The sequence below is a fragment of the Pezoporus flaviventris genome, unplaced genomic scaffold, assembly GCF_033815535.1.
Source record: "Pezoporus flaviventris isolate CSIRO_AGI_PZ_B2104156 unplaced genomic scaffold, CSIRO_AGI_Pfla_v1 ptg000056l, whole genome shotgun sequence".
In the NCBI taxonomy this organism is placed as follows: Eukaryota; Metazoa; Chordata; class Aves; order Psittaciformes; family Psittacidae; genus Pezoporus; species Pezoporus flaviventris.
Window position 1 is genome coordinate 270787 of NW_026892604.1, and position 123671 is coordinate 394457.

Here is a 123671-nt window from a genome sequence, read left to right on the forward strand (position 1 = left end):
CTTTCACTCCTCAAAGCACACCACATGGGTCATCGGCAGGATCAAGCACAGAACCACGCCAAAATTCAGGTGAAAGAGACTTTGCGTGTCCCCGGCCTAACGCCTCCGCACAAACGGACTGTGCAGGGATGTGTCCAGCAATGTGAAATCTCTCCTAGCATGGACATTCCCTGCTTCCCGGAATCACGTAAAACTTTCATCTCCCTTTACAGTTACCACACAGTCACGGTCGTCCTCAACCTTAGCACAGCCAAACGACTCTAAACATGGCACAAAATCAGTGAAAACAAGCAGCACATCTCTCAGCTTTAATGCAACTCAGAACAAAATCCCCACAGCATTTTCACTCAGAGGAGTACCCAATTCATCCAAGCCTCAGGCAACTGATTTCAAAATGTTACGCTGGCTCCAAAAAAACTTCTGGTTTCAGAAAAATCATGTCGCTCACAGCTAATCACCGGGCCTACATATCTGTCCTTCACTGGAAACCTGCAACAGCAGGGCTGCAAAACTAAACTGACCTCAAGTTTGCACGACTCTCGGGCACATCACAACCGACTTATACTGAGACACTTCATCAGCTTTCACCCCAAACCACATTTGCCAAAACCTGGCAGCCTCAGCGAAGGTGGGAGTCATCAGACGATCTCCCCAAAGTTAAACACGTTCCTCCTGTGCTTCCTTACATATGCCAAAAGTCACAACAGAAATTAAGTGTCACTTCTCTCCGAAACCTGGGCTCAAAAGAGAGACAGGACAAAGCAGCATTCTCACCATTAAAAGGACAAGTGCCATTCCTAACTTTGAAACTCCTGCCATTAAGCAGTAGGCATAATAATAACAATAATCATAACAGACGCGCCAAACCGCATCCTTTATTGTTAACAGAAGGAGCAGCTGCTATCAAAGCATCCTTTCTCCCATCACCTCCCTGTGTCTGCCAAGAAAAAAGCTCCAGCCTATATGGGGCATCAGGACCCACCGGACATGCATTTCCTTCAGTTTAGAGACCTGCCTTTGCGCGGAAGGGTGCGCACACATTTTTGGGGGGATACTTCCAAACAGCTGGATTCCAGTTCCCCACCAACTCAGTCCACGGGATCTTGATGTGCACAGTCAGAGAATCGGAGAATCAGAGAATAGTTAGGGTTGGAAAGGACCTTAAGATCATTTAGTTCCAACCCCCTTGCCACAGGCAGGGACACCTGGCACTAAACCGTGTCACCCAAGGCTCCGTCCAGCCTGGCCTTGAACACTGCCAGGGATGGAGCATTCACCACTGCTTTGGGCAACCTGTGCCAGGGCCTCACCACCCGCACAGTGAAGAATTTCTTCCTTCTAGCTGACCTGAACTTCCTCCAGTTCACTTTAAGCCCATCACCCCTCGTCCTGTCGCTACCGTCCCTGACCAAGAGTCCCTCCGCAGCATCCTTGTAGGCCCCCTTCACGTACTGGAAGGCTGCTATGAGCTCTCCACGCAGCCTTCCCTTCTCCAGGCTGAAGAGCCTCGACTTTCTCAGCCTGTCTTTGTACAGGAGCTGCTCCATCCCCCTTAGCAGCATGGCGGCCCTCCTCTGGATTTGCTCCAACAGCTCTATGTCCTTCTGTTCAGGACACCGGAAGTGTACACAGTGCTCCGCGCGGGGTTCTCATGAGAGCAGAGGAGAGGAGCAGGATCACCTCCCTTGACCTGCTGCTCATGCTGTTGGTGATACAGCCCAGGACACAGGCGGTTTCGGGGCTCAAGCGCACGCTGAAGCCGGCTCATGTTCCCACCCCCAGGTCCTTCTCCTCAGGCTGCTCTGAATCACTTCTCTGCGCAGCCTGCAGCTGTGCCTGGGATTGCCCTGACCCAGGGGCAGGAGCCTGCACTCGGCCTTGTTGAACTTGATGAGGCTGGACACCTCTCCAGCATGTCCGGGTCCCTCTGGATGCCATCCCTTCCCTCCAGCGCATCGACTGCACTACACCGCTCGGTGGCGTCAGCAAACTTGCTGAGGGTGCTCGATCCCACTGTCTGTGTCGCCGACAAAGACGTTGAACAGGGTCTGCCCCAACACCGACCCCTGAGGGACTCCATTCGTCACAGGTCTCCAGCTGGACATTCAGCCATTGACCGCGACTCTCTGTGCGCAGCCATCCAGCCAATTCCTTGTCCACCGGCTGTCCATCCAGCAAATTCATGTCTCTCCCGTTTAGAGACAAGGACGTCGTGTGGGAGGGATTTAAATGAAATTTATTTGCTCCAGAGAGCACGAACGTGGCGGGAAGGGCCGCGGGCAGCTGGTCACTTGAGGGTGGAGGGCAGGCCCCGGAGGTGGTAGATCCAGGAGCCCCCAGGGCAAGAGACCACCAGCCTGCTGGTGACAGGAGCCCGGCCGCCCCTGAAGGAGACGGTGATGGTGGTGCTGCTCTTGGCGCGCAGCATCTCGGGGGCCCTGACGGTGAAGGCCGGGTGCTTTACTGCATACTGGAACGCCGTGGCCTTCGGGAAGACGTTCCTGAAGGAGATGGAGGTGGAGCCGCCGGCTGGGATGAGGAAGGGGCCCTGGGCTTCAGGGGGCAGTGCAAGGCCGATGAGTGGGATGCGGTACTGCCCGCCCAATGCGGAGCTGAGCTGCAGCGTGGCCTTGGCTTCGCCCAGCTGGCAGGGCTCAAAGGTCACTTCCACGCTCAGGTCCGAGCCCCCAGCGCCAGCAGGTGCCGCACTGATGGATTTTGCCGTCTGGAAGTCGGCACAGTCGGTCTGCGCAGGGGAGACAAGAGACCATGGAGGGCGGGTCACAACAGCAGAGCCAGCACCTCGGGAAGAACACGATGGTCCCCTGGCCCTGGCCTCTCCCACCCACACCACACCCCTGGTGAGTGCCTGCCCTGAATGGGCATGACAACTGTGCAAACGTGCCCATCAGGGACAACCCTGCACCCAAGCCCCAAGACCCCTGACTGCCAGACCTGGGCTGCAAGGGGGAAGCAAGCCCAGGCACCACAGGGCCTGCAAAAGCAGCTCCGACCAGGGCAGCAGACACGCGCCCACACGGGAGGACAGTGCAGCTGGCAACAAGCCCACACGAGTGGCAAGACCCCTGGGCTCACGTGGCCACCTTGGCTCTGCCAGGCCAAGCCAGAGGCACTTGGACCCCTTGGTGGAGAGGGCTGGTGCTGGCCAGAGGAGCTGCCTGCCAGCCAGAGCCCCGGCAGCCCGGGCTCACCTGCAGCAGGTACTCGGTCTTCTGCTGGGCAAAATTCCGTATTTTGGTGGTGATGGTCTGACGGGAGCCCAGCGTGGCGCGGAAATACACGGGCTTCTCTGGCCTCTGCGAGATGGCTTTCAGCTGCAGGTTGTAAGACAGAGAGCCCAAGTCGCTGCTCTGGAGCACCAGGTGCCCGGTGCTCTCACCCGTTTTCAGGGGCTGATACTCCAAGACAAGATCCGCCTGGGAGGAAGGAAGGAAGGAAAAAGCCACTGCGTCAGGCAGAGGCAGGGAACACGCCAGCCTGAGAAGGGGGCAGCTGGTCCCTGCTGTGCTCAGGCAGTGCTGGAAGGCTGTGCCGCCTTCCCTGCTCTGATTCCCTCTCTCTCGGGCACAGCCTTGCTCCTTCTGGGAGACGGTTCACTTAGGGACAGATCCCAACAGCTCAGAGCCCTCCAGCATCATGCTAGAAGCTTCCCACCCTAGAAAGCCCCAGGGCACACACCGCCTCCTGTCAATCCAGGCTGCAGACAACCCGGCCGTGGGCTGAGGCTTGTCCTGCAGCCACTCACAGCTAGAAGCACCACACTGAACGAGGGGCACGTGGCACAAGGACCTGCCACGTGAGGCCCAGTGGCAGCGTGTTACAGGGGGCAGCAGGGCAGACTCCACCAGCGCAGGAGGATTCCCACTGGGGATATTCTCGCACCCTGCTCCCTCTCTAGATCATCGGCAGGGAGCTGCCACCACGGAAAGAAGCCCCAGAGGGCTCCTTTCAGGCATCACCCTTCAAGAGCACCCCCTCTAGCCAGGAGCAGGGAGAGCAGAGTGAGCCGGAGGAGCTTTGCTCCTACCTTCGACTGTGCAGGAACAGTAAAGTGCTGTGGAGCGCTGACGTCGGGCACTTCGCAGGTGACGTCAAACGTCACCGGGACAGGCAGAGGGTTGTCCACCTTGACGGTGGAGGACACCCTCTGCCGAACAGCGGTGCTCATTTTCACAGTGCCGATGGGTCCCGAAGCCGTCACCTTGAAAGTCACCACGTGGAACAAGTACTCTCCGGTTGTCTCGTTGAGGAAGGTCACCTGAATCAGACAGAAAGGCAAGTGCTGCTCACTGCACACATGAAAATAGACCCAAAAGAGCCCAGTGAGCTCAGCGCCCTGCTTCCAGGAATGGCTATGAGCACCCACCGAGGAAGAGTGCCAGACCAGAGAAAGCACGTGTGCTATTTCATAGGACCCGTGCACACGGAGGTATGAAAAGAGGCGTGTAGCTTCTCGGTGAGCCAACAGCTCCTTGAAGGGCCCTGCAGACCAGTGTCCTCACTCACCTTTGCCCTGAAGACTCCTTCTTTGTAGGAGAAGAAGGTGAGCTGGTAGTCCTTCTTTGCAGAGCTTGGCACGTCAATGTAGGAACACCCCTGCAGCACAGAACTGCTTTCCACGTTCTCTGGTTTCAGCATGTCAATAACCACCAGGAGCCTGTGGGTGAGAAGGATGCAGTGAAGGTCAACAGAAAGGACTCGCCTAGGATACCCATCCTGTGGGGGTACAATACAGCCCCTCTCATCCTCAGTGCCTCAGGCACAGGGCGCCAGCTCTCATCCCCCTTGGAGGAAAGCCCTCCAGGATGGCTCTGCACAGGCAGAACGTGGGGATGGCCAGACATGGCCAAGGAGAGGGAAAAGCTTCCAGGAAGGCGCTTCCAGGCACTGGAAGCTTCCTTCCTTGTGCTGCTGCAGGGATTGCTGATGGGACCAGACTTCCTGGGCTGGACTCACCTCTGTGGGCTGTGCAGCCAGTTGGACACAGGGATGAGCTCCGTGTGGGAACTCCTGCATGGAACCTGCCGGGAAATGGCCCCTGAACACCGGGGGGCTTCAGCAGTTCCTTCCAGGTGGTAGCGTAAGCCTGTCCCGTCCGGCAGGGGGAAGAAGATGGAGCCCTACAGACAACGAATAGGACAAGTCGGCTCTGCAGCACCCCGGGACAGTTCCATGCCTGAGGCTCTCACTGGAGCAGCTCCAGCACCCCAGAGCCCTTCTCAACTGACCCCTTTCATTTAGGAGCTTGTCGCTGGCGTGGCACAGAAAACATTGCAGAGGGGCTAGTCACCCCCATGTGCCCAGCCTGAGACCTGCAGGAAGGGCTCCTCCCAAAGCTCCTGCATGACTGTCAAGAGATCTCTCTCGTTTCCCACCTGCCTGCTCACGGCCAGGGGGGCACTGAGAAACTGCAGGGCACCTTTGCCCTTCTTGCTCCCTGCAAGCTGCAGGACACCAGCCAGGTGGTGCTGGCAGAAGTGGTCGTGCCCAGGGCTTGGAGAGCCTGTGCAGCCTGTGCACTGAGCATGGGGGTCTCTGAGCCCCCTGGGCTGCCACAAGCAGCAACCAGGAGCTGCGCAGAACAAACTTCATTTCTTGCCCTTCAGAAAGCCTGCCTTGTTAGCTTAGCTGCTCCAACACCTGTGGGGTCACTCCCCAGTTCCCGTCTGCCCTTTGCCCGGGCCTGGCCTCCAGCCACCACAAAACCCAGCTTCCAACAGAGAGCACAGGACACCTTCAGCTTGGACAGGACCTCTGAAGGTCATCTCCTCCAGCCTCCTGCCCAAAGCAGGGGGAGCTACGAGGGTCGTGCCACCAGGCTCAGCACGCTGGCACAGCTCACGTACCTGATGCTTCTTGTTCTCAGAGCTCATGCTTAGGGGTCTGTAGGTGACCTGGTAGGCCTTTTCTTTTTGCCTGGCCTCCAGATGGATAAATTCAGGCCCTTTCCAGTACTTCCCCTCAATGATGGGCTGCAGGGTCCAGGCCTCGTTGCTTGGGTTGGAAAGGAGGATGGTCTGGCTCTGCCTCTCACGCACACTGCAGCTGAAAGTCAGGGTCTGGAACAGAGGAGCACAGAGGCTGCTGGCTCGCACCCACAACCCTTCCCACTCTTCTCACGCTGGCTCTACACCAGCACCTGGAGCACAGGGAGCAGCTTTCCCTTGTCACGTGCAAAAATTACACTTTGGCCATAGCTTTTGGAGTAAATCCAGCTGCTTGTTGTTGAAGAAGGGAGCAGAACAAGCCTTTCGCATGCTGGCTGAAAGGAAACGGGGAGTCCTGAAAGGAAACTCCAGTGCAAGGACAAGATCTGCAGCCACACAGCCCCTTCCTTCATGGGCAGGACGAAGAGGACCTCCACGCTCTCTTTGGGAGCAAGAGCCAACAGCTGCCAAGTTGCCCGCTCCCAGGGGCTGGATGCAGATGCCTTGCCCCTTCCTACTGCTGAATGCCCTAGCCCTGGCCCGGCAGGGGGGAGAAGTGTGGCTGCGGGTGCAGTGCCGGCATCCAGCGGGGTGGCTCTGTGGGGAGGGTCTCAGAAGAGCCCGGCAGGGTGTTCCCATGGCACGGATGCTGCAGTGCAGAGCCACGACAGCCCAGCTGCTCACTGCAGGAGCAGCACCTTGAACAGGGGAGAAAGGCAATGAGAGGGCTCAGGAATTCTGGCAATCCTGCCCAGCACTTTCTCTCTGGGATACTCTGGCACGAGCAAGTCTGTGCTCACAAGTGTCCTTCAGTTCCTGCCCTGCGAGAGATGTGGTGCAAATGCTGGGCTCCAGGGGCCCATCCTGTCCCTGCTGCGTTACCTCTTTGGGGCCAGGGGCCTCCACGCAGGATCCTGACAGCGTAAGCCGCAGCGCCTCACTGCCCTGGATGAAGCACCGCAGCCCCTCGTACTGGACAGCCTGGCTCAGCTTCGAGGGGCGGAAGGTCACAACGAAGGGGACATCCCTCCCTGGGCTGATGTAACCCTTCGTGGGGCTGATGGAAAAGTCCGGCTTGAAGCTCTCCACGTCCCACGTAAACCTTGCCCAGGAAAGCACAAGCACAGGAAAGAAGGATTAGCCACGGGGAGCTCTGAAGGCAGGGTAAGTCTGAGTGTGAGGCTCTAAGTCTCTTGTGGGTTTTCCCACCACATCTCAGGCCTGATGCTGAGCCACCTGGCAATAAGGCTTCAGGCTGGGCAGGACCCACTGCACCCACAGGCAAGGGGGCTTGTACCCTTTTGCTAACTTCTAGGGCCTGACTGCACGGCCATGGCTGCACAACTCTCCACCGGGATGGAGAAGCACAGGGGAACTATCTGGGCACACTACGGCCCCACACAACCCTCATCCAAGCTCTCAGCCCTCAGAGGGGGCGGGCTTCTGCTTTACCTGACTCCTGTGACGCCCGCGTTCCGCATGACCACGCGCCGCCACGTGTAGCTCTGCTGCACCACGGCTCCAAAGCTGAGCTGCTCCTGGTCCAAGCTCACGAGGCTGCCCTGGCAGGAGCCCCGCACCACAAAGAGGGAGCGCGCCAGCCCGCCGCACTCCAGCAGCACTTCCCCGCTGAACGGCTGGATGGGGCGCTTCGGGGAGAAGGTCACCTCCACTTTGCCTCTGTCTCCTCTGGGCTTCAGCTTTAGCTCCTTGCTGGGCTTCAAGCACAGAACCTACCCCAAGAAATGAAGGCAGACTATTTCATCTGGCAAGCGAGCTGTGGAGCCTCCCTCATCAGACTCACGGAAGAGGCTTCCAATTCCTCTTCTGTCCCCACCAACACTGCCCCACTCCCACTCATTCCCTCCTAGGCATTCCTAGCTAATACCAAAGGTGTTTCTGCCACGTGTCCACCTGGTCACGCTGAGCTCAGCTCTGTCTTCTAAAGCTTTCAGGGAAGTTCAAACAGAGCTGTAAATCTCCCTCTTGCAAGATTCACCTCCCTCACCTTTCCACACCTAAAATACATGGCTGCATCCTGATGTATGTGTCTAAAACAGCTTAGAGGAATTGTGCCGCCTTCTCCCTTCTGGCTCTCCGGGTCTCCTGGCACCCAGCTCAGCTGAAGCATTCACACTGCAAGCATCTGCTGGCAGAGCAGTGCCAGCAGGGAGGACAGGGCAGGCACAGGCAGCCAGGGCAGCCCACAGTTCTCATTGGCTACTAGCTCCCACCCACAGCGCCTCATCGCCCCCTGCAGGCACACCAAAGTGCTCTGCGGAGAAGGAAAGGGCCTTACCCCAGCTTCCTGCAACTCTGGCGCGGTGGATGTGACTCTGAGCTGAAAGGCCAGAGGGGCTGCACTCTTGTTGGCTATGGTGACGATCTTCTTCACCGTCTGCCCAATGCAGACGTTTCCTAGCTTCACCACCTTTCCCGGTGGATCCACAACGTCAACCTGAGGCGGCAGGGACCGATATCAAGCAAAAGGAAAGAAGGAGAAAAGGTTTTCTGCCACTCTCCTGGCAGAAACCCAAACCATGGTAGGCTGGGGAAGAGATGAGGAAATGAGTAAAACATGCTGCTTGCCACCTGGAGTTTTAGCGTTTAGATTTCATCTCACCTTCACTTTTATGCCCCTTCCTTGGGCCTCACCGGTCAGCTTCCCGGCCGGGGCACAGGGAGGCAGCAACAAGCTGTTGTGGCTGTTGTCACCTTGCGGTGTCCGTAGGAGCTGCGCAGAGAGGGAAGAGAAACCATAGACAGGATGAGTTTCTTGACCCTCACTACGTGAACAGACTCCCCAGCCAAGCCATCCCCCCGTCTCCCTGGCACAAGCCTGGGAATGCTGGAGCGCTGGGAATCTACAGGAGTGTGCACAGACCTTCCCTCTCACCTGCTCCTCAGCAAGGCGCTGCTGGTCAAACTCCAGCGAGTAAACCTCACAGGGGGTCTTCACCACCACTGTCCCCTCTTCCCCATGGCTCTGTGGCAGCAGCGGTCCCAGCTCGAGCTCCGCGGGGCTGAACTCCAGCCGTGGCTCCAGACCACGTCCCAAGACCGGCACCTGGAGGCGTTGGCTGCTCTGGCAAATCTGGATGTGCAGCTCGCCCCGGTAGCACTTCTGCAAAGAAGCAGCACAGAAAGCTCCTCCGTGAAGCCCCAGGTGACAGCGCCTCCAAGTCAACAGTCGCCCCAGGCTCAGGGGTCTTGTCAGCACCTCTAAGCTGAACCCAAAAGAGGTATTTACTTAGAGCAGGGGCTACAGCATCTGCATGGCTCTGAGTAACTGCGGTGAGTCCTGCTGTGGACTGTAACTGGAGAGTTGGCTACCAGGTGGATCTAAAATGCGCTGTCAGAGGTTTTCACCTAGTCATGGGGGAGCGCAACGCTCATCAGAAAGGTCTGCTTTCTCAGACACAGTCTTGGCACTGCAGCACCAGGCAAACATCAGTTGTGTGAAAGAGGCAGCTGCGCTCTCACTGGACACAAATAAGGATCGTCTTCTCTGCTCAGTGCTCGGCTCTGGTCAAAGCCAGACACGAGACGGTGAAATCTCCACGAGCAATTCAAAGATCCCTGGGACTGTCCCCTGCCATGGAAGCACTTGCGTCCATCCTGTCACACGCTGCCAGTTTCCAAGTCACGGTGTCCACATGCAAACTGCCTTTGGCAATGCTCCATCATTTAAGGTGACTCCCGAACTGCGTGGGAATGTGCAGGGGAAACTGAGGCACGGTGGGCACAGGGCTGGCAGAAAGCTCCATGTGGAGGCAGAGCTCATCCCCCGCTCCCTCTGCTGGCCTCCCCTTACCACACTGCCCTGCCACACCTCCTGGGGGTGACACCCTCCAATCTCACCTCTTCCGTGGGTGAAAAACGGACTTGGACATGGCACTGCTGTCCTGGAGCGAGCGTTCCAGCTGACGGCAGCACCTCGAAGCCACAGGGCGCAGACTTCATCTCCTCGAGCAGCTTCTGATGCTCGCTCGCCGGCAGATGTTTGTTCACCTGTGCACAGAAACCACTCGCGTGAGGTCTCCTTGGTCTGGGAGGACAGAGCCTCGGCTCCTGCAGTGCTTCGACATGCTGGCACGGTGCAGGGAGCACCCTCATCCCACCCAGACGTGGCCACCACTGCCTAGAACTGGAGGGCAAACGTGTTGGCAGGGCAGGTAGATGGGGAGGCAGTGTCCTCAGAGGAGGAAGAGGAATGGGTGAAGATGGCAGGCAAGTGAAGCATCAGCTAGTCAACAGGCCCAGGTGAACCAGCCTTGCTCTGTACCCTCAAAAGCTCCCTCAAGCCAGCTGCAGCCCAAGTGCTCAGGCAGCCAGAGGGGCAGGAAAGGCAAGAGAGGCAAAGACAACCCACCCGAGAAGCTGCGTGTTACACCTTGTCTGCGCTTTACCTCCTTAACAGGCTCATTCACGCTGATGGACCATTGACAGGGGACCTGGAACGTGTTGTGGAGCTGGATGGTTTCTTCCTGGCACTGCCCACACTGGACAGCGGAGAACTCCAGCCTGTCCCTGGAGAGGCTGAGGGACGGCTCAGCCACGATGGCACGGAGGCGGACCTGCGATGTGGGGCCTCCTCTGACCTAGAGAAGGACAGAGCATCCAGTTGAGAGCCCGGCTGACACTCGCTGCTGTGCCCAACCTGCTGCCTGCCCCAGAAGCTGGAGTACCTTGATGGGCAGGAGCACATCCACCTTTCCCAGAGGCCGGCTGGCACTTTGTGGGTCGAAGCACACTTCAAATGTCTTGCTCTCACAGGAGGGCAGGCGCTTCACACGGTCCAGGCACACGCTGAAGCCTGAACACAGGAAAATAAAGCAGCTGAGATACACAAGCAACAGGAAGCAACATCAGAAGCACGGTAAGGCCACACGGCTGTCCTGGCTGGCAGCTCCGTGAAAGACTCCTTTGCACCTCCAGAGAAGCTGCTCTTCTCCCCTTGTCACTGCCCAAAGCAAAAGGATTTTCACAGCCAGAACCCAGGGCTTGCGTGGTAGAAATGAACCACATTGGTTGAGGAGCTCCAGCAATTTCTTCAGCGGGCATCTCAGGGAAGGATGCACAGACCTCTCCAAAGGAGAATTTCCAACTAAGATACCGAATGCTCTGCTGTTCCCTGGACAGCGGCTTAGGACAGATGCCTGACCACCCCTCAGAGACAGCAGTCACCACGTGACGGAGCTGCAGCCTTACCTCAAGGCCTCTTTGGGAAGCCTGTTTCGATACAGCAGAAGATCCCACAGAAGATGGGGGATCCCTTCAGGAAAGGCTGAGCACTATGAACTCTAAGCAAAGCACTTCCGAACCACAGAGGGGCCTTCTCCTTGCAACATAAACCCTCAGAGTGCACAAAGAAACTCAGAAGAGGCCGAGAGGCGGTCGAGGGCATCAGCCCTTCTGGCCCCTGCAATGAGTTTTTAGGGCAGCCACACGCGGACCAGGTCTCTGGGCACTGATCGCCACAACTCAGGCTCTTAACAGGGCACCCAGCAGGGGGGCACTAAGGAGGAAAAAGCTATCCAAGGAAGTACTCAAATCTCCCCATGTCCAATGGCTTCAGCTGATGTGTCAGAGACAGCTCCTTCAAGCCCCTGTGAAGCCTCTCCACCACTGGTTACCTGTGTTATCTAGGACATATCCATCAACATGGAAAGATGCAGGGAAGTGCCCGGTGTTGGTGACCTTCACGATGCGTGTGTGGATGTCACCGGGAACAACATAGCCAAGGTCCAGGACGTATTCGGGCAGCTCAGCTCTGAAAGGAGGAGTAAGAACACTCAGTAAAGCCCAGCATGGCGTGGGGTGGAGAAGCAAACGGAGTGGATAATTGCGTATTCACTGCTGTGAAAGCTCAACCCAAGCTCAGGAAACCCAAGGCCTGAGCACCCAGTAATAAGACTTGGCTAAATCATGGGGAGTGCAGGGCCTAGGATTTATCAGCCACCAGTGGGATCTTCGGCTGAGTTTCAAGTGGGTACTGGACACAGTTCCTATGCTGTGAAAAGCCATTGCAGAGAAGTGCACTGCATCTCCACTGGTCTCAGTGAAACCACTAAACGGGTGTTCGGCCCAAGCCTGAAACTGCTTCAGGACCTTGTCATAGGATTTCCTTGCAGAGGATACCTCCACTGCTCTGCAACCACATCTGTCCCCAAAGCAGCACCTGACACTATCGCATGCAGTAACCAACGCTTACAAGACTGCTGAGAGGGTCTTTTTGCAGGCAATCCCACTTGGAAAAGCACATAAGGGATCTGGACCATTCCCTGCTCTTCCTGCTTAGCACAGACCCCTCTTGGCGCAACGACGCCAGCTTTGAGATGCCCCTTTCAGAGCTGGTCAGCTGGGGCGGTGCCTGTGCTGTCTGGAAGGGCTTGCTGCTCTGCACCCCCTCAGCTCTGAGAACAGAACCCAGCAACTGTGGGGAGTGGAGCACCTCCAGAGCTCAGGGTAGCACTGTGCAAGTGAGAACACCGAGCTGCCCACAGGGAGCACATCGTAGCTCCCAGCATCAGGCCCTTTCTCAAGTCTTCAGCTATTTCCAGCTCTGAGACACAAGAGCTCTCAGGAGCAGGGCTGCACTGCTGGCTGTTACCCTCGGGGCCCCTGGAGACAGGCCACAGGAGTCCCTACTAACTTGAGAAGCCTCCGATGTACACGCTGGTGAAAGGCAGTGTCCTCCGCAGGACGGGACGTGAGAGCTTTCTGCTGCTCCAAGGCATGCTCCTCAATAAGCATCTCCTCCATCTGCATCTGCAGCTCAGCATCCCACTGAGGAAAGTAAACACAGGGGCTGGTTAGCAGAGGTCCTTCCCAAGGCACAAGCTTGTCTCACGTGCAGGATCCCACCCTGCTCTTGTTGAGAGGGGTGACGGAGTCATTCTGTCTCACTGCTCAGTGTCTGTGACACTCCCTGCTCTCTCAGGCAGGATCGTATCTCCAAAGAAATGAACTCAAGCACCTGTGCCTGCCCACTTATCAAAGCTGATCTGGACAGACGGACAGGCAAGCCAGAAACCTTCCAAAGCTCCAAGTATGGCCCTGCCTCCAGTCAGTGCCAAAGCAGCTTGCACAAAAGCTCTCCTGCAAAGGGAACCATGAGAGAGCTGGAGCCTCTTGGAGATGACAGAACACAGCACAGCCTCAGGGGGCATTCAGGCTGCCGCTTTACGCTCAGTAAACCTGGCAGGGCTTGGCCGGTGAGCAACAAACCCCCCTGCACCGACCTGTGTGTCCTTCAGAGCCCCATAAACCCAACTGCTTGAGCACAGCCTTTAGCATCTCCCTGGGGTAGTCAGGAGCTGGGGACAACTCCCAGAGGCGGGCAGCCCACGGGGCACGCTGAGCTGACACAGTCCGTTGCCAGGGCTGTGCAGGGAGGCCCCCAGTGCCAGCAGGGCCCTGGGCAGGTGCCGTGGGGCGCAGGGGCTCCAGTGACACGCAGCAGGGTGGCACGTGCGGGACAGGGCAGCAGCTCTACTCACCACGGTGCCCGAGTCGTCCATGCGGGGCTCGCCTGCCACAGCCTCCCCCAGAGCAATGGCCTCCTCTCTCTGTCTGCCTTTGTCCACCTTTTCTTTGGCCTTTTGGAGGATCTTCTCATATTTGGCATTGCCTGAAAGCGCAGAACACCACCAATAGCAGTGGGGCAGCACAAATCCCACGCAAGACGAGAAGCCCCGTTCCCCCGACACCCGGACACAAACTGCTCCAGCAATGCAGGGAAAGGAGATCCTGCTGCTTCTCACCCCCACCCGTCTTTCTCGCCACACAGGTGCATCTCAGCCACCAAACGGGATGCAAACCCAACCCTGTCAAAATCCCTGCCGGCCTCTCTTACAGCTTTCCCAAGCTTTTCTGCCCAGCCATCATCTTCCCAGACCTCTGGCAAGCTGTGCAGGATGGTTCCTGCGGCAAAGCCCACATGGGCTTGTCTGCCAGAGACTAAGGAAGCAACCAGAGGGCTGAGTTTGCCTGACAGCCCTGAAACCTCCAGGCCTGCTGGAAGTGCCTGTGAGCTGCCCTATGGGCATATGGCACGAGGGAAAGCCAGGGCACCTTCCTGGCGAGCACACAGGCAGTGCTCACCTTTGATGTTCCTGGGCAGGTCCAAGTGGATCCTGGGAAAGGTCCCTTCTCCTTTCAGCGTGATTTTCTCTGGCTCCAGGTGACCCACTTGGATCTGGAAAGCCCTGCAGAAGACTCCAGGCACTCCTGGCAGGTAATAGACTTTGAGCACTTGCTGCTTGCCAGGTTCAGCGTAACCCTGCAGGGCACAGAAGAGGGAGGGAGGGAGTGTACCAAAGAGGATTCAGTGGGGGGATGGCTCACATGACAGACACGCTGAGAAGGCAAGACAGGTTCTCATACATAAGGAAACTGATATCAGACATCACTACCTCCAGCTTTCTTGGATCCAAACGCCCCAGTCTCCTACACCAAGATGCAGTATGTCTTTCAGAGGCCTCGCAAGGCTGCCCTCTGCTCAGCATGAGCACAGCTCTTCTGCTGACAGGGTTTACCCTCTGCTAGCCAGAGCCAGGCACAACAAACCAAAGCTTTGCACCAGCTGCTCTGGAAGAGCAGCGAAGGGCCTGTGCTTCCAGCAGGGCCAGCAGCTCCTGGCAGCAGCTTGCAGGACAGGACATCAGCGTCTCATCCCTCAGACGCACAGGCGCTGAGGAAGGTGGAAGCCACTTGGCCCTTTGGCTTCCTCTTCCCGTTGTAAAAGGGCACCAAGGCAGGAACACTGCTCCAGCTCTGAGACACCCAGGCAGGACGACAAGCTGGAATGGAGTGATGCTCCAGTGATGGCACAACCCAGGAGCTCAGCACTCAGCTCCAAAGAGCTCCCGGAGCACTCGTGCCTCCCACTGGTGGTTGCTGTAGGACAGCAGAGCCAGCGGCGGCCAAGGCCACTCAGCGGCTCCATTAGGATTGGGCTCGATGGACCTCCTCTGCATCTGCAGCAATCGCTCACAGCCCTGTCTCTCCTGGCTGGTTTTGGACGGGGCTTGTGTCTTCATTCCCCCTGTTTTCCCCCAGAACTCTCTCCTGGGCAGCCTGACACAGGCCGGCTGAAGCCCTTGTGCTACTCACCGTGCTAGGCACGACCAGGGGCACGCCAGGCAGAGGACTGGCTGCAGTGCCTGTGCCGGGGCTCAGCACCACAAAGGCAAATCCCAGCTTCCCGCTGTTCTGCAGGGTCACCGCTGCTTCCGTGACTTTGTTAAACACCTGAGGAGAGGACAGAAGAGCAGGAAGTTACAGGCACACGTCTGCTGCTGAGAATGTCATTCCTCTTCCATTGCGTTGAAAGCAAAGGAGCACAGCCCAGAAGCAGGCAGCGCACAGGAGAGATGGGCACTGGGCTCTCTGCGTTAACCTGGGCAACCCGCGGCCACAGGGTACCTCTGAGCCCTGCACGGGAACAGCTATTTGTGGCAGAGGTGCGATAACAACCGTGGAAAGATCAGAAACAAACCAAGTAGGGGACACAAGCCCTCTGCACTTGAAGGTGTCACCCAACAGCGAGCTGAAACACAGGAGGAGGCATTGAAGCACTTCAGGAGAAAAGGCACCTGCACGCAAGTATTTGCGGGCACAACACAAGCCGAAAGGGAGGGAGACAGGGCAACGCGCACAGGGCCAACAGCTGGAAACAGCTGTGGGGGTCGTAACTGGAAAGACGTACAGTGGGGGCTATTCTGGGACATTCTCTGCAGCTACAGCGACTGGAAGCCCAAGTCAGCTGCCTCCTGGCTTCATGAATCAGGAGCATTAAAAGAGAGAGCACCTCCTTGGACCTCTGGCTTTAGGAGCAGATCAGCGGATGGATGTCTGAGGGACACGTCCCTCTGGAGATCACCACTGGGATCCTGCCTGCCCCAGGAGGCAGCGTTACTTACCTCCAAGAGGAGGGATTCCCAGCTTTGGGCTGGGCTGGGCTGGGCTGGAGATGGCCATTAAACACCAGCTTGGAGGTATCACCCAAATGTTGGACTTCCAAGCCACAGAGCCAGCAAAGCAGCTGGGAAGGGGGGAGAGCCCTCGCCCCGGGTGGGCAGCAACCCACCGGTCATGGGTGGAGACAAGGAGCTCTGACAAGAGCAGCGTGCGGTACCTGCAGCCCGCAGTCGATCTCGGTGGTGTCCAGGAGGTAGCTGATGCGCGAGGCCTCCCCACGCAGAGCCACCTCGTAGCTCGGGCCTCCCTCCACCCTGCACAGCGCCGTGACCTGGGTGACGGTGTTGGCGTGGCCGAAGAAGGAGAAGGTGACACGCTGGCTCTGGCCCGGCTGCAGCTCACCGTGCAGCGGCAGGATATCGAAAACCTGCAGGCAGGGAGGAGAGATCCACACGTGGAGCACGGCAATTGATGCAGAAGAGCAGCCTCGGCTTGGCCCAAAGGACAGACGGGGCTGCAGGGGCCTCTTCCTCAAACACCGGCAACATCAGCCTCATCTCACCCTGCAGCCATTCCACTTACCAACGGGGTAAGAGACCATGGGGAAAACCTTCTCCCACACTCCTAATTAATGCAGGAGTGCTACGCTACATTCATTTCTGGTGTCTCCTGGCAGCAAGAAATGCTCTCTGCTGCAGAATTTGCCTTCAAAAACACCTTTTCCTGCCCTCACAAGAACACGAGACTGGGAGCTGAGAGCCCGGGGGCAGGATCCAGCCCAGCTCCTCGCACTCCTGGTGCTTTTCCCTGGCTCTGATTCACATCCTGCTCTCTCCAGATGCTGCAGCAAATGCTGCTGCAGGAATTTCCTACCCACCACCTGATCAGGACCAAGATGGAGAATGGACTCCATAGGTGCCGCACAAGGAGTGCTCTTGACCAGCCCTACAGCACCTCCCATGTGGCCTCTCCAGTGACCAGCCATGCGCTTGTGTTGTGGTTTAAACCCAGTCAGGTAACTCGTTCACTCACTCCCCCACTTCTTTCCCTCCCCCTGCCCCCGGAGGGACGGAGAGGAGAGGCAAAAAGAATGCAACTCCCACGGGTTGAGATAAGAACAGTTTAGGAACTAAGGTATAACACAAATCACTACTGCTACCACCAATGATAATAATGATAAAGGAAAATAACAAGGGAAGAGAATACAACACCTCACCACCAGCCAACCGATAACTTGCCACCCCCCCAGCCCGACCAAGCTGCGACCGATACCTCCTCCAACCCTGCAGTCTCCCAGCCCTTCCGGCTAACTCCCACTTACATCCTGGGCATGATGTGCTGTGGTATGGAATACCTCTTTGGTCAGTTTGGGTCAGGTGTCCTGTCTCTGCCTCCCCCCGGCCTCCCCTCCTCCCTGGCAGAGCACGAGGCTCACAAAGTCCTTGGCCAAACCAAAACATCGCTATCAGCTCTGTTCCCAGGCCGAAAGCCAAAACACCGCACTGCACCAGCTACCAAGAAGGAGAAAAATGACTGCTACTGCTGAACCCAGGACATTATCCACCCCTTATCCCATACCATCCACGTCATGCTCAGATCCCACATTTTCAATATACCATCACTCTTATCTAAGTGCATGGACCAGTAGCTATAAAGCTGCTGCGTCCATCTGGTCCATGATGCCAGGCTCCATCTCTTTTAACAGTCTTTCAGAGCAGGAGAGACTGTGTGCAGTGTTCACACTTGTGAATAACCTGGGCAATAGTGTCCATTGCTAAGTCCACCCCTCGATCATGAGTCCATCTCTATGTTGCATCTCTGCCCTGATGGCCTGAAGTGCCATGGGCCCACCAGGCTCAAAATAATTCACTGTCCCCTTCAGCAGTTTCTGCAGCTTGTTGCTGGGGACTCCATACGGCTGCCTTCCATCTCCGATGCTTCCAAAGCACTGGAGGGGCCCAGTGGACTAGATACTTGCCCATACTGTCCCACACACCCTGCCACTCATGACTGTCCAGCCTTGGGGAAAATCTCTTGGTCCCCCTGCATCGTCGTCTAACCCCAGACAAGACCCAAACCTCACTCTGCTTAACTTTTGAGATCAGACAAAATGGTGGTGGGTAGAAGACAGTCTGTGTGTGTGCCAACATACTAATCCCCATCACAATCAGCAGGCAGGTCCCAAGGATACCCAAAGGCCATTCAAAACCTTCAGAACTCTCAAACGATGCTGCTGCACTTGTCACTGGGGCTGGTGCAGCTGCTGGGCTTGCCGGCTCTCCCACCGCCAGCTTCTCTTTTCCTGAGTCCAGCTCTTCCTCCTCTGCCTTGCTGGGAAATGCTGCGTGGTCTCCTGCACCCTCCTGGGGCTCTGCGGGCGGCTGCCGGGGAATGCTCTCGGCCGTCGCAGGGCTGGGCTCCTCCGCGGGCCTGGGCTCGGCCGCGGGGCTGGGCTCCGCCGCGGGCCTGGGCTCGGCCGCGGGCGCCTCCGCGGGGCTGGGCTCCTCCGCGGGGCTCGGCTCCGCCGCCGCCGCCTTTTCCCGCTGCTCAGCAGCCGCCTCCTTCCGCTCCTCGACCGCCCCAACCTCCTCCACCCGCAGCCGTCCCCTCGCGGCCTCCGGCCCCGCTCCCGCCGCCGTTTGGTCCCAGGAGCCGCTCTCCCGGGCCGCTTCAGCAGCCGCCGGCTCCCGGGGCCGCTCCCCCTCGGCTCCCCGCGGCCTCACGAAGATGGAGGCGAGGGCGAGGGCCAGGCCGGTGAAGAGCAGCGGGACGGGCAGGTACAAGTCCACGGCCACGTCCGTCCCGCCCTGCTGCTGGAGCCCGCCCGTATTACAAGTCATTGCCATAAAGCACAGTGAGACAAGAACCTTAGCCCAAGCAACACACTTGATAAACACTAACACAGCAAATACCGGCTCTAAGTAATGTACTGCATTCTGAAGCTGTGAGATCAACAAGAACAACTCTGAGAGCCAATAAATCAGCATTGTGACAGATGACTATTAATCCGATCAGATCTGTCGTTATCTCAACCCCTCGTGCCCCACGTTGGGCGCCAAAAACAATTGTCGTGGTTTAAACCCAGTCAGGTAACTCGTTCACTCACTCCCCCCCTTCTCTCCCTCCCCCTGCCCCCGGAGGGACGGAGAGGAGAGGCAAAAAGAATGCAACTCCCACGGGTTGAGATAAGAACAGTTTAGGAACTAAGGTATAACACAAATCACTACTGCTACCACCAATGATAATAATGATAAAGGAAAATAACAAGGGAAGAGAATACAACACCTCACCACCAGCCAACCGATAACTTGCCACCCCCCCAGCCCGACCAAGCTGCGACCGATACCTCTTCCAACCCTGCAGTCTCCCAGCCCTTCCGGCTAACTCCCACTTACATCCTGGGCATGACGTGCTGTGGTATGGAATACCTCTTTGGTCAGTTTGGGTCAGGTGTCCTGTCTCTGCCTTCCCCCGGCCTCCCCTCCTCCCTGGCAGAGCACGAGGCTCACAAAGTCCTTGGCCAAACCAAAACATCGCTATCAGCTCTGTTCCCAGGCCAAAAGCCAAAACACCGCACTGCACCAGCTACCAAGAAGGAGAAAAATGACTGCTACTGCTGAACCCAGGACAGCTTGTTAGGACATGAGGCCACTCTGGGAGCAGCACCCAGGACCGCAGTGACAGTGGCAGTACGTAACTGCTTGCTACACAGGAAACGTGGAAGTGAGACACACTGCCACTTACCTCCTCCACACCCAAGGCGAGGGGCTCTGTCTCCAGGAACCTGCAAAAAGAACAGAACTTTGCTCAGGGACCTTGCAGTGGAGGGAGGGAGGGAGGGAGGGAAGTCTGCACAGCAGCTCCTCGGCAGGATGGGGCCCCTGGGTGGGCATCAGTGGTGTGAGCTCAGTAATGAGCTCCAAAACCGGGATGGAGCAGGTCGACGCTTCGCGTTGACACTGCTAGAGCAGTGGTGCAGGCAGCTGGCCACTGCTTGACTCCACATCTGCTCTCTCCTGCTGCGTGATTCTGAAGATCCATTCTGGCACGGGAGGAAACAGCTTGGTGCAAAGGCTTAGCTCAGCTTTGAGCTCTCAGAGGTCCAAGGGGTGAGGGTTAGGGTGTCTCTAACCACGTGGGTCTAGAACAAGAGTAACCATGAGAGATTCATGGCTCAGAAGTCAGAGAAGGGGCACAGGTTGGTGTACGCTGCCTATGTCCAACCACACAGCAACCGTCGGATTGTCTTGCTCAGGTGATCACTCTGCCCCAGGTAGCAGCAATGACCAAAGAGTAGGGAGGAAAGAAGGGGTTGGACAATTAGAAGGATAAAAATGTAAGCACACAAAGTCTTGTTGAGGCAGAGAAACAGCATTTTTCTCTCCGGACCAAAATAAATGTGCGTGACTGATCCTGGGAGTCTCTGATGACCAGCTCCAGCAAGGTTCGAGGTAGGGAAAGTCCCAATCTTTGATCTCACCTTCATGAGACCTGATGTTTGATTCCCTCCATGTCAGACTGAGTTAGAGCTGATAATTTAGAATACCAACAGTGCTTAGTGTGGACCAGAAATAACATCTGACACGCTGCCCGTCTGCAGGCTCCTAATGAGCACCTTGGAGACCATCTTCGTTTCCAGCTCTGGCACAGAGCATCCCACGGTGTCTGCTGAGCGCCCCAGAGGGGTCACAACACTGCTTAAGGACCATGCAGAGCAGCAGAGGAGCTCTCGTCACGTCCACAGCACTAAGGAGCAGCCAAGGGGCTGTGCAAACCCTCTGGAGAGGTGGACACCCCTCGGCAGGGGCAGGACAGAGGCCGTGTCCTGCCGAGGTGCTCAGCACCCTCTGCTGCCAACAACGCAACCACTCAGCACCCACCACTGATCTAAGTTACGGGAGAGGGCAGGGGGCTCCCAGCAGAGCTGACAGCCCTGCTCACCTCCCTCCAGCTGCTTTTTCAGACTTGCCTCTGCATTTTAGGGTCTGCTCTTGAAGGTGTCGTGCATCAAGCAGGGCCCCACTAAAGACTTGGTGTTACTTGGGAAGACTCAGCTGAGAATGGGCCACCCCAGTGCCCTGCTCATCTCCCCCAAGCCCTCCTAGTAGCCACAGCTCATCGCCAGTTCCCACGAGGTCACCTCCTGCGAGTCAGATCCCAATTCCCTTCACACAACTGCTTCTTGATCAGCTCTCTTGTTTGGAATAGCAGCACTGCAGTGCGCCACGGTGAACTTTGCTGGCTTTCCTAGGGCATTACAGAAAACCGTTTGCTACTGTCCTTCAAACTGCCTACACCAGACTTTTGTACCATGCAGAGAAGCCACAGCAGGAGGACCACTAGGAATGTGCTTCTAGATGGGCTTCAGCACCACTACAAGATTGCTCTTGGGCTTGGAAACCACAGACCACCACTGGATGGTCCTCCTCCCCAGGGATGTCCATACAAGGGCTCCCTCCAGCATCTACAGCTGGACCTAAAGCCACAGCAGAACCTGCCATTCCTCTCTAAAACTCTAAATAGCTCTTCTGTGAATGTGACGTGCAGTTCAACAGATGAACACTCGCTTCGAGGGGCTGTTTGCCTCAGGCCCAGAAGCTCTGAGAAAGCAGCTTTCTACATCAGCCTTCCCAGCATCAAACTGGCGCAGATCACCTATTCCCTGAGCACCTTGGCTGAGCACAGCTGAGAGGTGGGATTTCCTCAAGGCAAGGTTGAAAACAATTTGGCAGATCAGACAAACGGCCTCGGCCTTTGCAAACCACAAACAGGACATCAGGAAGAAGAGCTTCCAGGAGAGGGAAAGGTGCACATACCTCACTGGGTTCACCTGGCTGTCCTTCAGGAATGACCAGTGGTACTGGACAACCAGCGGGCTGCAGTTGCTCATCTCCATGTAACGCACATCCTTGGTGTCATTCAAGATGCAGCCAAAGTCCAGGGCCGTGGTCTGGAGCTGGAGATTCGGGAAGTAGACTTCTCCCCGAACAGTGACCTGCTCTTCATGAGGATGCTCCAGGAACCTGATCTTCAGAGCCTTCTCTGCTGCCCGGATAAGCAAGTCCTCCTCGTAAGCAGGGTTAAATGCGATGCAGAGTTGAAGTTCCTCCCCTCTCCTCAGCTTCGTGGGCTGCAAGGAGATGAAGAGAAAATGTTCCACGTGTGACCCCAACATGAGCTTCTCGCTTCATCCTCCGTTTTCTTCACAGCGTCTGACCAAGCACCACACTTCTGTCTGAAGCTAGCTGAGGCTCACGCTTCTGTGCTCTGCACCAATACAAGAGGAAATCCACACTGGTCTCCTCAATTCTGGATCCCCAGAAGCCACGTGCTAAACACAACCAAAGCAGCACTCTGGCATCCAGGCCTCCGCCCTGACTCTGGAGGAACTCCTTCATCCTGCAGCACAAGCACAGTGGCTTTGCAGCCTCACCCATGCAGGCGCTGATCACTGGCAGGCACAGAAACGGTGGCTGGACCTATGACAACACGTGCCTCACAGAGCCCATGCCCAGCACCTTCCGCAAACACCAGGGCAGGAGCCAGACAGCAGCTGGAGAAGCCTACCTCAGCCTTCCCAAAAGCAGGGCTGCCCTCAAAGACAGCAAGCTGCTCCCCACGTTATCTGAGGATGGCTGCTAGAGAGCTGGCATGCTTTCCAGGAGGCACCTTTCCTACAGCTTGCCCAGACCTGCTCCCTCCTCCTCCTCTCTTCAAGCCAGGAGGTCTCCTCCCGATTCAGATGGCATTCTGTTTCCTTCAGCAGCTCATTTTACATCTGATTTAGCTCGGCCCAGTTTACTGCAGACTCTACAGAACACACTTCCCTGCTGGAAGACCTCCCAACAGAGACACACCACCACGTTCATCCCTCTTCAAAGCTCAGCAGCAAGAAGGTCCAGGGCTGCTCACCTGAGCATCTGCAGGGAGAGGCTGCTGGTCCGCACCGCAGATGGAGAAGGGCTGCTCTAAGGCAAGGACCACAGTGAGGGGCAGGCAGCAGATGTTCTTTAAAGAGAGAGGCTTGTACTGAAGAGTCAGGACATCACTGGGGTGCTACAGAAACAGGAAACAAGAAAAAAGGACCTTGAAGCGGCCATGGACTTCCTCCCCAACCCCAAAAGCGCATCCATCTCTATTTACTCTTTTGATTGGTTTCTACCCCTCTGGAAAGTTTGTCCTCCAACTGTATCAGACGCTTTCATGTTTAGAACCCACAGCATCCCCCAGGGGACAGGCAAACAGGCTCGCCTACAGATGAAGGAGCAGGCCCCCAGAGGAGGCAGCTGCTTCAGCAAGATCCAAACCAGAAAGTGAACCCAGTCTGGCTCCACTTGCGTGTCCTCTCCTGGGCAGAGAGGACACACAGGCACAAGGCCATTTCCACTCACATACAGTACTTTCTTACCACCTTATCAGCTCTGCCAGGCCCGTAAAGCAGTGACGCTGCTCACAGGAGACAAGGCCTGCAGCGGAGAGCCTGCAGCAGCCCGAGGTCAGCTTTGAACAATTACGGGCACACGCAGACAGCTCCAAACCTCAACAGTCTGGCCGCAACCTGCTGCCCCTGCTCCAGTGACAAGATGTTGCAGTCTCAAAGCTAAGCCCAGCCGAAGCCTTTTCCTCCTGTCCGTGCATTGCTCCGGGCTTCCGGCAGGGTTTAGCTAACCTAGACAGTGGTTGGGAAACTAATTCTGGATGTATTGACATCCAACTCCTGCAGTGTCGTAGCACTCAATACATGGGAGCATGTGGCATCAAGCAGACCCCAGGCAGACAGCAGGGGGAGCTGAAAAGCTTCTGATTAGATGTGAACTGCCTGCTCGCAGGATCTGGGCTTCTCCGGAAGCCTGGGAACCGGAGGAGGGACCTGAAACCACAGAAACTAAATCAAGAGCTATCTGCTCTTTTTCAGACACCTGGCACGAGGGGGAAAGATGATGCAGGAGTCGGGATCCAGACACTAAAGGGCACACACTTTGCACTGGTGCTCTCGTCACTGCAGCTGAAGGGCACCCGTGGGTCCTTTGAAGAAGGTGAGGCTTGGGAAAGGCAAAGAGGCAGCATCCACAGCGACAGCAGGGAAGGCAAAGAGGCACAAGAGACGCCAGTTTTTCCTCATCAGCTTGAGGAGTTGACAGGAATGGCAGGTTTTCTCAGCTTCCCTACACGATCGCTGCTCAGACATCACCACGCCTTGGAAGATCCTCAAAACCCTGAGTACAGACACTGGTGTCTCTCGAGAAGGGGCCATGCTCCCCCTCGGCAGAGCAGCTGCAATCTCAGTTTTACCTGGGTGAAGTTAGAGAACAGCCTCATCTCTAGCAGCATCCTCACTCCTTTCACCACCAGCTCAGGGAGAGTGAGCAGGGATCTGCTCTCCACCTGCAGCCCCAGCACACGAGGTGGCTCTTCCAAAGCCCACGCTGCTCTCACGGCTCCCACACCTCGGCCCGTGCCCTTGGCTCAGCAGCTCAATTCCCTCTCCACATCAAGAAGGGCAGAATAGAGCCGTGGAGACTGTCCCCAGCCCCAGAGGGGTGAAAGAACGAGCTCGCCATTCATGACAAAAGCTTGGCCTGGCTTAAATCAACAGCCAAAGCTCTGTGGACTTGGAGAAGCTGTTGAGCTTCCTCCTTTGGACACAGGCACACCCCAGCCACACCAGTCAGTGCCAGCATGCAATCCAGAGACTCACCTTCTCCACCCGGAAAGGGATTTCTCTGCTGGATATTTGCAGGGCGGGAGCAATGAACTCGCACGTGACGTCCACCTGCATGATCAGATTCTTCACTCCCTCCTTGCCCACGATGGCGTGACACAGCAGCTTCTCCTTCACCACCTGCATGCGAGTCACACGGCACCCAGGGGGTGTTACCAGGGTGTCCAGAAAACATACTGCAGCTGTGAGCCACCCACCCACAGACCCCATTACTGCAGGAAGTTACAGCCATTGGTCTCCTCAGGAGCTCTCTCTTCTTTAGATGCTGCATCCTCTTCCTTCTGCACTCACATGTCCCTGATGTTACAACCCAACCGCCACAAAAGGCCCTCGGGAGTCTTGTGCTGCCTACAGCTGTCACAAGAATCCCTGCCACAAATGATTATTGGTTTGATTTGTCCCACTGACAAGCAAAATGCTTACTGAGAGCTCTAGGAACTCATTCAAAAAACCAAACCAGACGGTATGAAGGGAAACAGGTGATAGAAGGATCAATGCCAGCAAATCCTCCCTTGGAAGTTTAGTGGAAAGGATCCGTGGGAAAACCCCAAACAGCCAGCCTGCCTTCCTAGGATGTACTGTGTCCTCCGAGAGCTGGCTTTAAACCAAACCTCCCCAGGAAACAGACGTCTTCCACTTGGCATGAAAACCCTTTCCTTAAGCTGGATGCCCTTACATCCAAGACTTTTCCTCATTCCTCATGGTTTCACTTCCCCACATTCCTCCCTTTATTCCTCTCCCTTCCCTCTGACACACCACCACAACCCAACTCCTCCTCAGAGCCTACACACTTCAGAATCACCTGTGCTGCACGTGCAACGCAGGGTCTTGGGCTTCTAACCAACCTCAAGAGTGTGAAGTTCTCAAGACCCAGGGAAGGTGGAAAACCCAGTCCCAGGGTCTTGGCTTGGACTGCAGGAGCCAGGTAGCCACGGCTGAGCTCACAGATGCCCATTTGGCTTTCCAGGTAGGACACCCTCACCAGTGGCCTGACCACTTCATTCCCTTTCCGGTACCTTCTTCCCCCTTCAGCAAAGCCTTACGGGCTCAGGACTGCACAGGGACAGTCCCGTCGGAGTCAACCAGCTGAGAAATCAAGTCTTCCTCAAGCTACCACTGAGGCAATCCTTTAAAACACCTCTCAAACTCTAGGAGCAAATGTCAAGGGGCTGCAGAAATGCCCTGATGCGGACGGAACTCACCTGGGGGGTGCTGCAGGAGCCTTCCAGCACCATCTCCGCTGTCTGGCCAGGCATCAGCTCCGTCCTCAGCGGCTGAAGCTTAAACACGGGGCCGCAGGAGGAAACCTTGCCCTTGGTGTTCCTGACGGGAGGGAGATGCTTGCGCTGCTCAAGTGTGGTGCCACCTTCTGTGGTCCAATAGAGCAGATGGGTGCGTTGTCCTTTGTTTGTCATCTTGAAGCGGTAACAGCAGGGATCCAGGCTAGAGGAGAAGCAGAAACACAAAATGGCAGGGGAGCTGCTATTTGCCAGGGGTCACCCAGCGTCAGCACCCTGAGGGCACGACCTGATTGCACACTCGGCAACAAAACCACCTCCAAGAAGGCTGACCGAGCGTAAAGCTTCACCAAAAGGCAGACCTTGGCTGCCCCTAGGTTTGTCACCATCCACCAGCTGCTCTGCTTGCAGCCAGCAAGGAAGAGCTTCGTACACAGCCTGCCCCAGATGCAAGTGGGGGCAGGAACAGCCTCGCTGCCGTTCCACCTTCCCCTTGGCACCTGTTGTTCATGCCTCTGAGGCGTCTCTTAGGGAGCATCCAACCCTCATTGCCCCCAGCGTACCACCCTCTGGGGGCAGCCGACAGCAATGGCAACAGCTCCAAACTCAGCCCGCAGGCAAAGGCATGAAGGGCGGCAGAAGACGTGAATCACATGGACGCTGTCCCCTCCCTTGTGCAGCCACCCTGTGCAACCACACTGAGCGCAGCAAACTCCGGACAAGCACCAACCTCCCTGCAATGGCCCTGCTTACGTGGACGGCTCGTGGCTGCCTATTTTACCTCTCCAAATCTGTCCCAAGTGCTTAAGGTAGGATTAACCTGCTCTTTCTGCCCCAAGAATTCAGGTATCGGAGCACCACGGACCCCCTCTGCAGCCAGAGAAAGGAAGAGGCACCCCAAGAAGACAGTTCTTCTTGCCTGAGGAGGTCTCCAACACAAGGCAAACAGCACTTTTTTCCTCCCGTCTTTAAGAACATGCCTGCTTTCAGACACACACGTTGGGACCAGTGAATCCTCTCCTGCCAGCTCAGCGATTTCAAGTCAGACTCTTTGTTCATCCCACTCCACCTCAGCAGACTTCCACACTTCCTTCCCCTTCCAGGGCTGGTCCTGCACCCACCCTCGCTTGCCCGTGCCTCGCAAAGCAGGCAGGAGAAACCAGGAAAGAGCCACCACGCCTAATAAAGAGCAACCGGGCACGGAGTGCGGTAGAGGAGCCAACTGGGGAGTGACACAGGGCAAAGAAATTCTGCTGCTCCTCCAGGGCTCCCCGGCAGAGGTAGAAATAAACCAGCACCATTCATTCAGTCGAGGAGCTGCTAACAAGCTACTGCCCAGGCTTGCTGCTGCTCTGAGATGATACTCCAGAGCGAATGGGAAAGCAAGCAATATCACTGCAAAGAGAAACCTGGTTACACTTGCAAGGCAGCATTTCCCAGCTGGAGGCTTCCAGGACCTGCTCTTTTCCTCCAAATCTTTCTTCCATAAAGTGAGGAAATAAATGGATTAGGACTAAAGATATAATTTAGCAGCAACAATTTAGCAACTGGTCTGCAGCTGGGTGGCTTTTCAGAGTACCTAACGACTTTCAGATGGCCATCAAATGTTTCTAAAGGAACCCCTGTGGCTTCAGGGAAGCAGAGCCAGGACCTTGAGCACTGAAGAAGCTTGAGGGACTGCAGCAGAACTCCTCCTTGCTGAGCCCATGGGGAAGTGGGAGCCGAGAGATTCCCTACCTGAAGCAGGGGCCCAGCTTGAGCTCCGGGCCAAAGGGTTTGTCAACGACAATCGTGGTGCCAACGCCAACAGCCTGGACGGGGATGACGCAGGCATGACTGTTCTCAATGAACAGCACCACCTCGTCCTTGAATTGCTCCGTGTCATCCAAATTCGCAGTGACAACCACAGACACCTCGGCCTTGGCAGGGATCACTCCTTGACTGGGTCCAATACTCCACCACGCGTTTTCGCCAGCCTGCAAGACAACCAAACACTCATTTAGGATGCAAACCACGGACCTGGCTGCCACCAGCCAAGGGCTGCCCAGACAACACGGTCACACCAAGCCAGTGGCTGGGAAGATTCCACTGACATTCACGTACGACTTCTCGGGTTCATGCTGACACAGGGCAGCTCGCTTGGAAAGGAGCCCTGAGAGCACTGCTCCAAAGGTGAATCTGCGAGTCTGCTCCCTCACAAAGCTCATTTATCAAAGCTTGGCAACAAGCCCGCCAGAAAATTGTACCCCAGAAACTATTCCTGAGGAGTGAGGATGGGCGTCTCGACGGAGCCAGACCTTCAACTCCCTGGGGTGACCCGGCACAGCCCTGCTGTCCCAGCCAGGCCAACAGCCCGTGTCAGGGGAGGAGGATTTGCAGCCTGCCCTCATTCTTTCAGTCAGCATCTGCTCTGGCTCCAAGGGGCAGCACAGCGCAGTGCTGAACAGGAGACCTGCCAGGGCCACAAGGCTCTGCCGAGACACTTTCTCTTGGCTTTCTAGGTCAGCTTGCCTGCCCCCAATCCAGCCTGTGTCCCACAGACAAGAAATCTCTTGGAACCACACTACAAAATCCCCCCACTTTCCAGACAAATACCCAACCTCTGATAACATCTCTGCTACTTGCTTATCCTTGAGTGTGCCGGAAAACGATGCCACAGCTGCATGCATTCGATGCACAAAGGCAGTGGCTATTTCTGACCCTGTAGGAGTTTCTTATACTATTGGACATCAGAGTTCCTGAGGAACCAGTAAGGGTTGGGATCCATCACTTCAGAACTTCACCACAACAGTCAGAATCTTATCCCAGCACAGACGTCCATCGTGAACAAAAGCTTCCACAGTCTGCTTACAATGGACACCAGTGCGCAGCTGATGGATAGAGGGAGGGAGGGAAGGAGAGAGGGAGGAAGGGATGGAGAGCTGCCCTAAGGGACGACTGAGGAGACACCAGTCAGTTCTCTTGAAGCTACTTACAGCTGATTCACTGAAGTGATCTGGTCACTCTGGCCTTGCACAAGTGACAGAGGAAGCAGAACACCGCATTACAAATGCAGCTGCGCTTGATCAAGCCGTGGCTCTAGCAAGAGCCATAGCTCTAACAACAGCATTCCCACTTTGTCAGGCTGACCCACTGGCCTCGTAGGGCTGCTCATGAAGGGGAAATAAACCCCGTCCTGCACCGGCTGGGTGCAGAGCCTTGTCCTGGGTGGTTCAGCATTCCTGGTGGCGGGGGACCCTCTGTTCTTCATTTCAAAGCTGCTCCTTATCCACACAAACAGCCAGCGCCAGGAAACAGCCCAAAAGCACCCCGAGCCCTGCACGAGGAGGAGATCAGAGCCTGAGGCTGGCTACCTGCTCCCACCACCAACCGGCCTCCTCCTGGCTCCTCAGCATCAGCATCTCCTCAGCACAAGCGTGGGGACCACTGCGGTTTAGCCTCTGCCCCGAGCACCAGCAAGGGGATGTTTCACAGAATCAAGGGGCAGAGCTTGTCTCCGTTTGTGTTCCCTGTCCACAGCTCACCCCTCCAGGATCGCATCTGCCCTCCCTGCCAGGCTGGGGAGGTCAGGGACACCACTCTGACCATCGCGGTTCTCCAGGACACGGCTACGGCTTGGCCAGCTGTTGCCACGCACAACGTTTCATAACCAAACTGCCCCTGCTTTTCCTCTGGGAAAAGCTCTCAGCTTGCTTCTAGAAGCACAGCCGTCTTGAAGACTTCTAAGCCTCTGTAATTCAGCTGCCAACAGGCACAGCACAACAGGACATGTTTGCTTTCCCCTGACGAGCAGAGTAACAAGTGCTTTGGTTACCAGCAAGTCAGAAAGGGCACTCAAGGAGGCAGCTGCTGAGGGCACTGGGGTGCTTGCTCTTTGCAGAGATGGAAAGCAGATTTTTATGGTGCGGACAAAGAAACCTGCCTGGGAATCTCCCACTTTGAGGGTCTCTTGAACCCCCAAACAGCTGCAAAAGCAGCAGGAGGGAAATTCAGCCCCCTCCTCCTTGCCCAGGGGGCTGAGCCTCTGCTCTCACACACTGCTGCTTGCTCCATGCGCGGACACAACCAAGTCCCCAGCGACAGGCCTGGGTGAAGCAGCTCCACAGCTTCAACAACCCAGCCTGCACCAGAACAAACCTCCTCTGAAGCCCCTCACAGACTCCCCTCCGCTGGGAAGCACCCCCCAGCCCCAGCACACTAGCCCTTCCCGCCCGCATCAGCCCATCAGAGGATCCCACAACCTTCTTCTGCTCCGCAGCCTGTTCCACCACGCGGCTTCCAGGAATTAAACAGCCTTCTTCTGCAGCCACACGCTCTACAACGCTACAGAGCCCACAGGCTCTGCAGGTACACAGACCTTACGAGTCTACTTCTGGCCAACAACCCAGCTGGTTTCACCCCCAGGGAGGTGTGAAACCCACTTCACCGTAAGCACCTTGAGGACAGACCTCTCAGTTCCAAAAACAAAGACTCCCACAGCTAAACGCCTTCCACAGAATAAAGGGAGAACTTGCAGAAATGAGCTCCTTTCTGCTCAAACATCTCTGCAAACTCTGCTTTACTGACGGGTGCCCCAGCTACAACTGCCCCCAGAGCCAGGCTTCTCTTGCTCCACTGGGATGGAACATCTTGCTTTCTCTCTCAAGACACGTCTCAGGGATGTGGAAATGTTGCACAGAAATAAAGAATTCAGTCACAGGCTGCTATGGGCCAGTCACTTGCACTGGAAAACAGCCCCAGCGACACTTACCATCTTTGCCGAGAAGGATGCAGGGATGACAGACTGATTGCAGAGGTGGAGGCTTCGGGAAGCATCTTGTAGAACTTGGATGCAGCCAAAATTTATCTCACTTGGGTGCACGTGGACAACTGGTCCTTCGCCAGTGCTCAGTAAATGGATTTTCTGCTCCAGGAGGCAGGCAGGAAAAAGAACAAAACAACAGGGAAAGTCTACAATGACTGGACAGCTCTAAGGGTGCTCGTAGGCTGGGGGAATTCTGACTCTTTGAAGCTCTCAGGGTTGGGAGGCTGAAACAGGAAGGCTGGAGCAAAGGTGGCACCTGGAGTGATCCCTGCGGATCGGAAAGCCACAAGATCCCATCATGAGGGGATACAGAACCCCCATCTCCCATGCATGCTTTTCACACCTCCTCCACGCTGTCAGCTCTCCTTCCTCTACCCTGTGCCTACGCCTGCTCCTTCTACTGCTCCATCACGCCATAAACCACCCTCCCTGACTGCTGCGGCTGCACGGCCACACTGCACAGCAACTTCTTCAACCTTCCGAAAGCTTCTCCTGTCAAAACCAGCACAGCCTGGAAGCAAAGCTCCTCTGCACAGTAGAGATCATGCAAGCTAGCTGCCTCTCATTTCTGCTTGTGTGCATTCCTGGGATTAGTTCTTTCTTGCATTGAGACATTCATTATTAATTGCATCATTCCAGCAGTATTTTTTCTGGTGACAGCCTGAGACCCAAAAGTTTCTTCCTGCAGAAGGGGCACAAACTAGTGGAGGAGGAATGGGGATCCTTTTGATAAGCCCCCTTCTCACGTCACTAAAACCAATGAGAATTCATTCAGTCTGGCTGGATCTCCCCAGCTCCAAACACCCCAAGCCTTAACCAGGCTTGTAGAGCCTCAAGAAAGCAAGGCTCTAGGGAGACCTTAAAGCAGCTTCCAGTGCCTAAAGGGGCCAACAAGAAACCTGGAGAGGGGCTTTGGATAAGGGCCTGTGGGGACAGAACAAGGAAGAATGGCTCTAAATTGACGGGGGGGGGTGGGGTTGTGTGTGATCAAGATGGGATCCCGGGAAGAAGTTCTTCCCTGTGAGGGGTGGTGAGGCTCCGGCACAGATTGCCCAGAGGAGCTATGGCTGGCACAGGCTGCCCCATCCCTGGTACTGTTCAAAGCCAGTCTGGATGTGGCTTGGAGCTACCAGGTTTAGTGGAAGGTGTCCCTGCCTGTGGCAGGGAGTTTGAACTGGAGGAGCTTTGAGGTCCCTTCCAACACAAACCACTCTGAGACGCTGCAATATCTTGCGTTCTGGAATAAAAACCAGCCACTCCCCTGAGCTCAGGTTTGCATCAGATGATGCACAGGATGTGTAACAGGACAGCGGTGGTTCTGCTGGCCCTGAAAGCTCTGCAGCAGTCAGCTACCAGGGAACTCCTGAAGCTGCACTCAAGCCATAAGGCAGAGCCAGAGAAAATGACACCCAGAAACTCCCATTTGCGCAGGCAACAGCCAGCCAGGTTTTGACCGGCATTTGCTGGCTGCGAGCAGCAGCCCAGCACGAGCGCAGCGCCTTGAGGATGGACTGACCGGGCACAGGGTCACTCAGTCCCATGTGTCGTGTCTTTAGGGACAGCCACGATCCTCCGACTGAAATGCTCACCCTTTGGGCAAAAGATTGACACGTTCACCTCCACGTCCAAAAGATTAAGTTAGGGCGAACTTTGAAACTAAAAACTGTTAGCCCAAGGGCAAAAGCTGTGCAAGAAACCAGTACTTAAAAAGCAGCTCACAGTTAAACAACTGGTTATTCTAGTGGGGAGAAACCTTCCTCTTCAAGGGAAATATTCCTTCTATATAAAGAGAAGTTGCTCCTAAGAGCAGCTGTGGTCAAACTTCAGACCTCCAGCACTGCCTGGCCTTCCTCTTCACTCTTTACACACATATCCACAACAGGGTGGAGTGGAGATACTTGGTGGCACCCAGGGGATTTAGGAGCAGCATTTCTGTTCACTTTCAGAAAAGTCTGAATGCCTGCAAGTACTTTCAAAATGTCAGCCTTATTTGTCGTTGCAGAAAGCATCAGGTTCCCAGCAACCCTCTGACATCCTCTTTCATGCCCCAAGGTTTGACAAGACTTTTTAATACAGCTGCTTCAAAAGTTAGTACCATTTTAAAGTTTCATTAACTAGATTCATTCTCAGTTTCAGCCAGATGAAGCCAGGAGACTACAGACACCACCCCCTTGTCTACATTTTGTTGTCATTGCTGCTGTTGCGAACTACATCTTTTAGCAGGCTTCAGCCCACGAAGGCTTTGCCTCATCCGCTTCCAAGCTTGGTGGACAAAGAAAGACTGTGCTCCAGATGCAAGCCCTGTGGAGACTCTGGTGTCCTTGGTGGGGCTTTTGGCAAGGACATCTGATGGATGGCTGTTGCTCACACATGACGGACCTGACTTTCAGCAAAGCTCGGGGTTTCAGGTTAAGCTCGTTATCCTGTCTCACATCCCCGTAATTAAATGCTGTGTCAGACACTTCCACACAGACACACGCAAGTGTCAGACACACCACCTAAGGGGATACCAGCCTCCCTCTCCTCCAGGCATTAGTGTTGCTTATGCCACGAATCCCTTCTTTCCTTGTAGACAACAGCCGTAGATCATTTTCTCTGGAAGATCCCCTACACGCTTTACACGCCACCAAGATGAGAGGCACAAAGCTGCAGGTCTGCCCCAGCACTCACCAGTGGGGATTCTTTACTCCCAAACACCGCAACATGAGCAACGGTGTCCTGCTCTCCTGTCACCTGGACTTCCAGTGTGAACGGGATCTCCACCGAGCTGTGAGGCTGGATAATCCCACGGGGCTCAGGGCTGGAGTACCACACAGCAGCAGCATCCTTGTTCTCCTGTAAGGGACAGAATCAAGCACGACTTCAGAGCGACCTTTGAGGAAACTTTCAACTCTTCAACATCTACCACAACGGCAACTCGCACACGGGCCTAAAAATCCCTAGGAGGAAGCAGAAAGGCACAACTCAAGATGCAAGACATGTATGGGTTCAGCATCCTGAGGGGGTTCAAAGCTGCTGCCTCCACAACCCCCCGTCCCGTGCCGACAGCCTCCTTGCAGCAGCTTTTCACAACCCTGCAAGCTCTCCTGCATTGAAAGCATCCTGAAGACTAGAATATAATCTGCTTCCTGGAGAGTTTAAGCTGCTTCCTCAAGCTGATATTCAGGTAGCTTCCTGTTCCCAGCAAACCTTTAGGCTTGAATACAAACCAGCAACATCTTAACCAAGCCTGTTGTTTCCCTAACAACAAACCCCTAGGTGACATTGGAGCCAAGAGGCGGATGCGATGGCAAACCTGAGGAAGAGCCCAGTAGCAGCCTGGCAGGTTGCTGTCGTTCACAAGGGTCAGCATCTGCTGATAAGGGACTTTGAGAGAGCATCGTCCAAATGTCACAGCTGGGTGGAGCACTCGCAGCAGGGGAATGCCACATCTAGGCAGAGAGATGAGCAAAAGGGAATTAGGTTCTGAGACAGTGTTGCTTGCTTGTTTACTTCTCAATGAGCACCAAATGGAGCAGATACATTTGTCACCGTCAAGTAGACATCTGATACCCCTACAGTGACAAACAGCCTTTAATTTCTTTTCACCCAACAACCTCTTGCAAAAGAGGGGCAGACCCCGAGTCTCAGCATCACAAAAGCTGCTCAGTGCCCAGGCAGAGCACGTTGCCCTGTCCCAGGTCAGCTTTGCCCCTCCTTTGCCCCAGGAGGCTTGCAAGGACCCTCTCAGTGGCCCCAGCAAGGTGTGAGCTCTGAGGGAGCTTTCCCACTGAGGAGCAGCGCCCTGTGCCGTCAGCCGTAACCCTCTCCCACGCCCTGTGGCTGCCTTGGTCCTTTCCCCACGGGTCCACACACCAGCTGCTCCCATTTGCACTTGTTCTACTCAACTGCAGCCCAGGCACTGACTGCGCAACTCTGCCTGGGAGAGGGAACAGCACCGCTGAGCTGCATCCCTCTTGCCATTGAACTGACGCCCACCGCAGCACAACAGGCCTGAATCTGCCTGAAGCAAGAACAACTTTTAGCTTAACTCTGAGAACATCAATGCTCAACAGAGCCAGAGGGAAGCACAAAAACCTGAGCTCACCTTCCACACCAAGGACTACTTTGTCTTTCAGAAGATCTCACCTTTACTTTTCCCTCACCACTCCTGCCCTAAGCCCCTCACCCATCGGCACGCCCCCTCCTTAACTGAGACAGACAACACCTTGCAGCAGCTGCTCGCTGTAGCCCAAACCAGCGTTGCATTCTGGTCACAACCCAGCACAAGTCCAACGCTTGCAGGAAGGAGGAGAGGCGGCCCTTTGGAAACATTACACCTCAAGCCCCCAGAGCAGGCCAATAGGGAATAGAATCACAGTTTCCTGTAGGAAAAGGCTCTGGGCCGTGCCTGTGGCTGAGCACAAGTGCTGCTCATCATGGACTGCTTTCCATGCGCTGCTCTTCTCCTGTCTAGCTGGGCACAGCTAGCTCATTGAGCAATGCTCCTCGTTTGGAGCTGGAGCCAGCCAGCTCTGTGCAAGGCACCACCACTTGCTCGTGGCAGATGCACAGCGAAAGAAGACGGGCTGCAAGGAAGCGCTGGTACCTGGCTCTGATGGGCAGTGATAACACCTCTCTGCCAACACCATCCACATCGACCACCAGGGCCAGCTTGTATCTCTTCACGGTGTTGGAGCACAGGGTGACCTGGGAGACAAGAGCATCAAATACTTCATCACTCCCCAAACCCATCGTCCATACGCAGAGCCCTCCAGATCTCGTTCCACGGCAAGGAAAGGGAGGATTTAGTAGATATTAGGAAAATGAGGTATCAGGAAGAAGTTCTTCCCTGTGAGGGTGCTGAGGCCCTGGCACAGGTTGCCGAGAGAAGCTGCGGCTGCCCCATCCCTGGCGCTGTTCAAGTCTAGCTTGGACGTGGCTTGGAGCAACCTCATCTGGTGGAAGGTGTCCCTGCCCATGGCAGGGGGTTGCAACTGGATGAGCTGTAAGGTCCCTTCCGACCCAAAACAGCCTAGGGTTCTCTGATGTTTGCCTTTAACTCTTCTGCTGGTTCACGTGTAGAGCACAGTCTCTGGCAGTAACAGAAGTCTTTGGACAATATCTGAATTACTGAATACGCTTTGCGGTTGCCAGGGCAGATGTAGAGCCCAACACTAGCGCACATCTCTTACTCGCATGATGCTCAGAGCCAGCAGTGCTAAAGCCCCCTCAACATCACTGAAGCTCCAGCTCCACCTCTGAAGCACGCAGGGCTGGACTCTTCCCGTACCTGGATATCCAAGTGTCCCTTGGAGCAGACGGTCCCTGTCAAGGGCCTGATAGTAAATTCAGCTGGCTTCTTGGCACCTCGCGCTGGCTTTCTCCACGACGGACCAGTGCTGTCTGACACCTGAGCAAAACTGGTCACGCTGGGTGCTCCTGAGCCGTCCCCAGGAATGCGAAGGTTGAAGTTGAAGGGCACCGGGGAAGTGTTAGTGAGGCGGCAGCACAGGGTGCGAGGAAAGCCTGGGAAAAGAACACAACAGCAGTTTATTACCCCCTGATTCCTGGGGTGGACATCCTGCTGTGATGAAACTGCGCTTGGAGTTTGCCTCCTTTCAACGGCAATTACAGCCGATTGAGAAGCTCTGTGGGGAAGTCGTCCTCAATTAAGTTCCCTTCTACGCTTGTCACACAGAAATGCCCACTCTGTGTGACGCTGAACACCGCAAGTGTCTCTCTCTAACTGTGAGGAGCTCTCACCTCCCCCAAACCAGCACCAACTCCTTCTCAACCATGACGGTGCATCCAGAACATTTACTCTGAAAAGTCAATCCGGAAAAGTCCCTGTGAACTCCACAAACACTCCCACAGTTTTCAAGAGATAAAAGCAGTATGTTGGCATCAAAGGGATGACCCAGGAAAGGAAAGGAAAGGAAGGATGAACTTGGGAGCCACAGCATGATGCAGAGCACTCTAAAGCACCTTCTCCAGACAGGAACCCCGATGCATCTCCTGGTTTGGGACAACCAAGACTGAGCCCGTGACAGCTCACAGCCCACTTCACTGGAGGCAAACCTGATGCTTGCTCAAGAACAAGCAGGACCTGTGTCTCACCCTCCCAAAGGAGTGGGGTCACACAGCCACGCTGCACGCTGGCTTTCATTACCCCACAAAGGCTGACATGGCTTCAGCTTTGCTACTTGCTTTCCATAATGGAAGCCACTGACACAACCACAGCTCATCTGGGGGGTTGAGTTCACATTTAAACTTTAGACCATCTCAGAGACAAGTCCTTTGTGAGACTGAGATGGAGAACCAGAATCTGCATCTCAGCGGACATGCTCTGCGTGCACAGCCACCAGCTCTGCCAGCAGAGCTGGCCTTTTGGTGGGGAAGGAGGAGCCCACGTCTGAAGACATGGCTGCCCCATGCAGAGCTACTGCTTGGCCATGTTACCCGGGAGCTGACAACGAGTTGGCCTCGCAGCACTAATTGATTTCTCACGCTAACGGTCAGGTGGGGAAATGGTGCCCTTGCCTCACAACAGCAAAATTCACCCAGGGCACCTACAACGGGCCTTCAGCTCCCGGGAGAAAGACTTTCACAGTCATTCTGTTGCCAGGGACTGGGAGACTGGGGCTGGACTGACTGTGAGGGACACCAGAGAACACTGACTTTCTACTCCTTAGGTTCTATTTGAACCATTCAATTGGCTCCGTGCCGTTCTATCTGGTAATGTTTGAGCTCACCACGGCAAAATACTGCCTAGCAGCTGGCAGTCCTGCTTTTGACACGCTGAAGGTGGCTACGGAGGAACACAAGTGACAATGCTGTCCTGGCCAAGTGCTCCATTTGGGTAAGGCTCAGACCTCCCACCCTGCAGCCCAAGCCCAGGGCACACTCACCAAAGGAGACTTCACCGAAGCTGAGGGACGACACATTGAAATGAAATGCCGGCCCGATGACACAGCCGCTGTGAGGACAAAGGCAGACGAGACATTGCCTTGGTTAAAGAGAACTGCAAAGCCTTCAGCTTTCCTTGCCGTTGCGGTGGGTAAAAGCCGGCCTGAGAACCTCAGCGCCTTTCAAATCAACCCCTCACCCTCATGCTCAGCACAGCATCCAGGTGGACAGGAGGCAGCCAAAGCAAAGTGGTCAGCAGCCCATAGCTGCTGGTGGGGCTTGGGGCACAGTGTCGTGCAGGGTATGCCCCCAAGTTGGTGATGGCCTGAGGAAGGACACCAAACGAGTGACGGCTGCGTGCCTCACTTTCCCCATCTGGAACGTGTTGGACGCAGGGGTGTCCCCACTCAAAGAGGGTCAAGGTAACTACCCTTGCCAGCCACAGGTTTCCTGCTTTGGCATTTCTTAGCTGGAACTGCTCTTCCCATGGAGTACACGAGCACCTTTCTAAGAAGATCTTGATCCACGCAATCGTTACGGGGGCAGGACTTTGAGACATGAAGCCAGGGGAGCCCCAAACATCCCTTGACAACAGCAGCAACAATTCAACACAGTGGACAGTTGAAGCTGGGACGAAAGCATCAGCTTATCACCAGGGCACCAGCTGACACATCCAAGAGCAACACGTCTTAAACCACCCAACACAGAAGCGTCAAATCATCTACGGTGCAAAAGATTTTTAGGATCATCAAGTCCAACTGTCACCCCAGCACTGCCAAGGCCACCACTAAAGGGTGGTGTCACCGTGTCACTAAGGGCCTCATCTACACGGTTTGGGAACACTTCCAGGGATGGTGACTCCACCACTGCCCGGGGCAGCCTCTTCCAATGCCTGACCACCCTTTCGGGGAGAAACTCTTCCTAACATCCAGTCTAAAACTGCCCTGCGCAGATTGAGGCCGTTTCCTCTTGTCCTTTCCCTTCTTACCTGGGAGAAGAGACCAGCCACCTCCTGGCTCCATCATCCTTTCAAGTAGTTGCAGGGATAATGAAACCTGAACCCACCACACCACCTCACCTGCCCTTAAATTCATCAGACTTTGAGGCTCCAAATTCCAGAACTCACCAACATCCACCTGAATCACCACGTGAAGCTGCACAACACCCATTCATATATTTCATGGCTCATGCCAACCAATGCCAGCTCTGCCTCTCAGTTCAAAATCAAGGACCACAGCAAATGGTGCCTTCAACCCAAACTATTCCATGGCTCCCTCTTGCTGACAATTACACTGCATTTGCTGCTGCCGCTGTTGCAAGGAGTCAGGGTCAAACTGGAGTCGAGGTTAGCGTGGGCTCTTAGTGTGGGGATGCCAGGATGACAGCCAAGATCAAGACCTCAGACAGGCCTTTTCTTTCTCTGCTCCGTCAGCAAATGAGGGAGGTGGGACATGATTACCCAGAGAGAGCTACAAAGGTGACCACCAAGCTCTTAGAACCCGCCTCACCTCACAGTCAGCGTCAGAGGCTCAGGGGATCCCTTCACCCTGAACTGGAATTCTTCTGTGAACTGCCCCAGGACAGTAGCATTGAAGGAGATCCAGATGACCTGATGCTCGAAAGGCAAAAGCACGCCCTCCCGGGGGGCAAAGGTGAAGCAGGAGCCCAGAGCTCTCTCCGCATAGACCACGCCGAAGGGAGCCTCAAGAACTCCTCTGTTGAGCAGGATCACCTGCAGCAGCAGCAAGAAAGCAACACGGAAATACATGAGGAATCCTCCTTGCTTACAGAAGGCTCACTTCTTTCCTAATTTTGCAATTAACGTCTGTAAAAGGCAGAAGATGCTGAGCACTGCTGCCAAATACAAGAGGCCAAGTTCTGCCTCGGGGGGGGGGTTCATGCAAAGCAGGGATAACTTCACACAAATAGAGCCACTCTGGGCTTATTCCCCTGACACAGAGCAGTCCACTTGCCCTGCAGTGCCAAGGACCTGCTCAGCACCACCAAGTTCATTCAGACCCATCCCACAGCTCCATGAGGCTCACTGCTGCCCAGGAGCCATCCGCATCCACCCCATGCCCTGCGACCCGTCCTGCTCACCCTGTAGCTGTGGCTTGAGCCCACAGACACCTCCCCGATGCTCAGCTGCTCACAGCTGAGTTCCACCTGGGGCCCGACGCCTTCCCCGCTGATGCACAGGGGCAGCCTGCTCTCACAGCCTGTGGAGGGAAATCTCTGTGAGTGCAATTCCCTCTGCTACCCGGCAGTTCCCAGCTTGTCTCAGTGCTGCTGCCGGTCCCTGGGCTGCATGGAACCAGCTCTACGTCCTCCAGGAGAAGATAGGGGACCCATCTCATCCCTCAGGAGATACGGCTTGGGGCTGGGTTCTCCTTTCTAACCAACGGCCTGGGCTGGTGTCTCAGAGAAACACAGACTGCTTTGCGTTAGAAAGGACCTCAAGATCATCCACTTCCAATTCCTTGCCATGGACAGGGACACCTTCCACTAGACCAGGTTGCTCCAAGTCCCGACCAGCCTGAACTTGAACATTGCCACGGATGGAGCAACTTCCTTGGCCAGCCTGTTCCAGCGCCTCACCACTCTCACAGGAAAGAATTCCTTCTGTATATCAAAACTAAATCTCCCCTGTTTAAGCTCGAACCCACCACCCCCCTTGTCTTATCTCTCCAGTCCCCGATGAAGGGTCTCTCTCCAGTCGTGGAAAACCAGCCTCCTCATTGAGCAGATCACATAAGCCATACCCGTACTGCTAACGTACACATCCCTCGGTGCAAAGGCAAGCGAGACCTCGACGCTTACAGCCAAACTCCAAGGTGGGTCCTTTCCCTTAAATTTGCTACAGATGACAGAGCACAAGATCTTCAGGCTGAAAGCTGCTCTCAGCCACTGAAGCAGCCTAAGGTGCCTGAATCCTGGCTCAAACTTTGGATGAGGTCTCACTGCCATCCCATTCTACTCTGCACACAAAGCGAGCAGCACGAGGAGGAGGAGAGAGCCACGCAACAAAGACTCATCTTGGACGTAAATGGTCTACAGGGGCCTGGTGCTCCTTCACTAAAGCTGTGTTGCAAATGCTGCCAAACCCATGGCAGGAAAGCTTATTCCTTCACTGCTTTGTCTCTTCTGGCATCAGGAAGCCAGAGCCCTGCTCTCGGACAGGAGACCACCAGGAACCACAGGGACAGCGGCATGTGCCAGCACTGCTCTCTTGAGCCCTCCAGAACTACATGAGATCCGAGTGGGCTGGAAGAGTGTTTGTATCTCCTCTGTGGCAACAGGAGCAGGAGGAAGGAGCTGTACCTGAGATGTCACAGTAGACTGTCTCTTGGTAGACTCCGGCTTCTTTGGGCTTAAAGATCACGCTGATTTCAAGTGAAGAATTTGGCAAGATATCTCCCTCCTGAAACAGAAGTGACAGCAAACCATTTATCTTCAAACATCACATTCTTGTTTCCACTACAGCCCTGTAAGCCTTTCTTTACAGCACCAGCAAAGAGCAAGGAGCAAGCGACACTTGTCAACAGAATTTATAGGAGAGCTTGCAAGCAGCTGTAGAAACACCTTCCAAAGTCCCTCGCCTTTACTGGCACCCGCAAGGGGCATTTTGTTACCCTCAGAAGAGATTGAGCTCTTGCTCAGGGATTTAAGTCTGGGCCACGCTACCACTTTCTGCAACTGTCTGCTGCTTCCTCAGGGTCTTCTCTCTCCGCTGCTCTCCCAGAGGATCCTGGCACTGGTGCTCAGTCCCAGGAAGCCTTGTCACACATTTCAGGAGGCATCCCTGGTTTCTATAGGCTCTCGCTTCCTGCAACTGGTTTAAGCAAAGGCACCTCTTACAGCCCTTCAGCCCTTAGCATTACAAAGACAGCTGACCTAAGTAGCTACACCTCTGGCAACTGTAATACTGCCCTACAAGAATTAAATATTTAGTTTACAGAAGCAGATAAAAAGAACAGAGTCGCTTTTCTAGCAGCACAGCCAGGCTTTGATTCTGCTCTGCCGTTGGGTATTCTCAGGAATTTGCCCAGAACGGCCTTGAACTGAGTGGAGCCTCCAGCACTCCTGCAGCATAAATATTCACTAGCTACGGTTCTTCCCACTGACACAGCACTTACAGCTTAGAGGACAGCCCCCACAAAAATTAAAGAGCTAGAGCATGGGAAGTTATTGGCCTCCAGCTGTAAAAAAATCCCCAATGCACAACCTGCTCTGAGTCAGGAGAACACGGCGAAGGACAGGTAGAGAAGAACCCTTTCAAACACCAACCGACCAGTAACTGGAAAAGTCTGAAAGAAGAAAGTCACTTGCAATCTTCTCAAAACCTAGAGAAACTCTCCGTGTGGGGCAGGAGACACTGCCCGTGACACAAAGCCCTTGCTCTCCCGGCCTCCTCCCATTCCTGCCTCCCCGTTCCTCTTGCCAGGGCAACTGGAGCTGGCTCAGTGCCTCAAGGCATCTGTCTGACTCTGCATTTGATCCTAGCCCCACATAACTCAAACTCAACATCACGACGGTGAGCTGCCACTGCACCAAAAAGTACAGTTTCAGCAAGAACCTGGAGAACACCGCAAAGGTGCATCTCAAACAGTGAGGACTCTAAAGGAGTTTCTCAGAGTGGTCAAGTCCCTAGGGGCATGATTTGCTCCATACTAAGACCACACCGATTGCTGGGATCATTCTGTACGCACTCGTTAACTAGTGCAGGAGGCAGCTTTGAGCTTTGGGCACGTGCCATTTCTTCCTTTACAAGCTAATCAGAGGAGGGTGAAGCACACAAACCCCCTTGCCAGGGATGATGTCTTGCCATCCGCCAAGCACCAGGAAGCCATCCACTCACGCATCACGATCCTCACAAGGGACACATCTCCATACATCCAAGGTGCTGCTGGGTCCCAAGGCACAGCAGATGAAACTCCTCTAAGGCACCTGAGGAACAAGCTTATGGACTAGCATTAAGGCCTCTCCTTTTCCAGGGATCAGCACAGCTCTCAGGAACAATGCTAATACAGCACCCCTACTGGAGCCTTGCATTCGTATCCTCGCTCCCAAGAGAACCGGCCCAGCAGTTAACAGGCTCAGGTCTCTTGAGCTCCTGACAGGAAATCACCATCCAGCGGGATTCAGCGTATCGGGGTGGAAACTTCTGGCAGTCCATCCACAGAGATGTTCCCTGCATTGGCAGTGAAGCTGTAAGCCAGAGCGTTTGACTCCAATGACGGAAGGCCAGGAGAAATCATCACTTTATCCTACTATTATTATTATCCTATTTATCCTACTAGTCCATGGCCAAACCCCATTCTTTAAAGACAGAACTATGATGGGAAACCCTTCGTCACTTCTCCCTTCATTCCTGCTCTATGGCAGGCTATAAAAGCAGAACGTTATTTCTCTCGGGAAATTCCAATAGGCTGTTGAAGAGGTTCTTCACGTGCCTGCTACTCCCCAGGAAAAAGAACTGCTGCATAAAAGGATGTCATAACACTGCACAAGACAGCAGGGGAGAGACTCGTGTAGGAGCCTGCTTTGATTCAGCCCTAGAGCAAACTGTGTCACAGAAACACGGCCATTTAGGAAAGGTTTCCACTCCCAGCTTGGGGCTTCATGTCGCTACATCATCACATCTTGATGTGGACAGGACTCGGCCAGAATTCCAGAGCTCCCCTTAATGCACCTCAGGAGCTCAAGAGCAGGTGAAGCTCATTGTGGAGACATAGTGACCGTAATGAAGCAGGAGCCCTGGGGCACACTCCAGAACCAGCTCTGACACACCACAGGATGCTCTGAATGCTCAGCTCAGCAGCTCCCACTCTCCCCGATATCCTTGCTGCTCTGACACACTGGTGGCTCTCAGCCTTACATGGGTTGCAGGAGCAACCGAGAAGAGAACAGCAGCCCCTTCCTCGGAAAACAAAATAAAACAAATAAACTAGTTTCACCCACTGTAAAAGAAAGAAGAGGTTGGGATTATTCCAGGCTTTACTCCAAGATGAGAAGGGATGTTGCACTGCTCAGACAGCAGGCATTCTTCATCCCAGACCATGCAACTATTCAGAACGACGGCTCTGGCTGATTGAAGGACATGGGCGTTTTGCTTGCATCACCAGGAAAGGGAGCACTTTTCTCTACCTATCTGCAGTAGAACTCAAAAAGCCTGTTTAAATCTGAGAGCCTCGTGTCCAGGCTCACAGACGACACTGGAAGGGAGACTCAGATGTGGTATACATCCAGGTTTTAGGAAGGGATTGCTGTTCCCGTGATTAAACCTGGGCTCAATGGGGGCTCCTTTCCACAGGGGACCATTTCATTCTGCAGGTCAGTATGTGAACCAACAGTGCACCAGTGTCCTTTCTTCAGCCCCATGCGCTACGTGGAAACGTGTCCTTACAGAGAATAACTGATAACCTCTGGCCACTGTGAAGACACTCACAAAGTGCCCTTAATTCACAGCCCTTGCAGCAGAGCCCAGCCTGGGGGCGGCTCTTGCTGCTGTTCAGAAAGGCTTTTTGCAACAAGCGCCCCCAGCCTCACCAGAAACCTGAGGTCTCCTCTCTTGGCACATCAAGCAGCTGACGTGGGATCTGCCAACGGACCTCATTCAGAGATGACAAGGAGGAGGAGCAGGAAGGGAGGTTCTCAGCCATCACTCACCATGGGCACAATGGTGAAAATATCATTGCAGAAAGGCACGGAGTCTCCCTGCACCTCTGTCCCCTGGTTCTGGGAGGTGCAGATGGGAAGGGAAGGCTGTTCTCCGAGAGGGCGCACCACCCCGTGCTCCTTAGGAACATCAACCAGCTTGTCCTCTTCCTGCCTCTGCAGCCTGTGCCATGGGAGAGACGAGCCAAACAGATAACTGAAGAAGCAGCACATTTGCAGAGCCTGTGCATGAGCAGCAAAGCACCTGGGGAGGAAGAGCAGCAGCTCTGCATGGGGCTGCCCTGAGACAGGGGCTCCCACATGGATCCCATTATTCCCCTCGTTCCCAGCACAGCAGGGCCTTTTACTCCTCACTGACAAGCTAACAAGAGGTTTCTTAAAGCTGGCAGCCCTCAAGAAAAAGCCTCCTGCACTGGGAGGAGGGGCCACAAACCAGGACACTGAAAGGCAATTCCCCAGCCTACAGCAGGTCGGCCTCCACCTTCTGGGCCAACTAAGCACTCTACCCTGCGTGTGACTGCAAAAGGAGCCTGCCAGCTTATCAAAGAAGAAACCGCTTGACTATCACAATAGTTGTGCCACCTGCAGCTCTTCAGTGCTACTGCTCAGTGCAGTCCCAGGTACCGAGTGCCGACACCTTCCTCAGCCTCACGGACCCTCCGTAGTGCACGGAGCTCTGAACTCAATAGTCTGCGGCTCCCAAATGTGAATTTGCCCTCTGAGGCAATCCAGGGATTGCAATCAACCTTCTCTCCCCAGAACATCACCCTCAGCTGTAGCACGGGTGGCACTGGAATGGCAAGGGTTAAGCTCCACGCTGTGCATGGCTTCATGGGCCCTAATCCGTTCAAAAGCCCCAACAGCCCTCTGAGGCTGTGCGTTAGTTTTCCCCTGGGGCATCTATCTTTCTGAGGTGAATCTCTCAAACAAACCTCAGCTTCTGCCGCTCCTCCTCTTCCTGATCAACAGAACGCTTCCACTGGAAGTGAGCCGTGATGGCACTCTGATTGTGGATGACCACGCATCTTTGGTTTGACAGCGTGACGGAAGTCTTCTCAACCGTCAAGGAGCTCTTGTCAAGCCTGATGTTGACATTTACAGCTCTTCCACAAAGGCTTTTGTGAACATCTTCACCTGGAACAAAGCAAAGGCAAGACTCAGCTCATCTCACTCGCTGATGGAAGTACAAGGAACAGAGCAATCTGCAGGCAACGGAAGAAAGAGCTGCAGCTTTGAGCTGCATCAGCAGTTCCCCGCACCTGGACATACATCATATCCTGACAGCTGCACACGGTACAGCATGAGGATGTCCTAGCACCACCTTAGGCACCTTATTCTGGGGGGGTGTTCGTGGAGGTTTATCCCCAAGGTGACAGCATTTACAGTGAGACTTTTCACTTCTGCCCAGCTGCCTTTGGGCCGCCATCCCACTCAGCTCACAGGGAATTCTACATCCAAGTCACTCAGTGACGCTGAGGACCCTCACCTCAGTCAACCCTTGCCCACGCTCTCCTGCAGGCAGGAGATGCCCCCGTGTCGTCTCATCCTCATCTCCTGGTCCTGAAAGATTGGGCAGAGCTCTCATCTCAGAATCCGAGCGGGAGCATTTGAAATGAAATGGAGAAGGGAAGAAGGAACAATGGAAAGCACAGAGCAGCTTCTGTGCTGAGCTCTGCACTTAAAAGGGTGCTACTGGGCCCTCAGATCCACCTGCCAACTCCTTCTTTTGCTCCTGCTACTCTCACAGCCGAGTGCCTCACCACTGCCAGCACGTCCTTCCTTGTCAAACGTGCTGCTGTTACCACTTCACCACTGGAGAAGTGAGTCCCTTCACTAGGGTAAGTGTCCTCTGGAAAGCTGGAGACTTCCAGCACCAGAGCAACACGCACAGCAGCACAGCCATTTCAAAGTGTTTCTCCAAGGTGGTCTTCACAACCTACCTTCAGACATCATTACCCCCCTCACATTACTGACTCCAGCCCTAGCAGCAGCTTGTTCATAAACCCCACCATTAAATAACTGCTGCTAACATGGGGGTTTCTACAGAATCATTCCCAGGCTACAGCAAAGCTCAGAGCACCCTAATGGCTACCGCTGCCACAGTTACTGCTCCTCACGGTCACAAGTCCTCAGCATGGCCCAGCTCTCAGCACAGCACCCACTGCACCCACGCGGCACATCACAAGAAGAGGGTCTCTACCTCAAAGGCCTTGCCAGGAACTGTAACACAACAGATCGGGATGAAAAGCAATGACCAGTCAGGAGAGCTCTACGGGACAGGTTGCAGGCTCTTCAGACAGCTCTCCTGCACGTTAAAAGCCATCTCCTTTTCAATCAGGCTCCTTGCTATGCACCCTTCTGCAATGGAGCACTCAGAATATTCACCGTCGCCCCCTGTGCACCGTGCTTAGGAAGATCTGCCGGCCTTGTTACAGGCTGAAATAGTCCAGCCCAGGAATATCTGGCAGCCAGCATGGAAGCTTTGCTCTACCCAGTGTGAAGGAGCCTTGCAGAAGGGATTCAACGGACAATGAAGCCATCAGATGATGACAGACAGTGCAGACACCGCTCTGTTTGGAAGGACACACAGAGGGTGCACCACGCACTTACCTGTGTCATAATGAACTATCATGGGACTGGAATAAACACCGGTCTTTGGCGGGTGAAATTCCACCGTGACTTGCATCGCTTCTCCAACGCCAAGAGTCCCAATGGAGGGATCCACAGAGAACGGGCTGCAAGGCAAAGAGAGAGATCAGGACTGTACGGGAGATCTGGGCCCTCCGTTAATTTTGCAGTCCACCTCACTTCAGCTCACTTGTGCAAGCAAGGAGCAAGCAAACCACCGTCGGTACAACAAAACCAGAACATCCAGGATCAGAAACAGAGCGGGTGACTCTCCCTGCTGAAGAGAACCAGACCTCAGAAGATCCCGGGGCATAACATGACCTCAGGCCCCCATACTCTGCACCCAGTTCTCAGTTCTCAGCTCTCCACCTCTGCACACGTGCAATCCAGTTACTCAGAATTCCACTTTTTTGTGGAGTTCACTTCAAACTTCTGTAATGCTTCCCATTTCTTTATTGCAAATCGGGACTGAAATAGTTCATTGCTGAAGTTGGGGAACTCCTAAAACCCTTGTCAAGGAGCTCTCGACACACGCTCTAGCACCCAAGCGAGTAGTTGGCAAGTGCATTGCAAATAGCAGGTCTTGGAGTATCTTTCACCTGCACCCTCCCTAGCTTTCTGGTTTGGGCTGTAGTCCAGTTCTGAAGGCACTGCCTGCTCCTCTCCACTTCAGAGCTCCTTCTGCTTAGGCATATTTGGTCCCAGGCATCAGACCAAGCCCACGGGAAAACAAAGTCCCCGCACCACACACTCGTATTGCCAGGGCCTCCACAGCAATTGCTTTCATCTATGATCTCTGCTTGCTAATGTAGACACAGCTGCTGATGAACTCTTCAGTGCCTCTCACCAGCTCATTGCTCGCCCATTTCTTGATGCTGCGTTTGGCCTCCGTGACCTGAGCCCCTCGAGCTCTCCTCTGCCACGCAGCACCTTCTTCAGCAGTCAAGCTGCCTTCCTACCTTGGCTCTTCCAATCTAACAGCATCAGACCTGCAAGATGCTGCCTTGGAGACACCACTGCACTGTAAAACTTGCTTGCAGAGCTTTCTCAAAACACTCTAAGCAATGGCAAACCCCACGGATCCTGCCCATGTCCAGCACCTCAGATACTCTGCCTCCTTTTTCTCACTGTTTACAACTCCATGACCACGCAACAGCGTCTGCACAAGACATGAGCTCCTTTACCTCAGAGTGGTGATGCTGTAGCAAGCCTCCCGATTCCCCACGTTGCGCACCAGCAGAGTTTTCTGGGTGCTGAACCTGACTGGACAGTTGGAGAAGTTCAGCTGCTCAGGGAAGTCCAGGCTGGCTCGGGCACCTATGGCTCGGATAGGCACAAAGAACTTCTCCCTCTCTGTGATGATGATAAGCTCGTCGAAATAATCCTGCAGGGAAAGAAACAATCTCAGCACAGTGCCTTTAGCACCATGCCCATGGCAGAAGAAGAGCTGCTGCTTTCTGGGACTCTCGCAGTAGCATTCCATAATGCACTCGCACTTTTTACCTTCATGGCCTTTCATGACACATTATTGCACAAGCAGGGGCAGCCAGGGACCATGGGGCAGGTCCTCTTTAGTTTTCTATAGGCATGCTGCTTGAGGATTGCACAGAGTATTCAACTACATTTAAGCAGCAAACAGAAGATGAGTAAAAGGCCATGCACAGACAGCAGACTCTCGGCCCTGAAGCCAACAGACATTACCTTAGATATTCCACCACGGAAGGAGAAAACAGCCTGAAACTGGCAAGAGCCTCCAGCCTACGGGAGCACAACCTTCACCACCAGGAAAGAGTCTCCCCCACGTCTAGATCCAGTGCAACCCTACTGAACCCAGCACCAGTTCTTCAAAACACACACCAGATGCCTGCTTTGGAATCCAGCCCTGCAGGTTCCCCTTCCCCTCAAGGCGCCATCTCTCGAGACCTTCAGTCTCACCTTGTTCTCATCAGGTCTGAAAAGGATGCGGTAGGTTGAAGACATGCCCGGTGCTACCTTATAGTCCTCATCACTCGGGCTGATCAACTCGAAGTAAGGAGAGTTCCCCAGGATGACGTTCAGCAGACGAGGAACCTGCAGGAAAGACACAGAACTATGATTTTGTCGCTTGTGGAAACATGAGAAGGGACCAGGACGGGCCACGTGCCATCCTTCCTTACCACCTTTCCAAAACACTTTTAGCTCTGCGTAACGCACAAGGGTGGACTTGAATCCCTTCTGCTTAGCTACATAGCTGCAGGACAGAGGCCGTAGGAACAACATGCCCTGCTGTGAAGGAAGCAGGAAGGAGATGCAGTACCTCAAGTCATTCAACAAGCCCAGAGAACATGCCTGCTTCTGCCTGCACACACCCGTGCAATCATGCCTCTGGAGGCGGAATGTATTATCTGAAGGCAACCCAGCGTGGGTTATACGGGGGGGGGGGGGGAGGGGGCGGGAAGGAAGTCACTTCTGACACACCAGCGTGGAGTGCGGCGGTCAAGCTGCGGTGCTACTCATGGGGGTGGACCAGCAAGAGAAGGAGACCACAAACACTCTGGCCTTCCTGAGAATAAAAGCTTACCTCAAGAGCAACCATCCCCAGGAGGAAGCAGATGGCAAAGAGAATTTAAAGGGGGCTGCAAAGCAGCAAGGGAGATCCATAACAAAAGGAAAGGCTGGTGCAGAGATGAGAACTAACGTGCCTGTATGAACCCCCACAGGCCGTGCCTACCAATGATGGTCCTCAAAGGCACTTTCTGCTTTGAGATAGGTGGCCAGCACTGCCTCACACTGTGGTGGCTTCATCACCGAAAGCCACCCTGAGCTCTCTGGAGGCTCTTGCTGCCTGGGGACTGCAGCCAGGCCTCTGCCAGTGCAGGAGAGCCACATTTCTGGGTATCCCTCCTCAGAGCCAGCCTTTCCTGCAGGCATCCTGCTGCAAGTGTCTGTCCTCTGCGATACCACAGGCACGGGGACAGCAAACAGGCATTCTCTAGCACACAGGCAGCAACCCCCCAGCACCCAATCCCAGCTCATAAAGTATAACAAGGAGACTTTGAATGACAGGCAGCTCCACTGATGAACACACGAGGCTTGGAAAAAAGGGAGGCTCATTCTGCACCCCCGACCCAAGCCTCATAACCCATGGCCAAGGCAGCCCTGGACGCTCTAAACACCCTTTGCTCCCAGCAATGCCCTGGGGCAGACAGCTCCAGGAGCCCATTTCCCACTGCAGCCACACGTTCCGGTCGCCAAATCCCTTGGCACGTGAGCCCAGGTGGCAAAGATCTTCAGCAGGAGCCACCCAGGGCACCTCTTGAGGGTGGGGAGGAGCAGCCTGAAGACAGGAAAGCAATTCCACAGCAAGTAGGCAAGAGCACTGAGCAGAGAGCGAAGCACTTCCGTACTGGAGTGATTACAGAGCACCTACTGGGCTCCATTACACTTTGCCTCTCCTACACTTTGCTGCTAGCTGCAGTTCTAGGGAGCAGACAACCTCAGCACCAGGCAGGATACATCAGTAGGACTCAGAGGAGTCTGGGGAACTCCTGAGACAGAGCGCAATGGTCCTTTTCTCCAGGACATGACCAAAACCCAGCAAAATTAGAACATGATACGCTCTCTTGGCATTATCATCTCTAGCTTTGCGCATTTAAAGATGACAAGGCTTTTCCTTAGAGCTGATCTTCCTTTTACACCAGGGCCGTCCAATGCCTGAGGTCGTACTAGCTTCACAACTAATACATTTGGGCTAAAATCAACAGTTCACACACTGCCTCCCCTTCACAGGGCATAGAAATCCCAAGCTGCAGCTGTACCCGCCTATTACGTTTTATTGGGAATGGCACCAACATCAGTGCAGATGTTGTTTTCCACTTGGGAAGCACGAATAGAGCAAATTCACTGCTTGCCTCTTCGCTGCTACTTGGCAAAGGCAAACATTCTGCGGTGCTGCATGGATGAGGGAGCAGCTGAAGCCAAAAGACACAGTGGGAATGAAGCAGAGCAGTAGGAAAAGAGAAACTGAGGCCCATTTTAATAAGCAAAGGCTACACCTACAGCAAAGATTGCCCAAAGTCACTGTGAAACACACCACTGGTGTCCCTTGGGCATAGGTAGCCACGCTGCAACTTCCCAGTATTCCCAAGCTATACCAGGAACGATACACAACTCTCTGGGGGTAACTGAGCGACCATACCTTCATCCTTTCTTGCCAAAGGGTCTTCCATGCTCCACCACGTCCCTGTAAAACCTGTTCTCTCAGGAGATAACTTTGACTTCTCTTGCTCTTCCTCCCCCTACATTAAGCCCTGACAGTGTCACTCCTTTTGTCCCCCTCTTTGTTTCTCCCAACAGGGGGATTTGAGGAGGGGGTTAATTCACCTGCACACTTCCACCTCCCCCGTGCCCTCCTCTCACGCACACATCTTGCTCTTTCTTACGCAACAGGAGCTTGAATTACGCCTGTTTCTGACCTTTCTCTGCTTCCAGCACACTTCCTGTTACGTACCGAGAGAATCCCTGTGTGGAAGAAAGTGCTCCGGGACAGGACACTCAACTCAGCCCCTTTCCTCCCTCCTGTCTTTTCCCATCAGCTTGCTCTTGGCACATGCCTCTCTGGAGCAAATGTTTCCCCAACTGAAATTCAAAAGCTCTCCATTTCCCCCTTTACAGCAGAGCAGAACAAAATTGCTGACATTTCTCAACTTTTCCCTGCTCAAGTTTCTCAGGACATCTCCAAAGGATCACAATCTTTCCAGCTCAAGTTGGAGACCTTCTGGAGCACATTACCCTGCCCGTGCTGGGATTCTCCAAAGAGAACGCACAGCCACGCTGCCTTAGAAACACCTGAGCAGAACTGAGCTAAGCTTAGCAGGAGCCTCAAGTGGCACCTCAAGTCCTCCCCTTTAACTGCTCCTGCTAAGCCAGCCTCTTTCCACTGCTCTTCTGAAACACCCGGCCTGGAGTGCTAATGCCAGCAGTTACAACTTACTCCAGCACAAAGTGGAGAAGACTCAACCCCTGTGCTGTGACAGGGAGCTGCACACACGTGGCTGAACAGGCTGAGAGAGGGAAACATGCCCTGCCAGAAACCAACATTAACCAAGGAGCCAGCGGGATACGCTGCGCACTCGAGGTAAAGCATGACAGCAGGCAAGAACTGCACAGCCCTCGACATTCCCATCAGAGCAGGGCTTTCAAGGGCAAGCACGCTGGCTCAAAAAACTCCTTTGGCTTAGATACCACCAGTGCACGGCCAAAACCAGCGGCAGAACCCCCAGCACGGGAACATTTCCCCCATTTGCAGAATAACGCTGGTGAGACACTGGATTCTGCATGCGATGTGCTGCAGCAGGTAACTTGCTCTGCTGCACACCGTGTGAATTCCACTGCTCTCCTCCTCCAGCCCAGTGCTCAACCTCCACAGCCCAGCACTTACCCTGTCCGTGTTCCTCAGAGCTAGCGCCGCTATGTAGAACTGCTGGGGAACGTAGTTCTCAAACACCACCTCGGATGGGAAAGGCTGGAACAACCTCTGGTCCACGTCAACTGCTGACAACTGCAGACGCAAGACAGAGCAGAGAGAGCTTCAGCTGCTGGCAGAAACATCGACGAATGAAGATCCCACACTGATCTCCGGTAAATACAATCTCTTGGCGAGTACATCTGCCCAGCTCACACTAGGAGATGGCAGCTCACCCACCTCTGCTCTCAGCTGAGCAAAGCTTTCTGGACCAGCTTGAGCAGCCTCAAGCTAAGAAGCTCTTTTGGAGGCTGTTTCTCCACGTTGCCTTCTCCAAAAGGAAAAGCAGCGCTCACCTCCAGCAGAGCCCTCTGCTAAGGTGCTCACTCAGCTCCAGACACTTCCTGGAACAGCCACGAGCACTCGGGGAGCAAGCAAAACCCACGAGTTTCCATGGGCCTCCACAGGAAACAATTTGCGGGTGAACTTCCCCCTGACGCAGCAAGACTGAGTCCCACGCATCCCAAGTATCTTTTTTTTGATGTAGAGCCCAGAAACCAGTTGCAAGACACCAGTACCAGGGAGGAAAGGCCAACAAGAAAGTAACAGGGCAGTCGGGAAACAGACAAATGAGGTGAATGCTGGATGGGGATGAAGTTCAGCTCTTTCCCCAGCATTACTGGGCAACTGGAGCTAGACTGTAATTCGTATCCCCTTTCCCCGTGAGCTTGAAGTTGATGCTTCTCTGTATTCTATTACTGCTGGTTTATTTAATACTGCTGCAGAAGCAGCTCTGAAAAAATACACACAAAGACCAAACGCTGACCCAGCAGAGGCATTACTTGCAGATAATTCCTCCCTGCTTGCTCTCCCCTCTCCCAGCTGCACTGCTGCCACTCGAGAGACACAGGCAGGTCTCCTGCTTCTCCACGGTCAGGCTGAGGCCAGTAGCTGTAGCACTGCCAGTCATTTGGGCGCCCGTCTTACGTGTTCCCACCTCGTGCGCTGTCTGGGGCAACCCTTAACTGATGTGATACAGGTCTCTTGCTGGCAACTTTCTGCTCAACAGCCTACCTCAGTCATGCACCCACCTGGACTGTGTGTTAGAATGAGCAGTCCTGCAAGAAAAGCAGCTTTAAACATCCATCTAGGAGAGCACTGAGCCAGGTAAAGCGCATCCACTCTCCTCTGCCCAGGGCGATTCCCCTGGGTAGCCAGCAGACTGAAAACTCAAACACCCTGGAAGGGTTCCACGCCTTCTTACAAACCAAAGCATTAATGCAATTGGGTTTGTTACGGCTTAAGTAATTGCCACAGGCCCTCAGCCTTCAAAGGCCACTACTGCCACCATTGAGGGAGTCCTGTCACCCCATGCACGGGGCACTTGACTACACCAAAGCAAGAGGTGGCTGTTTGAAGAGCAGGATGAGGAACAGCAGCTCCTGCCCTTGTCTCCTGCCCCAGCCCTCCCCCACTAGCATGCTTTAGCGACGGTAGCTCAACTCCAGCAAAACCCACCAACTGCAGGAGAGCTTCCACTGGCTTCGTGCAGATAAGGACTTCAATGGCTCACTGGAGAAACACGGTTTGCTTTTCCCCCAGCAGAAAGAACTCCACCACCACCAGTTGGAAATGACAACAGGACCTAATCACCAAGCTGCTCGGGTGAGCTGGAGGCAAGCCTGCCCCAAGCACGTGCCCTCTTCAAATGTCACATCAAACAGCAAGGAAAAGGGCAGGGAAAGGCTACCTTTTGATGGGAGACGTCACCCACGTCCCGAAGCTGGAGAGGCCGGCGCCGCCTCATCTCCCGAGGGCTGGCCAGCCTCTGCTTGCTGCTGAGAGACTCTTCTGCCTCTCTGACCACCTTTGGATTACGAGATGCTACCACTCTGCTCTGGAATCCATCCGCCCTTCTGGAGGACCTCAGGGGCCGCGGGGTCTTGCCACTGGCCATGTCGCAGAGGTCACCTGGAAGAAGCAACAGTTGGACAATCCACAACCCCAGAACCTTAAAACCCTGGACCCGTGGAACCCCGCAACCTTAGGGAAGGGCCCTTAAAACTCACCCAGTTCCAACCCCCTGCCACGGGCAGGGACACCTTCCACTAGACCAGCTTGCTCCAAGCCCCTGTGTCCAACCTGCTCTTGAACGTTGCCAGGGATGGGGCAGCCACAGCTTCTCTGGGCAACCTGTGCCAGGGCCTCGCCATTCCTCGCACACCCAAAGGACTCAGCTGTGTCTCCAGCCTCTGGCATCCTTCCTAAGCAGAGAACACGGGGCCTCCCCACCCTCACTCATCATTAGACCATATTTAGGCTCCAGTCATAGACGGAAAACCCCACAACAAACAGCCCCTGAGCCAAAACAGCCTTTTGCTCTGGGGGCACTCCCACCAGCCACAGAGACACTCCAGGGGCTGCTGGCACTTCTCACCCTTTCTGCAAGGAGCCTGCTCCTGTTTCTAACTAACGCAGCACACAGCTCAAGACCCTGATTAAGAACTAGAGTTTCTCAAGGCTACTTTGCCTGCTTGAAGGTACAAAGGTTATCTGGCAAAAAACGCCTCCTTCCAGGCATCAAATCACCCCACTGCCCAAGAGCATTTCTCTGTGTCAAAGGACGCCCTCATTTCCGCTTCTTAACACCCAAACTCGAGGCTTCCTACAGGCATTCCAGGCTGTCACAGCAGGAAAAAAGCAGGAAACCATCAAAGGCACATGAGCAATTAGCTCAAATCTAAGTAAAATCCAGGATGATATTCCCTCCCGCTTCCCTGTGTTCCACATCACCTCTCTTGCGTGCACTTACTGCGCACACACAGCAAGACAGCATCTAGGCAAAGATGGCCATTCCCTGCCCCTCGACTGTTCCCCACGCTCTGCAAGGCAATGCAATCACCTCATTCCTTTACTCCCAAGGCAGCTACAGCACTGCACGTGTTTGTGGTGCTGGGCCCTTCCCAGCTTCAGGAAACAAGGCTACCGTTCCCTTTTGTTCTTGCAAGAAACACCAGAGCTCTGCACCACCCTATGGACAGGAGGCCCTGCTGCAGCAAGAGCTGGGATTTAGAGGTGGAAATAACTCCTTTTCAGGGGAGAAACCTAACGGGGATGATCCAACATTGATCTGGATTTGAGTGGTTTCTTACCGGGTCTTGAGAGTAACGGGCTCATTCGTTCCAATTCTCCAAACTGTGATTTCACTTCACTTGAAAGGAAACCTGTCGTCACCCCCACAACGCTTATTTCCAGAGGGCTTCCAACCTCCACATCCCAGCCAGCCCAGCAGCTTCCCCCCGAGCCCTGGAGCAAGGCTCTTCCACAGCCGCAGAGCCCGCAGGGACCAACCTCCCAGAGGAGCAGGAAAGGAGCACAACGGAGCAACGGGGCACATCTCCGTGCAGGGGCAGGACAAAGCAGCAACCAGGACACAGCACCCCTCCAGCCCCCCCCGCCCCCTGCCGTGGCTCCCTGCTCCCCACCTCAGACAGCCAAGGCTCCCTTTGCTGCAGGACCTACAGCCTAGCTCCAAGTCTCTACCATCACTGCAAGCTGCACGGCAATTGCAGAGCCCCTCCAAGCCCTTCTACTTGCCCAGCCCTGCTCTTAGCCCAGGGACATTTAAATCCTGCCGGCTATCACACAACTGCCCCATCCCTGCTGCCAACGGAGCCGCCTCCTCCCTGCTGCCCAGGGCCAGACGCTACCTGAGGACGGGTGATTCACGCTTCTCCTGGAGGATTCCTCCGGGCAGGGCCCAGCCTTGGCTCCTGAATGCCCTCGCGCTGCTCGGCAGCTGTGGGCAGCTGGAGGGACAGGAGCTGCCCAGGGACGCCTCGGGGTGGCTGTTGCCCACCAGCACAGAAGATAACTGCTGCTGGGCTGCCAACAGCCAGGGGAACCTGGGCAGCAAAGGACAGGGCGTGGACCTGGGCTGCCCAGCCCCTCTCCTCAATGCTCTGCCTTTGCCACCTAGGGCAGGCTTTCACCAGCGCCTCGAGGAAGCAGAGCTCAGAGCCTCACAGTAGCTCAAGCCTGCTCCTGTCTCAGCGGCTGAGCAACTCCTGCTCTGACTGCGCCACGGCTGCTGCTCGCATTTAACAGCAGCAGCTCCCCTCTACGTCACAATAGGCGAGCTCCACACGCCCTGTCAAGAAGGTGCTCACCCCCCCGCACCGCTTCCACACCAAGGCCGCCACCACTTGTGGCTCTGGCATTTCTCCAGCTCCAGCCTGGAGTGGGGACCGTGCTTCCTGCCTCCAGCTCTCTCGCTATCACTCTCGGCCACCTTGTCTCTCCTCTGCTGGCTTGCTTCCACGGCCACTGCAGGGCCTTGCTAAAGTTACAGCCTCGCAGATCCCTGCAGCGCCCCCCTACGCCTTCAAGGTCTCCCCGCAGTGAAGGCCTGCAGCAGGATTCAAGTGCACCTCACAGCAGCATTTCTTCACGCTCCGTCAGCGTCAGATCACTTGGTTTATACACTGCAGAGGAGACAATCATTTCTCTGCTTCAGGAGGAAAGAAAAAAGCCTCCACACTAACTACAAAGCAACGATTTCATTCCGACTTCGCTGGCCCTGCTGAGCACCCATCGATGACTTTGGACCCATTAAGCCTGCGCACACGGGCACACGCACCAGCCAAGGCCACCCAACTTCCCGGGGCATCTCAGCTGCCAGGAGCTTCACACGTTTGCCGCACAGCGTTTGCCGGAAACAAAAGCTATCCGTGAGACTCTCGGCCACACGCAAAGCAAATCCTCACATCGGCTTGGCGGGGAACGTGGAGCCCTCAGTTTGAAACCAACACGCACCAGCTGGGGCTTTACAACCCACTCAGGGAGGATAGGAGCCCCGAGTGCTAACTGGCTCTCCAGGCAGCCAGCCTCTGGAAACACTCCAAAACATGTCCCGCATGAACGTGTCCAGCCACGAATCCAGGTGGAAACTGGAGAGCTCAGGCAAAGACACCTCAGGTGTGGCACCCTTGTGTGCTGAAGGCACCAAGACAGAAGCTCTCTAAGGAAAGGAAACCTGTGACAAAAGCTCTACCACAGCTGAGATAATGAACAGGAGACCAGTAGTAGAGCTTCCTGCTATTTCTTTGATAACCTTCAACTGCCAGCCGACACTGAGACAGCCCAAGCTCCCTTCAAGGCTCTGCTGGAGGCTCCCCCGCTCCACATGCCACCATTCACAACTGCGCCTCCTGCCTTCAGTCCTTACACTACTACTGTCCCTTCCCACCTGCCTCTCCCGGCGTCTGCTCTCCGGATCCTGACTTTGCAGCTCCCTTTTAACCTCTTTTGTCCTGGCACCTGGATGTCATTTCAGAGACTCAAAGAGTCATTTAGCTTGGAAAAGACCCTTACGAGCAAGTCTAACCCAGTGTTGTGCTTTAAGGCCAGACGCTAAGTCAGACCCATGCAGCCGCTCACTCACTGCCCCCCATCCCAGCTCAGGCTCCCCCGAACACCAGCTCCTTCGCACCCAGCACTGCCAAGTCCACCACTAAACCCTGGAGCACCGCATCTACGGGTCATTTGAATGCCCCCAGGGATGGTGACTCCACCACAGCCTTGGGCAGCCTGTTCAGGGCTTGACAGCCCTTTCTGGGAAGGAATTTCCCCTAATAGCCAACCCAAGGTTTTCTTTTCCCTTCACACTAGGAAACCATTTAACCCAGCAGCTGCAACCCTTTGTGTAAATTTCAGAACATTCAAGAAGTTACTCCCAGTTCGGGGGGAATCTCTGACACGAGCAGGGCAGCAGCCGAGGCTGTGACTGCCAGCAGACAGTGCACACAAAGATGGGTGCATTCGGGACGGAGGTTCAGGCCCAATTCCGCAAGGTACCACGTCTCACTTTAAACAAGAAAGGGGACAGATGTCAGGGGCACTGAGAACTCTGCACTTACAGAATGGTTCGACAGTCGCTCCTGGGGCTGACACTGCCTTCACCCTAACTGCCTTGGCCTCGTGTCTCCACTGGCAGCTAAAAACCATCTAAGTCACCACGATACTGAGGACAGAAACATCCTTCAGTACCCCCACACTGCAGGACCAGGGCTTAGTCAAAGTCACACAGGCAGAGCAGGGCTCAGCCTCTCTTCCCTCACACCCAGCTCTTCTCCCCCTCCTGCCAGGGCCTTCTCCATGCCACCCAGCACCACAGGACACTACAGGCTAGGGAGTACAGGGTCCTCCTCTCCTCCTCCCGAGATACAGAGCTTCCTTCAGAGCCTGAGCAGCAGCACCTACAGCCCAGCAAGATCCTCCCATGGTCAGCTCCAAGGGCCACACTAAGTGCCACAGGCGCTCCTTCCCTCCACCTTCTCCTGACCAAGAGAAAAAACAGCAAGCACGGCCTTTACCTGCTCCATCACAGCTTGCTTGGCATTTGCAGCTTCAGACATCCCCTGGCAGCTCCATTTGCAGCAGGACTGCTCTCCTTGGCTCCTGCCTTCACAGCAAGCTGCTCATCCACAGCAGGGCTACCACTTCTGCTGCGAGGCACCTTCAAACACCAGCATGTGCTTCTGTGATTGGAAGCAAGGGAGAGAAAGATCAGACCAGGAGACACAGGGAGGGGACAAGCCCAGCCCATGACGGGCCTTTCAACCTGAGCCCACAGGAGCACTGGGCACAAGCCCAGCAGCTACCAAGCCCCACAGGCTCTTCAGAAGCTGTGAAAGGAGCAGCTTGCCTTATTTCTCACTTGTGAAGCACTGCAGGGACAGGCCTATCTCTTGCTGCTCCCAGGCAGCTAGGGCAGCTCCCTGCAGCACACACGCTGTGCTGAGAGCTGCTGGGCAGGCTGCAGGCACCAGCCCTGCTGTGCAAGGAGCTTCCAAACTGAAGCAGGCACCAAGAAATAAAAGCAAAGCTGAATGTGGCTTTACCTGCTCCAGGCAGGTGCCTTCACAGGCCCATTACAACCATGCAACAGCCACAACCCTCTCAACTCAAGCCAAACCCCAAAGCAATCGCTGCTCGCTGAAGAAGGGACCACTGCATTGCCTTTTGCTTAGCCAGCTCTTTGACTGCATTTGTACCTGAAAGTCTTTTGCCAAAAAGACTGGGAGTTTTGTCAAAGAACAGCCCTGCAGAGGCTCTCCTGGGCTGCAACCCGAGCCAGGGCTTTGATTTTAGAAGACAAGACAGCAGCCACACCCAAAACCACACAAACAAACAAACCAAAGAAAGAGGATAAAAAGATGAAAAGACAGGCACCCAGTGGGTCAGGAGCAGCCACCTTGGCAACTGTGACCATCGACACAAGCATCTCTGACTTTCAAGGCTCAGAGCTGCAGGACAGACCCACTCGATCTGGAGCCGTCAGCCTCACTGCAGGGGTTTTGTTTCCCATTACAAGGTCTGTTACAGGAGCAGCTCAAGGGGGTGCAGGTTTCATTTGAGCAGCCTCTCCCTGCCAAGGATGAAAGCAAGGACCCCAGTACCCCATTGGTGACTTCCTCTCACACTGGGAAGTCTTCTCATTAAAAGGGAAGAGAGGGGATGGATGGAAACGGAAAAGGAAGCCGGAGGCTGCCAGCCACTGGCCCATCCTGACTCCATCCCTCTCCCCACTGCAGCAGGAGCACAACTGGCTGCTCTTGGAAGGACAACAAGGCCATCGGGAGACAAGGAGGATTTCAGGTGGGCAACAGACAGCAGGAGCAGACGAAATCTTGGTCAAGAAGAGCTCCTTTTGTCAGGAAAGGACAGTCCTTTCCTGTCTGCCATCAGGAAAGACGACACATGAGGACTGTCTGGAAGCCTCCCGTCCCTGCAAACAGCAAGGGGTGCTTGTGCTGGCCCAAAGAGCCACGATGCCCAAAGCCTTTCTTTCCAGCATGCCTCTGCCTCCCAGCACCAGCAAACCCTGGAGCAAAGTCCCTGTATGGGAGCTGAGATCCCCAGCAGGGCCTGCAGGAATCTCACGCTCCCAGCTCCCAGCCTGTAGCTCGGGTATTCCAGCATTCCAGGAAGCCTCAGCACACCCAGGTGATGTCCTAATCCCAAGAACATAAGAGAAGCTTCACAGAGCCACCACCCTTCCTGTGGGGGTGGGCCTTTGCTTCATTCCTGTCCCCAGGGCAGCCCTGCAAAACTCTCCCTTACAAAGCAGCACAGGGACTCCAAGAGCAGGGGAGGTGGATGGACCAAGGGTGACACAGCAGGTGACAAATTTGCGCTTGTCTAATTACAGCTCTGCCAGGCACCAGGCAAGGGGGTTGATCTCACAGGGAACCAACTTTCCTACCTGTGAGGCAAGGCCAGCCCTACCTGCTTGGGAGCAGCAGAGTCACAAGGGCTGGCAAACAACTCGCACCCAACACAGTGCTGTGGGTACTACGGAGAGCCTGATCTACCCCCTCTCTCTGTAATCAGCCTCTCTAACACCTCAAACAACATACGCAATGAGCTTTCGTAGCAGAAAACGGTATCTTTTACCAGACTAACTCACTGGGAGCAACAAGCATGGCTGACAAACCTTAACTTACCTTTCAGCACGCTGCCTGGACCAACATGTCTTTAAAACAGGTGCCTGCAGCAGTCCTGAAGGCAGACAGAAAAGCACCTCAGCTTGGCGGGTAGAACAGACGATAATGCGCAGGAAAACTAACGTCTACCTTTATGACACATCAGCTTTTCTCCAGCAACTGCCTACAAGCAAGGTCTTGTCCCACGGGGGACACAAGGTTTCACAGTCCAGATCTGCTGTGGGCTTCGATGCCCATCACATCTGCAGTCAGGTTACAGCTGCTGCCTCCTGCCTCGGTCACCCACCTAAACACCTTCAAGAGGGACGTGGAAGGGCACCGAGCATCCAGCTGGTGTCTTCAGCGCCCTCTATTGATGAAGAAAACCAGAACAGGGCAAGGAAAATCAGCCGCATCAGGGCAGCCCTTTCTCCAGCCTCCCTGGCAAAGGGAGCTGAAATGCAGCTGGGGAGGAGCATCCACTTGGCAGAGAAGGATTTCTCCTCCCCAGCGAGCAGCACTTGCACGGCAGCAGACAAACTGGCTGACATCTACAGAGAGCTCTGAAGGCACAGAATCCTCTAGAAATGCCAATCCTTAGTCCTGCTCTTCCTGGCCCACCAGGCTTCTTTGTCTCCCACAAAAGCTACGAGACACCACAACTTACACACCTCCTGTCTCCCTGAGAACTGATCCTGCGCTCGTCCTCCTTGACTTCACTGTCCATTTGAGCCCACAGCACAATTTCAAGGCCTAGAAACACCAGGCACAAAGTGAAAACAAAGGGCAGGCATAGTGCACCCCTCCTGGGGACGTAGGCCCAACAAAACCCCTCTCTCGTTACCGTCATCATCCAGGTAAGCCTGAAACAGCTGCTCCTGAAGAGAGAAGCAACACAAGCACCTCCCGCCACATCCCTCCAAAGCCCTGCTCGGTCCCTGCTGCCACCATGGGCTCCCTCTGCCTTCCCAAATTCCCCCCATGACATCCCCGCTGCCCCAAGTCTACCTACAGGTCCATCTGGCAGCTTCACAGCACAGCAGTTGTCTTGCCAGTGAAAGTCATTCGTCTAGAAGAGAAAAGGCAACCAGCATCTGCTTCCCCAGCAGCGCTTGCAGCCGACAGGAATACTGCCACATTTCTACATGCTTTAGAATGCTTCTTTCCTCTCCCTTTCACTCCTCAAAGCACACCACATGGGTCATCGGCAGGATCAAGCACAGAACCACGCCAAAATTCAGGTGAAAGAGACTTTGCGTGTCCCCGGCCTAACGCCTCCGCACAAACGGACTGTGCAGGGATGTGTCCAGCAATGTGAAATCTCTCCTAGCATGGACATTCCCTGCTTCCCGGAATCACGTAAAACTTTCATCTCCCTTTACAGTTACCACACAGTCACGGTCGTCCTCAACCTTAGCACAGCCAAACGACTCTAAACATGGCACAAAATCAGTGAAAACAAGCAGCACATCTCTCAGCTTTAATGCAACTCAGAACAAAATCCCCACAGCATTTTCACTCAGAGGAGTACCCAATTCATCCAAGCCTCAGGCAACTGATTTCAAAATGTTACGCTGGCTCCAAAAAAACTTCTGGTTTCAGAAAAATCATGTCGCTCACAGCTAATCACCGGGCCTACATATCTGTCCTTCACTGGAAACCTGCAACAGCAGGGCTGCAAAACTAAACTGACCTCAAGTTTGCACGACTCTCGGGCACATCACAACCGACTTATACTGAGACACTTCATCAGCTTTCACCCCAAACCACATTTGCCAAAACCTGGCAGCCTCAGCGAAGGTGGGAGTCATCAGACGATCTCCCCAAAGTTAAACACGTTCCTCCTGTGCTTCCTTACATATGCCAAAAGTCACAACAGAAATTAAGTGTCACTTCTCTCCGAAACCTGGGCTCAAAAGAGAGACAGGACAAAGCAGCATTCTCACCATTAAAAGGACAAGTGCCATTCCTAACTTTGAAACTCCTGCCATTAAGCAGTAGGCATAATAATAACAATAATCATAACAGACGCGCCAAACCGCATCCTTTATTGTTAACAGAAGGAGCAGCTGCTATCAAAGCATCCTTTCTCCCATCACCTCCCTGTGTCTGCCAAGAAAAAAGCTCCAGCCTATATGGGGCATCAGGACCCACCGGACATGCATTTCCTTCAGTTTAGAGACCTGCCTTTGCGCGGAAGGGTGCGCACACATTTTTGGGGGGATACTTCCAAACAGCTGGATTCCAGTTCCCCACCAACTCAGTCCACGGGATCTTGATGTACACAGTCAGAGAATCGGAGAATCAGAGAATAGTTAGGGTTGGAAAGGACCTTAAGATCATTTAGTTCCAACCCCCTTGCCACAGGCAGGGACACCTGGCACTAAACCGTGTCACCCAAGGCTCCGTCCAGCCTGGCCTTGAACACTGCCAGGGATGGAGCATTCACCACTGCTTTGGGCAACCTGTGCCAGGGCCTCACCACCCGCACAGTGAAGAATTTCTTCCTTCTAGCTGACCTGAACTTCCTCCAGTTCACTTTAAGCCCATCACCCCTCGTCCTGTCGCTACCGTCCCTGACCAAGAGTCCCTCCGCAGCATCCTTGTAGGCCCCCTTCACGTACTGGAAGGCTGCTATGAGCTCTCCACGCAGCCTTCCCTTCTCCAGGCTGAAGAGCCTCGACTTTCTCAGCCTGTCTTTGTACAGGAGCTGCTCCATCCCCCTTAGCAGCATGGCGGCCCTCCTCTGGATTTGCTCCAACAGCTCTATGTCCTTCTGTTCAGGACACCGGAAGTGTACACAGTGCTCCGCGCGGGGTTCTCATGAGAGCAGAGGAGAGGAGCAGGATCACCTCCCTTGACCTGCTGCTCATGCTGTTGGTGATACAGCCCAGGACACAGGCGGTTTCGGGGCTCAAGCGCACGCTGAAGCCGGCTCATGTTCCCACCCCCAGGTCCTTCTCCTCAGGCTGCTCTGAATCACTTCTCTGCGCAGCCTGCAGCTGTGCCTGGGATTGCCCTGACCCAGGGGCAGGAGCCTGCACTCGGCCTTGTTGAACTTGATGAGGCTGGACACCTCTCCAGCATGTCCGGGTCCCTCTGGATGCCATCCCTTCCCTCCAGCGCATCGACTGCACTACACCGCTCGGTGGCGTCAGCAAACTTGCTGAGGGTGCTCGATCCCACTGTCTGTGTCGCCGACAAAGACGTTGAACAGGGTCTGCCCCAACACCGACCCCTGAGGGACTCCATTCGTCACAGGTCTCCAGCTGGACATTCAGCCATTGACCGCGACTCTCTGTGCGCAGCCATCCAGCCAATTCCTTGTCCACCGGCTGTCCATCCAGCAAATTCATGTCTCTCCCGTTTAGAGACAAGGACGTCGTGTGGGAGGGATTTAAATGAAATTTATTTGCTCCAGAGAGCACGAACGTGGCGGGAAGGGCCGCGGGCAGCTGGTCACTTGAGGGTGGAGGGCAGGCCCCGGAGGTGGTAGATCCAGGAGCCCCCAGGGCAAGAGACCACCAGCCTGCTGGTGACAGGAGCCCGGCCGCCCCTGAAGGAGACGGTGATGGTGGTGCTGCTCTTGGCGCGCAGCATCTCGGGGGCCCTGACGGTGAAGGCCGGGTGCTTTACTGCATACTGGAACGCCGTGGCCTTCGGGAAGACGTTCCTGAAGGAGATGGAGGTGGAGCCGCCGGCTGGGATGAGGAAGGGGCCCTGGGCTTCAGGGGGCAGTGCAAGGCCGATGAGTGGGATGCGGTACTGCCCGCCCAATGCGGAGCTGAGCTGCAGCGTGGCCTTGGCTTCGCCCAGCTGGCAGGGCTCAAAGGTCACTTCCACGCTCAGGTCCGAGCCCCCAGCGCCAGCAGGTGCCGCACTGATGGATTTTGCCGTCTGGAAGTCGGCACAGTCGGTCTGCGCAGGGGAGACAAGAGACCATGGAGGGCGGGTCACAACAGCAGAGCCAGCACCTCGGGAAGAACACGATGGTCCCCTGGCCCTGGCCTCTCCCACCCACACCACACCCCTGGTGAGTGCCTGCCCTGAATGGGCATGACAACTGTGCAAACATGCCCATCAGGGACAACCCTGCACCCAAGCCCCAAGACCCCTGACTGCCAGACCTGGGCTGCAAGGGGGAAGCAAGCCCAGGCACCACAGGGCCTGCAAAAGCAGCTCCGACCAGGGCAGCAGACACGCGCCCACACGGGAGGACAGTGCAGCTGGCAACAAGCCCACACGAGTGGCAAGACCCCTGGGCTCACGTGGCCACCTTGGCTCTGCCAGGCCAAGCCAGAGGCACTTGGACCCCTTGGTGGAGAGGGCTGGTGCTGGCCAGAGGAGCTGCCTGCCAGCCAGAGCCCCGGCAGCCCGGGCTCACCTGCAGCAGGTACTCGGTCTTCTGCTGGGCAAAATTCCGTATTTTGGTGGTGATGGTCTGACGGGAGCCCAGCGTGGCGCGGAAATACACGGGCTTCTCTGGCCTCTGCGAGATGGCTTTCAGCTGCAGGTTGTAAGACAGAGAGCCCAAGTCGCTGCTCTGGAGCACCAGGTGCCCGGTGCTCTCACCCGTTTTCAGGGGCTGATACTCCAAGACAAGATCCGCCTGGGAGGAAGGAAGGAAGGAAAAAGCCACTGCGTCAGGCAGAGGCAGGGAACACGCCAGCCTGAGAAGGGGGCAGCTGGTCCCTGCTGTGCTCAGGCAGTGCTGGAAGGCTGTGCCGCCTTCCCTGCTCTGATTCCCTCTCTCTCGGGCACAGCCTTGCTCCTTCTGGGAGATGGTTCACTTAGGGACAGATCCCAACAGCTCAGAGCCCTCCAGCATCATGCTAGAAGCTTCCCACCCTAGAAAGCCCCAGGGCACACACCGCCTCCTGTCAATCCAGGCTGCAGACAACCCGGCCGTGGGCTGAGGCTTGTCCTGCAGCCACTCACAGCTAGAAGCACCACACTGAACGAGGGGCACGTGGCACAAGGACCTGCCACGTGAGGCCCAGTGGCAGCGTGTTACAGGGGGCAGCAGGGCAGACTCCACCAGCGCAGGAGGATTCCCACTGGGGATATTCTCGCACCCTGCTCCCTCTCTAGATCATCGGCAGGGAGCTGCCACCACGGAAAGAAGCCCCAGAGGGCTCCTTTCAGGCATCACCCTTCAAGAGCACCCCCTCTAGCCAGGAGCAGGGAGAGCAGAGTGAGCCGGAGGAGCTTTGCTCCTACCTTCGACTGTGCAGGAACAGTAAAGTGCTGTGGAGCGCTGACGTCGGGCACTTCGCAGGTGACGTCAAACGTCACCGGGACAGGCAGAGGGTTGTCCACCTTGACGGTGGAGGACACCCTCTGCCGAACAGCGGTGCTCATTTTCACAGTGCCGATGGGTCCCGAAGCCGTCACCTTGAAAGTCACCACGTGGAACAAGTACTCTCCGGTTGTCTCGTTGAGGAAGGTCACCTGAATCAGACAGAAAGGCAAGTGCTGCTCACTGCACACATGAAAATAGACCCAAAAGAGCCCAGTGAGCTCAGCGCCCTGCTTCCAGGAATGGCTATGAGCACCCACCGAGGAAGAGTGCCAGACCAGAGAAAGCACGTGTGCTATTTCATAGGACCCGTGCACACGGAGGTATGAAAAGAGGCGTGTAGCTTCTCGGTGAGCCAACAGCTCCTTGAAGGGCCCTGCAGACCAGTGTCCTCACTCACCTTTGCCCTGAAGACTCCTTCTTTGTAGGAGAAGAAGGTGAGCTGGTAGTCCTTCTTTGCAGAGCTTGGCACGTCAATGTAGGAACACCCCTGCAGCACAGAACTGCTTTCCACGTTCTCTGGTTTCAGCATGTCAATAACCACCAGGAGCCTGTGGGTGAGAAGGATGCAGTGAAGGTCAACAGAAAGGACTCGCCTAGGATACCCATCCTGTGGGGGTACAATACAGCCCCTCTCATCCTCAGTGCCTCAGGCACAGGGCGCCAGCTCTCATCCCCCTTGGAGGAAAGCCCTCCAGGATGGCTCTGCACAGGCAGAACGTGGGGATGGCCAGACATGGCCAAGGAGAGGGAAAAGCTTCCAGGAAGGCGCTTCCAGGCACTGGAAGCTTCCTTCCTTGTGCTGCTGCAGGGATTGCTGATGGGACCAGACTTCCTGGGCTGGACTCACCTCTGTGGGCTGTGCAGCCAGTTGGACACAGGGATGAGCTCCGTGTGGGAACTCCTGCATGGAACCTGCCGGGAAATGGCCCCTGAACACCGGGGGGCTTCAGCAGTTCCTTCCAGGTGGTAGCGTAAGCCTGTCCCGTCCGGCAGGGGGAAGAAGATGGAGCCCTACAGACAACGAATAGGACAAGTCGGCTCTGCAGCACCCCGGGACAGTTCCATGCCTGAGGCTCTCACTGGAGCAGCTCCAGCACCCCAGAGCCCTTCTCAACTGACCCCTTTCATTTAGGAGCTTGTCGCTGGCGTGGCACAGAAAACATTGCAGAGGGGCTAGTCACCCCCATGTGCCCAGCCTGAGACCTGCAGGAAGGGCTCCTCCCAAAGCTCCTGCATGACTGTCAAGAGATCTCTCTCGTTTCCCACCTGCCTGCTCACGGCCAGGGGGGCACTGAGAAACTGCAGGGCACCTTTGCCCTTCTTGCTCCCTGCAAGCTGCAGGACACCAGCCAGGTGGTGCTGGCAGAAGTGGTCGTGCCCAGGGCTTGGAGAGCCTGTGCAGCCTGTGCACTGAGCATGGGGGTCTCTGAGCCCCCTGGGCTGCCACAAGCAGCAACCAGGAGCTGCGCAGAACAAACTTCATTTCTTGCCCTTCAGAAAGCCTGCCTTGTTAGCTTAGCTGCTCCAACACCTGTGGGGTCACTCCCCAGTTCCCGTCTGCCCTTTGCCCGGGCCTGGCCTCCAGCCACCACAAAACCCAGCTTCCAACAGAGAGCACAGGACACCTTCAGCTTGGACAGGACCTCTGAAGGTCATCTCCTCCAGCCTCCTGCCCAAAGCAGGGGGAGCTACGAGGGTCGTGCCACCAGGCTCAGCACGCTGGCACAGCTCACGTACCTGATGCTTCTTGTTCTCAGAGCTCATGCTTAGGGGTCTGTAGGTGACCTGGTAGGCCTTTTCTTTTTGCCTGGCCTCCAGATGGATAAATTCAGGCCCTTTCCAGTACTTCCCCTCAATGATGGGCTGCAGGGTCCAGGCCTCGTTGCTTGGGTTGGAAAGGAGGATGGTCTGGCTCTGCCTCTCACGCACACTGCAGCTGAAAGTCAGGGTCTGGAACAGAGGAGCACAGAGGCTGCTGGCTCGCACCCACAACCCTTCCCACTCTTCTCACGCTGGCTCTACACCAGCACCTGGAGCACAGGGAGCAGCTTTCCCTTGTCACGTGCAAAAATTACACTTTGGCCATAGCTTTTGGAGTAAATCCAGCTGCTTGTTGTTGAAGAAGGGAGCAGAACAAGCCTTTCGCATGCTGGCTGAAAGGAAACGGGGAGTCCTGAAAGGAAACTCCAGTGCAAGGACAAGATCTGCAGCCACACAGCCCCTTCCTTCATGGGCAGGATGAAGAGGACCTCCACGCTCTCTTTGGGAGCAAGAGCCAACAGCTGCCAAGTTGCCCGCTCCCAGGGGCTGGATGCAGATGCCTTGCCCCTTCCTACTGCTGAATGCCCTAGCCCTGGCCCGGCAGGGGGGAGAAGTGTGGCTGCGGGTGCAGTGCCGGCATCCAGCGGGGTGGCTCTGTGGGGAGGGTCTCAGAAGAGCCCGGCAGGGTGTTCCCATGGCACGGATGCTGCAGTGCAGAGCCACGACAGCCCAGCTGCTCACTGCAGGAGCAGCACCTTGAACAGGGGAGAAAGGCAATGAGAGGGCTCAGGAATTCTGGCAATCCTGCCCAGCACTTTCTCTCTGGGATACTCTGGCACGAGCAAGTCTGTGCTCACAAGTGTCCTTCAGTTCCTGCCCTGCGAGAGATGTGGTGCAAATGCTGGGCTCCAGGGGCCCATCCTGTCCCTGCTGCGTTACCTCTTTGGGGCCAGGGGCCTCCACGCAGGATCCTGACAGCGTAAGCCGCAGCGCCTCACTGCCCTGGATGAAGCACCGCAGCCCCTCGTACTGGACAGCCTGGCTCAGCTTCGAGGGGCGGAAGGTCACAACGAAGGGGACATCCCTCCCTGGGCTGATGTAACCCTTCGTGGGGCTGATGGAAAAGTCCGGCTTGAAGCTCTCCACGTCCCACGTAAACCTTGCCCAGGAAAGCACAAGCACAGGAAAGAAGGATTAGCCACGGGGAGCTCTGAAGGCAGGGTAAGTCTGAGTGTGAGGCTCTAAGTCTCTTGTGGGTTTTCCCACCACATCTCAGGCCTGATGCTGAGCCACCTGGCAATAAGGCTTCAGGCTGGGCAGGACCCACTGCACCCACAGGCAAGGGGGCTTGTACCCTTTTGCTAACTTCTAGGGCCTGACTGCACGGCCATGGCTGCACAACTCTCCACCGGGATGGAGAAGCACAGGGGAACTATCTGGGCACACTACGGCCCCACACAACCCTCATCCAAGCTCTCAGCCCTCAGAGGGGGCGGGCTTCTGCTTTACCTGACTCCTGTGACGCCCGCGTTCCGCATGACCACGCGCCGCCACGTGTAGCTCTGCTGCACCACGGCTCCAAAGCTGAGCTGCTCCTGGTCCAAGCTCACGAGGCTGCCCTGGCAGGAGCCCCGCACCACAAAGAGGGAGCGCGCCAGCCCGCCGCACTCCAGCAGCACTTCCCCGCTGAACGGCTGGATGGGGCGCTTCGGGGAGAAGGTCACCTCCACTTTGCCTCTGTCTCCTCTGGGCTTCAGCTTTAGCTCCTTGCTGGGCTTCAAGCACAGAACCTACCCCAAGAAATGAAGGCAGACTATTTCATCTGGCAAGCGAGCTGTGGAGCCTCCCTCATCAGACTCACGGAAGAGGCTTCCAATTCCTCTTCTGTCCCCACCAACACTGCCCCACTCCCACTCATTCCCTCCTAGGCATTCCTAGCTAATACCAAAGGTGTTTCTGCCACGTGTCCACCTGGTCACGCTGAGCTCAGCTCTGTCTTCTAAAGCTTTCAGGGAAGTTCAAACAGAGCTGTAAATCTCCCTCTTGCAAGATTCACCTCCCTCACCTTTCCACACCTAAAATACATGGCTGCATCCTGATGTATGTGTCTAAAACAGCTTAGAGGAATTGTGCCGCCTTCTCCCTTCTGGCTCTCCGGGTCTCCTGGCACCCAGCTCAGCTGAAGCATTCACACTGCAAGCATCTGCTGGCAGAGCAGTGCCAGCAGGGAGGACAGGGCAGGCACAGGCAGCCAGGGCAGCCCACAGTTCTCATTGGCTACTAGCTCCCACCCACAGCGCCTCATCGCCCCCTGCAGGCACACCAAAGTGCTCTGCGGAGAAGGAAAGGGCCTTACCCCAGCTTCCTGCAACTCTGGCGCGGTGGATGTGACTCTGAGCTGAAAGGCCAGAGGGGCTGCACTCTTGTTGGCTATGGTGACGATCTTCTTCACCGTCTGCCCAATGCAGACGTTTCCTAGCTTCACCACCTTTCCCGGTGGATCCACAACGTCAACCTGAGGCGGCAGGGACCGATATCAAGCAAAAGGAAAGAAGGAGAAAAGGTTTTCTGCCACTCTCCTGGCAGAAACCCAAACCATGGTAGGCTGGGGAAGAGATGAGGAAATGAGTAAAACATGCTGCTTGCCACCTGGAGTTTTAGCGTTTAGATTTCATCTCACCTTCACTTTTATGCCCCTTCCTTGGGCCTCACCGGTCAGCTTCCCGGCCGGGGCACAGGGAGGCAGCAACAAGCTGTTGTGGCTGTTGTCACCTTGCGGTGTCCGTAGGAGCTGCGCAGAGAGGGAAGAGAAACCATAGACAGGATGAGTTTCTTGACCCTCACTACGTGAACAGACTCCCCAGCCAAGCCATCCCCCCGTCTCCCTGGCACAAGCCTGGGAATGCTGGAGCGCTGGGAATCTACAGGAGTGTGCACAGACCTTCCCTCTCACCTGCTCCTCAGCAAGGCGCTGCTGGTCAAACTCCAGCGAGTAAACCTCACAGGGGGTCTTCACCACCACTGTCCCCTCTTCCCCATGGCTCTGTGGCAGCAGCGGTCCCAGCTCGAGCTCCGCGGGGCTGAACTCCAGCCGTGGCTCCAGACCACGTCCCAAGACCGGCACCTGGAGGCGTTGGCTGCTCTGGCAAATCTGGATGTGCAGCTCGCCCCGGTAGCACTTCTGCAAAGAAGCAGCACAGAAAGCTCCTCCGTGAAGCCCCAGGTGACAGCGCCTCCAAGTCAACAGTCGCCCCAGGCTCAGGGGTCTTGTCAGCACCTCTAAGCTGAACCCAAAAGAGGTATTTACTTAGAGCAGGGGCTACAGCATCTGCATGGCTCTGAGTAACTGCGGTGAGTCCTGCTGTGGACTGTAACTGGAGAGTTGGCTACCAGGTGGATCTAAAATGCGCTGTCAGAGGTTTTCACCTAGTCATGGGGGAGCGCAACGCTCATCAGAAAGGTCTGCTTTCTCAGACACAGTCTTGGCACTGCAGCACCAGGCAAACATCAGTTGTGTGAAAGAGGCAGCTGCGCTCTCACTGGACACAAATAAGGATCGTCTTCTCTGCTCAGTGCTCGGCTCTGGTCAAAGCCAGACACGAGACGGTGAAATCTCCACGAGCAATTCAAAGATCCCTGGGACTGTCCCCTGCCATGGAAGCACTTGCGTCCATCCTGTCACACGCTGCCAGTTTCCAAGTCACGGTGTCCACATGCAAACTGCCTTTGGCAATGCTCCATCATTTAAGGTGACTCCCGAACTGCGTGGGAATGTGCAGGGGAAACTGAGGCACGGTGGGCACAGGGCTGGCAGAAAGCTCCATGTGGAGGCAGAGCTCATCCCCCGCTCCCTCTGCTGGCCTCCCCTTACCACACTGCCCTGCCACACCTCCTGGGGGTGACACCCTCCAATCTCACCTCTTCCGTGGGTGAAAAACGGACTTGGACATGGCACTGCTGTCCTGGAGCGAGCGTTCCAGCTGACGGCAGCACCTCGAAGCCACAGGGCGCAGACTTCATCTCCTCGAGCAGCTTCTGATGCTCGCTCGCCGGCAGATGTTTGTTCACCTGTGCACAGAAACCACTCGCGTGAGGTCTCCTTGGTCTGGGAGGACAGAGCCTCGGCTCCTGCAGTGCTTCGACATGCTGGCACGGTGCAGGGAGCACCCTCATCCCACCCAGACGTGGCCACCACTGCCTAGAACTGGAGGGCAAACGTGTTGGCACGGCAGGTAGATGGGGAGGCAGTGTCCTCAGAGGAGGAAGAGGAATGGGTGAAGATGGCAGGCAAGTGAAGCATCAGCTAGTCAACAGGCCCAGGTGAACCAGCCTTGCTCTGTACCCTCAAAAGCTCCCTCAAGCCAGCTGCAGCCCAAGTGCTCAGGCAGCCAGAGGGGCAGGAAAGGCAAGAGAGGCAAAGACAACCCACCCGAGAAGCTGCGTGTTACACCTTGTCTGCGCTTTACCTCCTTAACAGGCTCATTCACGCTGATGGACCATTGACAGGGGACCTGGAACGTGTTGTGGAGCTGGATGGTTTCTTCCTGGCACTGCCCACACTGGACAGCGGAGAACTCCAGCCTGTCCCTGGAGAGGCTGAGGGACGGCTCAGCCACGATGGCACGGAGGCGGACCTGCGATGTGGGGCCTCCTCTGACCTAGAGAAGGACAGAGCATCCAGTTGAGAGCCCGGCTGACACTCGCTGCTGTGCCCAACCTGCTGCCTGCCCCAGAAGCTGGAGTACCTTGATGGGCAGGAGCACATCCACCTTTCCCAGAGGCCGGCTGGCACTTTGTGGGTCGAAGCACACTTCAAATGTCTTGCTCTCACAGGAGGGCAGGCGCTTCACACGGTCCAGGCACACGCTGAAGCCTGAACACAGGAAAATAAAGCAGCTGAGATACACAAGCAACAGGAAGCAACATCAGAAGCACGGTAAGGCCACACGGCTGTCCTGGCTGGCAGCTCCGTGAAAGACTCCTTTGCACCTCCAGAGAAGCTGCTCTTCTCCCCTTGTCACTGCCCAAAGCAAAAGGATTTTCACAGCCAGAACCCAGGGCTTGCGTGGTAGAAATGAACCACATTGGTTGAGGAGCTCCAGCAATTTCTTCAGCGGGCATCTCAGGGAAGGATGCACAGACCTCTCCAAAGGAGAATTTCCAACTAAGATACCGAATGCTCTGCTGTTCCCTGGACAGCGGCTTAGGACAGATGCCTGACCACCCCTCAGAGACAGCAGTCACCACGTGACGGAGCTGCAGCCTTACCTCAAGGCCTCTTTGGGAAGCCTGTTTCGATACAGCAGAAGATCCCACAGAAGATGGGGGATCCCTTCAGGAAAGGCTGAGCACTATGAACTCTAAGCAAAGCACTTCCGAACCACAGAGGGGCCTTCTCCTTGCAACATAAACCCTCAGAGTGCACAAAGAAACTCAGAAGAGGCCGAGAGGCGGTCGAGGGCATCAGCCCTTCTGGCCCCTGCAATGAGTTTTTAGGGCAGCCACACGCGGACCAGGTCTCTGGGCACTGATCGCCACAACTCAGGCTCTTAACAGGGCACCCAGCAGGGGGGCACTAAGGAGGAAAAAGCTATCCAAGGAAGTACTCAAATCTCCCCATGTCCAATGGCTTCAGCTGATGTGTCAGAGACAGCTCCTTCAAGCCCCTGTGAAGCCTCTCCACCACTGGTTACCTGTGTTATCTAGGACATATCCATCAACATGGAAAGATGCAGGGAAGTGCCCGGTGTTGGTGACCTTCACGATGCGTGTGTGGATGTCACCGGGAACAACATAGCCAAGGTCCAGGACGTATTCGGGCAGCTCAGCTCTGAAAGGAGGAGTAAGAACACTCAGTAAAGCCCAGCATGGCGTGGGGTGGAGAAGCAAACGGAGTGGATAATTGCGTATTCACTGCTGTGAAAGCTCAACCCAAGCTCAGGAAACCCAAGGCCTGAGCACCCAGTAATAAGACTTGGCTAAATCATGGGGAGTGCAGGGCCTAGGATTTATCAGCCACCAGTGGGATCTTCGGCTGAGTTTCAAGTGGGTACTGGACACAGTTCCTATGCTGTGAAAAGCCATTGCAGAGAAGTGCACTGCATCTCCACTGGTCTCAGTGAAACCACTAAACGGGTGTTCGGCCCAAGCCTGAAACTGCTTCAGGACCTTGTCATAGGATTTCCTTGCAGAGGATACCTCCACTGCTCTGCAACCACATCTGTCCCCAAAGCAGCACCTGACACTATCGCATGCAGTAACCAACGCTTACAAGACTGCTGAGAGGGTCTTTTTGCAGGCAATCCCACTTGGAAAAGCACATAAGGGATCTGGACCATTCCCTGCTCTTCCTGCTTAGCACAGACCCCTCTTGGCGCAACGACGCCAGCTTTGAGATGCCCCTTTCAGAGCTGGTCAGCTGGGGCGGTGCCTGTGCTGTCTGGAAGGGCTTGCTGCTCTGCACCCCCTCAGCTCTGAGAACAGAACCCAGCAACTGTGGGGAGTGGAGCACCTCCAGAGCTCAGGGTAGCACTGTGCAAGTGAGAACACCGAGCTGCCCACAGGGAGCACATCGTAGCTCCCAGCATCAGGCCCTTTCTCAAGTCTTCAGCTATTTCCAGCTCTGAGACACAAGAGCTCTCAGGAGCAGGGCTGCACTGCTGGCTGTTACCCTCGGGGCCCCTGGAGACAGGCCACAGGAGTCCCTACTAACTTGAGAAGCCTCCGATGTACACGCTGGTGAAAGGCAGTGTCCTCCGCAGGACGGGACGTGAGAGCTTTCTGCTGCTCCAAGGCATGCTCCTCAATAAGCATCTCCTCCATCTGCATCTGCAGCTCAGCATCCCACTGAGGAAAGTAAACACAGGGGCTGGTTAGCAGAGGTCCTTCCCAAGGCACAAGCTTGTCTCACGTGCAGGATCCCACCCTGCTCTTGTTGAGAGGGGTGACGGAGTCATTCTGTCTCACTGCTCAGTGTCTGTGACACTCCCTGCTCTCTCAGGCAGGATCGTATCTCCAAAGAAATGAACTCAAGCACCTCTGCCTGCCCACTTATCAAAGCTGATCTGGACAGACGGACAGGCAAGCCAGAAACCTTCCAAAGCTCCAAGTATGGCCCTGCCTCCAGTCAGTGCCAAAGCAGCTTGCACAAAAGCTCTCCTGCAAAGGGAACCATGAGAGAGCTGGAGCCTCTTGGAGATGACAGAACACAGCACAGCCTCAGGGGGCATTCAGGCTGCCGCTTTACGCTCAGTAAACCTGGCAGGGCTTGGCCGGTGAGCAACAAACCCCCCTGCACCGACCTGTGTGTCCTTCAGAGCCCCATAAACCCAACTGCTTGAGCACAGCCTTTAGCATCTCCCTGGGGTAGTCAGGAGCTGGGGACAACTCCCAGAGGCGGGCAGCCCACGGGGCACGCTGAGCTGACACAGTCCGTTGCCAGGGCTGTGCAGGGAGGCCCCCAGTGCCAGCAGGGCCCTGGGCAGGTGCCGTGGGGCGCAGGGGCTCCAGTGACACGCAGCAGGGTGGCACGTGCGGGACAGGGCAGCAGCTCTACTCACCACGGTGCCCGAGTCGTCCATGCGGGGCTCGCCTGCCACAGCCTCCCCCAGAGCAATGGCCTCCTCTCTCTGTCTGCCTTTGTCCACCTTTTCTTTGGCCTTTTGGAGGATCTTCTCATATTTGGCATTGCCTGAAAGCGCAGAACACCACCAATAGCAGTGGGGCAGCACAAATCCCACGCAAGACGAGAAGCCCCGTTCCCCCGACACCCGGACACAAACTGCTCCAGCAATGCAGGGAAAGGAGATCCTGCTGCTTCTCACCCCCACCCGTCTTTCTCGCCACACAGGTGCATCTCAGCCACCAAACGGGATGCAAACCCAACCCTGTCAAAATCCCTGCCGGCCTCTCTTACAGCTTTCCCAAGCTTTTCTGCCCAGCCATCATCTTCCCAGACCTCTGGCAAGCTGTGCAGGATGGTTCCTGCGGCAAAGCCCACATGGGCTTGTCTGCCAGAGACTAAGGAAGCAACCAGAGGGCTGAGTTTGCCTGACAGCCCTGAAACCTCCAGGCCTGCTGGAAGTGCCTGTGAGCTGCCCTATGGGCATATGGCACGAGGGAAAGCCAGGGCACCTTCCTGGCGAGCACACAGGCAGTGCTCACCTTTGATGTTCCTGGGCAGGTCCAAGTGGATCCTGGGAAAGGTCCCTTCTCCTTTCAGCGTGATTTTCTCTGGCTCCAGGTGACCCACTTGGATCTGGAAAGCCCTGCAGAAGACTCCAGGCACTCCTGGCAGGTAATAGACTTTGAGCACTTGCTGCTTGCCAGGTTCAGCGTAACCCTGCAGGGCACAGAAGAGGGAGGGAGGGAGTGTACCAAAGAGGATTCAGTGGGGGGATGGCTCACATGACAGACACGCTGAGAAGGCAAGACAGGTTCTCATACATAAGGAAACTGATATCAGACATCACTACCTCCAGCTTTCTTGGATCCAAACGCCCCAGTCTCCTACACCAAGATGCAGTATGTCTTTCAGAGGCCTCGCAAGGCTGCCCTCTGCTCAGCATGAGCACAGCTCTTCTGCTGACAGGGTTTACCCTCTGCTAGCCAGAGCCAGGCACAACAAACCAAAGCTTTGCACCAGCTGCTCTGGAAGAGCAGCGAAGGGCCTGTGCTTCCAGCAGGGCCAGCAGCTCCTGGCAGCAGCTTGCAGGACAGGACATCAGCGTCTCATCCCTCAGACGCACAGGCGCTGAGGAAGGTGGAAGCCACTTGGCCCTTTGGCTTCCTCTTCCCGTTGTAAAAGGGCACCAAGGCAGGAACACTGCTCCAGCTCTGAGACACCCAGGCAGGACGACAAGCTGGAATGGAGTGATGCTCCAGTGATGGCACAACCCAGGAGCTCAGCACTCAGCTCCAAAGAGCTCCCGGAGCACTCGTGCCTCCCACTGGTGGTTGCTGTAGGACAGCAGAGCCAGCGGCGGCCAAGGCCACTCAGCGGCTCCATTAGGATTGGGCTCGATGGACCTCCTCTGCATCTGCAGCAATCGCTCACAGCCCTGTCTCTCCTGGCTGGTTTTGGACGGGGCTTGTGTCTTCATTCCCCCTGTTTTCCCCCAGAACTCTCTCCTGGGCAGCCTGACACAGGCCGGCTGAAGCCCTTGTGCTACTCACCGTGCTAGGCACGACCAGGGGCACGCCAGGCAGAGGGCTGGCTGCAGTGCCTGTGCCGGGGCTCAGCACCACAAAGGCAAATCCCAGCTTCCCGCTGTTCTGCAGGGTCACCGCTGCTTCCGTGACTTTGTTAAACACCTGAGGAGAGGACAGAAGAGCAGGAAGTTACAGGCACACGTCTGCTGCTGAGAATGTCATTCCTCTTCCATTGCGTTGAAAGCAAAGGAGCACAGCCCAGAAGCAGGCAGCGCACAGGAGAGATGGGCACTGGGCTCTCTGCGTTAACCTGGGCAACCCGCGGCCACAGGGTACCTCTGAGCCCTGCACGGGAACAGCTATTTGTGGCAGAGGTGCGATAACAACCGTGGAAAGATCAGAAACAAACCAAGTAGGGGACACAAGCCCTCTGCACTTGAAGGTGTCACCCAACAGCGAGCTGAAACACAGGAGGAGGCATTGAAGCACTTCAGGAGAAAAGGCACCTGCACGCAAGTATTTGCGGGCACAACACAAGCCGAAAGGGAGGGAGACAGGGCAACGCGCACAGGGCCAACAGCTGGAAACAGCTGTGGGGGTCGTAACTGGAAAGACGTACAGTGGGGGCTATTCTGGGACATTCTCTGCAGCTACAGCGACTGGAAGCCCAAGTCAGCTGCCTCCTGGCTTCATGAATCAGGAGCATTAAAAGAGAGAGCACCTCCTTGGACCTCTGGCTTTAGGAGCAGATCAGCGGATGGATGTCTGAGGGACACGTCCCTCTGGAGATCACCACTGGGATCCTGCCTGCCCCAGGAGGCAGCGTTACTTACCTCCAAGAGGAGGGATTCCCAGCTTTGGGCTGGGCTGGGCTGGGCTGGAGATGGCCATTAAACACCAGCTTGGAGGTATCACCCAAATGTTGGACTTCCAAGCCACAGAGCCAGCAAAGCAGCTGGGAAGGGGGGAGAGCCCTCGCCCCGGGTGGGCACCAACCCACCGGTCATGGGTGGAGACAAGGAGCTCTGACAAGAGCAGCGTGCGGTACCTGCAGCCCGCAGTCGATCTCGGTGGTGTCCAGGAGGTAGCTGATGCGCGAGGCCTCCCCACGCAGAGCCACCTCGTAGCTCGGGCCTCCCTCCACCCTGCACAGCGCCGTGACCTGGGTGACGGTGTTGGCGTGGCCGAAGAAGGAGAAGGTGACACGCTGGCTCTGGCCCGGCTGCAGCTCACCGTGCAGCGGCAGGATATCGAAAACCTGCAGGCAGGGAGGAGAGATCCACACGTGGAGCACGGCAATTGATGCAGAAGAGCAGCCTCGGCTTGGCCCAAAGGACAGACGGGGCTGCAGGGGCCTCTTCCTCAAACACCGGCAACATCAGCCTCATCTCACCCTGCAGCCATTCCACTTACCAACGGGGTAAGAGACCATGGGGAAAACCTTCTCCCACACTCCTAATTAATGCAGGAGTGCTACGCTACATTCATTTCTGGTGTCTCCTGGCAGCAAGAAATGCTCTCTGCTGCAGAATTTGCCTTCAAAAACACCTTTTCCTGCCCTCACAAGAACACGAGACTGGGAGCTGAGAGCCCGGGGGCAGGATCCAGCCCAGCTCCTCGCACTCCTGGTGCTTTTCCCTGGCTCTGATTCACATCCTGCTCTCTCCAGATGCTGCAGCAAATGCTGCTGCAGGAATTTCCTACCCACCACCTGATCAGGACCAAGATGGAGAATGGACTCCATAGGTGCCGCACAAGGAGTGCTCTTGACCAGCCCTACAGCACCTCCCATGTGGCCTCTCCAGTGACCAGCCATGCGCTTGTGTTGTGGTTTAAACCCAGTCAGGTAACTCGTTCACTCACTCCCCCACTTCTTTCCCTCCCCCTGCCCCCGGAGGGACGGAGAGGAGAGGCAAAAAGAATGCAACTCCCACGGGTTGAGATAAGAACAGTTTAGGAACTAAGGTATAACACAAATCACTACTGCTACCACCAATGATAATAATGATAAAGGAAAATAACAAGGGAAGAGAATACAACACCTCACCACCAGCCAACCGATAACTTGCCACCCCCCCAGCCCGACCAAGCTGCGACCGATACCTCCTCCAACCCTGCAGTCTCCCAGCCCTTCCGGCTAACTCCCACTTACATCCTGGGCATGATGTGCTGTGGTATGGAATACCTCTTTGGTCAGTTTGGGTCAGGTGTCCTGTCTCTGCCTCCCCCCGGCCTCCCCTCCTCCCTGGCAGAGCACGAGGCTCACAAAGTCCTTGGCCAAACCAAAACATCGCTATCAGCTCTGTTCCCAGGCCGAAAGCCAAAACACCGCACTGCACCAGCTACCAAGAAGGAGAAAAATGACTGCTACTGCTGAACCCAGGACATTATCCACCCCTTATCCCATACCATCCACGTCATGCTCAGATCCCACATTTTCAATATACCATCACTCTTATCTAAGTGCATGGACCAGTAGCTATAAAGCTGCTGCGTCCATCTGGTCCATGATGCCAGGCTCCATCTCTTTTAACAGTCTTTCAGAGCAGGAGAGACTGTGTGCAGTGTTCACACTTGTGAATAACCTGGGCAATAGTGTCCATTGCTAAGTCCACCCCTCGATCATGAGTCCATCTCTATGTTGCATCTCTGCCCTGATGGCCTGAAGTGCCATGGGCCCACCAGGCTCAAAATAATTCACTGTCCCCTTCAGCAGTTTCTGCAGCTTGTTGCTGGGGACTCCATACGGCTGCCTTCCATCTCCGATGCTTCCAAAGCACTGGAGGGGCCCAGTGGACTAGATACTTGCCCATACTGTCCCACACACCCTGCCACTCATGACTGTCCAGCCTTGGGGAAAATCTCTTGGTCCCCCTGCATCGTCGTCTAACCCCAGACAAGACCCAAACCTCACTCTGCTTAACTTTTGAGATCAGACAAAATGGTGGTGGGTAGAAGACAGTCTGTGTGTGTGCCAACATACTAATCCCCATCACAATCAGCAGGCAGGTCCCAAGGATACCCAAAGGCCATTCAAAACCTTCAGAACTCTCAAACGATGCTGCTGCACTTGTCACTGGGGCTGGTGCAGCTGCTGGGCTTGCCGGCTCTCCCACCGCCAGCTTCTCTTTTCCTGAGTCCAGCTCTTCCTCCTCTGCCTTGCTGGGAAATGCTGCGTGGTCTCCTGCACCCTCCTGGGGCTCTGCGGGCGGCTGCCGGGGAATGCTCTCGGCCGTCGCAGGGCTGGGCTCCTCCGCGGGCCTGGGCTCGGCCGCGGGGCTGGGCTCCGCCGCGGGCCTGGGCTCGGCCGCGGGCGCCTCCGCGGGGCTGGGCTCCTCCGCGGGGCTCGGCTCCGCCGCCGCCGCCTTTTCCCGCTGCTCAGCAGCCGCCTCCTTCCGCTCCTCGACCGCCCCAACCTCCTCCACCCGCAGCCGTCCCCTCGCGGCCTCCGGCCCCGCTCCCGCCGCCGTTTGGTCCCAGGAGCCGCTCTCCCGGGCCGCTTCAGCAGCCGCCGGCTCCCGGGGCCGCTCCCCCTCGGCTCCCCGCGGCCTCACGAAGATGGAGGCGAGGGCGAGGGCCAGGCCGGTGAAGAGCAGCGGGACGGGCAGGTACAAGTCCACGGCCACGTCCGTCCCGCCCTGCTGCTGGAGCCCGCCCGTATTACAAGTCATTGCCATAAAGCACAGTGAGACAAGAACCTTAGCCCAAGCAACACACTTGATAAACACTAACACAGCAAATACCGGCTCTAAGTAATGTACTGCATTCTGAAGCTGTGAGATCAACAAGAACAACTCTGAGAGCCAATAAATCAGCATTGTGACAGATGACTATTAATCCGATCAGATCTGTCGTTATCTCAACCCCTCGTGCCCCACGTTGGGCGCCAAAAACAATTGTCGTGGTTTAAACCCAGTCAGGTAACTCGTTCACTCACTCCCCCCCTTCTCTCCCTCCCCCTGCCCCCGGAGGGACGGAGAGGAGAGGCAAAAAGAATGCAACTCCCACGGGTTGAGATAAGAACAGTTTAGGAACTAAGGTATAACACAAATCACTACTGCTACCACCAATGATAATAATGATAAAGGAAAATAACAAGGGAAGAGAATACAACACCTCACCACCAGCCAACCGATAACTTGCCACCCCCCCAGCCCGACCAAGCTGCGACCGATACCTCTTCCAACCCTGCAGTCTCCCAGCCCTTCCGGCTAACTCCCACTTACATCCTGGGCATGACGTGCTGTGGTATGGAATACCTCTTTGGTCAGTTTGGGTCAGGTGTCCTGTCTCTGCCTTCCCCCGGCCTCCCCTCCTCCCTGGCAGAGCACGAGGCTCACAAAGTCCTTGGCCAAACCAAAACATCGCTATCAGCTCTGTTCCCAGGCCAAAAGCCAAAACACCGCACTGCACCAGCTACCAAGAAGGAGAAAAATGACTGCTACTGCTGAACCCAGGACAGCTTGTTAGGACATGAGGCCACTCTGGGAGCAGCACCCAGGACCGCAGTGACAGTGGCAGTACGTAACTGCTTGCTACACAGGAAACGTGGAAGTGAGACACACTGCCACTTACCTCCTCCACACCCAAGGCGAGGGGCTCTGTCTCCAGGAACCTGCAAAAAGAACAGAACTTTGCTCAGGGACCTTGCAGTGGAGGGAGGGAGGGAGGGAGGGAAGTCTGCACAGCAGCTCCTCGGCAGGATGGGGCCCCTGGGTGGGCATCAGTGGTGTGAGCTCAGTAATGAGCTCCAAAACCGGGATGGAGCAGGTCGACGCTTCGCGTTGACACTGCTAGAGCAGTGGTGCAGGCAGCTGGCCACTGCTTGACTCCACATCTGCTCTCTCCTGCTGCGTGATTCTGAAGATCCATTCTGGCACGGGAGGAAACAGCTTGGTGCAAAGGCTTAGCTCAGCTTTGAGCTCTCAGAGGTCCAAGGGGTGAGGGTTAGGGTGTCTCTAACCACGTGGGTCTAGAACAAGAGTAACCATGAGAGATTCATGGCTCAGAAGTCAGAGAAGGGGCACAGGTTGGTGTACGCTGCCTATGTCCAACCACACAGCAACCGTCGGATTGTCTTGCTCAGGTGATCACTCTGCCCCAGGTAGCAGCAATGACCAAAGAGTAGGGAGGAAAGAAGGGGTTGGACAATTAGAAGGATAAAAATGTAAGCACACAAAGTCTTGTTGAGGCAGAGAAACAGCATTTTTCTCTCCGGACCAAAATAAATGTGCGTGACTGATCCTGGGAGTCTCTGATGACCAGCTCCAGCAAGGTTCGAGGTAGGGAAAGTCCCAATCTTTGATCTCACCTTCATGAGACCTGATGTTTGATTCCCTCCATGTCAGACTGAGTTAGAGCTGATAATTTAGAATACCAACAGTGCTTAGTGTGGACCAGAAATAACATCTGACACGCTGCCCGTCTGCAGGCTCCTAATGAGCACCTTGGAGACCATCTTCGTTTCCAGCTCTGGCACAGAGCATCCCACGGTGTCTGCTGAGCGCCCCAGAGGGGTCACAACACTGCTTAAGGACCATGCAGAGCAGCAGAGGAGCTCTCGTCACGTCCACAGCACTAAGGAGCAGCCAAGGGGCTGTGCAAACCCTCTGGAGAGGTGGACACCCCTCGGCAGGGGCAGGACAGAGGCCGTGTCCTGCCGAGGTGCTCAGCACCCTCTGCTGCCAACAACGCAACCACTCAGCACCCACCACTGATCTAAGTTACGGGAGAGGGCAGGGGGCTCCCAGCAGAGCTGACAGCCCTGCTCACCTCCCTCCAGCTGCTTTTTCAGACTTGCCTCTGCATTTTAGGGTCTGCTCTTGAAGGTGTCGTGCATCAAGCAGGGCCCCACTAAAGACTTGGTGTTACTTGGGAAGACTCAGCTGAGAATGGGCCACCCCAGTGCCCTGCTCATCTCCCCCAAGCCCTCCTAGTAGCCACAGCTCATCGCCAGTTCCCACGAGGTCACCTCCTGCGAGTCAGATCCCAATTCCCTTCACACAACTGCTTCTTGATCAGCTCTCTTGTTTGGAATAGCAGCACTGCAGTGCGCCACGGTGAACTTTGCTGGCTTTCCTAGGGCATTACAGAAAACCGTTTGCTACTGTCCTTCAAACTGCCTACACCAGACTTTTGTACCATGCAGAGAAGCCACAGCAGGAGGACCACTAGGAATGTGCTTCTAGATGGGCTTCAGCACCACTACAAGATTGCTCTTGGGCTTGGAAACCACAGACCACCACTGGATGGTCCTCCTCCCCAGGGATGTCCATACAAGGGCTCCCTCCAGCATCTACAGCTGGACCTAAAGCCACAGCAGAACCTGCCATTCCTCTCTAAAACTCTAAATAGCTCTTCTGTGAATGTGACGTGCAGTTCAACAGATGAACACTCGCTTCGAGGGGCTGTTTGCCTCAGGCCCAGAAGCTCTGAGAAAGCAGCTTTCTACATCAGCCTTCCCAGCATCAAACTGGCGCAGATCACCTATTCCCTGAGCACCTTGGCTGAGCACAGCTGAGAGGTGGGATTTCCTCAAGGCAAGGTTGAAAACAATTTGGCAGATCAGACAAACGGCCTCGGCCTTTGCAAACCACAAACAGGACATCAGGAAGAAGAGCTTCCAGGAGAGGGAAAGGTGCACATACCTCACTGGGTTCACCTGGCTGTCCTTCAGGAATGACCAGTGGTACTGGACAACCAGCGGGCTGCAGTTGCTCATCTCCATGTAACGCACATCCTTGGTGTCATTCAAGATGCAGCCAAAGTCCAGGGCCGTGGTCTGGAGCTGGAGATTCGGGAAGTAGACTTCTCCCCGAACAGTGACCTGCTCTTCATGAGGATGCTCCAGGAACCTGATCTTCAGAGCCTTCTCTGCTGCCCGGATAAGCAAGTCTTCCTCGTAAGCAGGGTTAAATGCGATGCAGAGTTGAAGTTCCTCCCCTCTCCTCAGCTTCGTGGGCTGCAAGGAGATGAAGAGAAAATGTTCCACGTGTGACCCCAACATGAGCTTCTCGCTTCATCCTCCGTTTTCTTCACAGCGTCTGACCAAGCACCACACTTCTGTCTGAAGCTAGCTGAGGCTCACGCTTCTGTGCTCTGCACCAATACAAGAGGAAATCCACACTGGTCTCCTCAATTCTGGATCCCCAGAAGCCACGTGCTAAACACAACCAAAGCAGCACTCTGGCATCCAGGCCTCCGCCCTGACTCTGGAGGAACTCCTTCATCCTGCAGCACAAGCACAGTGGCTTTGCAGCCTCACCCATGCAGGCGCTGATCACTGGCAGGCACAGAAACGGTGGCTGGACCTATGACAACACGTGCCTCACAGAGCCCATGCCCAGCACCTTCCGCAAACACCAGGGCAGGAGCCAGACAGCAGCTGGAGAAGCCTACCTCAGCCTTCCCAAAAGCAGGGCTGCCCTCAAAGACAGCAAGCTGCTCCCCACGTTATCTGAGGATGGCTGCTAGAGAGCTGGCATGCTTTCCAGGAGGCACCTTTCCTACAGCTTGCCCAGACCTGCTCCCTCCTCCTCCTCTCTTCAAGCCAGGAGGTCTCCTCCCGATTCAGATGGCATTCTCTTTCCTTCAGCAGCTCATTTTACATCTGATTTAGCTCGGCCCAGTTTACTGCAGACTCTACAGAACACACTTCCCTGCTGGAAGACCTCCCAACAGAGACACACCACCACGTTCATCCCTCTTCAAAGCTCAGCAGCAAGAAGGTCCAGGGCTGCTCACCTGAGCATCTGCAGGGAGAGGCTGCTGGTCCGCACCGCAGATGGAGAAGGGCTGCTCTAAGGCAAGGACCACAGTGAGGGGCAGGCAGCAGATGTTCTTTAAAGAGAGAGGCTTGTACTGAAGAGTCAGGACATCACTGGGGTGCTACAGAAACAGGAAACAAGAAAAAAGGACCTTGAAGCGGCCATGGACTTCCTCCCCAACCCCAAAAGCGCATCCATCTCTATTTACTCTTTTGATTGGTTTCTACCCCTCTGGAAAGTTTGTCCTCCAACTGTATCAGACGCTTTCATGTTTAGAACCCACAGCATCCCCCAGGGGACAGGCAAACAGGCTCGCCTACAGATGAAGGAGCAGGCCCCCAGAGGAGGCAGCTGCTTCAGCAAGATCCAAACCAGAAAGTGAACCCAGTCTGGCTCCACTTGCGTGTCCTCTCCTGGGCAGAGAGGACACACAGGCACAAGGCCATTTCCACTCACATACAGTACTTTCTTACCACCTTATCAGCTCTGCCAGGCCCGTAAAGCAGTGACGCTGCTCACAGGAGACAAGGCCTGCAGCGGAGAGCCTGCAGCAGCCCGAGGTCAGCTTTGAACAATTACGGGCACACGCAGACAGCTCCAAACCTCAACAGTCTGGCCGCAACCTGCTGCCCCTGCTCCAGTGACAAGATGTTGCAGTCTCAAAGCTAAGCCCAGCCGAAGCCTTTTCCTCCTGTCCGTGCATTGCTCCGGGCTTCCGGCAGGGTTTAGCTAACCTAGACAGTGGTTGGGAAACTAATTCTGGATGTATTGACATCCAACTCCTGCAGTGTCGTAGCACTCAATACATGGGAGCATGTGGCATCAAGCAGACCCCAGGCAGACAGCAGGGGGAGCTGAAAAGCTTCTGATTAGATGTGAACTGCCTGCTCGCAGGATCTGGGCTTCTCCGGAAGCCTGGGAACCGGAGGAGGGACCTGAAACCACAGAAACTAAATCAAGAGCTATCTGCTCTTTTTCAGACACCTGGCACGAGGGGGAAAGATGATGCAGGAGTCGGGATCCAGACACTAAAGGGCACACACTTTGCACTGGTGCTCTCGTCACTGCAGCTGAAGGGCACCCGTGGGTCCTTTGAAGAAGGTGAGGCTTGGGAAAGGCAAAGAGGCAGCATCCACAGCGACAGCAGGGAAGGCAAAGAGGCACAAGAGACGCCAGTTTTTCCTCATCAGCTTGAGGAGTTGACAGGAATGGCAGGTTTTCTCAGCTTCCCTACACGATCGCTGCTCAGACATCACCACGCCTTGGAAGATCCTCAAAACCCTGAGTACAGACACTGGTGTCTCTCGAGAAGGGGCCATGCTCCCCCTCGGCAGAGCAGCTGCAATCTCAGTTTTACCTGGGTGAAGTTAGAGAACAGCCTCATCTCTAGCAGCATCCTCACTCCTTTCACCACCAGCTCAGGGAGAGTGAGCAGGGATCTGCTCTCCACCTGCAGCCCCAGCACACGAGGTGGCTCTTCCAAAGCCCACGCTGCTCTCACGGCTCCCACACCTCGGCCCGTGCCCTTGGCTCAGCAGCTCAATTCCCTCTCCACATCAAGAAGGGCAGAATAGAGCCGTGGAGACTGTCCCCAGCCCCAGAGGGGTGAAAGAACGAGCTCGCCATTCATGACAAAAGCTTGGCCTGGCTTAAATCAACAGCCAAAGCTCTGTGGACTTGGAGAAGCTGTTGAGCTTCCTCCTTTGGACACAGGCACACCCCAGCCACACCAGTCAGTGCCAGCATGCAATCCAGAGACTCACCTTCTCCACCCGGAAAGGGATTTCTCTGCTGGATATTTGCAGGGCGGGAGCAATGAACTCGCACGTGACGTCCACCTGCATGATCAGATTCTTCACTCCCTCCTTGCCCACGATGGCGTGACACAGCAGCTTCTCCTTCACCACCTGCATGCGAGTCACACGGCACCCAGGGGGTGTTATCAGGGTGTCCAGAAAACATACTGCAGCTGTGAGCCACCCACCCACAGACCCCATTACTGCAGGAAGTTACAGCCACTGGTCTCCTCAGGAGCTCTCTCTTCTTTAGATGCTGCATCCTCTTCCTTCTGCACTCACATGTCCCTGATGTTACAACCCAACCGCCACAAAAGGCCCTCGGGAGTCTTGTGCTGCCTACAGCTGTCACAAGAATCCCTGCCACAAATGATTATTGGTTTGATTTGTCCCACTGACAAGCAAAATGCTTACTGAGAGCTCTAGGAACTCATTCAAAAAACCAAACCAGACGGTATGAAGGGAAACAGGTGATAGAAGGATCAATGCCAGCAAATCCTCCCTTGGAAGTTTAGTGGAAAGGATCCGTGGGAAAACCCCAAACAGCCAGCCTGCCTTCCTAGGATGTACTGTGTCCTCCGAGAGCTGGCTTTAAACCAAACCTCCCCAGGAAACAGACGTCTTCCACTTGGCATGAAAACCCTTTCCTTAAGCTGGATGCCCTTACATCCAAGACTTTTCCTCATTCCTCATGGTTTCACTTCCCCACATTCCTCCCTTTATTCCTCTCCCTTCCCTCTGACACACCACCACAACCCAACTCCTCCTCAGAGCCTACACACTTCAGAATCACCTGTGCTGCACGTGCAACGCAGGGTCTTGGGCTTCTAACCAACCTCAAGAGTGTGAAGTTCTCAAGACCCAGGGAAGGTGGAAAACCCAGTCCCAGGGTCTTGGCTTGGACTGCAGGAGCCAGGTAGCCACGGCTGAGCTCACAGATGCCCATTTGGCTTTCCAGGTAGGACACCCTCACCAGTGGCCTGACCACTTCATTCCCTTTCCGGTACCTTCTTCCCCCTTCAGCAAAGCCTTACGGGCTCAGGACTGCACAGGGACAGTCCCGTCGGAGTCAACCAGCTGAGAAATCAAGTCTTCCTCAAGCTACCACTGAGGCAATCCTTTAAAACACCTCTCAAACTCTAGGAGCAAATGTCAAGGGGCTGCAGAAATGCCCTGATGCGGACGGAACTCACCTGGGGGGTGCTGCAGGAGCCTTCCAGCACCATCTCCGCTGTCTGGCCAGGCATCAGCTCCGTCCTCAGCGGCTGAAGCTTAAACACGGGGCCGCAGGAGGAAACCTTGCCCTTGGTGTTCCTGACGGGAGGGAGATGCTTGCGCTGCTCAAGTGTGGTGCCACCTTCTGTGGTCCAATAGAGCAGATGGGTGCGTTGTCCTTTGTTTGTCATCTTGAAGCGGTAACAGCAGGGATCCAGGCTAGAGGAGAAGCAGAAACACAAAATGGCAGGGGAGCTGCTATTTGCCAGGGGTCACCCAGCGTCAGCACCCTGAGGGCACGACCTGATTGCACACTCGGCAACAAAACCACCTCCAAGAAGGCTGACCGAGCGTAAAGCTTCACCAAAAGGCAGACCTTGGCTGCCCCTAGGTTTGTCACCATCCACCAGCTGCTCTGCTTGCAGCCAGCAAGGAAGAGCTTCGTACACAGCCTGCCCCAGATGCAAGTGGGGGCAGGAACAGCCTCGCTGCCGTTCCACCTTCCCCTTGGCACCTGTTGTTCATGCCTCTGAGGCGTCTCTTAGGGAGCATCCAACCCTCATTGCCCCCAGCGTACCACCCTCTGGGGGCAGCCGACAGCAATGGCAACAGCTCCAAACTCAGCCCGCAGGCAAAGGCATGAAGGGCGGCAGAAGACGTGAATCACATGGACGCTGTCCCCTCCCTTGTGCAGCCACCCTGTGCAACCACACTGAGCGCAGCAAACTCCGGACAAGCACCAACCTCCCTGCAATGGCCCTGCTTACGTGGACGGCTCGTGGCTGCCTATTTTACCTCTCCAAATCTGTCCCAAGTGCTTAAGGTAGGATTAACCTGCTCTTTCTGCCCCAAGAATTCAGGTATCGGAGCACCACGGACCCCCTCTGCAGCCAGAGAAAGGAAGAGGCACCCCAAGAAGACAGTTCTTCTTGCCTGAGGAGGTCTCCAACACAAGGCAAACAGCACTTTTTTCCTCCCGTCTTTAAGAACATGCCTGCTTTCAGACACACACGTTGGGACCAGTGAATCCTCTCCTGCCAGCTCAGCGATTTCAAGTCAGACTCTTTGTTCATCCCACTCCACCTCAGCAGACTTCCACACTTCCTTCCCCTTCCAGGGCTGGTCCTGCACCCACCCTCGCTTGCCCGTGCCTCGCAAAGCAGGCAGGAGAAACCAGGAAAGAGCCACCACGCCTAATAAAGAGCAACCGGGCACGGAGTGCGGTAGAGGAGCCAACTGGGGAGTGACACAGGGCAAAGAAATTCTGCTGCTCCTCCAGGGCTCCCCGGCAGAGGTAGAAATAAACCAGCACCATTCATTCAGTCGAGGAGCTGCTAACAAGCTACTGCCCAGGCTTGCTGCTGCTCTGAGATGATACTCCAGAGCGAATGGGAAAGCAAGCAATATCACTGCAAAGAGAAACCTGGTTACACTTGCAAGGCAGCATTTCCCAGCTGGAGGCTTCCAGGACCTGCTCTTTTCCTCCAAATCTTTCTTCCATAAAGTGAGGAAATAAATGGATTAGGACTAAAGATATAATTTAGCAGCAACAATTTAGCAACTGGTCTGCAGCTGGGTGGCTTTTCAGAGTACCTAACGACTTTCAGATGGCCATCAAATGTTTCTAAAGGAACCCCTGTGGCTTCAGGGAAGCAGAGCCAGGACCTTGAGCACTGAAGAAGCTTGAGGGACTGCAGCAGAACTCCTCCTTGCTGAGCCCATGGGGAAGTGGGAGCCGAGAGATTCCCTACCTGAAGCAGGGGCCCAGCTTGAGCTCCGGGCCAAAGGGTTTGTCAACGACAATCGTGGTGCCAACGCCAACAGCCTGGACGGGGATGACGCAGGCATGACTGTTCTCAATGAACAGCACCACCTCGTCCTTGAATTGCTCCGTGTCATCCAAATTCGCAGTGACAACCACAGACACCTCGGCCTTGGCAGGGATCACTCCTTGACTGGGTCCAATACTCCACCACGCGTTTTCGCCAGCCTGCAAGACAACCAAACACTCATTTAGGATGCAAACCACGGACCTGGCTGCCACCAGCCAAGGGCTGCCCAGACAACACGGTCACACCAAGCCAGTGGCTGGGAAGATTCCACTGACATTCACGTACGACTTCTCGGGTTCATGCTGACACAGGGCAGCTCGCTTGGAAAGGAGCCCTGAGAGCACTGCTCCAAAGGTGAATCTGCGAGTCTGCTCCCTCACAAAGCTCATTTATCAAAGCTTGGCAACAAGCCCGCCAGAAAATTGTACCCCAGAAACTATTCCTGAGGAGTGAGGATGGGCGTCTCGACGGAGCCAGACCTTCAACTCCCTGGGGTGACCCGGCACAGCCCTGCTGTCCCAGCCAGGCCAACAGCCCGTGTCAGGGGAGGAGGATTTGCAGCCTGCCCTCATTCTTTCAGTCAGCATCTGCTCTGGCTCCAAGGGGCAGCACAGCGCAGTGCTGAACAGGAGACCTGCCAGGGCCACAAGGCTCTGCCGAGACACTTTCTCTTGGCTTTCTAGGTCAGCTTGCCTGCCCCCAATCCAGCCTGTGTCCCACAGACAAGAAATCTCTTGGAACCACGCTACAAAATCCCCCCACTTTCCAGACAAATACCCAACCTCTGATAACATCTCTGCTACTTGCTTATCCTTGAGTGTGCCGGAAAACGATGCCACAGCTGCATGCATTCGATGCACAAAGGCAGTGGCTATTTCTGACCCTGTAGGAGTTTCTTATACTATTGGACATCAGAGTTCCTGAGGAACCAGTAAGGGTTGGGATCCATCACTTCAGAACTTCACCACAACAGTCAGAATCTTATCCCAGCACAGACGTCCATCGTGAACAAAAGCTTCCACAGTCTGCTTACAATGGACACCAGTGCGCAGCTGATGGATAGAGGGAGGGAGGGAAGGAGAGAGGGAGGAAGGGATGGAGAGCTGCCCTAAGGGACGACTGAGGAGACACCAGTCAGTTCTCTTGAAGCTACTTACAGCTGATTCACTGAAGTGATCTGGTCACTCTGGCCTTGCACAAGTGACAGAGGAAGCAGAACACCGCATTACAAATGCAGCTGCGCTTGATCAAGCCGTGGCTCTAGCAAGAGCCATAGCTCTAACAACAGCATTCCCACTTTGTCAGGCTGACCCACTGGCCTCGTAGGGCTGCTCATGAAGGGGAAATAAACCCCGTCCTGCACCGGCTGGGTGCAGAGCCTTGTCCTGGGTGGTTCAGCATTCCTGGTGGCGGGGGACCCTCTGTTCTTCATTTCAAAGCTGCTCCTTATCCACACAAACAGCCAGCGCCAGGAAACAGCCCAAAAGCACCCCGAGCCCTGCACGAGGAGGAGATCAGAGCCTGAGGCTGGCTACCTGCTCCCACCACCAACCGGCCTCCTCCTGGCTCCTCAGCATCAGCATCTCCTCAGCACAAGCGTGGGGACCACTGCGGTTTAGCCTCTGCCCCGAGCACCAGCAAGGGGATGTTTCACAGAATCAAGGGGCAGAGCTTGTCTCCGTTTGTGTTCCCTGTCCACAGCTCACCCCTCCAGGATCGCATCTGCCCTCCCTGCCAGGCTGGGGAGGTCAGGGACACCACTCTGACCATCGCGGTTCTCCAGGACACGGCTACGGCTTGGCCAGCTGTTGCCACGCACAACGTTTCATAACCAAACTGCCCCTGCTTTTCCTCTGGGAAAAGCTCTCAGCTTGCTTCTAGAAGCACAGCCGTCTTGAAGACTTCTAAGCCTCTGTAATTCAGCTGCCAACAGGCACAGCACAACAGGACATGTTTGCTTTCCCCTGACGAGCAGAGTAACAAGTGCTTTGGTTACCAGCAAGTCAGAAAGGGCACTCAAGGAGGCAGCTGCTGAGGGCACTGGGGTGCTTGCTCTTTGCAGAGATGGAAAGCAGATTTTTATGGTGCGGACAAAGAAACCTGCCTGGGAATCTCCCACTTTGAGGGTCTCTTGAACCCCCAAACAGCTGCAAAAGCAGCAGGAGGGAAATTCAGCCCCCTCCTCCTTGCCCAGGGGGCTGAGCCTCTGCTCTCACACACTGCTGCCTGCTCCATGCGCGGACACAACCAAGTCCCCAGCGACAGGCCTGGGTGAAGCAGCTCCACAGCTTCAACAACCCAGCCTGCACCAGAACAAACCTCCTCTGAAGCCCCTCACAGACTCCCCTCCGCTGGGAAGCACCCCCCAGCCCCAGCACACTAGCCCTTCCCGCCCGCATCAGCCCATCAGAGGATCCCACAACCTTCTTCTGCTCCGCAGCCTGTTCCACCACGCGGCTTCCAGGAATTAAACAGCCTTCTTCTGCAGCCACACGCTCTACAACGCTACAGAGCCCACAGGCTCTGCAGGTACACAGACCTTACGAGTCTACTTCTGGCCAACAACCCAGCTGGTTTCACCCCCAGGGAGGTGTGAAACCCACTTCACCGTAAGCACCTTGAGGACAGACCTCTCAGTTCCAAAAACAAAGACTCCCACAGCTAAACGCCTTCCACAGAATAAAGGGAGAACTTGCAGAAATGAGCTCCTTTCTGCTCAAACATCTCTGCAAACTCTGCTTTACTGACGGGTGCCCCAGCTACAACTGCCCCCAGAGCCAGGCTTCTCTTGCTCCACTGGGATGGAACATCTTGCTTTCTCTCTCAAGACACGTCTCAGGGATGTGGAAATGTTGCACAGAAATAAAGAATTCAGTCACAGGCTGCTATGGGCCAGTCACTTGCACTGGAAAACAGCCCCAGCGACACTTACCATCTTTGCCGAGAAGGATGCAGGGATGACAGACTGATTGCAGAGGTGGAGGCTTCGGGAAGCATCTTGTAGAACTTGGATGCAGCCAAAATTTATCTCACTTGGGTGCACGTGGACAACTGGTCCTTCGCCAGTGCTCAGTAAATGGATTTTCTGCTCCAGGAGGCAGGCAGGAAAAAGAACAAAACAACAGGGAAAGTCTACAATGACTGGACAGCTCTAAGGGTGCTCGTAGGCTGGGGGAATTCTGACTCTTTGAAGCTCTCAGGGTTGGGAGGCTGAAACAGGAAGGCTGGAGCAAAGGTGGCACCTGGAGTGATCCCTGCGGATCGGAAAGCCACAAGATCCCATCATGAGGGGATACAGAACCCCCATCTCCCATGCATGCTTTTCACACCTCCTCCACGCTGTCAGCTCTCCTTCCTCTACCCTGTGCCTACGCCTGCTCCTTCTACTGCTCCATCACGCCATAAACCACCCTCCCTGACTGCTGCGGCTGCACGGCCACACTGCACAGCAACTTCTTCAACCTTCCGAAAGCTTCTCCTGTCAAAACCAGCACAGCCTGGAAGCAAAGCTCCTCTGCACAGTAGAGATCATGCAAGCTAGCTGCCTCTCATTTCTGCTTGTGTGCATTCCTGGGATTAGTTCTTTCTTGCATTGAGACATTCATTATTAATTGCATCATTCCAGCAGTATTTTTTCTGGTGACAGCCTGAGACCCAAAAGTTTCTTCCTGCAGAAGGGGCACAAACTAGTGGAGGAGGAATGGGGATCCTTTTGATAAGCCCCCTTCTCACGTCACTAAAACCAATGAGAATTCATTCAGTCTGGCTGGATCTCCCCAGCTCCAAACACCCCAAGCCTTAACCAGGCTTGTAGAGCCTCAAGAAAGCAAGGCTCTAGGGAGACCTTAAAGCAGCTTCCAGTGCCTAAAGGGGCCAACAAGAAACCTGGAGAGGGGCTTTGGATAAGGGCCTGTGGGGACAGAACAAGGAAGAATGGCTCTAAATTGACGGGGGGGGGTGGGGTTGTGTGTGATCAAGATGGGATCCCGGGAAGAAGTTCTTCCCTGTGAGGGGTGGTGAGGCTCCGGCACAGATTGCCCAGAGGAGCTATGGCTGGCACAGGCTGCCCCATCCCTGGTACTGTTCAAAGCCAGTCTGGATGTGGCTTGGAGCTACCAGGTTTAGTGGAAGGTGTCCCTGCCTGTGGCAGGGAGTTTGAACTGGAGGAGCTTTGAGGTCCCTTCCAACACAAACCACTCTGAGACGCTGCAATATCTTGCGTTCTGGAATAAAAACCAGCCACTCCCCTGAGCTCAGGTTTGCATCAGATGATGCACAGGATGTGTAACAGGACAGCGGTGGTTCTGCTGGCCCTGAAAGCTCTGCAGCAGTCAGCTACCAGGGAACTCCTGAAGCTGCACTCAAGCCATAAGGCAGAGCCAGAGAAAATGACACCCAGAAACTCCCATTTGCGCAGGCAACAGCCAGCCAGGTTTTGACCGGCATTTGCTGGCTGCGAGCAGCAGCCCAGCACGAGCGCAGCGCCTTGAGGATGGACTGACCGGGCACAGGGTCACTCAGTCCCATGTGTCGTGTCTTTAGGGACAGCCACGATCCTCCGACTGAAATGCTCACCCTTTGGGCAAAAGATTGACACGTTCACCTCCACGTCCAAAAGATTAAGTTAGGGCGAACTTTGAAACTAAAAACTGTTAGCCCAAGGGCAAAAGCTGTGCAAGAAACCAGTACTTAAAAAGCAGCTCACAGTTAAACAACTGGTTATTCTAGTGGGGAGAAACCTTCCTCTTCAAGGGAAATATTCCTTCTATATAAAGAGAAGTTGCTCCTAAGAGCAGCTGTGGTCAAACTTCAGACCTCCAGCACTGCCTGGCCTTCCTCTTCACTCTTTACACACATATCCACAACAGGGTGGAGTGGAGATACTTGGTGGCACCCAGGGGATTTAGGAGCAGCATTTCTGTTCACTTTCAGAAAAGTCTGAATGCCTGCAAGTACTTTCAAAATGTCAGCCTTATTTGTCGTTGCAGAAAGCATCAGGTTCCCAGCAACCCTCTGACATCCTCTTTCATGCCCCAAGGTTTGACAAGACTTTTTAATACAGCTGCTTCAAAAGTTAGTACCATTTTAAAGTTTCATTAACTAGATTCATTCTCAGTTTCAGCCAGATGAAGCCAGGAGACTACAGACACCACCCCCTTGTCTACATTTTGTTGTCATTGCTGCTGTTGCGAACTACATCTTTTAGCAGGCTTCAGCCCACGAAGGCTTTGCCTCATCCGCTTCCAAGCTTGGTGGACAAAGAAAGACTGTGCTCCAGATGCAAGCCCTGTGGAGACTCTGGTGTCCTTGGTGGGGCTTTTGGCAAGGACATCTGATGGATGGCTGTTGCTCACACATGACGGACCTGACTTTCAGCAAAGCTCGGGGTTTCAGGTTAAGCTCGTTATCCTGTCTCACATCCCCGTAATTAAATGCTGTGTCAGACACTTCCACACAGACACACGCAAGTGTCAGACACACCACCTAAGGGGATACCAGCCTCCCTCTCCTCCAGGCATTAGTGTTGCTTATGCCACGAATCCCTTCTTTCCTTGTAGACAACAGCCGTAGATCATTTTCTCTGGAAGATCCCCTACACGCTTTACACGCCACCAAGATGAGAGGCACAAAGCTGCAGGTCTGCCCCAGCACTCACCAGTGGGGATTCTTTACTCCCAAACACCGCAACATGAGCAACGGTGTCCTGCTCTCCTGTCACCTGGACTTCCAGTGTGAACGGGATCTCCACCGAGCTGTGAGGCTGGATAATCCCACGGGGCTCAGGGCTGGAGTACCACACAGCAGCAGCATCCTTGTTCTCCTGTAAGGGACAGAATCAAGCACGACTTCAGAGCGACCTTTGAGGAAACTTTCAACTCTTCAACATCTACCACAACGGCAACTCGCACACGGGCCTAAAAATCCCTAGGAGGAAGCAGAAAGGCACAACTCAAGATGCAAGACATGTATGGGTTCAGCATCCTGAGGGGGTTCAAAGCTGCTGCCTCCACAACCCCCCGTCCCGTGCCGACAGCCTCCTTGCAGCAGCTTTTCACAACCCTGCAAGCTCTCCTGCATTGAAAGCATCCTGAAGACTAGAATATAATCTGCTTCCTGGAGAGTTTAAGCTGCTTCCTCAAGCTGATATTCAGGTAGCTTCCTGTTCCCAGCAAACCTTTAGGCTTGAATACAAACCAGCAACATCTTAACCAAGCCTGTTGTTTCCCTAACAACAAACCCCTAGGTGACATTGGAGCCAAGAGGCGGATGCGATGGCAAACCTGAGGAAGAGCCCAGTAGCAGCCTGGCAGGTTGCTGTCGTTCACAAGGGTCAGCATCTGCTGATAAGGGACTTTGAGAGAGCATCGTCCAAATGTCACAGCTGGGTGGAGCACTCGCAGCAGGGGAATGCCACATCTAGGCAGAGAGATGAGCAAAAGGGAATTAGGTTCTGAGACAGTGTTGCTTGCTTGTTTACTTCTCAATGAGCACCAAATGGAGCAGATACATTTGTCACCGTCAAGTAGACATCTGATACCCCTACAGTGACAAACAGCCTTTAATTTCTTTTCACCCAACAACCTCTTGCAAAAGAGGGGCAGACCCCGAGTCTCAGCATCACAAAAGCTGCTCAGTGCCCAGGCAGAGCACGTTGCCCTGTCCCAGGTCAGCTTTGCCCCTCCTTTGCCCCAGGAGGCTTGCAAGGACCCTCTCAGTGGCCCCAGCAAGGTGTGAGCTCTGAGGGAGCTTTCCCACTGAGGAGCAGCGCCCTGTGCCGTCAGCCGTAACCCTCTCCCACGCCCTGTGGCTGCCTTGGTCCTTTCCCCACGGGTCCACACACCAGCTGCTCCCATTTGCACTTGTTCTACTCAACTGCAGCCCAGGCACTGACTGCGCAACTCTGCCTGGGAGAGGGAACAGCACCGCTGAGCTGCATCCCTCTTGCCATTGAACTGACGCCCACCGCAGCACAACAGGCCTGAATCTGCCTGAAGCAAGAACAACTTTTAGCTTAACTCTGAGAACATCAATGCTCAACAGAGCCAGAGGGAAGCACAAAAACCTGAGCTCACCTTCCACACCAAGGACTACTTTGTCTTTCAGAAGATCTCACCTTTACTTTTCCCTCACCACTCCTGCCCTAAGCCCCTCACCCATCTGCACGCCCCCTCCTTAACTGAGACAGACAACACCTTGCAGCAGCTGCTCGCTGTAGCCCAAACCAGCGTTGCATTCTGGTCACAACCCAGCACAAGTCCAACGCTTGCAGGAAGGAGGAGAGGCGGCCCTTTGGAAACATTACACCTCAAGCCCCCAGAGCAGGCCAATAGGGAATAGAATCACAGTTTCCTGTAGGAAAAGGCTCTGGGCCGTGCCTGTGGCTGAGCACAAGTGCTGCTCATCATGGACTGCTTTCCATGCGCTGCTCTTCTCCTGTCTAGCTGGGCACAGCTAGCTCATTGAGCAATGCTCCTCGTTTGGAGCTGGAGCCAGCCAGCTCTGTGCAAGGCACCACCACTTGCTCGTGGCAGATGCACAGCGAAAGAAGACGGGCTGCAAGGAAGCGCTGGTACCTGGCTCTGATGGGCAGTGATAACACCTCTCTGCCAACACCATCCACATCGACCACCAGGGCCAGCTTGTATCTCTTCACGGTGTTGGAGCACAGGGTGACCTGGGAGACAAGAGCATCAAATACTTCATCACTCCCCAAACCCATCGTCCATACGCAGAGCCCTCCAGATCTCGTTCCACGGCAAGGAAAGGGAGGATTTAGTAGATATTAGGAAAATGAGGTATCAGGAAGAAGTTCTTCCCTGTGAGGGTGCTGAGGCCCTGGCACAGGTTGCCGAGAGAAGCTGCGGCTGCCCCATCCCTGGCGCTGTTCAAGTCTAGCTTGGACGTGGCTTGGAGCAACCTCATCTGGTGGAAGGTGTCCCTGCCCATGGCAGGGGGTTGCAACTGGATGAGCTGTAAGGTCCCTTCCGACCCAAAACAGCCTAGGGTTCTCTGATGTTTGCCTTTAACTCTTCTGCTGGTTCACGTGTAGAGCACAGTCTCTGGCAGTAACAGAAGTCTTTGGACAATATCTGAATTACTGAATACGCTTTGCGGTTGCCAGGGCAGATGTAGAGCCCAACACTAGCGCACATCTCTTACTCGCATGATGCTCAGAGCCAGCAGTGCTAAAGCCCCCTCAACATCACTGAAGCTCCAGCTCCACCTCTGAAGCACGCAGGGCTGGACTCTTCCCGTACCTGGATATCCAAGTGTCCCTTGGAGCAGACGGTCCCTGTCAAGGGCCTGATAGTAAATTCAGCTGGCTTCTTGGCACCTCGCGCTGGCTTTCTCCACGACGGACCAGTGCTGTCTGACACCTGAGCAAAACTGGTCACGCTGGGTGCTCCTGAGCCGTCCCCAGGAATGCGAAGGTTGAAGTTGAAGGGCACCGGGGAAGTGTTAGTGAGGCGGCAGCACAGGGTGCGAGGAAAGCCTGGGAAAAGAACACAACAGCAGTTTATTACCCCCTGATTCCTGGGGTGGACATCCTGCTGTGATGAAACTGCGCTTGGAGTTTGCCTCCTTTCAACGGCAATTACAGCCGATTGAGAAGCTCTGTGGGGAAGTCGTCCTCAATTAAGTTCCCTTCTACGCTTGTCACACAGAAATGCCCACTCTGTGTGACGCTGAACACCGCAAGTGTCTCTCTCTAACTGTGAGGAGCTCTCACCTCCCCCAAACCAGCACCAACTCCTTCTCAACCATGACGGTGCATCCAGAACATTTACTCTGAAAAGTCAATCCGGAAAAGTCCCTGTGAACTCCACAAACACTCCCACAGTTTTCAAGAGATAAAAGCAGTATGTTGGCATCAAAGGGATGACCCAGGAAAGGAAAGGAAAGGAAGGATGAACTTGGGAGCCACAGCATGATGCAGAGCACTCTAAAGCACCTTCTCCAGACAGGAACCCCGATGCATCTCCTGGTTTGGGACAACCAAGACTGAGCCCGTGACAGCTCACAGCCCACTTCACTGGAGGCAAACCTGATGCTTGCTCAAGAACAAGCAGGACCTGTGTCTCACCCTCCCAAAGGAGTGGGGTCACACAGCCACGCTGCACGCTGGCTTTCATTACCCCACAAAGGCTGACATGGCTTCAGCTTTGCTACTTGCTTTCCATAATGGAAGCCACTGACACAACCACAGCTCATCTGGGGGGTTGAGTTCACATTTAAACTTTAGACCATCTCAGAGACAAGTCCTTTGTGAGACTGAGATGGAGAACCAGAATCTGCATCTCAGCGGACATGCTCTGCGTGCACAGCCACCAGCTCTGCCAGCAGAGCTGGCCTTTTGGTGGGGAAGGAGGAGCCCACGTCTGAAGACATGGCTGCCCCATGCAGAGCTACTGCTTGGCCATGTTACCCGGGAGCTGACAACGAGTTGGCCTCGCAGCACTAATTGATTTCTCACGCTAACGGTCAGGTGGGGAAATGGTGCCCTTGCCTCACAACAGCAAAATTCACCCAGGGCACCTACAACGGGCCTTCAGCTCCCGGGAGAAAGACTTTCACAGTCATTCTGTTGCCAGGGACTGGGAGACTGGGGCTGGACTGACTGTGAGGGACACCAGAGAACACTGACTTTCTACTCCTTAGGTTCTATTTGAACCATTCAATTGGCTCCGTGCCGTTCTATCTGGTAATGTTTGAGCTCACCACGGCAAAATACTGCCTAGCAGCTGGCAGTCCTGCTTTTGACACGCTGAAGGTGGCTACGGAGGAACACAAGTGACAATGCTGTCCTGGCCAAGTGCTCCATTTGGGTAAGGCTCAGACCTCCCACCCTGCAGCCCAAGCCCAGGGCACACTCACCAAAGGAGACTTCACCGAAGCTGAGGGACGACACATTGAAATGAAATGCCGGCCCGATGACACAGCCGCTGTGAGGACAAAGGCAGACGAGACATTGCCTTGGTTAAAGAGAACTGCAAAGCCTTCAGCTTTCCTTGCCGTTGCGGTGGGTAAAAGCCGGCCTGAGAACCTCAGCGCCTTTCAAATCAACCCCTCACCCTCATGCTCAGCACAGCATCCAGGTGGACAGGAGGCAGCCAAAGCAAAGTGGTCAGCAGCCCATAGCTGCTGGTGGGGCTTGGGGCACAGTGTCGTGCAGGGTATGCCCCCAAGTTGGTGATGGCCTGAGGAAGGACACCAAACGAGTGACGGCTGCGTGCCTCACTTTCCCCATCTGGAACGTGTTGGACGCAGGGGTGTCCCCACTCAAAGAGGGTCAAGGTAACTACCCTTGCCAGCCACAGGTTTCCTGCTTTGGCATTTCTTAGCTGGAACTGCTCTTCCCATGGAGTACACGAGCACCTTTCTAAGAAGATCTTGATCCACGCAATCGTTACGGGGGCAGGACTTTGAGACATGAAGCCAGGGGAGCCCCAAACATCCCTTGACAACAGCAGCAACAATTCAACACAGTGGACAGTTGAAGCTGGGACGAAAGCATCAGCTTATCACCAGGGCACCAGCTGACACATCCAAGAGCAACACGTCTTAAACCACCCAACACAGAAGCGTCAAATCATCTACGGTGCAAAAGATTTTTAGGATCATCAAGTCCAACTGTCACCCCAGCACTGCCAAGGCCACCACTAAAGGGTGGTGTCACCGTGTCACTAAGGGCCTCATCTACACGGTTTGGGAACACTTCCAGGGATGGTGACTCCACCACTGCCCGGGGCAGCCTCTTCCAATGCCTGACCACCCTTTCGGGGAGAAACTCTTCCTAACATCCAGTCTAAAACTGCCCTGCGCAGATTGAGGCCGTTTCCTCTTGTCCTTTCCCTTCTTACCTGGGAGAAGAGACCAGCCACCTCCTGGCTCCATCATCCTTTCAAGTAGTTGCAGGGATAATGAAACCTGAACCCACCACACCACCTCACCTGCCCTTAAATTCATCAGACTTTGAGGCTCCAAATTCCAGAACTCACCAACATCCACCTGAATCACCACGTGAAGCTGCACAACACCCATTCATATATTTCATGGCTCATGCCAACCAATGCCAGCTCTGCCTCTCAGTTCAAAATCAAGGACCACAGCAAATGGTGCCTTCAACCCAAACTATTCCATGGCTCCCTCTTGCTGACAATTACACTGCATTTGCTGCTGCCGCTGTTGCAAGGAGTCAGGGTCAAACTGGAGTCGAGGTTAGCGTGGGCTCTTAGTGTGGGGATGCCAGGATGACAGCCAAGATCAAGACCTCAGACAGGCCTTTTCTTTCTCTGCTCCGTCAGCAAATGAGGGAGGTGGGACATGATTACCCAGAGAGAGCTACAAAGGTGACCACCAAGCTCTTAGAACCCGCCTCACCTCACAGTCAGCGTCAGAGGCTCAGGGGATCCCTTCACCCTGAACTGGAATTCTTCTGTGAACTGCCCCAGGACAGTAGCATTGAAGGAGATCCAGATGACCTGATGCTCGAAAGGCAAAAGCACGCCCTCCCGGGGGGCAAAGGTGAAGCAGGAGCCCAGAGCTCTCTCCGCATAGACCACGCCGAAGGGAGCCTCAAGAACTCCTCTGTTGAGCAGGATCACCTGCAGCAGCAGCAAGAAAGCAACACGGAAATACATGAGGAATCCTCCTTGCTTACAGAAGGCTCACTTCTTTCCTAATTTTGCAATTAACGTCTGTAAAAGGCAGAAGATGCTGAGCACTGCTGCCAAATACAAGAGGCCAAGTTCTGCCTCGGGGGGGGGGTTCATGCAAAGCAGGGATAACTTCACACAAATAGAGCCACTCTGGGCTTATTCCCCTGACACAGAGCAGTCCACTTGCCCTGCAGTGCCAAGGACCTGCTCAGCACCACCAAGTTCATTCAGACCCATCCCACAGCTCCATGAGGCTCACTGCTGCCCAGGAGCCATCCGCATCCACCCCATGCCCTGCGACCCGTCCTGCTCACCCTGTAGCTGTGGCTTGAGCCCACAGACACCTCCCCGATGCTCAGCTGCTCACAGCTGAGTTCCACCTGGGGCCCGACGCCTTCCCCGCTGATGCACAGGGGCAGCCTGCTCTCACAGCCTGTGGAGGGAAATCTCTGTGAGTGCAATTCCCTCTGCTACCCGGCAGTTCCCAGCTTGTCTCAGTGCTGCTGCCGGTCCCTGGGCTGCATGGAACCAGCTCTACGTCCTCCAGGAGAAGATAGGGGACCCATCTCATCCCTCAGGAGATACGGCTTGGGGCTGGGTTCTCCTTTCTAACCAACGGCCTGGGCTGGTGTCTCAGAGAAACACAGACTGCTTTGCGTTAGAAAGGACCTCAAGATCATCCACTTCCAATTCCTTGCCATGGACAGGGACACCTTCCACTAGACCAGGTTGCTCCAAGTCCCGACCAGCCTGAACTTGAACATTGCCACGGATGGAGCAACTTCCTTGGCCAGCCTGTTCCAGCGCCTCACCACTCTCACAGGAAAGAATTCCTTCTGTATATCAAAACTAAATCTCCCCTGTTTTAGCTCGAACCCACCACCCCCCTTGTCTTATCTCTCCAGTCCCCGATGAAGGGTCTCTCTCCAGTCGTGGAAAACCAGCCTCCTCATTGAGCAGATCACATAAGCCATACCCGTACTGCTAACGTACACATCCCTCGGTGCAAAGGCAAGCGAGACCTCGACGCTTACAGCCAAACTCCAAGGTGGGTCCTTTCCCTTAAATTTGCTACAGATGACAGAGCACAAGATCTTCAGGCTGAAAGCTGCTCTCAGCCACTGAAGCAGCCTAAGGTGCCTGAATCCTGGCTCAAACTTTGGATGAGGTCTCACTGCCATCCCATTCTACTCTGCACACAAAGCGAGCAGCACGAGGAGGAGGAGAGAGCCACGCAACAAAGACTCATCTTGGACGTAAATGGTCTACAGGGGCCTGGTGCTCCTTCACTAAAGCTGTGTTGCAAATGCTGCCAAACCCATGGCAGGAAAGCTTATTCCTTCACTGCTTTGTCTCTTCTGGCATCAGGAAGCCAGAGCCCTGCTCTCGGACAGGAGACCACCAGGAACCACAGGGACAGCGGCATGTGCCAGCACTGCTCTCTTGAGCCCTCCAGAACTACATGAGATCCGAGTGGGCTGGAAGAGTGTTTGTATCTCCTCTGTGGCAACAGGAGCAGGAGGAAGGAGCTGTACCTGAGATGTCACAGTAGACTGTCTCTTGGTAGACTCCGGCTTCTTTGGGCTTAAAGATCACGCTGATTTCAAGTGAAGAATTTGGCAAGATATCTCCCTCCTGAAACAGAAGTGACAGCAAACCATTTATCTTCAAACATCACATTCTTGTTTCCACTACAGCCCTGTAAGCCTTTCTTTAGAGCACCAGCAAAGAGCAAGGAGCAAGCGACACTTGTCAACAGAATTTATAGGAGAGCTTGCAAGCAGCTGTAGAAACACCTTCCAAAGTCCCTCGCCTTTACTGGCACCCGCAAGGGGCATTTTGTTACCCTCAGAAGAGATTGAGCTCTTGCTCAGGGATTTAAGTCTGGGCCACGCTACCACTTTCTGCAACTGTCTGCTGCTTCCTCAGGGTCTTCTCTCTCCGCTGCTCTCCCAGAGGATCCTGGCACTGGTGCTCAGTCCCAGGAAGCCTTGTCACACATTTCAGGAGGCATCCCTGGTTTCTATAGGCTCTCGCTTCCTGCAACTGGTTTAAGCAAAGGCACCTCTTACAGCCCTTCAGCCCTTAGCATTACAAAGACAGCTGACCTAAGTAGCTACACCTCTGGCAACTGTAATACTGCCCTACAAGAATTAAATATTTAGTTTACAGAAGCAGATAAAAAGAACAGAGTCGCTTTTCTAGCAGCACAGCCAGGCTTTGATTCTGCTCTGCCGTTGGGTATTCTCAGGAATTTGCCCAGAACGGCCTTGAACTGAGTGGAGCCTCCAGCACTCCTGCAGCATAAATATTCACTAGCTACGGTTCTTCCCACTGACACAGCACTTACAGCTTAGAGGACAGCCCCCACAAAAATTAAAGAGCTAGAGCATGGGAAGTTATTGGCCTCCAGCTGTAAAAAAATCCCCAATGCACAACCTGCTCTGAGTCAGGAGAACACGGCGAAGGACAGGTAGAGAAGAACCCTTTCAAACACCAACCGACCAGTAACTGGAAAAGTCTGAAAGAAGAAAGTCACTTGCAATCTTCTCAAAACCTAGAGAAACTCTCCGTGTGGGGCAGGAGACACTGCCCGTGACACAAAGCCCTTGCTCTCCCGGCCTCCTCCCATTCCTGCCTCCCCGTTCCTCTTGCCAGGGCAACTGGAGCTGGCTCAGTGCCTCAAGGCATCTGTCTGACTCTGCATTTGATCCTAGCCCCACATAACTCAAACTCAACATCACGACGGTGAGCTGCCACTGCACCAAAAAGTACAGTTTCAGCAAGAACCTGGAGAACACCGCAAAGGTGCATCTCAAACAGTGAGGACTCTAAAGGAGTTTCTCAGAGTGGTCAAGTCCCTAGGGGCATGATTTGCTCCATACCAAGACCACACCGATTGCTGGGATCATTCTGTACGCACTCGTTAACTAGTGCAGGAGGCAGCTTTGAGCTTTGGGCACGTGCCATTTCTTCCTTTACAAGCTAATCAGAGGAGGGTGAAGCACACAAACCCCCTTGCCAGGGATGATGTCTTGCCATCCGCCAAGCACCAGGAAGCCATCCACTCATGCATCACGATCCTCACAAGGGACACATCTCCATACATCCAAGGTGCTGCTGGGTCCCAAGGCACAGCAGATGAAACTCCTCTAAGGCACCTGAGGAACAAGCTTATGGACTAGCATTAAGGCCTCTCCTTTTCCAGGGATCAGCACAGCTCTCAGGAACAATGCTAATACAGCACCCCTACTGGAGCCTTGCATTCGTATCCTCGCTCCCAAGAGAACCGGCCCAGCAGTTAACAGGCTCAGGTCTCTTGAGCTCCTGACAGGAAATCACCATCCAGCGGGATTCAGCGTATCGGGGTGGAAACTTCTGGCAGTCCATCCACAGAGATGTTCCCTGCATTGGCAGTGAAGCTGTAAGCCAGAGCGTTTGACTCCAATGACGGAAGGCCAGGAGAAATCATCACTTTATCCTACTATTATTATTATCCTATTTATCCTACTAGTCCATGGCCAAACCCCATTCTTTAAAGACAGAACTATGATGGGAAACCCTTCGTCACTTCTCCCTTCATTCCTGCTCTATGGCAGGCTATAAAAGCAGAACGTTATTTCTCTCGGGAAATTCCAATAGGCTGTTGAAGAGGTTCTTCACGTGCCTGCTACTCCCCAGGAAAAAGAACTGCTGCATAAAAGGATGTCATAACACTGCACAAGACAGCAGGGGAGAGACTCGTGTAGGAGCCTGCTTTGATTCAGCCCTAGAGCAAACTGTGTCACAGAAACACGGCCATTTAGGAAAGGTTTCCACTCCCAGCTTGGGGCTTCATGTCGCTACATCATCACATCTTGATGTGGACAGGACTCGGCCAGAATTCCAGAGCTCCCCTTAATGCACCTCAGGAGCTCAAGAGCAGGTGAAGCTCATTGTGGAGACATAGTGACCGTAATGAAGCAGGAGCCCTGGGGCACACTCCAGAACCAGCTCTGACACACCACAGGATGCTCTGAATGCTCAGCTCAGCAGCTCCCACTCTCCCCGATATCCTTGCTGCTCTGACACACTGGTGGCTCTCAGCCTTACATGGGTTGCAGGAGCAACCGAGAAGAGAACAGCAGCCCCTTCCTCGGAAAACAAAATAAAACAAATAAACTAGTTTCACCCACTGTAAAAGAAAGAAGAGGTTGGGATTATTCCAGGCTTTACTCCAAGATGAGAAGGGATGTTGCACTGCTCAGACAGCAGGCATTCTTCATCCCAGACCATGCAACTATTCAGAACGACGGCTCTGGCTGATTGAAGGACATGGGCGTTTTGCTTGCATCACCAGGAAAGGGAGCACTTTTCTCTACCTATCTGCAGTAGAACTCAAAAAGCCTGTTTAAATCTGAGAGCCTCGTGTCCAGGCTCACAGACGACACTGGAAGGGAGACTCAGATGTGGTATACATCCAGGTTTTAGGAAGGGATTGCTGTTCCCGTGATTAAACCTGGGCTCAATGGGGGCTCCTTTCCACAGGGGACCATTTCATTCTGCAGGTCAGTATGTGAACCAACAGTGCACCAGTGTCCTTTCTTCAGCCCCATGCGCTACGTGGAAACGTGTCCTTACAGAGAATAACTGATAACCTCTGGCCACTGTGAAGACACTCACAAAGTGCCCTTAATTCACAGCCCTTGCAGCAGAGCCCAGCCTGGGGGCGGCTCTTGCTGCTGTTCAGAAAGGCTTTTTGCAACAAGCGCCCCCAGCCTCACCAGAAACCTGAGGTCTCCTCTCTTGGCACATCAAGCAGCTGACGTGGGATCTGCCAACGGACCTCATTCAGAGATGACAAGGAGGAGGAGCAGGAAGGGAGGTTCTCAGCCATCACTCACCATGGGCACAATGGTGAAAATATCATTGCAGAAAGGCACGGAGTCTCCCTGCACCTCTGTCCCCTGGTTCTGGGAGGTGCAGATGGGAAGGGAAGGCTGTTCTCCGAGAGGGCGCACCACCCCGTGCTCCTTAGGAACATCAACCAGCTTGTCCTCTTCCTGCCTCTGCAGCCTGTGCCATGGGAGAGACGAGCCAAACAGATAACTGAAGAAGCAGCACATTTGCAGAGCCTGTGCATGAGCAGCAAAGCACCTGGGGAGGAAGAGCAGCAGCTCTGCATGGGGCTGCCCTGAGACAGGGGCTCCCACATGGATCCCATTATTCCCCTCGTTCCCAGCACAGCAGGGCCTTTTACTCCTCACTGACAAGCTAACAAGAGGTTTCTTAAAGCTGGCAGCCCTCAAGAAAAAGCCTCCTGCACTGGGAGGAGGGGCCACAAACCAGGACACTGAAAGGCAATTCCCCAGCCTACAGCAGGTCGGCCTCCACCTTCTGGGCCAACTAAGCACTCTACCCTGCGTGTGACTGCAAAAGGAGCCTGCCAGCTTATCAAAGAAGAAACCGCTTGACTATCACAATAGTTGTGCCACCTGCAGCTCTTCAGTGCTACTGCTCAGTGCAGTCCCAGGTACCGAGTGCCGACACCTTCCTCAGCCTCACGGACCCTCCGTAGTGCACGGAGCTCTGAACTCAATAGTCTGCGGCTCCCAAATGTGAATTTGCCCTCTGAGGCAATCCAGGGATTGCAATCAACCTTCTCTCCCCAGAACATCATCCTCAGCTGTAGCACGGGTGGCACTGGAATGGCAAGGGTTAAGCTCCACGCTGTGCATGGCTTCATGGGCCCTAATCCGTTCAAAAGCCCCAACAGCCCTCTGAGGCTGTGCGTTAGTTTTCCCCTGGGGCATCTATCTTTCTGAGGTGAATCTCTCAAACAAACCTCAGCTTCTGCCGCTCCTCCTCTTCCTGATCAACAGAACGCTTCCACTGGAAGTGAGCCGTGATGGCACTCTGATTGTGGATGACCACGCATCTTTGGTTTGACAGCGTGACGGAAGTCTTCTCAACCGTCAAGGAGCTCTTGTCAAGCCTGATGTTGACATTTACAGCTCTTCCACAAAGGCTTTTGTGAACATCTTCACCTGGAACAAAGCAAAGGCAAGACTCAGCTCATCTCACTCGCTGATGGAAGTACAAGGAACAGAGCAATCTGCAGGCAACGGAAGAAAGAGCTGCAGCTTTGAGCTGCATCAGCAGTTCCCCGCACCTGGACATACATCATATCCTGACAGCTGCACACGGTACAGCATGAGGATGTCCTAGCACCACCTTAGGCACCTTATTCTGGGGGGGTGTTCGTGGAGGTTTATCCCCAAGGTGACAGCATTTACAGTGAGACTTTTCACTTCTGCCCAGCTGCCTTTGGGCCGCCATCCCACTCAGCTCACAGGGAATTCTACATCCAAGTCACTCAGTGACGCTGAGGACCCTCACCTCAGTCAACCCTTGCCCACGCTCTCCTGCAGGCAGGAGATGCCCCCGTGTCGTCTCATCCTCATCTCCTGGTCCTGAAAGATTGGGCAGAGCTCTCATCTCAGAATCCGAGCGGGAGCATTTGAAATGAAATGGAGAAGGGAAGAAGGAACAATGGAAAGCACAGAGCAGCTTCTGTGCTGAGCTCTGCACTTAAAAGGGTGCTACTGGGCCCTCAGATCCACCTGCCAACTCCTTCTTTTGCTCCTGCTACTCTCACAGCCGAGTGCCTCACCACTGCCAGCACGTCCTTCCTTGTCAAACGTGCTGCTGTTACCACTTCACCACTGGAGAAGTGAGTCCCTTCACTAGGGTAAGTGTCCTCTGGAAAGCTGGAGACTTCCAGCACCAGAGCAACACGCACAGCAGCACAGCCATTTCAAAGTGTTTCTCCAAGGTGGTCTTCACAACCTACCTTCAGACATCATTACCCCCCTCACATTACTGACTCCAGCCCTAGCAGCAGCTTGTTCATAAACCCCACCATTAAATAACTGCTGCTAACATGGGGGTTTCTACAGAATCATTCCCAGGCTACAGCAAAGCTCAGAGCACCCTAATGGCTACCGCTGCCACAGTTACTGCTCCTCACGGTCACAAGTCCTCAGCATGGCCCAGCTCTCAGCACAGCACCCACTGCACCCACGCGGCACATCACAAGAAGAGGGTCTCTACCTCAAAGGCCTTGCCAGGAACTGTAACACAACAGATCGGGATGAAAAGCAATGACCAGTCAGGAGAGCTCTACGGGACAGGTTGCAGGCTCTTCAGACAGCTCTCCTGCACGTTAAAAGCCATCTCCTTTTCAATCAGGCTCCTTGCTATGCACCCTTCTGCAATGGAGCACTCAGAATATTCACCGTCGCCCCCTGTGCACCGTGCTTAGGAAGATCTGCCGGCCTTGTTACAGGCTGAAATAGTCCAGCCCAGGAATATCTGGCAGCCAGCATGGAAGCTTTGCTCTACCCAGTGTGAAGGAGCCTTGCAGAAGGGATTCAACGGACAATGAAGCCATCAGATGATGACAGACAGTGCAGACACCGCTCTGTTTGGAAGGACACACAGAGGGTGCACCACGCACTTACCTGTGTCATAATGAACTATCATGGGACTGGAATAAACACCGGTCTTTGGCGGGTGAAATTCCACCGTGACTTGCATCGCTTCTCCAACGCCAAGAGTCCCAATGGAGGGATCCACAGAGAACGGGCTGCAAGGCAAAGAGAGAGATCAGGACTGTACGGGAGATCTGGGCCCTCCGTTAATTTTGCAGTCCACCTCACTTCAGCTCACTTGTGCAAGCAAGGAGCAAGCAAACCACCGTCGGTACAACAAAACCAGAACATCCAGGATCAGAAACAGAGCGGGTGACTCTCCCTGCTGAAGAGAACCAGACCTCAGAAGATCCCGGGGCATAACATGACCTCAGGCCCCCATACTCTGCACCCAGTTCTCAGTTCTCAGCTCTCCACCTCTGCACACGTGCAATCCAGTTACTCAGAATTCCACTTTTTTGTGGAGTTCACTTCAAACTTCTGTAATGCTTCCCATTTCTTTATTGCAAATCGGGACTGAAATAGTTCATTGCTGAAGTTGGGGAACTCCTAAAACCCTTGTCAAGGAGCTCTCGACACACGCTCTAGCACCCAAGCGAGTAGTTGGCAAGTGCATTGCAAATAGCAGGTCTTGGAGTATCTTTCACCTGCACCCTCCCTAGCTTTCTGGTTTGGGCTGTAGTCCAGTTCTGAAGGCACTGCCTGCTCCTCTCCACTTCAGAGCTCCTTCTGCTTAGGCATATTTGGTCCCAGGCATCAGACCAAGCCCACGGGAAAACAAAGTCCCCGCACCACACACTCGTATTGCCAGGGCCTCCACAGCAATTGCTTTCATCTATGATCTCTGCTTGCTAATGTAGACACAGCTGCTGATGAACTCTTCAGTGCCTCTCACCAGCTCATTGCTCGCCCATTTCTTGATGCTGCGTTTGGCCTCCGTGACCTGAGCCCCTCGAGCTCTCCTCTGCCACGCAGCACCTTCTTCAGCAGTCAAGCTGCCTTCCTACCTTGGCTCTTCCAATCTAACAGCATCAGACCTGCAAGATGCTGCCTTGGAGACACCACTGCACTGTAAAACTTGCTTGCAGAGCTTTCTCAAAACACTCTAAGCAATGGCAAACCCCACGGATCCTGCCCATGTCCAGCACCTCAGATACTCTGCCTCCTTTTTCTCACTGTTTACAACTCCATGACCACGCAACAGCGTCTGCACAAGACATGAGCTCCTTTACCTCAGAGTGGTGATGCTGTAGCAAGCCTCCCGATTCCCCACGTTGCGCACCAGCAGAGTTTTCTGGGTGCTGAACCTGACTGGACAGTTGGAGAAGTTCAGCTGCTCAGGGAAGTCCAGGCTGGCTCGGGCACCTATGGCTCGGATAGGCACAAAGAACTTCTCCCTCTCTGTGATGATGATAAGCTCGTCGAAATAATCCTGCAGGGAAAGAAACAATCTCAGCACAGTGCCTTTAGCACCATGCCCATGGCAGAAGAAGAGCTGCTGCTTTCTGGGACTCTCGCAGTAGCATTCCATAATGCACTCGCACTTTTTACCTTCATGGCCTTTCATGACACATTATTGCACAAGCAGGGGCAGCCAGGGACCATGGGGCAGGTCCTCTTTAGTTTTCTATAGGCATGCTGCTTGAGGATTGCACAGAGTATTCAACTACATTTAAGCAGCAAACAGAAGATGAGTAAAAGGCCATGCACAGACAGCAGACTCTCGGCCCTGAAGCCAACAGACATTACCTTAGATATTCCACCACGGAAGGAGAAAACAGCCTGAAACTGGCAAGAGCCTCCAGCCTACGGGAGCACAACCTTCACCACCAGGAAAGAGTCTCCCCCACGTCTAGATCCAGTGCAACCCTACTGAACCCAGCACCAGTTCTTCAAAACACACACCAGATGCCTGCTTTGGAATCCAGCCCTGCAGGTTCCCCTTCCCCTCAAGGCGCCATCTCTCGAGACCTTCAGTCTCACCTTGTTCTCATCAGGTCTGAAAAGGATGCGGTAGGTTGAAGACATGCCCGGTGCTACCTTATAGTCCTCATCACTCGGGCTGATCAACTCGAAGTAAGGAGAGTTCCCCAGGATGACGTTCAGCAGACGAGGAACCTGCAGGAAAGACACAGAACTATGATTTTGTCGCTTGTGGAAACATGAGAAGGGACCAGGACGGGCCACGTGCCATCCTTCCTTACCACCTTTCCAAAACACTTTTAGCTCTGCGTAACGCACAAGGGTGGACTTGAATCCCTTCTGCTTAGCTACATAGCTGCAGGACAGAGGCCGTAGGAACAACATGCCCTGCTGTGAAGGAAGCAGGAAGGAGATGCAGTACCTCAAGTCATTCAACAAGCCCAGAGAACATGCCTGCTTCTGCCTGCACACACCCGTGCAATCATGCCTCTGGAGGCGGAATGTATTATCTGAAGGCAACCCAGCGTGGGTTATACGGGGGGGGGGGGGGAGGGGGCGGGAAGGAAGTCACTTCTGACACACCAGCGTGGAGTGCGGCGGTCAAGCTGCGGTGCTACTCATGGGGGTGGACCAGCAAGAGAAGGAGACCACAAACACTCTGGCCTTCCTGAGAATAAAAGCTTACCTCAAGAGCAACCATCCCCAGGAGGAAGCAGATGGCAAAGAGAATTTAAAGGGGGCTGCAAAGCAGCAAGGGAGATCCATAACAAAAGGAAAGGCTGGTGCAGAGATGAGAACTAACGTGCCTGTATGAACCCCCACAGGCCGTGCCTACCAATGATGGTCCTCAAAGGCACTTTCTGCTTTGAGATAGGTGGCCAGCACTGCCTCACACTGTGGTGGCTTCATCACCGAAAGCCACCCTGAGCTCTCTGGAGGCTCTTGCTGCCTGGGGACTGCAGCCAGGCCTCTGCCAGTGCAGGAGAGCCACATTTCTGGGTATCCCTCCTCAGAGCCAGCCTTTCCTGCAGGCATCCTGCTGCAAGTGTCTGTCCTCTGCGATACCACAGGCACGGGGACAGCAAACAGGCATTCTCTAGCACACAGGCAGCAACCCCCCAGCACCCAATCCCAGCTCATAAAGTATAACAAGGAGACTTTGAATGACAGGCAGCTCCACTGATGAACACACGAGGCTTGGAAAAAAGGGAGGCTCATTCTGCACCCCCGACCCAAGCCTCATAACCCATGGCCAAGGCAGCCCTGGACGCTCTAAACACCCTTTGCTCCCAGCAATGCCCTGGGGCAGACAGCTCCAGGAGCCCATTTCCCACTGCAGCCACACGTTCCGGTCGCCAAATCCCTTGGCACGTGAGCCCAGGTGGCAAAGATCTTCAGCAGGAGCCACCCAGGGCACCTCTTGAGGGTGGGGAGGAGCAGCCTGAAGACAGGAAAGCAATTCCACAGCAAGTAGGCAAGAGCACTGAGCAGAGAGCGAAGCACTTCCGTACTGGAGTGATTACAGAGCACCTACTGGGCTCCATTACACTTTGCCTCTCCTACACTTTGCTGCTAGCTGCAGTTCTAGGGAGCAGACAACCTCAGCACCAGGCAGGATACATCAGTAGGACTCAGAGGAGTCTGGGGAACTCCTGAGACAGAGCGCAATGGTCCTTTTCTCCAGGACATGACCAAAACCCAGCAAAATTAGAACATGATACGCTCTCTTGGCATTATCATCTCTAGCTTTGCGCATTTAAAGATGACAAGGCTTTTCCTTAGAGCTGATCTTCCTTTTACACCAGGGCCGTCCAATGCCTGAGGTCGTACTAGCTTCACAACTAATACATTTGGGCTAAAATCAACAGTTCACACACTGCCTCCCCTTCACAGGGCATAGAAATCCCAAGCTGCAGCTGTACCCGCCTATTACGTTTTATTGGGAATGGCACCAACATCAGTGCAGATGTTGTTTTCCACTTGGGAAGCACGAATAGAGCAAATTCACTGCTTGCCTCTTCGCTGCTACTTGGCAAAGGCAAACATTCTGCGGTGCTGCATGGATGAGGGAGCAGCTGAAGCCAAAAGACACAGTGGGAATGAAGCAGAGCAGTAGGAAAAGAGAAACTGAGGCCCATTTTAATAAGCAAAGGCTACACCTACAGCAAAGATTGCCCAAAGTCACTGTGAAACACACCACTGGTGTCCCTTGGGCATAGGTAGCCACGCTGCAACTTCCCAGTATTCCCAAGCTATACCAGGAACGATACACAACTCTCTGGGGGTAACTGAGCGACCATACCTTCATCCTTTCTTGCCAAAGGGTCTTCCATGCTCCACCACGTCCCTGTAAAACCTGTTCTCTCAGGAGATAACTTTGACTTCTCTTGCTCTTCCTCCCCCTACATTAAGCCCTGACAGTGTCACTCCTTTTGTCCCCCTCTTTGTTTCTCCCAACAGGGGGATTTGAGGAGGGGGTTAATTCACCTGCACACTTCCACCTCCCCCGTGCCCTCCTCTCACGCACACATCTTGCTCTTTCTTACGCAACAGGAGCTTGAATTACGCCTGTTTCTGACCTTTCTCTGCTTCCAGCACACTTCCTGTTACGTACCGAGAGAATCCCTGTGTGGAAGAAAGTGCTCCGGGACAGGACACTCAACTCAGCCCCTTTCCTCCCTCCTGTCTTTTCCCATCAGCTTGCTCTTGGCACATGCCTCTCTGGAGCAAATGTTTCCCCAACTGAAATTCAAAAGCTCTCCATTTCCCCCTTTACAGCAGAGCAGAACAAAATTGCTGACATTTCTCAACTTTTCCCTGCTCAAGTTTCTCAGGACATCTCCAAAGGATCACAATCTTTCCAGCTCAAGTTGGAGACCTTCTGGAGCACATTACCCTGCCCGTGCTGGGATTCTCCAAAGAGAACGCACAGCCACGCTGCCTTAGAAACACCTGAGCAGAACTGAGCTAAGCTTAGCAGGAGCCTCAAGTGGCACCTCAAGTCCTCCCCTTTAACTGCTCCTGCTAAGCCAGCCTCTTTCCACTGCTCTTCTGAAACACCCGGCCTGGAGTGCTAATGCCAGCAGTTACAACTTACTCCAGCACAAAGTGGAGAAGACTCAACCCCTGTGCTGTGACAGGGAGCTGCACACACGTGGCTGAACAGGCTGAGAGAGGGAAACATGCCCTGCCAGAAACCAACATTAACCAAGGAGCCAGCGGGATACGCTGCGCACTCGAGGTAAAGCATGACAGCAGGCAAGAACTGCACAGCCCTCGACATTCCCATCAGAGCAGGGCTTTCAAGGGCAAGCACGCTGGCTCAAAAAACTCCTTTGGCTTAGATACCACCAGTGCACGGCCAAAACCAGCGGCAGAACCCCCAGCACGGGAACATTTCCCCCATTTGCAGAATAACGCTGGTGAGACACTGGATTCTGCATGCGATGTGCTGCAGCAGGTAACTTGCTCTGCTGCACACCGTGTGAATTCCACTGCTCTCCTCCTCCAGCCCAGTGCTCAACCTCCACAGCCCAGCACTTACCCTGTCCGTGTTCCTCAGAGCTAGCGCCGCTATGTAGAACTGCTGGGGAACGTAGTTCTCAAACACCACCTCGGATGGGAAAGGCTGGAACAACCTCTGGTCCACGTCAACTGCTGACAACTGCAGACGCAAGACAGAGCAGAGAGAGCTTCAGCTGCTGGCAGAAACATCGACGAATGAAGATCCCACACTGATCTCCGGTAAATACAATCTCTTGGCGAGTACATCTGCCCAGCTCACACTAGGAGATGGCAGCTCACCCACCTCTGCTCTCAGCTGAGCAAAGCTTTCTGGACCAGCTTGAGCAGCCTCAAGCTAAGAAGCTCTTTTGGAGGCTGTTTCTCCACGTTGCCTTCTCCAAAAGGAAAAGCAGCGCTCACCTCCAGCAGAGCCCTCTGCTAAGGTGCTCACTCAGCTCCAGACACTTCCTGGAACAGCCACGAGCACTCGGGGAGCAAGCAAAACCCACGAGTTTCCATGGGCCTCCACAGGAAACAATTTGCGGGTGAACTTCCCCCTGACGCAGCAAGACTGAGTCCCACGCATCCCAAGTATCTTTTTTTTGATGTAGAGCCCAGAAACCAGTTGCAAGACACCAGTACCAGGGAGGAAAGGCCAACAAGAAAGTAACAGGGCAGTCGGGAAACAGACAAATGAGGTGAATGCTGGATGGGGATGAAGTTCAGCTCTTTCCCCAGCATTACTGGGCAACTGGAGCTAGACTGTAATTCGTATCCCCTTTCCCCGTGAGCTTGAAGTTGATGCTTCTCTGTATTCTATTACTGCTGGTTTATTTAATACTGCTGCAGAAGCAGCTCTGAAAAAATACACACAAAGACCAAACGCTGACCCAGCAGAGGCATTACTTGCAGATAATTCCTCCCTGCTTGCTCTCCCCTCTCCCAGCTGCACTGCTGCCACTCGAGAGACACAGGCAGGTCTCCTGCTTCTCCACGGTCAGGCTGAGGCCAGTAGCTGTAGCACTGCCAGTCATTTGGGCGCCCGTCTTACGTGTTCCCACCTCGTGCGCTGTCTGGGGCAACCCTTAACTGATGTGATACAGGTCTCTTGCTGGCAACTTTCTGCTCAACAGCCTACCTCAGTCATGCACCCACCTGGACTGTGTGTTAGAATGAGCAGTCCTGCAAGAAAAGCAGCTTTAAACATCCATCTAGGAGAGCACTGAGCCAGGTAAAGCGCATCCACTCTCCTCTGCCCAGGGCGATTCCCCTGGGTAGCCAGCAGACTGAAAACTCAAACACCCTGGAAGGGTTCCACGCCTTCTTACAAACCAAAGCATTAATGCAATTGGGTTTGTTACGGCTTAAGTAATTGCCACAGGCCCTCAGCCTTCAAAGGCCACTACTGCCACCATTGAGGGAGTCCTGTCACCCCATGCACGGGGCACTTGACTACACCAAAGCAAGAGGTGGCTGTTTGAAGAGCAGGATGAGGAACAGCAGCTCCTGCCCTTGTCTCCTGCCCCAGCCCTCCCCCACTAGCATGCTTTAGCGACGGTAGCTCAACTCCAGCAAAACCCACCAACTGCAGGAGAGCTTCCACTGGCTTCGTGCAGATAAGGACTTCAATGGCTCACTGGAGAAACACGGTTTGCTTTTCCCCCAGCAGAAAGAACTCCACCACCACCAGTTGGAAATGACAACAGGACCTAATCACCAAGCTGCTCGGGTGAGCTGGAGGCAAGCCTGCCCCAAGCACGTGCCCTCTTCAAATGTCACATCAAACAGCAAGGAAAAGGGCAGGGAAAGGCTACCTTTTGATGGGAGACGTCACCCACGTCCCGAAGCTGGAGAGGCCGGCGCCGCCTCATCTCCCGAGGGCTGGCCAGCCTCTGCTTGCTGCTGAGAGACTCTTCTGCCTCTCTGACCACCTTTGGATTACGAGATGCTACCACTCTGCTCTGGAATCCATCCGCCCTTCTGGAGGACCTCAGGGGCCGCGGGGTCTTGCCACTGGCCATGTCGCAGAGGTCACCTGGAAGAAGCAACAGTTGGACAATCCACAACCCCAGAACCTTAAAACCCTGGACCCGTGGAACCCCGCAACCTTAGGGAAGGGCCCTTAAAACTCACCCAGTTCCAACCCCCTGCCACGGGCAGGGACACCTTCCACTAGACCAGCTTGCTCCAAGCCCCTGTGTCCAACCTGCTCTTGAACGTTGCCAGGGATGGGGCAGCCACAGCTTCTCTGGGCAACCTGTGCCAGGGCCTCGCCATTCCTCGCACACCCAAAGGACTCAGCTGTGTCTCCAGCCTCTGGCATCCTTCCTAAGCAGAGAACACGGGGCCTCCCCACCCTCACTCATCATTAGACCATATTTAGGCTCCAGTCATAGACGGAAAACCCCACAACAAACAGCCCCTGAGCCAAAACAGCCTTTTGCTCTGGGGGCACTCCCACCAGCCACAGAGACACTCCAGGGGCTGCTGGCACTTCTCACCCTTTCTGCAAGGAGCCTGCTCCTGTTTCTAACTAACGCAGCACACAGCTCAAGACCCTGATTAAGAACTAGAGTTTCTCAAGGCTACTTTGCCTGCTTGAAGGTACAAAGGTTATCTGGCAAAAAACGCCTCCTTCCAGGCATCAAATCACCCCACTGCCCAAGAGCATTTCTCTGTGTCAAAGGACGCCCTCATTTCCGCTTCTTAACACCCAAACTCGAGGCTTCCTACAGGCATTCCAGGCTGTCACAGCAGGAAAAAAGCAGGAAACCATCAAAGGCACATGAGCAATTAGCTCAAATCTAAGTAAAATCCAGGATGATATTCCCTCCCGCTTCCCTGTGTTCCACATCACCTCTCTTGCGTGCACTTACTGCGCACACACAGCAAGACAGCATCTAGGCAAAGATGGCCATTCCCTGCCCCTCGACTGTTCCCCACGCTCTGCAAGGCAATGCAATCACCTCATTCCTTTACTCCCAAGGCAGCTACAGCACTGCACGTGTTTGTGGTGCTGGGCCCTTCCCAGCTTCAGGAAACAAGGCTACCGTTCCCTTTTGTTCTTGCAAGAAACACCAGAGCTCTGCACCACCCTATGGACAGGAGGCCCTGCTGCAGCAAGAGCTGGGATTTAGAGGTGGAAATAACTCCTTTTCAGGGGAGAAACCTAACGGGGATGATCCAACATTGATCTGGATTTGAGTGGTTTCTTACCGGGTCTTGAGAGTAACGGGCTCATTCGTTCCAATTCTCCAAACTGTGATTTCACTTCACTTGAAAGGAAACCTGTCGTCACCCCCACAACGCTTATTTCCAGAGGGCTTCCAACCTCCACATCCCAGCCAGCCCAGCAGCTTCCCCCCGAGCCCTGGAGCAAGGCTCTTCCACAGCCGCAGAGCCCGCAGGGACCAACCTCCCAGAGGAGCAGGAAAGGAGCACAACGGAGCAACGGGGCACATCTCCGTGCAGGGGCAGGACAAAGCAGCAACCAGGACACAGCACCCCTCCAGCCCCCCCCGCCCCCTGCCGTGGCTCCCTGCTCCCCACCTCAGACAGCCAAGGCTCCCTTTGCTGCAGGACCTACAGCCTAGCTCCAAGTCTCTACCATCACTGCAAGCTGCACGGCAATTGCAGAGCCCCTCCAAGCCCTTCTACTTGCCCAGCCCTGCTCTTAGCCCAGGGACATTTAAATCCTGCCGGCTATCACACAACTGCCCCATCCCTGCTGCCAACGGAGCCGCCTCCTCCCTGCTGCCCAGGGCCAGACGCTACCTGAGGACGGGTGATTCACGCTTCTCCTGGAGGATTCCTCCGGGCAGGGCCCAGCCTTGGCTCCTGAATGCCCTCGCGCTGCTCGGCAGCTGTGGGCAGCTGGAGGGACAGGAGCTGCCCAGGGACGCCTCGGGGTGGCTGTTGCCCACCAGCACAGAAGATAACTGCTGCTGGGCTGCCAACAGCCAGGGGAACCTGGGCAGCAAAGGACAGGGCGTGGACCTGGGCTGCCCAGCCCCTCTCCTCAATGCTCTGCCTTTGCCACCTAGGGCAGGCTTTCACCAGCGCCTCGAGGAAGCAGAGCTCAGAGCCTCACAGTAGCTCAAGCCTGCTCCTGTCTCAGCGGCTGAGCAACTCCTGCTCTGACTGCGCCACGGCTGCTGCTCGCATTTAACAGCAGCAGCTCCCCTCTACGTCACAATAGGCGAGCTCCACACGCCCTGTCAAGAAGGTGCTCACCCCCCCGCACCGCTTCCACACCAAGGCCGCCACCACTTGTGGCTCTGGCATTTCTCCAGCTCCAGCCTGGAGTGGGGACCGTGCTTCCTGCCTCCAGCTCTCTCGCTATCACTCTCGGCCACCTTGTCTCTCCTCTGCTGGCTTGCTTCCACGGCCACTGCAGGGCCTTGCTAAAGTTACAGCCTCGCAGATCCCTGCAGCGCCCCCCTACGCCTTCAAGGTCTCCCCGCAGTGAAGGCCTGCAGCAGGATTCAAGTGCACCTCACAGCAGCATTTCTTCACGCTCCGTCAGCGTCAGATCACTTGGTTTATACACTGCAGAGGAGACAATCATTTCTCTGCTTCAGGAGGAAAGAAAAAAGCCTCCACACTAACTACAAAGCAACGATTTCATTCCGACTTCGCTGGCCCTGCTGAGCACCCATCGATGACTTTGGACCCATTAAGCCTGCGCACACGGGCACACGCACCAGCCAAGGCCACCCAACTTCCCGGGGCATCTCAGCTGCCAGGAGCTTCACACGTTTGCCGCACAGCGTTTGCCGGAAACAAAAGCTATCCGTGAGACTCTCGGCCACACGCAAAGCAAATCCTCACATCGGCTTGGCGGGGAACGTGGAGCCCTCAGTTTGAAACCAACACGCACCAGCTGGGGCTTTACAACCCACTCAGGGAGGATAGGAGCCCCGAGTGCTAACTGGCTCTCCAGGCAGCCAGCCTCTGGAAACACTCCAAAACATGTCCCGCATGAACGTGTCCAGCCACGAATCCAGGTGGAAACTGGAGAGCTCAGGCAAAGACACCTCAGGTGTGGCACCCTTGTGTGCTGAAGGCACCAAGACAGAAGCTCTCTAAGGAAAGGAAACCTGTGACAAAAGCTCTACCACAGCTGAGATAATGAACAGGAGACCAGTAGTAGAGCTTCCTGCTATTTCTTTGATAACCTTCAACTGCCAGCCGACACTGAGACAGCCCAAGCTCCCTTCAAGGCTCTGCTGGAGGCTCCCCCGCTCCACATGCCACCATTCACAACTGCGCCTCCTGCCTTCAGTCCTTACACTACTACTGTCCCTTCCCACCTGCCTCTCCCGGCGTCTGCTCTCCGGATCCTGACTTTGCAGCTCCCTTTTAACCTCTTTTGTCCTGGCACCTGGATGTCATTTCAGAGACTCAAAGAGTCATTTAGCTTGGAAAAGACCCTTACGAGCAAGTCTAACCCAGTGTTGTGCTTTAAGGCCAGACGCTAAGTCAGACCCATGCAGCCGCTCACTCACTGCCCCCCATCCCAGCTCAGGCTCCCCCGAACACCAGCTCCTTCGCACCCAGCACTGCCAAGTCCACCACTAAACCCTGGAGCACCGCATCTACGGGTCATTTGAATGCCCCCAGGGATGGTGACTCCACCACAGCCTTGGGCAGCCTGTTCAGGGCTTGACAGCCCTTTCTGGGAAGGAATTTCCCCTAATAGCCAACCCAAGGTTTTCTTTTCCCTTCACACTAGGAAACCATTTAACCCAGCAGCTGCAACCCTTTGTGTAAATTTCAGAACATTCAAGAAGTTACTCCCAGTTCGGGGGGAATCTCTGACACGAGCAGGGCAGCAGCCGAGGCTGTGACTGCCAGCAGACAGTGCACACAAAGATGGGTGCATTCGGGACGGAGGTTCAGGCCCAATTCCGCAAGGTACCACGTCTCACTTTAAACAAGAAAGGGGACAGATGTCAGGGGCACTGAGAACTCTGCACTTACAGAATGGTTCGACAGTCGCTCCTGGGGCTGACACTGCCTTCACCCTAACTGCCTTGGCCTCGTGTCTCCACTGGCAGCTAAAAACCATCTAAGTCACCACGATACTGAGGACAGAAACATCCTTCAGTACCCCCACACTGCAGGACCAGGGCTTAGTCAAAGTCACACAGGCAGAGCAGGGCTCAGCCTCTCTTCCCTCACACCCAGCTCTTCTCCCCCTCCTGCCAGGGCCTTCTCCATGCCACCCAGCACCACAGGACACTACAGGCTAGGGAGTACAGGGTCCTCCTCTCCTCCTCCCGAGATACAGAGCTTCCTTCAGAGCCTGAGCAGCAGCACCTACAGCCCAGCAAGATCCTCCCATGGTCAGCTCCAAGGGCCACACTAAGTGCCACAGGCGCTCCTTCCCTCCACCTTCTCCTGACCAAGAGAAAAAACAGCAAGCACGGCCTTTACCTGCTCCATCACAGCTTGCTTGGCATTTGCAGCTTCAGACATCCCCTGGCAGCTCCATTTGCAGCAGGACTGCTCTCCTTGGCTCCTGCCTTCACAGCAAGCTGCTCATCCACAGCAGGGCTACCACTTCTGCTGCGAGGCACCTTCAAACACCAGCATGTGCTTCTGTGATTGGAAGCAAGGGAGAGAAAGATCAGACCAGGAGACACAGGGAGGGGACAAGCCCAGCCCATGACGGGCCTTTCAACCTGAGCCCACAGGAGCACTGGGCACAAGCCCAGCAGCTACCAAGCCCCACAGGCTCTTCAGAAGCTGTGAAAGGAGCAGCTTGCCTTATTTCTCACTTGTGAAGCACTGCAGGGACAGGCCTATCTCTTGCTGCTCCCAGGCAGCTAGGGCAGCTCCCTGCAGCACACACGCTGTGCTGAGAGCTGCTGGGCAGGCTGCAGGCACCAGCCCTGCTGTGCAAGGAGCTTCCAAACTGAAGCAGGCACCAAGAAATAAAAGCAAAGCTGAATGTGGCTTTACCTGCTCCAGGCAGGTGCCTTCACAGGCCCATTACAACCATGCAACAGCCACAACCCTCTCAACTCAAGCCAAACCCCAAAGCAATCGCTGCTCGCTGAAGAAGGGACCACTGCATTGCCTTTTGCTTAGCCAGCTCTTTGACTGCATTTGTACCTGAAAGTCTTTTGCCAAAAAGACTGGGAGTTTTGTCAAAGAACAGCCCTGCAGAGGCTCTCCTGGGCTGCAACCCGAGCCAGGGCTTTGATTTTAGAAGACAAGACAGCAGCCACACCCAAAACCACACAAACAAACAAACCAAAGAAAGAGGATAAAAAGATGAAAAGACAGGCACCCAGTGGGTCAGGAGCAGCCACCTTGGCAACTGTGACCATCGACACAAGCATCTCTGACTTTCAAGGCTCAGAGCTGCAGGACAGACCCACTCGATCTGGAGCCGTCAGCCTCACTGCAGGGGTTTTGTTTCCCATTACAAGGTCTGTTACAGGAGCAGCTCAAGGGGGTGCAGGTTTCATTTGAGCAGCCTCTCCCTGCCAAGGATGAAAGCAAGGACCCCAGTACCCCATTGGTGACTTCCTCTCACACTGGGAAGTCTTCTCATTAAAAGGGAAGAGAGGGGATGGATGGAAACGGAAAAGGAAGCCGGAGGCTGCCAGCCACTGGCCCATCCTGACTCCATCCCTCTCCCCACTGCAGCAGGAGCACAACTGGCTGCTCTTGGAAGGACAACAAGGCCATCGGGAGACAAGGAGGATTTCAGGTGGGCAACAGACAGCAGGAGCAGACGAAATCTTGGTCAAGAAGAGCTCCTTTTGTCAGGAAAGGACAGTCCTTTCCTGTCTGCCATCAGGAAAGACGACACATGAGGACTGTCTGGAAGCCTCCCGTCCCTGCAAACAGCAAGGGGTGCTTGTGCTGGCCCAAAGAGCCACGATGCCCAAAGCCTTTCTTTCCAGCATGCCTCTGCCTCCCAGCACCAGCAAACCCTGGAGCAAAGTCCCTGTATGGGAGCTGAGATCCCCAGCAGGGCCTGCAGGAATCTCACGCTCCCAGCTCCCAGCCTGTAGCTCGGGTATTCCAGCATTCCAGGAAGCCTCAGCACACCCAGGTGATGTCCTAATCCCAAGAACATAAGAGAAGCTTCACAGAGCCACCACCCTTCCTGTGGGGGTGGGCCTTTGCTTCATTCCTGTCCCCAGGGCAGCCCTGCAAAACTCTCCCTTACAAAGCAGCACAGGGACTCCAAGAGCAGGGGAGGTGGATGGACCAAGGGTGACACAGCAGGTGACAAATTTGCGCTTGTCTAATTACAGCTCTGCCAGGCACCAGGCAAGGGGGTTGATCTCACAGGGAACCAACTTTCCTACCTGTGAGGCAAGGCCAGCCCTACCTGCTTGGGAGCAGCAGAGTCACAAGGGCTGGCAAACAACTCGCACCCAACACAGTGCTGTGGGTACTACGGAGAGCCTGATCTACCCCCTCTCTCTGTAATCAGCCTCTCTAACACCTCAAACAACATACGCAATGAGCTTTCGTAGCAGAAAACGGTATCTTTTACCAGACTAACTCACTGGGAGCAACAAGCATGGCTGACAAACCTTAACTTACCTTTCAGCACGCTGCCTGGACCAACATGTCTTTAAAACAGGTGCCTGCAGCAGTCCTGAAGGCAGACAGAAAAGCACCTCAGCTTGGCGGGTAGAACAGACGATAATGCGCAGGAAAACTAACGTCTACCTTTATGACACATCAGCTTTTCTCCAGCAACTGCCTACAAGCAAGGTCTTGTCCCACGGGGGACACAAGGTTTCACAGTCCAGATCTGCTGTGGGCTTCGATGCCCATCACATCTGCAGTCAGGTTACAGCTGCTGCCTCCTGCCTCGGTCACCCACCTAAACACCTTCAAGAGGGACGTGGAAGGGCACCGAGCATCCAGCTGGTGTCTTCAGCGCCCTCTATTGATGAAGAAAACCAGAACAGGGCAAGGAAAATCAGCCGCATCAGGGCAGCCCTTTCTCCAGCCTCCCTGGCAAAGGGAGCTGAAATGCAGCTGGGGAGGAGCATCCACTTGGCAGAGAAGGATTTCTCCTCCCCAGCGAGCAGCACTTGCACGGCAGCAGACAAACTGGCTGACATCTACAGAGAGCTCTGAAGGCACAGAATCCTCTAGAAATGCCAATCCTTAGTCCTGCTCTTCCTGGCCCACCAGGCTTCTTTGTCTCCCACAAAAGCTACGAGACACCACAACTTACACACCTCCTGTCTCCCTGAGAACTGATCCTGCGCTCGTCCTCCTTGACTTCACTGTCCATTTGAGCCCACAGCACAATTTCAAGGCCTAGAAACACCAGGCACAAAGTGAAAACAAAGGGCAGGCATAGTGCACCCCTCCTGGGGACGTAGGCCCAACAAAACCCCTCTCTCGTTACCGTCATCATCCAGGTAAGCCTGAAACAGCTGCTCCTGAAGAGAGAAGCAACACAAGCACCTCCCGCCACATCCCTCCAAAGCCCTGCTCGGTCCCTGCTGCCACCATGGGCTCCCTCTGCCTTCCCAAATTCCCCCC

At 54.8% G+C, this 123671-nt stretch overlaps 3 protein-coding genes across 3 annotated transcripts; all 3 read right to left on the bottom strand.

Annotated features, from left to right (window-relative positions):
• Window positions 1-2217: 2217 nt before the first annotated feature.
• Window positions 2218-46155, bottom strand: LOC133277465 (hydrocephalus-inducing protein-like). Its single transcript, XM_061469305.1, has 38 exons — window positions 46143-46155; window positions 45135-45336; window positions 44194-44365; window positions 40846-40945; window positions 39625-39743; window positions 39033-39256; window positions 37527-37594; window positions 35909-36144; window positions 35225-35325; window positions 33932-34067; window positions 33307-33471; window positions 30583-30735; window positions 27570-27808; window positions 25797-26037; window positions 24571-24714; window positions 22785-22928; window positions 21689-22002; window positions 19617-19656; window positions 16090-16299; window positions 15066-15203; window positions 14055-14232; window positions 13451-13581; window positions 12604-12737; window positions 11585-11721; window positions 10637-10764; window positions 10358-10549; window positions 9810-9959; window positions 8845-9072; window positions 8572-8682; window positions 8248-8406; window positions 7401-7681; window positions 6831-7050; window positions 5868-6080; window positions 4978-5141; window positions 4528-4678; window positions 4049-4279; window positions 3213-3437; window positions 2218-2746 (listed from the first exon to the last, which is right to left on the bottom strand). Exons 1-38 carry the CDS (start codon window positions 46153-46155, stop codon window positions 2288-2290), a joined length of 6651 nt encoding a protein of 2216 aa, XP_061325289.1. The 3' UTR covers window positions 2218-2287.
• Window positions 46156-64148: 17993 nt separating this feature from the next.
• LOC133277466 (hydrocephalus-inducing protein-like) lies at window positions 64149-108086 on the bottom strand. Its single transcript, XM_061469306.1, has 38 exons — window positions 108074-108086; window positions 107066-107267; window positions 106125-106296; window positions 102777-102876; window positions 101556-101674; window positions 100964-101187; window positions 99458-99525; window positions 97840-98075; window positions 97156-97256; window positions 95863-95998; window positions 95238-95402; window positions 92514-92666; window positions 89501-89739; window positions 87728-87968; window positions 86502-86645; window positions 84716-84859; window positions 83620-83933; window positions 81548-81587; window positions 78021-78230; window positions 76997-77134; window positions 75986-76163; window positions 75382-75512; window positions 74535-74668; window positions 73516-73652; window positions 72568-72695; window positions 72289-72480; window positions 71741-71890; window positions 70776-71003; window positions 70503-70613; window positions 70179-70337; window positions 69332-69612; window positions 68762-68981; window positions 67799-68011; window positions 66909-67072; window positions 66459-66609; window positions 65980-66210; window positions 65144-65368; window positions 64149-64677 (listed from the first exon to the last, which is right to left on the bottom strand). The coding sequence occupies exons 1-38, from the start codon at window positions 108084-108086 to the stop codon at window positions 64219-64221; spliced, it is 6651 nt and encodes a 2216-aa protein (XP_061325290.1). The 3' UTR covers window positions 64149-64218.
• Window positions 108087-108312: 226 nt separating this feature from the next.
• On the bottom strand, window positions 108313-111545 carry LOC133277467 (hydrocephalus-inducing protein homolog). The gene is made up of 5 exons (XM_061469307.1): window positions 111472-111545; window positions 110697-110991; window positions 109946-110145; window positions 108744-108868; window positions 108313-108353 (listed from the first exon to the last, which is right to left on the bottom strand). Exons 1-5 carry the CDS (start codon window positions 111543-111545, stop codon window positions 108313-108315), a joined length of 735 nt encoding a protein of 244 aa, XP_061325291.1.
• Between the last annotated feature and the right edge of the window lie 12126 nt (window positions 111546-123671).

What these genes read in the sequence shown, in the direction of transcription:
- LOC133277465 (XM_061469305.1), bottom strand. An exon ending in CATCCTTCTCGGCAAAGATG is followed by an intron (nt 27,809 to 30,582) that starts GTAAGTGTCGCT and finishes GTTGTCTTGCAG; the next exon opens with GCTGGCGAAAACGCGTGGTG. An exon ending in CAGAGTTGCAGGAAGCTGGG is followed by an intron (nt 7,682 to 8,247) that starts GTAAGGCCCTTT and finishes TTCTTGGGGTAG; the next exon opens with GTTCTGTGCTTGAAGCCCAG.
- LOC133277467 (XM_061469307.1), bottom strand. Translation starts at nt 111,545, where the DNA reads ATGAAGCCACCACAGTGTGAGGCAGTGCTGGCCACCTATCTCAAAGCA. An exon ending in TACAGCATCACCACTCTGAG is followed by an intron (nt 108,869 to 109,945) that starts GTAAAGGAGCTC and finishes TTTGCCTTGCAG; the next exon opens with CCCGTTCTCTGTGGATCCCT. An exon ending in GATAGTTCATTATGACACAG is followed by an intron (nt 108,354 to 108,743) that starts GTAAGTGCGTGG and finishes GTTGTGTTACAG; the next exon opens with TTCCTGGCAAGGCCTTTGAG.
- LOC133277466 (XM_061469306.1), bottom strand. An exon ending in AGTCTACTGTGACATCTCAG is followed by an intron (nt 101,675 to 102,776) that starts GTACAGCTCCTT and finishes TTCCCTCCACAG; the next exon opens with GCTGTGAGAGCAGGCTGCCC. An exon ending in ATATGTCCTAGATAACACAG is followed by an intron (nt 72,696 to 73,515) that starts GTAACCAGTGGT and finishes TCCTGTGTTCAG; the next exon opens with GCTTCAGCGTGTGCCTGGAC.